This window comes from Mustela putorius, unplaced genomic scaffold (assembly GCF_011764305.1).
Source record: "Mustela putorius furo isolate JIRA1106 unplaced genomic scaffold, ASM1176430v1.1 tig00537227_pilon_pilon_pilon, whole genome shotgun sequence".
Taxonomy (NCBI): domain Eukaryota; kingdom Metazoa; phylum Chordata; class Mammalia; order Carnivora; family Mustelidae; genus Mustela; species Mustela putorius.
Window position 1 is genome coordinate 6,947,188 of NW_025422368.1, and position 144,179 is coordinate 7,091,366.

The window sequence follows — 144,179 nt, forward strand, 5'->3', positions numbered from 1 at the left end:
CTTGACTTATTTCACTCAACATAATCTCTTCCGGTCCCATCCATGTTGCTACAAAAGTTGGGAATTCGTCCTTTCTGATGGAGGCATAATATCCATAGTGTATATGGCCCACATCTTCCTTATCCATTCGTCCGTTAAAGGGCGTCTTGGTTCTTTCCATAGTTTGGCGACTGTGGCCATTGCTGCTATAAACATTGGGGTACAGATGGCCCTTCTTTTCACTACATCTGTATCTTTTGGGGTAATACCCAGGAGTGCAATTGCAGGGTCAGAATCCTAGAGGAGAACATAGGAAGCAATCTCTTCGATATCAGCCACAGCAACTTCTTTCAAGATATCTCTCCAAAGGCAAAGGAAACAAAAGCAAAAATAAACTTCTGGGACTTCATCAAAATCAAAAGCTTCTGCACAGCAAAGGAAACAGTCAAGAAAACAAAGAGGCAACCCATGGAATGGGAGAAGATATTTGCAAATGACAGTACAGACAAAAGGTGGATATCCAGCATCTATAATGAACTCCTCAAGCTCAACACACACGAAACAGGCAAACATATCAAAAATTGGGAAGAAGATATGAACAAACACTTCTCCAATCAAGATATACAAATGGCTATCAGACACATGAAAAAATGTTCATCATCATTAGCCCTCAGGGAGATTCAAATTAAAACCACATTGAGATACCACCTTACACCAGTTAGAATGGCCAAAATTAGCAAGACAGGAAACAACATGTGTTGGAGGGGATGTGGAGAAAGGGGAACCCTTTTCCACTGTTGGTGGGAATGCAAGTTGGTGCAGCCTCTTTGGAGAACAGTGTGGAGATTCCTCAAGAAATTAAAAATAGAACTTCCCTATGACCCTGCAATTGCAGAGGCAAATCATCTTAATGTAATCTAGGATTGAACTGTTTCAAACTTGTGTTTCTTTTGTTGTGATGGTCTATTTCTTGTTCAGTATTATTTGTAGAGTGTAGGGCTTCCATGACCTACCATACCTCTAACTAGAGAAGTTATTACTAGTTACCTTTTTTTGACAGACCCTGAGCTCCAATTTTGAACTACAGATCTGGTTGGCTTCTTAGCCTCATAGGAACTACTTTTTGCTCATCTAATATTCTTGTCATGTGCTACTTAGGAAATGGCAAATATCTCATGGAAAAAATTGATGCAGAATGTTAGTCTCACCTTAAAAGCGCTTTGCTTCTTCTGGGGATCTTGGCCCAACAAGTTCTGGCTGCCTTGGTAGTCCTGAATTTCAAGTTTTGTGCCAAATAGACAAAGGCTTTGAGGATAACATAGAATAATACAGAATACCAAACTCATTTCAGTGCACTTTTCTTCCCTCTGAGGTCTTGGTCTCTGACTGTTGACACCCTTGTTAGACATTCCAGCACTTTGAAACAGATGTTTTAGCATTATCTTTTTCTAGTTCTCAAACGAAATGTTGATTAGGTACAAGCCAATCCTACATGATCAGAAGTGAGATGTCCATATTCTTTATGACTAAGAAAAAGTGATATTTCTAGAATTATGGCCTAACTTTGAGAACAAAGCTTCTAATTTCCAAAATACCTTAGTGTGGGCTGTCTTAAATATTTATCTGTCATTTGGCTTTTTTTTTTTTTAAGATTTTATTTATCTTTTTGACAGAGAGAGGGAAAGACAGTAGAGAGGAACACAAGCAGGTAGAGAGGAAGAGGGGAAAAACAGGCTTACTGCTGAGAAGGGAACCTGATGTGAAGCTGGATCCCAGGACTCTGGGATCATGACCCAAGCCAAAGGCAGACACTTAACAACTGAGCCACCCAGGCATCCCTCATTTGGCTCTTGAAAATCTTTCTCTGGATGTTCTAACTTCATCTCAATGATATTTAGGCATTGTTATTTTATTTTTTAATTTTATTTCTTTTTAAAAATTTATTTATTTATTTTCAGCATAACAGTATTCATTACTTTTCCACCACACCCAGTGCTCCATGCAATCCATGCCATCTCTAATACCCACCACCTGGTACCCCCAACCTCCCACCCTCCCCACCACTTCAAAACCCTCAGATTGTTTTTCAGAGTCCATAGTCTCTCATGGTTCACCTCCCCTTCCTATTTCCCCCAACTCCCTTCTACTCTCTATCTCCCCATGTCCTCCACGCTATTTGTTATGCTCCACAAATAAGTGAAACCATATGATAATTGACTCTCTCTGCTTGACTTATTTCACTCAGCATAATCTCTTCCAGTCCCATCCATGTTGCTACAAAAGTTGGGTATTCATCCTCTGTAATGGAGGCATAGTACTCCATAGTGTATATGGACCACATCTTCCTTATCCATTCATCCATTGAAGGGCATCTTGGTTCTTTCCACAGTTTGGCGACTGTGGCCATTGGTACTATAAACATTGGGGTACAAATGGCCCTTCTTTTTACAACATCTGTATCTTTGGGGTAAATACCCAGGAGTGCAATGGCAGGGTCATAGGGAAGTTCTATTTTTAATTTCTTGAGGAATCTCCACACTGTTCTCCAAAGAGGCTGCACCAACTTGCATTCCCACCAACAGTGGAAAAGGGTTCCCCTTTCTCCACATCCCCTCCAACACATGTTGTTTCCTGTCTTGCTAATTTTGGCCATTCTAACTGGTGTAAGGTGGTATCTCAATGTGGTTTTAATTTGAATCTCCCTGATGGCTAGTGATGATGAACATTTTTTCATGTGTCTGATAGCCATTTGCATGTCTTCATTGGAGAAGTGTCTGTTCATATCTTCTTCCCATTTTTTGATATGATTGTCTGTTTTGTGTGTTTTGAGTTTGAGGAGTTCATTATAGATGCTGGATATCCACCTTTTGTCTGTACTGTCATTTGCAAATATCTTCTCCCATTCCATGGGCTGCCTCTTTGTTTTGTTGACTGTTTCCTTTGATGTGCAGAAGCTTTTGATTTTGATGAAGTCCCAAAAGTTTATTTTCGCTTTTGTTTCCTTTGCCTTTGAAGACATCTTGAAAGAAGTTGCTGTGGCTGATATCGAAGAGATTACTGCCTATGTTGTCCTCTAGGATTCTGATGGATTCCTGTCTCACATTGAGGTGTTTTATCCATTTCGAGTTTATCTTTGTGTATGGTGTAAGAGAAAGGTTGAATTTGATTTTTCTGCATGTGGCTGTCTAATTTTCCAAACACCATTTATTGAAGAGACTGTCTTTTTTCCATTGGACATTCCTTCCTGCTTTGTCAAAAATTAGTTGACCATAGAGTTGAGGGTCTATTTCTGGGCTCTCTATTCCGTTCCATTGATCTATGGGTCTGTTTTTGTGCCAGTACCATGCTGTCTTGATGATGACAGCTTTGTAGTAGAGCTTGAAGTCCGGAATTGTGATGCCACCAACTTTGGCTTTCTTTTTCAATATTCCTTTGGCTATTCAAGGTCTTTTCTGGTTCCATATACATTTTAGGATTATTTGTTCTATTTCTTTGAAAAAAAAAATGGATGGGATTTTGATAGGGATTGCATTAAATGTGTAGATTGCTTTAGGTAGCATAGACATTTTCACAATATTTATTCTTCCAATCCAGGAGCGTGGAACATTTTTCCATTTCTTTGTGTCTTCCTCAATTTCTTTCATGAGTACTTTATAGTTTTCTTGAGTATAAATTTTTTGCCTCTTTGGTTAGGTTAATTCCTAGGTATCTTATGGTTTGGGGTGCAATTGTAAATGGGATTGACTCCTTAATTTCTCTTTCTTCTGTCTTGTTGTTGGTGTAGAGAAATGCAACTGATTTCTGTGCATTGATTTTATATCCTGACACTTTACTGAATTCCTGTATAAGTTCTAGCAGTTTTGGAGTGGAGTCTTTTGGGTTTTCCACATATAGTATCATATCATCTGCGAAGAGTGATAGTTTGACTTCTTCTTTGCCAATTTGGATGCCTTTAATTTCTTTGTGTTGTCTGATTGCTGAGGCTAGAATTTCTAGTACTATGTTGAATAGCATTGGTGATAATGGACATCCCTGCCGTGTTCCTGACCTTAGTGGAAAAGCTCTTAGTTTTTTCCATTGAGAATATATTTGTGGTGGGTTTTTCATAAATGGCTTTGATAATATTGAGGTATGTGCCTTCTATCCCTACACTTTGAAGAGTTTTGATCAGGAACGGATGCTGTACTTTGTCAAATGCTTTTTCAGCATCTATTGAGAGTATCATATGGTTCTTGTTCTTTCTTTTATTAATGTGTTGTTTCACATTGATTGATTTATGGATGTTGAACCATCCTTGCAGCCCTGGAATAAATCCCACTTGGTCGTGGTGAATAACCCTTTTTAAACCACTGTTGAGTCCTATTGGCTAGTATTTTGGTGAGGATTTTCACATCTGTGTTCATCAAGGATATTGGTCTGTAGTTCTCTTTTTTGATGGGATCCATGTCTGGTTTGGGGATAAAGGTTATGCTGCTTCATAAAATCAGTTTGGAAGTTTTCCTTCCATTTATGTTTTTTGGAACAGTTTCAGGAGAATAGGAATTAATTCCTCTTTAAACGTTTGGTAGAATTCCCCTGGAAAGCTTTCTGGCCCCGGGCTTTGTTTGTTTGGAGATTTTTAATGACTGTTTCAATCTCCTTACTGGTTATGGGTATGTTCAGGTTTTCTATTTCTTCCTGGTTCAGTTGTGGTGGTTTATATGTCTCTAGGAATGCATCCATTTCTTCCAGATTGTCAAATTTTTTTTTCATAGAGTTGCTCATAGTATGTTTTTGTAATTGTTTGTATTTCTTTGGTGTTAGTTGTGATCTCTCCTCTTTCATTCATGATTTTATTTATTTGGGTCCTTTCTCTTTTCTTTTTGATAAGTCTGGCCAGGGGTTTATCAATCTCAATAATTCTTTTAAAGAACCAGCTCCTAGTTTCGTTGATTTGTTCTATTGCTTTTTTGTTTTCTATTTCATTGATTTCTGCTCTGATCTTTATGATTTCTCTTCTCTTGATGGGTTTAGGCTTTCTTTCTTGTTCTTTCTCCAGCTCCTTTAGGTGTAGGGTTAGGTTGTGTACCTGAGACCTTTCTTGTTTCTTGAGAAAGTCTTGTACCGCTATATCTTTTCCTCTCAGGACTGCCTTTGCTGTGTCCCACAGATTTTGAGCCATTGTGTTTTTATTATCATTTGTTTCCATGAGTTTTTTCAATTCTTCTTTAATTTCCTGGTTGACTCATTTATTCTTAAGGAGGATGCTGTTTAGTCTCCATGTATTTGGGTTCTTTCCAAATTTCCTCTTGTGATTGAGTTCTAGCGTCAGAACATTGTGGTCTGAAAATATGCAGGGAATGATCCCAATCTTTTGATACTGGTTGAGTCTTGATTTAGGACCGAGGATGTGATCTATTCTGGAGTATGTTCCATGCACACCAGAGAAGAATGTGTATTCTTTCACTTTGGGATGAAATGTTCTGAATATATCTTTGATGTCCATCTGGTTCAGTGTGTCATTTAAGGCCGTTATTTCCTTGTTGATCTTTTGCTTGGATGATCTGTCCATTTCAGGGAGGGGAGTGTTAAAGTCCCCTACTATTATTGTATTACTGTCGATGTGTTTCTTTGATTTTGTTATTAATTGTTTTATATACTTGGCTGCTCCCACATTAGGGGCATAGACATTTAAAATTGTTAGATCTTCTTGTTGGACAGACCCTTTGAGTATGATATAGTGTCCTTCCTCATCTCTTATTATAGTCTTTGATTAAAATCTAATTGATCTGATATAAGGATTACCACCCCTGCTTTCTTCTGATGTCTCTTAGCATGGTAAATTGTTTTCCAACCCCTCTCTTTAAATCTGGAGGTGTCTTTGGGTCTAAAATGAGTTTCTTGTAGGCAACATATTGATAGGTTTTGTTTTTTTAATCCATTCTGATACCCTGTGTCTTTTGATTGGGGCATTTAGCCCATTAACATTGAGAGTAACTATTGAGAGATATGAATTTAGTGCCATTGTATTGCCTGTAAGGTGACTGTTACTGTACCTTGTCTCTGTTCCTTTCTGATCTACTACTTTTAGGGTCTCTCTTTGCTTAGAGGACCCCTTTCAATATTTCCTGTAGAGCTGGTTCAGTGTTTGCAAATTTTTTCAGTTTTTGTTTGTCCCGGAAGCTTTTTATCTCTCCTATTTTCAATGATAGCCTAGCTGGATATAGAATTCTTGGATGCATGTTTTTCTTGTTTAGTGCTCTGACTATATCATGCCAGTTCTTTCTGGCCTGCCAGGTCTCTGTGGATACATCTGCTGCCAATCTAATATTTTTACCATTGTATGTTACAGACTTCTTTTCACGGGCTGCTTTCAGGATTTTCTTTGTCACTAAGACTTGTAAATTTTACTGTTAGGTGACGGGGTGTGGTCCTATTCTTGTTGCTTTTGAGGGGAGTTCTCTGCACCTCCTGGATTTTGATGCTTGTTCCCTTTGTCATATTAGGGAAACTCTCTCCAGTAATTCTCTCCAATATACCTTCTGCTCCCCTCTCTTTCTTCTTCTGGAATCCCAATTATTCTAGTGTTGTTTTGTCTTATGGTGTCACTTATCTCTCAAATTCTCCCCTCATGGTCCAGTAGCTGTTTGTCCCTCTTTTGCTCAGCTTCTTTATTCTCTGTCATTTGGTCTTCTATATCACTAATTCTTTCTTCTGCCTCATTTATCCTAGCATTAAGAGCCTTCCTTTTTGATTGCACCTTATTAATAGCTTTTTTGATTTCAACTTGGTTAGATTTTAGTTCTTTTATTTCTCCAGAAAGGGCTTTTAAATCTCCTGAGAAGGTTTCTCTAATATCTTTCATGCCTTTTTTGAGCCCGGCTAGAACCTTGAGAATTGTCATTCTGAACTCTAGATCTGACATATTACCAATGTCTGTATTGATTAGGTCCCTAGCCTTTGGTACTGTCTCTTTTTCTCTTTTTTTGTGGTGAATTTTTCTGCCTTGTCATTTTGTCCAGATAAGAGTATATGAAGGAGCCAGTAAAATACTAAAAGAGTGGCAAAGACCCCAGGAAAATATGCCTTAACCAAATCAGAAGAGACCCCAAATCTTGGGGGGCAAGATAGGGGATAAGAGAGGTTAATAAAAAAAAGAAACAATTAAAAAAGAAAACAAATAAAGAAAAAATATGAAAAAGAAAAAAATATATATATACTAATAGACTAGTTAAAAAACGTTACAAAAGAAAAGGGTAAAAGTTAAAAAAAATTTAGTAGAAGAAGAAAAAAAAAGATTGAAAAAAATTAACTGCGGGACGCCTGGGTGCCTCAGTTGGTTAAGCAGCTGCCTTTGGCTCAGGTCATGATCCCAGCGTCGTGGGATGGAGTCCCACATCGGGCTCCTTGCTCTGCAGGGAGCCTGCTTCTCCCTCTGACTCTGCCTTCCACTCCGTCTGCCTGTGCTCGCTCTCGCTCGCTCTCTCTCTGACAAATAAATAAATAAATAAAATCTTAAAAAAAAAAAGAAAAAAAGAAAAAAAATTAACTGCAAGACTAAAAAGACTAAAAAATCATGGGGAGAAAGCCATGAGTTCTGTACTTTGCTTTCTCCTCCTCTGGAATTCTGCTGCTTTCCTTGGTATTGAACCTGCCCTCCTTGGTAGGTGAACTTGGTCCTGGCTGGATTTCTTGTTCATCTTCTGGGGGAGTGGCCTGTTGTAGTGATTCTCAAGTGTCTTTGCCCCAGGTGGAATTGCACTGCCCTTACCAGAGGCCGGGCTGAGTAATCCACTCGGGTTTGCTTTCAGGAGCTTTTGTTCCCTGAATGCTTTCCATAGAGTTCCAGAGGACAGGAATGAAAATGGCAGCCTCCCAGTCTCCACCCAGAGGAGCCGAGCGCTCAGGGCTCCACTCCTCAGTGCGCCCTCAGAGAATAGCGCCCGATTACTCCCGTCTCCTTGGCCTCCAGCTGCACTCCAAGCTCACCGAGCCTGCGACCCATTCAAGGTAACCCCGAGCTGAGAGCTCACTCCTGGACTCTGTCTCTGTAGCCGGCTTCCCTGTTCTAATACCTGTAAGCTCTGTGACACTCATACACCCCCTATCCTTCTGTGACCCTGTGGGACCAGGGGCCATGCTGACCCCGCGTGGGTTTCACCCTCCTTTAGCCTCTGGAGCGATGTCCCTCAGCGGAAGAGACTTTTAAAAGTCCTGATTTTGTGCTTCATTGCTCCGCCACTTGCTGGGAGCCGGCCCCTCCCTCCGCGGTCTATCTTCCCGTCTCTTTGGATTCACTTCTCCACCAGTCCTTTCAGAAAGTGGTGGATTTTCTGTTTCTAGAATTGCTGTTCTTCTTCTCTTCCATCTCCCGTTGGATTTGTAGGTGTTTGCAATCTTTAGATAAGCTATCTAGCTGATCTCCTGCTACCTGGAGATGTAGTGTCAGCCTGCTATTTCTCCGCCATCTTGACTCCTCCCTTACTGTTGATTTTTAAAGAGTTCTTTGTTTTGGTTTATCTGATGAATATTTGTATTTTCTTCCAATCCACTTGTCTTATTTTCTTGACTTTGAGAAGTAAAACTTTGAAGGTAACTCAATCAATATCTTTTTTATTTTTTGGAACTCTTGCTAATTCTAGATGTATTTTGCTATCTGTCAACCGCTATACATTTCTTACTGGAATTTTATATTTAACTGTTTTTGGAACTGGCAAAACCACTGAAATTAAAAAAAAAGATTTATTTATTTAAAAGAAAGCAAGAATTGGGGAAGGGTACAGAGGGAGAGGGAGAGAAATTCTCAAGCAGACTCCTCACAGAGCACAGAGGCTGATATGGGCCTCAATCTCAGGACCCTGAGATCATGACTTCAGCTGAAATCAAGAGTTGACGTTTAACTGATTGAGTCACCCAGGTGCCTCCACTGAAAGTGTTTTTAATATTGTTGGATTAACATGAAAATGGAAAGCATCCTTGTGTAGTTTTGTTTTCAGTACAACCCCAAAATTATGTGGTCATTTTATCATGTGGAAAAAACTGCATTACTTTTGTAAAGTCTTTTTTTTTTTAAGATTTTATTTATTTATTTGACAGAGAGAGAGAGAGAGAGATCACAAGTAGGCAGAGAGGCAGGTGGAGAGAGGGGGAAGAAGGCTCCCTGCCAAGCAGAAAACCCGATGTGGGACTCTATTCCAAGACTCTGAGATCATGACCCCAGCTGAAGGCAGAGACTTTTTTTTTTTAAGGTTTTTTTCTTTTTCCTTTTTTTTTTTTTTTTTTTTTTAGATAGAGATCTCAAGTAGGCAGAGAGGCAGGCAGAGAAAGAGGGGGAGGCAGGCTCCTTGCCGAGCAGAGAGCCCGATGTGGGGCTCGATCCCAGGACCCCGAGATCATGACCTAAGCTGAAGGCAGAGGCTTAACCCACTGAGCCACCCAGGTTCCCCTGAAGGCAGAGACTTTAACCCACTGAGCCACCCAGGTGCCCACTTTTGTAAAGTCTTAATTAAAAAATCAAAATTTGTGGGGTACCTGGCTGGCTGGCTTGGTAGAGCATGCAACTCATGATCTTGGGGTTCTAACTTCAAGCCCCATGTTGGGTGTAGATCTTACTTTAAAAAAATCAAATTTTAACAAATACCAAGTCAACATCAAACAAGGTAATGGATTTTTGAAAAACATATTTTGTTGCTATAATGAATTCTTATTATTATTTTATTGGTGTTATGATTAATTTTCACTCCTGAGGTTAAATTCTGTGTTGTATAGTTTTTAGTATGTTATGTTCAGTTGATTATATTTTGTCTAGAAAAGAAAGAATTAAAAGCTCTACTTTCCCTGTCATGTAATATATACATTTTTATGTTTAAAGGTCACCATCTTTGATAGAATCCTAAATATTTCTTCCTTGTAGGAAATATTTTTGGATGAGGTGGCTATTTCACAGTCTGCAGAATAGCTGTATGTTGGACTTGTAGACCGAGAACATTTAGATCACAGGATAATAAAAATGAAAGAAGCCTTCAGTATTTTCCAGTTACACCTCATTATTTACAGGGAAGGAGACTGAGGCCCACAATGCAGAGTAACTTAGACAAAGTCAGAATGGGTTTGTGACTTTATAACCATATCTTTTCCTAATCTGTTGTTTTATGAACCAAACTTGAACATCCAATCACTATATTCCACTACCCAGTGAGAATCAGTAAAGTAAATGTCTTTTATATCACATTTATTTTTATCAGTTGTTTGTTTGCTGGTTTCTTAGCTTGGCAGTTGTGATGTGCTTGTGTATCATTCGATTTCCAAGTTCCCAGGTGCAGTTACAGATCCTGGCATCTCTGCCCATGAATATCACTTTCTCTTCTGGGCAGTGGTGATGTCTGCCTAATAACTTCTTCTTTACAGGCAACCAAAGTTGTGCCCTAGATGTCATAGTCACATGAATGAAAATGAAAGAAATTTGGTTCAGTAAGCAGGTGGCACTGCCATCATGACCCTATCCCCGGATATCCAACATTGAGTAAGGGAGGAGATATGCTGGTTGTATACCTTCTTTCTATGTAGTGTTCACTCTGGTATCCTACATTGCTTCCTATGTTGTACTGAGAGAAAGGAAGCTCCCTGCCTTAAATTCTGAACCAAATTAAATTTTGAATGATGACAGAGGTTTTGTAAGTATATCTATTCTTTAATAAAGCTGTAACTTTTTGCCAAAATATTGGAACATTTTGTGAATTTTGCTAATACATGGGGAATAAATATGGGATAAAGTACTTGAAAGGGGGCTGGTCAAGAAAGTACACAGTTACTGTACTTAGACACATGCAGATGAGCCTGCTTTTCTTCATCACCCAGCACTCAGACTCTGTCTTGAAAGGAATTCCCAGTAAGTCCTAGGTCAGGCCAAATAGAGAGTGTGGCTAACTTAGTATATGCCACAGGTGAGCATCTGAGACAGTTTTCTTTATATGATATTAGGTGTCAGATGAAACTAGAGAGTAGGGAACTTTGTCATATTCAAATGTCACTCAAGCAGTGCCTTTGAGCCCTCAATAGCAGCACACTCAAGTACTTTATTAATGAAAATCTTGACAATAGAGTCTATTATGGACATACTGTGTTTAACTCTTGAGTCTGAGTTAAGCCCCCAAAGTAATTAAAGTGTCCAGAGCACTTTCTAGAAGGGAATAATGGGCCTGACATTTCTTAGTATGGTTTTAAAATTTCCTACATTTCCATCTCTTTATCCTATACTTGTCTCTCCATGTTTTTCCCTATATAGGAACCATCCACACCTGATAAATTCTGACTCTTTGTATTGATCAAAGAGAATAAGAAACTGTGGCTTGATCCTGCCCTCAGCCTTCCACTCTCTTACTCCTTGTCCAATGTATTAGAGCACACCTGCTCAGTTTAGTGCTGCTCTGCCATGTTAGAGTGAGGACTCATTAGGCCTGGTTTTCTGTCTGTAGAAGAATGGGAAGAATGGAGCTAATGGGAAAGGCCATATTGGTAAAATACCTGGCAGAAGCAGAAGAGGCCTTCCTTTCTTGATTGTAGGGCTAGGGTCCAGGGTAGCAAGCTGATTGATCAGAGGACTATCTTCTTAAGTTGTGGGGGTGGATCCTCGATGGCTGTTCTCCAGTGCTTCTCAAATTTAGGGCCATCCCAGAATCTGGAGGTCCAACACTTCTGTACCAAATAAGAGAAGGTTGTGAATATATGACGAAGAAAGATCCCATCCTCCCCACCCTTTATTCCCTGGCCTCCACTGTCCTTAAGGATTTATTATCACATTCCACCAAGAATAGGCATCTCTAGCTTTGGAACTTGCAAATCTCTGATGATCATGTGGCCTTTTCTGGGTCTTAGGAAAGGGAGTGACATAGTTTATCAGAGCTTGTGTCTTCAACAGGAAAGTCAGGACAATTACTCATGCTTGCCTCAGAGGAATATTAAAATTAAGTAAAATGTTAGTTCGAATATGTTTTTTTAAAGATTTATTTATTTGAGAGAGAGCGAGAGAGTGAGAAAGAGAGAGGTGGTGTATGGGGAGGGGCAGAAGAAGAGGGAGAGAAGCAGACTCCACTAAGCACAGAGCTGGGCAGAGAGCTTAATACCATGACCCTGAGATCATGACCTGAGCTGAAATCAAAAGTTGGATACCCAACCAACCGAGTCACCCTGAATATGGTTTTGACAAAACTAAAGTGCTCCTCATATGTAAACGTTTACAATAATTACATTTAAAATATCACCTATATCACCCCATCACCTATGCCTTTATTGGAGAAGTGTCTGTCCATATCTTCTGCCCATTTTTTGATATGATTGTCTGTTTTGTGTGTGTTGAGTTTGAGGAGTTCATTATAGATCCTGGATATCAACCACTTGTCTGTACTGTCATTTGCAAATATCTTCTCCCATTCCATGGGTTGCCTCTTTGTTTTTTTGACTGTTTCCTTTGCTGTACATAAGCTTTTGATTTTGATGAAGTCCCAAAAGTTTATTTTTGCTTTTGTTTCCTTTGCCTTTGGAGACATATCTTGAAAGAAGTTACTGTGGCTGATATTGAAGAGATTACTGCCTATGTTCTCCTCTAGGATTCTGATGGATTCCTGTCTCACGTTGAGGTCTTTTATCCATTTTGAGTTGATCTTTGGGTACGGTGTAAGAGAATGTTCGAGTTTCATTCTTCTACATATAGCTGTCCAGTTTTCCCAGAACCATTTATTGAAGAGACTCCTCAAATTCAACACATACGAAACAGGCAAACATATCAAAAAATGGGAAGAGGATATGAACAGACACTTCTCCCATCAAGACATACAAATGGCTATCAGACACATGAAAAAATGTTCATCATCATTAGCCCTCAGGGAGATTCAAATTAAAACTACATTTAGATATCACCTTACACCAGTTAGAATGGCCAAAATTAGCAAGACAGGAAACAACATGTGTTGGAAAGGATGTGGAGAAAGGGGAACCCTCTTCCACTGTTGGTGGGAATGCAAGTTGGTGAAGCCTCTTTGGAGAACAGTGTGGAGATTCCTCAAGAAATTAAAAATAGAATTTCCCTATGACCCTGCAATTGCACTCCTGGGTATTTACCCCAAAGATACAGATGTAGTGAAAAGAAGGGCCATCTGTACCCCAATGTTTATAGCAGCAATGGCCACGGTTGCCAAACTGTGGAAAGAACCAAGATGCCCTTCAACGGATGAATGGATAAGGAAGATGTGGTCCATATACACTATGGAGTATTATGCCTCCATCAGAAAGGACGAATACCCAACTTTTGTAGCAACATGGACGGGACTGGAAGAGATTAAGCTGAGTGAAATAAGTCAAGCAGAGAGAGTCAATTATCATATGGTTTCAGTTATTTGTGGAGCATAACAAAAAGCATGGAGGACATGGGGAGTTAGAGAGAAGGGGGTTGGGGTAAATTGGAAGGGGAGGTGAATCATGAGAGACTATCGACTCTGAAAAACAGTCTGAGGGGTTTGAAGTGGCAGGGGCATGGGAGGTTGGGGTACCAGGTGGTGGGTATTATAGAGGGCACAGATTGCATGGAGCACTCATTGTGGTGAAAAAATGATACTGTTATGCTGAAAATAAATAAATGAAAAAAAGAATATTTAGATAACTAAATGTTTAAGGTACAGATTAAAACTTTTCCAAAGGAAAAAAAATAAAATATATGTAATTAAGAGATTACCTGTCAGTTATTCCTTTCATGGTTTTAGCACTGATCAGTTTAAAGTATAATGACCTATCATTTTAAGAGGAATTGTTTTTATTTCCAACTTTATGGCCAGCTGTCTGAAAAAGGACCAAATGCTTCAAACAGGGATCAGAGAGGAAGTTCATTTTCATTTCCTGGTTCATGAAGGACCATATCTGAAACATATCAAACTGTTTTTTTTTAATTTTTTATTTTTTATAAACATATATTTTTATCCCCAGGGGTACAGGTCTGTTTTAAACAAATATCTATAGTCCTCTGAAGAACATGCTGATGAAATCCTTCTTGACTATGTATTCCTCTTGTTTTTTAGCTGTCATAATTGGAAAGTTATTCCTAATGTCTAAGTTAAATCTCTGGTATTATTGCTTGATCTTTTTGACTCCTAGACTTTTCGTTTTTTAATCATGATAAGTGTAGTCTTTAATCCCCATCACCTATTTCACCCATTCCCCCATCTACCTGCCCTCTGGTAACCTTAAGTTTTTTTAAGAAGATTCTATTTATTTATTTGACAGAGAAAGATCACAAATAGGCAGAGAGGCAGGTGGAGGGCAGGGGGAAGTAGGCTCTGTGCTGAGCAGAGATCCCGAAGTGGGGCTCGATCCCAGGACCCTGAGATCATGACCTGAGTTAAAGGCAGAAGCCTAACCCACTGAGCCACCCAGGCACCCCTAACCTTCATTTTTTTCCCCTATAGTTAAGAATCAGATTCTTGGTTTGTTTTTCTTTCTCTCTCTTTTTTCCTTTGCTTGTTTGTTTTGTTTCTTAAATTCCATACGAGTGAAATCATATGGTATTTGTCTTTCTCTGACTTCTTTTGCTTGGTATTATACTCTCTAGCTCTATCAATGTTGTTACAAATTGCAAGATGTTATGTCTTTTTTTTTTTTTTTAGTCTTTTTTTTTTTAAAGACTTATATTTATTTGACAGAGATCACAAGTAGGCAGAGAGGCAGGCAGAGAGGAGGGGAAGCAGGCTCCCTGCTGAGCAGAGAGCCCGATGTGCGGCTTGATCCCAGGACCCGGGGATCATGACCTGAGCCAAAGGCAGAGGCTTTAATCCATTGAGCCACCCAGCACCCCCAAGATTTTATTCTTTTGATGGGGTAATAATATTCCATTGTATATATGTACCACATCTTCTTTATCCAATCCAGTCTTTATCCAATCCAGTTGATAGCCAGCTGTCTGAAATTTGGCTGTTTTGGGCTCTTTCTGTAATTTGGCTATTGTTGATAAAGCTGCTATAAACACCAGGAGCATGTGCCACTTTGAATCAGTATTTTTATATCCTTTGGGTAATATCTACCAGTGCAGTTGCTGGATTGTAGGGTAGTTCTATTTTTAGCTTTTTAAGGAAACTTCTCCTTTTTTCCAGAGTGGCTGCACCAGTTTGCATCCCCACCAACAATGTAAGAGGTTTCCTCTTTCTCTGCGTCCTTGCCAACACCTGTTGTTACTTGTGTTGTTGATTTTAGCCATTCTGATAGTTGTGAGTTGGTATCTCATTGTAGTTTTTAAAAAAAATTTTTAAATTTATAGTCAATTTAGTATCTGGACTCTCTAGTCTGTTCCACTGGTCTATATGTCTGTTTTTATGCCAGTACCATGCTTTCTTGGTGATCACAGCTTTGTAGTACAGCTTGAAATCAGGTAACGTGATGTCCCCAGTTTTATTTTTGTTTTTCAACATTTCCTTAGCGATTCAGGGTCTCTTCTGATTCCATACAAATTTTTGGATTATTTGCTTCAGCTCTTTGAAGAATACCGGTGGAATTTTGATCGGAATAGCATTAAAAGTATAGATTGCTCTAGGCAGTATAGACATTTTAATAATGTTCATTCTTCTGATCCAAGAGCATGGAATGGTCTTCCATCTTTTTGTGTCTTCTTCAGTTTCTTTCATGAGTGTTCTGTAGTTCCTTGAGTACAGATCCTTTACCTCTTTGGTTAGGTTTATTCCCGGGTATTTTATGGTTCTTGGTGCTATAGTATATGGAATCGATTCTCTAATTTCCCTTTCTGTATTTTCATTATTAGTGTATAAGAAAGCCACTGATTTCTGCACATTGACTTTGTATCCTGGCATGTTGCTGAATTGTTGTATGAGTTCTAGTATCTTGGGGGTGGAGTCTTTTGGGTTTTCCATATAAAGAATCATGTCATCTGCAAAGAGAGAGAGTTTGACTTCTTCATTACCAATTTGGATACCTTTTATTTCTCTTTGTTGTCTGATTGCTGTTTCTAGGACTTCTAATACTATGTTCATCATCACTAGCCATCAGGGAGATTCAAATTAAAGCCACATTGAGATAACCTTACACCAGTTAGAATGGCAAAAATTAGCAAGACAGGAAACAACATGTGTTGGAGGGGATGTGGAGAAAGGGGAACCCTTTTCCACTGTTGGTGGGAATGCAAGTTGATGCAGCCTCTTTGGAGAACAGTGTGGCGATTCCTTAAGAAATTAAAAACAGGGGAGCCTGGGTGGCTCAGTTGGTTAAAGCCTCTGCCTTCAGCTCAGGTCATGATCTCAGCGTCCTGGGATCGAGCCCCGCATCGGGCTCTCTGCTCAGTGGGGAGCCTGCTTCCTCCTCTCTCTCTGCCTGCCTCTCTGCCTACTTGTGATCTGTCTGTCAAATAAATAAATAAAATCTTTAAAAAAAAAAAAAGAAATTAAAAACAGAACTTCCCTATGACCCTGCCATTGCACTCCTGAGTATTTACCCCAAAGATACAGATGTCGTAAAAAGAAGGGCCATTTGTACCCCAATGTTTATAGCAGCAATGGCCACGGTCGCCAAACTGTGGAAAGAACCAAGATGCCCTTCAATGGATGAATGGATAAGGAAGATGTGGTCCATATACACTATGGAGTATTATGCCTCCATCAGAAAGGACGAATACCCAACTTTTGTAGCAACATGGATGAGACTGGAAGAGATTATGCTGAGTGAAATAAGTCAAGCAGAGAGAGTCAATTATCACATGGTTTCACTTATTTGTGGAGCATAACAAATAGCATGGAGGACATGGGGAGTTAGAGAGAAGAAGGGAGTTGGGGGAAATAGGAAGGGGAGGTGAACCATGAGAGACTATGGACTCTGAAAAACAATCTGAGGGGTTTGAAGTGGCGGGGGAGTGGGAGGTTGGGGTACCAGGTGGTGGGTATTATAGAGGGCACAGATTGCATGGAGCACTGGGTGTGGTGAAAAAATAATATTGTTATGCTGAAAATAAATAAAAAAAGAAAAAAGGGAAATCAATTTAATTAACATATACTGTATTATTAGTTTCAGAGGTAGAATTTAATGATTCTTCTGTGGCATACAACACCCAGTGCTCATTACTTCAAGTGCCCACCTTAATGCCCATCACCCTGTTATCCCATCCCCTACTCACCTTCCCTCTAGTAACCCTCAGTTTGTTTCTTATAGTTAAGTGTCTCATAGTTTGCCTCCCTCTCTGCTTTCATCTTGTTTTATTTTTTCCTTCCTTTCCCCTGTTTATCTGTTTTGTTTCTTAAATTCCACATGAGTTAAATCATATGGTATTTATCTTTCTCTGACTAACTTATTTCACTTAACTAACTTATTTCACATACCTTCTAGTATACCTTTCACTTAACTAACTTATTTCACATACCTTTTAGTGCTGTCCACATGGTTGCAAATAACAATATTTCATTCTTTTGGTGGCTGAGTAATAATCTATTATATTTATGTATACCACATCTTTATTCATTCATCTAGTGAAAGACATCTGAGCTCTTTCCATATTTTGGGTATTGTAGATATGGCTACTATAAACGTTGGTGTTCATTCGACCCTTTGATTCATTTTTTTTTTTTCCCTTTGGATAAATACTGAGTACTGCAACTGCTGGGTGTTAGATAGCTCTATTTTTTAACTTTTTGAGATACCGCCATACTTTTTTCCAGAGTAGCTGAACCAGTTTGCATTCTCACTAACAGTGTAAGAAGATTTTCCTTTCTCCACATCCTTGCCAACATCTGTTGTTTTTGAGTTGTTAACTTTAGAGCTTTTCCCCTAAGGTTAAGAACACATCAGGGATGTCCACTCTCACCACTGTTGTTCAATATAGTACTGGAAGTCCTAGCCTCAGCAATCAGACAACAAAAAGAGATAAAAGACATCCAGGTAGGCCGAGTAAAAGTAAAATTTTCACTCTTTGTGGACTACATGATATTCTATATAGAAAACCTAAAAGACTCCACCCCAAAATTGCTAGAACTGATATGGGAATTTAGCAAAGTCTCAGGCTATAAAATCAATACACAGAAGTCAGTTGCATTTCTATACACTAACAATGAGGCAGAACAAAGAAAATTAAGGAAGCGATCCCATTAACAGTTGCAACAAAAATCCTAAGATACCTAGGAATAAACCTAACCAAAGAGGTAAAGGGTCTGTACTCATCAAAGTTTTGATTTGTATTTCCCTGATGATGAGTGATGTTGAGCATCTTTTCATGTGTCTGTTAGGCATCTGTATGTCTTTGAAGAAATGTCTGTTCATGTCTTCTGCCCATTTTTAAATTGGACTATTTGGTTTTGGGATATTGAGTTGTGTATGTCCTGTATATATTTTAGATAGTAACCCTCTTTCAGATATGTCATTTGCAGATATCTTCTCTCATTCTGTAAATTCCCTTTTAGTTTTATTGTTTCCTTTTTGTGCAGAGACTTTTAATATTTATTTAATTTTGTTATGTTAGTCCTGTTATGTTAGTACTGTTTTTCGATTTTTAAAAAAAATTTCTTTTCAGCATAACAGTATTCATTGTTTTTGCACCATACCCAATGCTCCATGCAATACGTGCCCTCCTTATTACCCACCACCTGGCTCCCCCAACCTCCCACCCCCCCCGCCCCTTAAAAACCCTCAGGTTGTTTTTCAGAGTCCATAGTCTCTCATGATTCACCTCCCCTTCCAATTTACCCCAATGTTTATTGCAGTGAAACTTTTTATTTTGATGTAGTCATGATAGTTTATTTTTGCTTTTATTTTCCTTGCCTCAGGAGACATATCTAGAAAAATGTTGCTATGACCAATGTCAGAGAAGTTAGTGCCTTTGCTCTCTTCAAGGATTTTTGTGGTTTTAGGTCTCACATTTAGATCTTTACTCCATTTTTGGGGGGGCAAGCAGAAGGAGAGGGGGAGAGAGAATCTTAAGCAGGCTCCTTAGCATGGAGCCTGAAGTGGGCCCAATCTCACAACACTGAGATCATGACCTAAGCTGAAATAAAGAGTTGGGTGCTTAACTGACTGAGCCATCCACGTGCCCTATATGTCTTTAATTCATTTTGAGTTTATTTTTGTGTATGCTGACAGAAAGTGGTCTGTTTCATTCCTTTACATATAGCTGTCCAGTTTTCCCAACACCATTTGTTAAAGAGACCATCTTTTTCCCATTGTATATTCATTCCTCCTTTGTTGAAGATTAATTGCTCATATAGTTGTGGGTTTATTTCCAGGTTTTCTATTCTATTTACCTATGTGTCTATTTTTGTTCCAGTACCATACTGTTTTGATTACTACAGCTTTGTAATTTAACTTGAAGTCTGGAATTATTATGCTCCCAGCATTGATTTTCTTTTTCAAGGTTGCTTTGGCTATTTGGGGTCTCTTGTGGTTCCACAAATATTAGGATTGTTTGTTCTAGTTCTGTGAAAAATGCTGTTGGCAGTTTTAAAAAATTTTTTAATTTTTTAAAATTTCATTTCAGTGTTCCAGAAATCATTGTTTATGCACCACACCCAGTGCTCCATGCAGTACATGCCCTCCATAATAGCCACTGCCAGGCTCACCCAACCCCCTATCCTCCTCCCCTCCAAAACCCTGTTTGTTTTCCAGAGTCCACAGTCTCTCATGGTTTGTCTCCCCCTCCAATTTCCCCCAATTCACTTTTCCTTTCTCTCTCCTAATGTCTTCCATGTTTATTCCTTATGCTCCACAAGTAAGTGAAACCATATGATAATTGACTTTCACTGCTTGAATTTTTTCACTCAGCATAATCTCTTCCAGTCCCATCCATGTTGATGCAAAAATTGGGTATTCATCCTTACTGATGGAGGCATAATATTCCATTGTATATATGGACCATATCTTCTTTATCCATTCATCTGTTGAAGAGCATCTTGGCTCTTTGCACAGTTTGGTGATTGTGGCCATTGATGCTTGGAACATTTGGTTACATTTGGCCCTTCTTTTCACTACATCTATATCTTTGGGGTAAATACCCAGGAGTGCAATTGAAGGGTCATAGGGTAGCTCTATTTTTAATTTCTTGAGGAATCTCCACACTGTTCTCCAAAGTGGCTGCACCATCTTGCATTCCCACCAACAGTTTAAGAGGGTTCCCCTTTTCTCCACATCATCTCCAGCACATGTTGTTTACTGTCTTGATGATTTTGGCCATTTTAACCGGTATAAGGTGGTTTTGATTTGAATCTCCCTGATAGCTAGTGTGATGAAGATTTTTTCATGTGTCTGTTAGCCATTTGTATGTCTTCTTTGGAGAAGTGGCTGTTCATGTCTTCTGCCCATTTTTTGACATGATTATTTGTTTTTTGTGTGTTGAGTTTGAGGAGTTCTTTATAGATATTTATAGATCTTTCAGCCCTTTGTCTGTAGTGTCATTTGCGAATATCTTCTTCCATTCCATGGGTTGCCTCTTTATTTTGTACACTGATTCCTTTGCTCTGCAGAAGCTTTGATCTTGACGAAGTCCCAAAAGTTCATTTTTGCTTTTGTTTCCTTTGCCTTTGGAGACATATCTTGAAAGAAGTTGCTGTGGCCAACATTGAATACGTTACTGCCTATGTTGTCCTTTAGGATTCTGATGGATTCCTGCCTCATGTTGAGGTATTTTATCCATTTCTAGTTTATCTTTGTGTAAGGTGTAAGAGAATGGTCGAGTTTCATTCTTCTACACATAGCTGTCCAATTTTCCCAGCACCATTTATTGAAGAGACTGTCTTTTTTCCACTGAATATTTTTTCTGCTTTGTTGAAGATTATTTGACAATAGAGTTGAAGGTCCATATATGGGCTCTCTACTCTGTTCCACTGGTCTATATATCTGTTTTTGTGTCAGTACCATGCTGTCCTGGTGATCACAGCTTTGTAATAACTTCAGTCCAAAACCTATGGGATACAGCAAAAGTGGTCTTAAGGGGGAAATACATAGCCATCCAAGCCACCCTCAAAAAAACTGAAAAATCCAGATTACATCAGCTGTCTTTACACCTTAAAGAACTGGATAATCAACAACAAATTAAGCCAACCCCACACAAAAGAAGGGAAATAATCAAGATCAGAGCAGAGATCAGTGAGATACAAACTAGAGATACAGTAGAACGCATCAACAAAACTAGAAGCTGCTTTTTTGAAAGAATCAATAAGATCAATAAATCATTGGCTAAACTAATCCAAAAGATAAGAGAGAGGACCCAAATTAATAAAATTGTGGATGAAAAGGGAGAGATCATGACTAACACCAAGGAAATAAAATCAATAATCAGAAATTATCAACAGTTATATGCCAATAAGTTAAGCGACCTAGATGAAATTGATGCATTCCTAGAAACCTATAAGCTTCCAAAACTGAATCAGGAAGAAATTGACAACCTGAATAGACCAATACCTAGTAGCGAGATTGAAGCAGTGATCAAAAACCTCCCAAAAAACAAGAGCCCAGGAACTGACAAATTCCCTGGGGAATTCTACTAAACTTTTCAAAGAAGAAATAATACCTATTCTTTGGAGACTGTTTCAAAAAATTGAAGAAGAAGGAAAACTTGCAGACTTTTATTAGGAAACCAGCATTACCCTGATCCCCAAACCAGGCAAAGACCCCACCAAAAAGGATAATTTCTGACCAATATCCCTGATTAATATGGGTGCTAAGATTCTCAACAAGATCCTAGCTAATAGGATCCAAGAGTACATTAAAAAGATTATCTACCATGACCAGGTGGGATTTATCCATGGGATGTAAGGGTGGTTCAACATTTGCAAATCAATCAATATGACAGAACAAATCAATAATAGAAGGGAGAAGAACCACATGGTCTTCTCAATTGATGCAGAAAAAGCATTTGACAAGATACAACATCTGTTTCTGATTAAAACGCTTCAAAATATAGGGATAGAGGGAACATTCCTCAACTTCATAAAATCTATGAAAAACCCACAGCTAATCTTATCCTGTATGGGGAAAAGCTGACAGCCTTCCCTTTGAGATCAGTAACACGACAAGGATGCCCATTTTCACCACTCTTGTTCAATATAGTATTAGAAGTCCTAGCAACAGCAATCAGACAACAAAGAGAAATAAAATGTATTCAAATTGGCAATGAAGAAGTCATACTCTTTCTCTTCACAGATGATATGATTCTTTATATGGAAAACCCAAAAGACTCCACCCCCAAACTACTATAACTCATACAGCAATTCAGTAATGTGGCAGGATACAAAGTCAATGTACAGAAATCAGTTGTTTTCTTATATATTAACAATGAAAATACAAAAAGGGAAATTAGAGAATTGATTTCATTTACTATAGCACCAAGAACCATAAGATACTTGGGAATAAACCTAACCAAAGAGGCAAAGGATCTGTATTCAAAGAACTACAGAACGCTCGTGAAAGAAATTGAAGAAGACACAAAAAGATGGAAGACTATTCCATGATCATGGATTGGACGAATAAACATTGTTAAAGTGTCTATATAACCTAGAGCACTCTATACTTTCAATGCCATTCAAATCAAAATTCCACTCGCATTTTTCAAAGAGCTGGAGCAAACAATCCTAAATTATGTATAGACCAAGAAGAGACACCGAATTGCTAAGGAAATGTTTAAAAAAAAAAAAAAACTGGGGGGGAGCATCACGTTGCCTGGTTTCAAGCTGCTGGCGTTTTGATAGGCATTGCATTAAATGTGTAGATTAAATGTGTAGAATTTTAACAATATCCTTTCTTCTAACCCATGAGCATGGAATGTCTTTTTGTTTCTGTGTCATCTTGAATTTCATCAGTGTTTTATTGTTTTCAGAGTGCAGGATTTTCACCTCTTTGGTTAAGTTTATTTCCTAGATATTTTATTGTTTTTGGTGTAGTTGTAAAGGGGATTGTTTTCTTAATTTCTCTTTCTGCTGCTTCATTTTTAGTGTATAGGAATGCAACATATTTTTTGTACATTGATTTTATGTCCTGAGACTTTACTGAATTCATGTATCAGTTCTACTATATTTTGGTGGAGTCTTTACATTTTTTTTCTATATAGTATCGTGTCATCTGCAAATAGTGATAATTCTAATTCTTCTTTAGCAATCTGGATGTCTTTTATTTTTTTATTGCTGTGGCTAGGACATCTAGTACTATGTTGAATAGAAGTGGTAAAAATGGATATTTTCGTTTTGTTCCGATCTTATGGGAAAAGCTCTCAGTTTTAATCACCATTGGGTACTACATTACTGTGGGTTTTTAATATAAAGACTTTATTATGTTGAGGTATGTTCCCTCTAGACCTGCTTTGCAGAAGGTTTTTATCATGAGTGAATGTTATCCTTCATCAAATGCTTTTTCTGCATCTGTTGGATTGATAATATGTTTTTTAATCCTTCCTTATGATGTGACAAATCACATTGATTGTTTTGTGAAAGGACCAACCTTGCATCCTGGGAATAAATCCCATTGGATCATGGTGTATGATATTTTTTTTTGTGCATGTTGGATCAGTTTGCTAATATTTTATTGAAGATTTTTGCATCTATATTCACAAGGGATGTTTGCCTGTATTTTCTTTTTTTGTGTGTGGTGTTTTCATCTGGTTTCAGTATCAGGGTGATACCTGCCTCTTGGAATGATTTTGGAAGTTTTCCTTACTCTCCTATTTTTTGGAATAGTTGAAGACCTCTTCTTTGAGTATTTGATAGAATTTGCCTGTGAAGCCGTCTGTTCCTAGAATTTTGTTTTAGGGGAGTTTTTGGATTACTGATTCAGTGTTGTTGCTGGTAATTGGTCTGTTCATACTTTTTATTTTGTTCTGCTTTAGTTTTGGCAGGTTATGTGTTTCTAGGAATTTATCCATTTCTTCTAAGTTGTCCATTTTGTTGGTGTATAGGTTTCCATAATATTCTTTTACAATTGTTTGTATTTCTGTGGTATTTGTTATTTTTTTCTCCTCTTTCATTAGTGATTTTGTTTATTTGGGTCCTCTTTTTTTGAGGAGCCTGGCTAGAGGGCTATCAATTTTGTTGATCTTTTCAAAGAATCAGCTCCTGGTTTTATTGATCTGTTCTATTGTATTTGTTTGTTTTTTGTTTCTATCTCATTTATTTGTCCTCTAATCTTTATTATTTCTTTTTATATGCTAGCTTTAGGTTTTCTTTGTTGTTCTTGCTCTAACTTCTTTAGGTGTAAGTTTTGGTTGTTTATTTGAGATTTTCTTGCTTCTTGAGTTAGGCCTGTGTTACTATGAACATCCCTACTAGAACTGCTTTTGCTTCATCCCAGAGGTTTTGGACTGTTGTGTTTTCATTTTCATCTATTTTCATGTATTTTTGGATTTCTTCTTTGATTTCTTGGTTTACCCATTCATTGTTTGGTAGTATGTTGTTTAACGTCCATGTTTTTAGGGTTTTTCGGATTTTTTCTTGTGATTGATTTTAGTTTCATAGCATTGTGGTCAGAAAAGATGCATGGTAAGACTTTAATCTTTTTGAATTTGTTGAGGCTTGTTTTGTGGCCTAATTTGTGATGTATGTTCTGGAGACTGTTCTTTGTGTACTTGAAAAGAATGCGTATCCTGCTGTTTTTGAATGGAATGTTCTGAATATGTCTGTTAAATACATCTGGTCCAGTGTGTTATCAGAACCACTGTGTTCTTGCTGATGTTCTGTTTGGATGATCTGTCCATCAATGTAAGTGGGGAGTTAGAGTCCCCTACTATCATTGTATTGTTATTATTTCCTTTATCTTTGTTATTAACTGTTTTATGTATTTGAGAGCACTCATGTTGGGTTTAAATATTTACAACTGTTGTATCTTCTTGTTGGATTGTTCTCTTATTATATAGTGTCCTTCTTTGTCTCTTGTTGCAGTCTTTGTTTTAATTATTTTTTATTTTTTCTTATTTTTCCATTAAGTTGCCCCCTTTTAAAAAATAGCAGCAATGTCCACAATAGCCAAACTATGGAAAGAACCTAGATGTCCATCAACAGATGAATGGATCAAGAAGATGTGGTATATATACACAATGGAATACTATGCAGCCATCAAAAGAAATGAAATCTTGCCATTTGCAACAACATGGATGGAACTAGAGCGTATCATGCTTAGCGAAATAAGTCAAGCAGAGAAAGACAACTATCATATGATCTCCCTGATATGAGGAAGTGGTGATGCAACATGGAGGCTTAAGTGGGTAGAAGAAGAATAAATGAAACAAGATGGGATTGGGAGGGAGACAAACCATAAGTGACTCTTAATCTCACAAAACAAACTGAGGGTTGCCGGGGGGAGGGGGTTTGGGAGAAGGGGGTGGGATTATGGACATTGGGGAGGGTATGTGCTTTGGTGAGTGCTGTGAAGTGTGTAAACCTGGTGATTCACAGACCTGTACCCCTGGGGATAAAAATATATGTTTATAAAAAATAAAAAATTAAAAAAAAAAAGTATGATTCTCAACAACAACAACAACAACAAAAAATTTTTTAAAAATATTTATTTTCAGCATAACAGTATTTATTGTTTTTGCACCACACCCAGTGCTCCATGCAATCCATGCCCTCTCTAATACCCACCACCTGGTTCCCCCCAAAGATACAGATGTAGTAAAAACAAGGGCCATCTGTACCCCAATGTTTATAGCAGCAATGGCCATGGTTGCCAAACTGTGGAAAGAACCAAGATGCCCTTCAATGGATGAATGGATAAGTTGCCCCTTTTTATTTTATTTTATTTACTTTTCCTCTGATGTAGGACTTTATTTATTTATTTATTTATTTATTTATTCATTCATTTATTATTATGTTCAGTTAGCCAGCATATAGTACATCATTAGTTTTTGATGTAGTGTTCAGTTATTTTTTTAGTTGCATATAACACCCATGCTCATCACAACACACGCCCTCCTTAATACCCATCACCCTCCTCCCTTCTGTAACTCTCAGTCTCCAAGAGTCCAGAGTCTCTCATGGTTTGTTTGTCTCTCTTACTTTTTCCCATTCAGTTTTCTGTCCTTTCCCCTGTGGTCCTTTGCACTATTCATGTATCCTACATATGAGTGAAACCAACACCCAAAAAATAAATAACCTAGTCAAGAAATGGGCAGAAGACATGAACAGACAGTTTTCCAGAGAAGACATACAAATGGCTAACAGACACACGAAAAAATGTTCATCCTCATTAGCCATCAGGGAAATACAAATCAAAACCACATGGAGATACCACCTTACACCAGTTAATGGCAAAAATCAATAAAACAGGAAAAGAAAGTATTGGGGAAGATGTGGAGAAAGGGATTCCCCTTACATTGTTGGTGGGAAGATAGTATTTATTTTAAAGTCTAGTTTCTCTGATGTAAATGTTGCTACCTAGGCTTTCTTTTTACTTCCATTTGCATGATAAATGTTTCTTCATCCCCTTACTTTTAATCTGCAGGTGTCTTTGATCTGAAATGAATCTCTTGTAGGCACATGATTTTTTTTTATTTAAATCTACTCTGTCTTTGTATGTCTTTTCATTGGAGCATGTAGTCCATTTACTTTCAATGTAATTATTGATAGATATGTATTTGTTGCCATTTTGTTACTTATTTTGTGGTTGTCTCTATAGATATACTCTGATCCTTCTCTTGTTTTCTTTCTTTCTTTCCTTCCTTCTTTCTTTTTTTTTTTTTTTTTTTTTTGGCTTTCTGTAGTGATATACTTGGATTTCTTTCTCTTTACTCCTTGCATATATATTACTGGTTTTTGATTTGTGGTTACCATTAGATTTTTGTATAACATCTTTTGCATGTAGAAATCTATATTAAGTTGATGGTTGCTTAAGTTTGGACCCATTCTCCCAGGGTCCTGGGATTGAGCCTCACAGGGGATCCCTGCTCAGTGGAGAGCTTGCTTCTCCCTCTGCTTCTGCCCCTCCCCCTGTTTGGGTTTTCTTGTTCTCTCTCAAATAAATAAATAAATAATAATTAAGTAAAATATTTTAAAAGGAAGTTTGAACCCATTCTTTATGTCCCTCCCCCACCATATCTTAGGTATATTGTGTCATATTTTACATTCTTTTATTTATGGAACCCTTGACTGATTTTTACAGAAGTACTTATTTCACTGCTTTTGTGTTTTTAATTTTTATTCTTATTTTTTAAATTAATGTCTTTTCAGTGTAACAGAATTCATTGTTTATGCACCACACACAGTGCTCCATGCAATATGTGCCCTCCTTAATACCCACCACCTGGCTCCCCCAACCTCCCACCCCCCGCCCCTTCAAAACCCTCAGGTTGTTTTTCAGTGTCCATAGTCTCTCATGGTTAATCTCCCCTTCCAATTTCCCTCATCTCCCTTCTCCTCTCCATCTCCCTATGTCCTCCACGCTATTTGTTATGTTCCACAAATAAGTGAAACCATATGATAATTGACTTTCTCCCCTTGACTTATTTCACTCAGCATAATCTCTTCCAGTCCCGTCCATGTTGATACAAAAGTTGGGTTTTCATCCTTTCTGATGGAGGCGTAATACTCCATAATGTATATGGACCACATCTTCCTTATCCATTCGTCTGCTGAAGGGCATCTTGGTTCTTTCCATAGTTTGGCAACCGTGGCCATTGCTGCTATAATCATTGGGGTACAGATGACCCTTTTTTTCACTACATCTGTATCTTTGGGGTAAATACCCAGTAGTGCAATGGCAGGGTCATAGGGAAGTTCTATTTTTAATTTCTTGAGGAATCTCCACACTGTTCTCCAAAGTGGCTGCATCAACTTGCATTCCCACCAACAGTGTAGGAGGGTTCCCCTTTCTCCACATCCTCTCCAACACACGTTGTTTCCTGTGTTGCTGATTTTGGCCATTCTAACTGGTGTAAGATGGTATCTCAATGTGGTTTTAATTTGAATCTCCCTAATGGCTCATGATGATGAACATTTTTTCATGTGTCTGATAGCCATTTGCATGTCATCAATGGAGAAGTGTCTGTTCATGTCGTCTGCCCATTTTTTGACATGATTATCTGTTTTGTGTGTGTTGAGTTTGAAAAGTTCTTTATAGATCCTGGATATCAACCTTTTGTCTATACTGTCATTTGCAAATATCTTCTCCCATTCCGTGGGTTGCCTCTTTGTTTTGTTGACTGTTTCCTTTGCTGTGCAGAAGCTTTTGATCTTGATAAAGTCCCAAAGGTTCATTTTCGCTTTTGTTTCCTTTACCTTTGGCGATATATCTTGAAAGAAGTTGCTGTGGCTGATATCGAAGAGGTTACTGTCTATGTTTTCCTCTAGGGTTCTGATGGATTCCTGTCTTACGTTGAGGTCTTTTAACCATTTTGAGTTTTTCTTTGTGTACGGTGTAAGAGAATGTAAGATACCTGGGTAAAGGTGTCTTTACCTTTACAGATACCTGTAAAGGTATATTTTTATCTTTACAAAGAGGTAAAGGATCTATACTCGAGGAACTACAGAACACTTATGAAAGAAATTGAAGAAGACACAAAAAGATGGAAGACCATTCCATGCTCTTGGATCAGAGGAATAAACATTGTTAAAATGCCTATACTGCCTAGAGCAATCTATACTTTTAATGCCATTCTGAGCAAAATTCCACCGGTATTTTTCAAAGATCTGGAGCAAATAATCCAGAAATTTGTATGGAATCAGAAGAGACCCCAAATTGCTAAGGAAATGTTGAAAAACAAAAATAAAACTGGGGGCATCTCGTTATTTGATTTCAAGCTGTACTACAAAGCTGTGATCACCAAAACAGCATGGTACTGGCATAAAAACAGACACATAGACCAGTGGAACAGAGTAGAGAGCCCAGATATGGACCCTCAACTCTATGGTCAAATAATCTTCGACAAAACAGGAAAAAATACATAGTGGAAAAAAGACAGTCTCTTCAATAAATGGTGCTGGGAAAATTGGACAGCTATATGTAGAAGAATGAAACTCAACCATTCTCTTACTTTTTGCCATTTTAATTACCATTTGTCTTGGTGTGGATCTCTTTGGATTGAATGTTTCAAGGAGTCTCTGTGCTTCTGGGGTCTAGATATCTGTTTCCTTTCCCAGGTTAGGGAAGTTTTCAGCTGCTTTCTTCAAAACATTTCTACCGTTTTTTCTCCCTTCTTTTTCTGAGCTCCCTGTAATCTGAATGTTATTATGCTTGATGGAGTCACTGATTTCTCTAAGACTACTCTCAATTTGCATAATTTTCTTTCCTCTCTTTTGCTTAGTTAGGTTAATTTTCACTCTTCTGTCTTACAGGTCATGAATTTGTGTCTCAGCTCCATCTAGTCTGCTTTTTATTCTGCTAAGTGTATTTTAAATTTCATTTATTGTCTTCTTGATCTCTCATTGGTTCTTTTTAAAAAAAATCTTTGCTAAGAGTCTCATTGATGTCCTTCACTCTTTTTTCAAATCCAGTGAGTAGCTTTATGATCATTACCCTATTTTTTTTTTTTTATCAGGCATATAACTTACATCTGTTTAGATCTCTTGCTGTGGTTTGGTCCTCTTCTTTCATTTTGGATTTGTTTCTTAGTTTCCTTTTGTCTAACTCCTTGTGTCTGTTCCTATGTTAGGAACGTCAGCTACTTCCCCTGCTCTTAATGATCATAGCTCTATGAAGAAGAGGACCTGAGTATCCTGTAATGCAGTGTCCCATTTCCCCAGGGCTTGGAATTTCAGGGAACATCTCCTATGTGTGTTGCATATGCTCTGCTGTTGAATCTTGTCCTCTTTTTCCTTCAGTCTACTTATCTATTGCGGGCAGTGTTTGGTTCCCAGAAGAGTCGGGGGGAGGAGCATGTTTTAACATGTCTGGTGATCTGCTTGTGAAATGAGACATGCCCTGTCAATGGAACTGAGGCCCCTCAAAGTGCACAGATTGGGAGATGTGTTGCACTGGCCTGGGGAAGGGGTCCTGGAGTGATGGGATTAATGGTAGTGTGACTCAGAAATTAGATCTGCTGAAGCTTGGGGTTAAGGAGGCTTGGTGCTAGCAAGTTAGGTAATCAGTATTGACACCAGTGTACTGGTTCCCACAGGTGGCTGTTTGTGCAGGGGAGGTGGGGGAGGGAAACAGAGCCTAATAACTCCTTTGTTTCTGAAGGGGGTTTCCATGTGATCTCTGTCTCTGTGGGCCATGATCTGAGACGAAAAATTGCTCTCCCTCCCTTCTGCCCTGGCATTTTTCACACTGACGGTTCTATACTATATCTGTACAGACTGTTTGTCATGCTCTCCCTTTAAGAACCCAGCTTCCTAACATCCTCTGGGCGCTCCCAGAGCCTAGAAGGCTGATTTTTAAAATTTTAGGTTTTAAGTCCTGCTGCTTTCGAAGGCAAATGTTATGGGATTCATCCTCCCCATTCCTGGCTCCCTCGTGGATTTTGCCCTTCTGTGCAACACCAGCTCCCTCCCCACCTTGACAGTTATGGTTTGTGTCACCCCAAACTCTGTCTTAACCCTTCATATCTTCTTTGATGTGGCCTCTTCTCTACTTTTAGTTGTGGAGTTTGTCTTGCCAGTCTTCAGATTTATTTTCTGGGTTATTTATGCTAATGTGAGTGTAATATAGTTGAATTCATTGAATAAAGTGAGCTTAGGGTTCTCCTACTCTGCCATCTTCCCAGCCAACCAATCCTAGCGTGTGTGTGTGTGTGTGTGTGTATTTTTTAAAGAAATCAACATCTCCCAATGATGGGACCCTGTACTTTCAAATTTTTATTAATTTCCTTCTTCAAAGTCCTTCTAATTTTTTTATTCCTTTTTCATGAATTTTTTTTCCTTATCTGACATTTTTTCTGTGTTCCCTTATTCCCTCAACTGAAGATTCTGATACGAATCTCCCCATATCTATTATGGTGAGGTCCAGGACTGATCCTGAGATTACAGGTATCTCTGAAGGGGCTGAGGATGGAGGAAGAAGCCCTGGTTCTGTAGTTCACCATTAGTTGAGAATGGTGCAGGGGGGTTGTCACCTCCTGCCCTTTTAGGAAAGTTGTATATTGGAAGTACAGGCTTCTGAAAGCTCAAGGCTCAGAGCCAGCTATATTCCAAGCCATTATATCCATATCTTGGTAGTTGCCATCTCCTTTGGGGATTATCATAAGAGAGATACTTACCCAGTCCAGGATGTAGATGACCTGGGTGTCATGGAGCAGTTGCTCATCCCTGAGGTGGACACATGAAAGAGTCATTCTGTTAAAGGGGTCTAGAAATGTTTCCTTGAGAGCCCTGAGCCCTGCTCCCATCCTTACTTAGGACTATAGCTAAAGAAGGAGAAGTTAGAACTTAAACTAAACTGAAAACTTACAGGCCTGTCAGAGAGGCAGTTGCAGAATGTGGCACCAGACATCTGATCACTTGCAAAGCATAGTGAATTATGGCCATCAGATCTGTTTAATCATAGCTGGGCATTAGGAGTTAGCAAAATGTCTCAGTCCCAGGGCACTGCCACTGGGGCCCAGGTCCTTGATTTCTCACTTCCTGTATCCTTTTTTGTTTGGAATATAGACACAATGAGGCTTGAATTCTCATCCTATTCTGAATGCCACCAACCTTCCCCCCCGCCCCACCATTTTAGGAAGCAGAAAGCTAGTAGCAGCAACAGTTGGGATCGTAAGTCAACATTTTTATATTCTAGGTCATCAGATGGTTATTCTGAAAGCCCTGCAGTGATTTCCTTGAAATTCAGCCATTCTTAGATAAATGAGAATATTCTTCAAGCTGAGGTAAGTTTGGCTCTTTTGGCCTATTGACACTTAGGGATCAGCAGCCAAGAAAATATCCTCTGTATCTCATGATGGAGGCTACCTGGTAATAATTCTTTACATTCTGATGAATGGAGGTGATTAATCAGGCTTGGAGAAAGATTTAGAGGTTTGTTTTTTTTTTTTTTTTCTAGACTGGCTGTATTTAAAGATCCAAGAACTTTTGGCCTCTTATGAGCTCTCTTTTGGGGAGATGCTAGAAAAGCATGGGTAGTTTTAATTCCTGGAGAGATCGCTAGGTTTGTTAGATTCCTCTTTTGAGGAATCCTCCTCCCTCTGATTCCTCTGATTCCTTCCTTGGCTCAGTTATTTATATCCTCAATACTGGTGAATGAATCAGCAGTTTTGGAATCACACTGTAACCTGTTAGAAATATAGAATCTCAGGTCCATGCTAGACCTACTGAATCAGAATCTACTTTTTAACAAGGTATACAGGTGATTTGTATACTTACACAAAATAATGAAGTTTGAAAAGCCCTGTTTTATAAATTCCTTCTTGGGTGGATGAAAGAAGGTGCTCCAGATATGACTTTTATGCTGTAATTTTGGCTTCTGGGTGTTTTGAAGATTTTCCTTGAACACTGGAATTTGCATCTGGGCATTTGAGAACTATAACTTGACCACTCTGAATAAGCATTCTGTTCTGACTGCCCCACTGTTTAGTCCCTATGCCAGCCCTGCTAAACCCATAAAGGAGAACGGGGAAGCTGCTAACCTCTATGCTTGTTGTCTCTCCTCTACTGAAAAGGGCCATGTCTTACTGAGGGCTGAGAGTATCCTTAGGTCCTTGGCATGCATCCCATGGGAGGAACCTGTCCAGGTAATTGGGATGGACAAAGGAGAGACTAGCAGTGCTCATGGGAGTTCAGGGAGAGCCAGTGTTTATTTGGCTGAAGGTGGCGGGGGGGATGGGTGGAGGGAGAAAAGAGTACCTCAGCTCCAGCTTTTAGCCAAATGGATGATGAGTCTTTGGGTTAAACTCCTCCTTTTTCCCTCCCACCACTCTAGGCTTAATCAAACCTTGGAATACTGTTCTTTTACCTCGAATCCGAGCATCTTCCTGCAGCTGAAAAATAATGAGAATTCAGAGAGAGAGTCAGAGACTTAGAGGCTAGTCTCTGAAAATTTGGTATAACAGCTGTACACTTGGTCAAATGTAGTGATGTCTATGTGGGAAATTATGGGCTTTTAGAGGATGTAATTAAATTCTAAGTTTCCTGAAAGCAGAACTTTTTTGTGTGTGTCCTTCATACCAGACCACTTAACATAATACCCTGCTATAGAGTATCTGCTCAATAAGTGTTTATTGAATAATAAATAAATAGGATGAGATGTGGCCTTTTTAGGGGTGGGAGACACACAATTCATATGGTCATAATTGCTCATTTAGTGGTCTCTCCTCTTTTATTTTTTTCTGGCCTTTCTGCTCTCCCTTTTCTGGCCCCTTTACTCTCTCTGCATCTCCAGTGGTTCTCCGAGGAGAACCTTTTAATATCTCTGAAAGACCTTAAAAAAATCCTTCGTACCCATCCTAGAGTAAACAGCTGGTGATGATATGTCCTTTGGGACCCAGAGCAAACAGGAGTCTGGTAGATTATCTCTCTGTGTAATAGTGCTCTAGGCATGGGTCCTAATCTTTGTCTAATCAAAAAGAAAGTACATTCTATCTCTCCCTGATATCTTTTGCTTGACATTATTCCCTCAGTATTTAAGTACAAAAATTGTTCTTAATAAGTCTGTGACTAGGGTGTCTGTTTTGGCTGTACCAGCCTGGAGGATCCTTGAGGGCAGGGATTTCTCTGGTGGACCCCATGAAGAAGCAAAAGAAGAGAGCTTCAGCATAGAGGACATCAGATGACTTTTAACTTCATATATAGGTCCTGAGAGGATGGAAATAAACACACACAAGTCCCGCTTATAGAGAGGCTTCCTCCTTTTACTAACTGAAATGCTATCTGGAGGAGATACAGTCCTCAGGGAACTAAAGTTCCAAGTAGGGTGGAGGCACTCTGACCCTAAGGCTTGTGTAAAAATATCAAATTTCTGACCTCTAACCAGTGCCCCCTTTTACTTGCAGCCAGATGGAGGCAAAGACTGCTTTAATTTTCCTTAGAGTAAGTCCCAGACATAGCAACAGAATACAAAGACATAGCTTCTTGGGACTATAGAATAGTTTCAGTTCTAAGGCCAAAAGTGGTTCTGATAGTGAATTAGAGGAAATTTATTTTCAGTGCCTTCTCAGTTAATTTATACATCACCTCTTGCCAACTAGGAAGAGAGAACTATTTCTAAGAGTTTTAAAATATAATTTTAATGAAACTGTGTCTTTAGTCAGAAAAACAAAAGTTAAGACATCTGTCTAAAAGTTTCCCATTTACTTTGTTTTTCATAATATTAGTACTTAAGCTATGTGTTTACTTATTTAAATAGTCACTGATAAGAAGTTATGTAGAGAGTGCTTATTGTTCTCCACTGTACCAGGCAGAAAAAAAAAAAAAAAAGGTGGGAAGGTGGGAGAGCAGGCTTGGTAGGACTCAGATATATCAAGACCTTGAGCAAGCTAATATAATAACCCAGTGTCTGGGACAGGCCAATAATATAGTGCATGTTTGACCATATTTTAAAAATATTGATCAGTGTATAGAAAAAGACTGAAATCTGCATAGAGGAAGAGCAGAGGAGGAAGAATGTTTTTATTTAGCAAAGACATTTACTCTGTTCTCTAATTTGCACTTTCCTACAGTTAGTAGATGTACTTGCCCATTAAGGAAATCTACCACATTAGTTGGGGACTCCTTCTAACTCAGTCACTTATCAGTGTTTTGTATAACTACACAGAGTATTCTTGCTGAGAGAAGTTCTGGTAGATACAATTTCCTCTGTTATCATATTTCCACAAGGGGGTTGTTAAACCTCTTCTTCTCTTAGATTCCTGAACTGACAAGTCAGTGCTACTCTATAAAGGGAGAAATCACTAGATAAAGGAATGAAACTAAAACCTTGATCAGGGTCAACATCACATTAGGGTATAGTAAAAATGGAAGCAAGGGAAAGTGATATGACCAGGGATTTTAGAGAATTGAATTTTAATCTCACCTCCTTTTGTATATCCCTAAAGGCCATTAGCACCTGAAAAGAAGACACAAAAATTATGAAAAATTAATGTTCTAGGCTTTATTACAGAGGAATTTTATATATAGAATCTTCCAGCTATTAGGCTATAGGGTGTGAATGCCAAGATGACTATGGCTTCCTAGATTTAACAATATATCCTACTTCTACTCTACATATATTTCTGGGCTACGATTTCTCCATATGGTAAATGGGTGAAATGCAGGAAGTTATTTAAAGAAGACTGAGTTATGAAAGGAATATAAATTAAACCCACTACTACATTGGTTTAATTGGTCCTTGTTCTGAAGCTAAGCATAGCTGTTAAAATCAACACATATTTGTGTTTAAATTATAATACATAGGAGGACAACACCAAATATTGGTGAGGATACAGAACAGCTAGAACTCATACAATATTGGAAGGTTTATAGAATTGTATGATCATTTTGGGAAAAGCTCTGGCAGTTTTTATAAAACTAAATATATAACTCCACTTATACCAAGCTATGGACTGTTGGAAATCTGAGTTGCCTCATTTTGGGGAAAGGATGAGGACTTTGAGATAGATAGTTATATCTTGTTTGGTGGAAGCAAACAAGATACTCAGGAGTTTCAACATGTGTCTATGGATGCATATGGAAGCTGAATAGTCAATGGGGTGGACTATGCCAGTTATCGGTATACTGCCTGTGTTCACTCTTTGTTGTATCACATTCATCCTTTTTAATATCACAGGTATCCAGTTATATACTGGTTCCCAACAGGATGGATGCATATGGAAGCTGTATAGTCAATGGGGTGGACTATGCCAGTTATCGGTATACTGCCTGTGTTCACTCTTTGTTGTATCACATTCATCCTTTTTAATATCACAGGTATCCAGTTATATACTGGTTCCCAACAGGATGGTTTTCTGTTGCTTACATAAGCAACTCATCTTTAGCTAATACAATAGTTGTGAAAATATTAAAGAGTTGTCCTATTCATTTTAATATATATATATATATATATATATATATATATATAATTTAACAAAATTTTATGTATATTTTTAAACATATATTTTTATCCCCAGGGGTACAGGTCTGTGAATCACCAGGTTTACACACTTCACAGCACTCACCAAAGCACATACCCTCCCCAATGTCCATAACCCCACCCCCCTTCTCCCAACCCCTCTCCCCCCAGCAACCCTCAGTTTGTTTTGTGAGACCAAGAGTCACTTATGGTTTGTCTCCCTCCCATTCCCATCTTGTTTCATTGATTCTTCTCATACCCACTTAAGCCCCCATGTTGCATCACCACTTCCTCATATCGGGGAGATCATATGATAGTTGTCTTTCTCTGCTTGACTTATTTCACTAAGCATGATACGCTCTAGTTCCATCCATGTTGTCGCAAATGGCAAGATTTCATTTCTTTTGATGGCTGCATAGTATTCCATTGTGTATATATACCACCTTTTCTTTATCCATTCATCTGTTGATGGACATCTAGGTTCTTTCCATAGTTTGGCTATTGTAGACATTGCTGCTATAAACATTCAGGTGAACGTCCCTCTTTGGATCACTATGTTTGTATCTTTAGGGTAAATACCCAATAGTGCAATTGCTGGGTCATAGGGCAGTTCTATTTTCAACATTTTGAGGAACCTCCATGCTGTTTTCCAGAGTGGTTGGACCAGCTTGCATTCCCACCAACAGTGTAGGAGGGTTCCCCTTTCTACACATCCTCGCCAGCAGCTGTCATTTCCTGACTTGTTGATTTTAGCGATTCTGACTGGTGTGAGGTGATATCTCATTGTGGTTTTGATTTGTATTTCCCTGATGCCGAGTGATATGGAGCACTTTTTCATGTGTATGTTGGCCATCTGGATGTCTTCTTTGCAGAAATGTCTGTTTCATGTCCTCTGCCCATTTTTTGATTGGGTTATTTGTTCCTTGGGTGTTGAGTTTGCTAAGTTCTTTATAGACTTTGGACACTAGTCCTTTATCTGATATGTCATTTGCAAATATCTTCTCCCATTCTGTTAGTTGTCTTTTGATTTTGTTAACTGTTTCCTTTGCTGTGCAAAAGCTTTTGATCTTGATGAAATCCCAATAGTTCATTTTGCCGTTGCTTCCCTTGCCTTTGGCGATGTCCCTAGGAAGATGTTGCTGCGGCTGAGGTAGAAGAGGTTGCTGCCTGTGTTCTCCTCAAGGATTTTGATGGATTCCTTTCTCACATTGAGGTCCTTCATCCATTTTGAGTCTATTTTCATGTGGCTGTCCAATTTTCCCAACACCATTTATTGAAGAGGCTGTCTTTTTTCCATTGGACACTCCTTCCTGCGTTGTCGAAGATTAGTTGACCATAGAGTTGAGGGTCTATTTCTGGGCTCTGTATTCTGTTCCATTGATCTGTGTGTCTGTTTTTGTGCCAGTACCATGCTGTCTTGATGATGACAGCTTTGTAAAAGAGCTTGAAGTCTGGAATTGTGATGCCACCAACTTTGGCTTTCTTTTTCAATATTCCTTTGGCTATTCGAGGTCTTTTCTGGTTCCATATAAATTTTAGGATTATTTGTTCCATTTCTTTGAAAAAGATGGATGGTAGTTTGATAGGAATTGCATTAAATGTGTAGGTTGCTTTAGGTAGCATAGACATTTTCACAATATTTGTTCTTCCAATCCATGAGCATGGAACATTTTTCCATTTCTTTGTGTCTTCCTCAATTTCTTTCATGAGTACTTTATAGTTTTCTGAGTATAGATTCTGTGCCTCTCTGGTTAGGTTTATTCCTAGGTATCTTATGGTTTTGGGTGCAATTGTAAATGGGATTGACTCCTTAATTTCTCTTTCTTCTGTCGTGTTGTTGGTGTAGAGAAATGCAACTGATTTCTGTGCATTGATTTTATATCCTGACACTTTACTGAATTCCTGTACAAGTTCTAGCAGTTTGGAGTGGAGTCTTTTGGGTTTTCCACATATAGTATCATATCATCTGCAAAGAGTGATAGTTTGACTTCTTCTTTGCCGATTTGGATGCCTTTAATTTCCTTTTGTTGTCTGATTGCTGAGGCTAGGACTTCTAGTACTATGTTGAATAGCAGTGGTGATAATGGACATCCCTGTCTTGTTCCTGACCTTAGCAGAAAAGCTTTCAGTTTTTCTCCATTGAGAATAATATTTGTGGTGGGTTTTTCATAAATGGCTTTGATAATATTGAGGTATGTGCCCTCTATGCCTACACTTTGAAGAGTTTTGATCAGGAAGGGATGCTGTACTTTGTCAAATGCTTTTTCAGCATCTATTGAGTATCATATGGTTCTTGTTCTTTTTTTATTGATGTGTTGTATCACATTGATTGATTTGCAGATGTTGAACCAACCTTGCAGCCCTGGAGTAAATCCCATTTGGTCGTGGTGAATAATCCTTTTAATGTACTGTTGAATCCTATTCGCTAGTATTTTGGTGAGAATTTTTGCATCTGTGTTCATCAAGGATATTGGTCTAGAGCTCTCTTTTCTGATTGGTCCTTGTCTGGTTTTGGGAGCAAAGTGATTCTGGCCTCATAAAATGAGTTTGGAAGTTTTCCTTCCATTTATATTTTTTGGAACAGTTTCAGGAGAATAGGAATTAGTTCTTCTTTAAATGTTTGGTAGAATTCCCCTGGGAAGCCATCTGGCCCTGGGCTTTTTTTTTGTTTGGAGATTTTTAATGACTGTTTCAATCTCCTTACTGGTTATGGATCTGCTCAGGCTTTCTATTTCTTCCTGGTTCAGTTGTAATTTATATGTTTCTAGGAATGCATCCATTTCTTCCAGATTGTCACAATTGTTGGTGTAGATTTGCTCATAGTATGTTCTTATAATTGTATTTCTTTGGTGTTAGTTGTGATCTCTCCTCTTTCATTCATGATTTTATTTATTTGGGTCCTTTCTCTTTTCTTTTTGATAAGTCTGTCCAGGGGTTTATCAATTTTATTAATTCTTTCAAAGAACCAGCTCCTAGTTTCGTTGATTTGTTCTATTGGTTTTTTTTTTTTTTTTTTTGGTTTCTATTTCATTGATTTCTGCTCTGATCTTTATGATTTCTCTTCTCCTGCTGGGCTTAGGATTTCGTTCTTGTTCTTTCTCCAGCTTCTTTAGTTGTAGGGTTAGGTTGTGTACCTGAGACCTTTCTTGTTTCTTGAGAAAGGCTTGTACCGCTATATATTTTTCTCTCAGGACTGCCTTTGTTGTGTCCCACAGATTATGAATCATTGTGTTTTCATTATCATTTGTTTCCATGATTTTTTTCAATTCTTCTTTAATTTCCTGGTTGACCCATTCATTCTTTAGAAGAATGCTGTTTAGTCTCCATATATTTGGGTTCTTTCCAAACTTCCGCTTGTGGTTGAGTTCTTGCTTCAGAGCATTGTGGTCTGAAAATGTGCAGGGAATGATCCCAATCTTTTGATACCGGTTGAGTCCTGATTTAGGACCGAGGATGTGATCTATTCTGGAGAATGTTCCATGTGCTCTAGAGAAGAATGTGTATTCTGTTGCTTTGGATTGAAATGTTCTGAATATATCTGTGATGTCCATCTGGTCCAGTGTGTCACTTAAGGCCTTTATTCCCTTGTTGATCTTTTGCTTGGATGATCTGTCCATTTCAGTGAGGGGAGTGTTAAAGTCCCCTAGTATTATTTATTATTGTTGATGTGTTTCTTTGATTTTCTTATTAATTGGTTTATATAGTTGCCTGCTCCCACATTGGGGACATAGACATTTAAAATTGTTAGATTTTCTTGTTGGACAGACCCTTTGAGTATGATATAGTGTCCTTCCTCATATCTTATTATAGTCTGTGGCTTAAAATCTAATTGATCTGATATAAGGATTGCCACTCCTGCTTTCTTCTGATGTCCATTAGCATGGTAAATTCTTTTCCACCCCCTCATTTTAAATCTGGAGGTGTCTTTGGGCTTAAAATGTGTTTCTTGTAGGCAACATATAGATGGGTTTTGTTTTTTTATCCATTCTGATACCCTGTGTCTTTTGACAGCGGCATTTAGCCCATTAACATTCAGGGTAACTATTGAGAGATATGAATTTAGTGCCATTGTATTGCCTGTAAGGTGACTGTTACAGTATATTGTCTCTGTTCCTTTCTGATCTACTACTTTTAGGGTCTCTCTTTGTTTAGAGGACCCCTTTCAAGATTTCCTGTAGAGCTGGTTTGGTGTTTGCAAATTCTTTCAGTTGTTGTTTGTCCTGAAAGCTTTTAATCTCTCCTTCTATTTTCAATGATAGCCTAGCTGGATATAGTATTCTTGGCTGCATGTTTTTCTCATTTAGTGCTCTGAATATATCATGCCAGCTCTTTCTGGCCTGCCAGTTCTCTGTGGATACGTCAGCTGCCAATCTAATATTTTTACCATTGTATGTTACAGACTTCTTTTCACAGGCTGCTTTCAGGATTTTCTCTTTGTCACTAAGACTTGTAAATTTTACTATTAGTTGACGGGGTGTGGGCTTATTCTTATTGATTTTGAGGGGCGTTCTCTGAACCTCCCGAATTTTGATGCTTGTTCCCTTTGCCATATTGGGGAAATTCTCTATAATAATTCTCTCCAATATACCTTCTGCTCCCCTCTCTCTTTATTCTTCTTCTGGAATCCCAATTATTCTAATGCTGTTTCGTCTTATGGTGTCACTTATCTCTCGAATTCTCCCCTTGTTGTCCAGTAGCTGTTTGTCCCTCTTTTGCTCAGCTTCATTATTCTCTGTTATTTGGTCTTCTATATTGCTAATTCTTTCTTCTGCCTCATTTATCCTAGCAGTGAGAGCCTCCATTTTTGATTGCACCTCATTAATAGCTTTTTTGATTTCAACTTGGTTAGATTTTAGTTCTTTTATATCTCCAGAAAGGGTTTTTATATCTCCCGAGGGGGTTTCTCTAATATCTTCCATGCCTTTTTTGAGCCCGGCTAGAACCTTGAGAATTGTCATTCTGAACTCTAGATCTGACATATTACCAATGTCTGTATTGATTAGATCCCTAGCTTTCGGTACTCCCTCTTGTTCTTTTTTTTTTTGTGGTGAATTTTTCCGCCTTGTCATTTTGTCCAGATAAGAGTATATGAAGGAGCAAGTAAAATACTCAACGGGTGGCAACAACCCCAGGAAAATATGTTTTAACCAAATCAGAAGAGATCCCAAATCATGAGGGGGGAGAAAGGGGATAAAAAGAGGTTCAGAAAGAAAGAAAGAAAAAAAAAAGGAAAGAAAGAAAAGAATTAAAAAGAGAAAATGTGTAAAGAAAAGTATAAAAAAGAAAAAAATATATATATTAAACTAGTTAAAAAACGTTAAAAAAGAAAAGGGTAAAAGTTAAAAATATTTTTAGCAGAAGAGGAGAAAAAAATGAAACAAACAAAAAAATTAAATTAACTGCAAGACTAAAGAATCATAGGGAGAAAGCCATGAGTTCCGTGCTTTGCTTTCTCCTCCTCTGGAATTCTGCTGCTCTCCTTGGTATTGAAACTGCACTCCTTGGTATGTGACCTTGGTCGTGGCTGGATTTCTTGTTGATCTTCTGGGGGTGGGGCCTGTTGTATTGATTCTCAAGTGTCTTTGTCCCATTTGGAATTGCACCACCCTTACCAGGGGCTGGGCTCACTAATCTGCTCGGGTTTGCTTTCAGAAGCTTTTGTTCCCTGAGCGCTTTCCGTAGAGTTCTGGAGGACAGTAATAAAAATGTCAGCCTCCTGGTCTCCAGCCCGGAGGAGCTGAGAGCCCGGTGCTCCACTCCTCAGTGCACCTTCAGAGAACAGCGCCTCTGGCAACAACCCCAGGGTCTACCCCAGTAACTCCCGTCAGCCTGACCTCCGGCTGCACTCCGAGCTCACCGAGCCTGCGACCGTGGTTCAAGGTACCCCCAAGCTGTGAGCTCACTGTCAGCTCTGTCTCTGTAGCCGGCTTCCCCGTTCTAATACCTGTAAGCTCTGCGACACTCAGACACCCCCAATCCTTCTGTGACCCTGCGGGACCTGAGGCTATGCTGACCCCGCGTGGGCTTCACCCCGGTTTAGCCTCTGGAGCAATGTGCCTCGGCGGAACAGACTTTTTTTTTTTTTTTTAAATTTTTTATTTTTTATAAACATATATTTTTATCCCCAGGGGTACAGGTCTGTGAATCACCAGGTTTACACGCTTCACAGCACTCACCAAATCACATACCCTCCCCAATGTCCATAATCCCACCCCCTTCTCCCAAACCCCCTCCCCCCAGCAACCCTCAGTTTGTTTTGTGAGATTAAGAGTCACTTATGGTTTGTCTCCCTCCCAATCCCATCTTGTTTCATTTATTCTTCTTCTACCCACTTAAGCCTCCATGTTGCATCACCACTTCCTCATATCAGGGAGATCATATGATAGTTGTCTTTCTCTGCTTGACTTATTTCGCTAAGCATGATACGCTCTAGTTCCATCCATGTTGTCGCAAATGGCAAGATTTCATTTCTTTTGATGGCTGCATAGTATTCCATTGTGTATATATACCACATCTTCTTGATCCATTCATCTGTTGTTGGACATCTAGGTTCTTTCCATATTTTGGCTGGCGAGGATGCGGAGAAAGGGGAACCCTCCTACACTGTTGGTGGGAATGCAAGCTGGTGCAGCCACTCTGGAAAACAGCATGGAGGTTCCTCAAAATGTTGAAAATAGAACTGCCCTATGACCCAGCAATTGCCCTATTGGGTATTTACCCTAAAGATACAAATGTAGTGATCCAAAGGGACACATGCACCCGAATGTTTATAGCAGCAATGTCCACAATAGCCAAAATATGGAAGGAACAGACTTTTAAAAGTCCTGATTTTGTGTTCCATTGCTCCGCCGCTCGCTGGGAGCCAGCCCCTGCCCCCGGGGTCTATCTTCCCATTGCTTTGGATTCACTTCTCCAGCAGTCCTACCTTCAGAAAGAGGTTGTTTTTCTAGTTCTAGAATTGCTGTTCTTCTTCTCTTCGATCTGCCGATGGATTTGTAGGTGTTTGCAATCTTTAGATAAGCCATCTAGCTGATCTCCTGCTAGCTGAAGTAGTCTCAGCTTGCTGCTTCTCCACCATCTTGACTCCTCCCTGGTCTCTCTTTTCTGTTCCACCTATTTATGTGTCTGTTTTTGGGCCAGTACCATATGTCTTGATGATTACAGCTTTATAATACAGCTTGAAATCAGGCAACATGATGGCCCCAGCTTTGTTTTTCTTTTTCATCATTTCCTTGGCAATTCAGGGGTCATACAAATTTTAAAATTGTTTGTTCCAGCACTTTGAAAAGCGTCAATGGTATTTTGATCTGGATTGCTCTAGGTAGCATGGACATTTTAACAATTTTTATTCTTCTGATCCTTGAGCATAGAATGCTTTTCCATCTTTTTGTGTCTTCTTCAATTTCTTTCATAAGTGTTATGTAGTTTCTAGTGTATATCCTTTACCTCTTTTGTTAGATTTATTCCAAGGTGTCTTAGGGTTTTTGGTGCTATTTTAAATGGAATCAATTCCCTAATTTCTCTTTCTGTAGTCCCATTTTTAGTGTATAGGAAAGCAGCTGATTTCTGTGCATTGATTTTGTATCCTGCCACATTATTGAATTGCTGTATGAGTTCTAGTAATTTGGGGGTGAAGTCTTTTGGGTTTTCCACAAAAAGTATCATGTCATCTGTAAAGAGAGAGAGTTTGACTTCTTCTTTGCCATTTTGAATACATTTTATTTCTTTTTGTTGTCTGATTGCTGTTGCTAGGTCTTTTAGTACTATGTTGAACAATAGTGGTGAGGTTGGGTATCCTTGTCATGTTGCTGATCTTACGGGAAAGGCTCTCAGCTTTTTCCCATTGAGAATTATATTCACTGTCGGCTTTTCGTAGATGGTTTTTATGAAGTTGAAGAATGTTACCCCCATCCCTACACTCTGAAGAGTTTTAATTGGGAAAGGATGCTGCATTTTGTCAAATGCTTTCTCTGCATCAATTCAGAGGCCCATACTGTTCTTGTCTCTTCTCTTATTAATGTGTTTTATCACACTGATTGATTTGTGAGTGTTGAGCCCCCCTTGCATCCCAGGGATAAATCCCACTTAGTTGTGAGAATAATATTTTTAATGTACTGCTGGATCCTATTAGCTGTTGAGAATTTTGGCATCTATATTAATCAGGGGTATTGGTCTGAAATTCTTTTTTGATGGGGTCTTTGCCTGGTTTTAGGATCAAGGTCATTCTGCTTTCATAGAGTCTGGAATTTTTCCTTTTGTTTATTTTTTGAAACAGCTTCAGGAGAATAGGTAGTATTTCTTATTCTTTGAATGTCTGGTAGAATTCCCCGGGGACTACATCAGATTGTAGATTCTTGTTTTTTAGGAGGTTTTTGATCACTGCTTCAATCTCGTTACTGTTTATTAGTCTATTTAGGTGGTCAGTTTCTTCCTGTTTCAGTCTTAGTAGTTTATAGTTTTCTAGGAAGGCATCCATTTCTTCCAGGTTGCTTAATTTATTGGCATATAGTTGTTGATAATTTTTAATGATTTTTTCTATGTCCTTGGTGTTAGTCATGATCTCTCTCCTTTCATTCATAATTTTATTAATTTGGGTCCTTTCTCTTTTCTTTTGGATAAGTCTGGCCAGTGGTTTATTGACGTTATTAATTCTTTCAAAGAACTAGCTTCTAGTTTCCTTGATGTGTTCTTCTGAATTTCTGGTTTCTAATTCATTGATCTCTGCTCTAATTATAATTATTTCTCTTCTTATGCATGGCTTTGTTGTTCTTTCTCCAGTTACTTAAGGTGTAAAGTTAATTTGTGTATTCAGGATTTTTGTATTTATTTGAGTGAGGCTTGGATGGCTACATTCCCCATAGGTTTTGGACCAGCATGTTTTTGTTCTCATTGGTTTCCATGAATTAAGTTCTTCTTTCATTTCCTCGTTGACCCAGACTTTCTTGAGCAGGATGGTCTTTAGTTTTCAAGTGTTTAAATTTCTTCCAAATATTTTCTTGTGATTGAGTTCCACTTTCAAAGCATTATGATCTGAGAATATTCAGGGAATAATCTCTGTCTTTTGGTATCAGCTGAGACATGATTTGTGACCCAGTATGTAGTCTCTTCTGTAAAATGCTCCATGTGCACTCAAGAGGAATGAGTATTCTGTTGTTTTAGGATGGAATTTCTGTATATGTCTATGAGGTACATATGGTCCAATGTGCCATTCAAAGCACCTGTTTCTTTGTTGATTTTCTGCTTGGATGATATGTCTATTGCTGAGAGTGGAGTGTTGAGGTCTCTTACTATTAATGTATTATCAATATGTCTATTTTGGTTAACAGTTGGCTTATGTAGTTGGCTGCTCCCATGTTGGGGGCATAGATATTTATAGTAGTTTGATCCTCTTATTGGATAGACTCTTTAAAAATGATATAGTATCATTATGTATCTCTAACTACGGTCTTTAACTTAAAATTTAATTTGTCTGAAATGAGAATTGATACCTCAGCTTTCTTTTGCAGTGTATTCGCATGAAAAGTGCTTCTCCATCCCTTCACTTTAAGCCTGAATGTATCTTTAGGTTCAAAGTGAATCTCTTGTAGCCAGCATATGGATGGGTCCTGTCTTTTTATTCAGTCTGCAACCCTGTGCTGCTTTATGGGAGCATTTAGGCCATTCATGTTGAGAGTCATTATTTAAAGATAAGACTTTATTGTCATCATGTTGCCTATGAAGTCCTTGTTTCTATAGATTGTCTCTGTAAATTTCTGATCTATATCACTCTTGGAGTCTTTCTTCTTTTATAGACGCCCCCCCCCTTAATATTTCTTTCAGGGCCAGCTTGGTGGTCATATAGTCTTTCAGTTTATGCTGGTTTTTGAAGCTCTTTTCTCTCCATCCATTCTGAGTGACAGCCTTGCTGTATAAAGTATCCTTGGCTGCATGTTCTTCTCATTTAGTACCCTATGTCTTTCCAGCCCTTGTCAGGTCTCTGTGCACAGGTTTGATGCAATTCTGATGTTCCTCCTTCTGTATGTAAGAAATTTCTTACCCTTCACTGCTTTCAAGATTGTTTCCTTGGATCTAAGATTTGCAAACTGTTCTATTATATGTCATGGCATCAGTCTGTTCTCATTGATCTTGGGAAGGCTTATCTCTGCCTCTTGGACACGAATGCTTAGTTCATTCCCCAGATTAGGGAAGTTCTCAACTACAGATTTGTTCAAATATATCTTCTAGATCTCTCTCTCTCTCCAGCCCCTCAGGGATCCCAATAATTCTAATATTGGAATGCTTCGTTGAGTGACTAATCTAGCTCAGTTTGATTCCTTGGTTTTAATTTGTTTTTCCCATGCTGCCTTGGTTTCCTTCTTTTCCATCATCTTATCCTCTGGCTCACTAATTTGTTCTTCTGCTTCATTTACCCTGGCAGTCAGAGTATCCAGTTTAGACTGCATTTCGTTCATAGCCTTTTAAAGTTCAGCCTGATTAGATCTTGTTTCTGCCCTCAGAGATTCTATATTGTCGATAATAATCTTCTCAATTCTAGATATTGCCTTGATAATTGTTACTCTGAAGTCTATTTCTGATATCTTGGTTATATCCATACCCATTAGTTCTGGGGCAGAGACCATATTCTCTGATTCTTTCCCTTGTTAGGGGTTCCTCTTCTTAGTCATTCTGTTGAGGGGTAGTTGAAGGAATATATAGAGTCCAAATTATTGACCACAACCCAAGCAAGATGTACCTGTTTTATAGAGACCTTAAGGTTGTCAGCCTCTTGTTCTTCCAGCCTGTCTTCTAGGGGAGCAGCCTGTTGTGCTGTTATTCAGGCAACTCTGTTTGGGCAGGGTTGCCCTGCCCCCTGTGGGGGGGGGATGGTCTCAGTGAAAAACAGTTTTTTGGGGCTTTTGTTGTCTGGCGGCTTTCCCTGGTGGCTTTCCACATCTCTTCCGAGAGTCAAAGCAGAAGTGACTATATCCAAACCTCTATCTCAGAATAGAGAGATTGCGTTCTGTTCTTCATTGAGCTCTCCAGGCCACACTGTCTCCGTTTCTGACTGTGCTGCCAAAAACTGCAGTGTCCTAGGTTGTACACCCCACAGCAGCACTCCCAGCCCTTGCTTCTGGGGCTGAGCATATTTCTGCCCTTTGTGCTTCTAAAACCACAAACTGACCCCCCCCTCCTTTTGCTCACACCCCCCATAGCTGCAGGTTTCAGTGTGGGGGGCTGCCCTAAAGTCCTTTCCTTGCTGCTATTGGTCTGCAAGTCTGTGCGTGGTCCTCAGCACGGGAAGCTTTTGCCTTCCCAGAGCAAAATCATGAAGGCTCCCTCCCACTTCCATTTATCTTCTGATATCTGCCAGCAGAATCATGGCTCCCTTTTCATACCTTGAGACCAGCTTCTGGAGATACTGTCTTTGTAGAGATCCAGATATATCTTCTTACATCTCAGACTGATTCATGGGTGTTTAGAATGGTCTGGTAGATATACAGCTCAATTCAGGGGACTGGTTGAAATAGGATCCCTTGTTCCTCTGCCATCTTATCCTTCTTCCCTCTAAAGAATTCTTCTCTAACCATTTTAATTAAGAAGATTACTTTCTTCTGTAAAACTTATAGGAAGAGTAATTGAAAAACCACAATGAATAAAAAAGTTGATCACATTACTCATTTCATATAATATTGTTCAATGGGAGCTTGCAGGAGAGGCTGTGGAGACTTTTACTTGTTTCAATAGAAAATCCAGAGTGATTAATTCAATAGTCTTTTCTTGCTTGGCTCTGTAGGGAAACTTATGTTATAGGTTTAGAGGGATCAACCCCCTATCTAAGAGTTTAAGTGTACATGAAACTGAATTGTTAAGATTGGGAAGTTGAAGTAGTTGATATTTTTGGGAAGTCATCAGAAACTCCAAATAATGTCTGTAGTTTATGAACATTCACAACAGCTTGCTCTGGCTACCTATTGACATAGTTAGCTTCTCCACTGACATAGCATTCAAATGTAAAGTGAAGTCTGGCATTTTCATGTTTGAGAATTTGCCACCTTATTATTTTTGTATAGCTGGGAAACCAAGGACATTTTGTGAAAATGGAAAGGACATCAGTTTTTATATAATGAAAATAAGCTACTCTCAAATTCATTAAATTTAAATCTGTTTCAAAATCCAGGCTGAATAATGTATATTCTCAGACTTACTGCTTATGGCATTGCTCTAGTTAGACAACTGAAAGCAACAAATTTACATTGGTGACTTAAAGGACCTTTTTAAAAATTTTCAACTCATAGTTGTCGGATTCTAAAACACACTTGTAATTGGACTCAACAATTTAATTTATTATCAAACATTTGATTTAATGAAGAAGGCTGTTTTTGGCTGGATATCTTTAATTAAAAATCAAAAGCTTCTGCACAGCAAAGGAAACAGTCAACAAAACAGGCAACCCATGGAATGGGAGAAGATATTTGCAAATGACAGTACAGACAAAAGGTTGATATCCAGGCTCTATAAAGAACTTCTCAAACTCAACACACACAAAACAGATAATCATATCAAAAAATGGGCAGAAGATATGAGCAGACACTTCTCCAATGAAGACATACAAATGGCTATCAGACACATGAAAAAAATGTTCATCATCACTAGCCATCAGGGAGATTCAAATTAAACCACATTGGGATACCACCTTAGACCAGTTAGAATGGCCAAAATTAGCAATACAGGAAACAACATGTGTTGGAGGGGATGTGGAGAAAGGGGAACCCTCTTATACTGTTGGTGGGAATGTAAGATGGTGCAGCCACTTTGGAGAACAGTGTGGAGATTCCTCAAGAAATTAAAAATAGAACTTCCCTATGACCCTGCCATTGCACTCCTGAGTATTTACCCAAAAGATACAGATGTAGTGAAAAGAAGGGCCATCTGTACCCCAATGTCTATAGCAGCAATGGCCACGGTCGCCAAAGTGTGGAAAGAACCAAGATGCCCTTAGCAGATGAATGGATGAGGAAGATGTGGTCCATATACACTATGGAGTATTATGCCTCCATCAGAAAGGATGAATACTCAGCTTCTGTAGCAACATGGCCAGGACTGGAAGTGATTATGCTGAGTGAAATAAGTCAAGCAGAGAGTGTCAATTATCATATGGTTTCACTTATTTGTGGAGCATAACAAATAGCATGGAGGACAAGGGGAGATGGAGAGGAGAAGGGAGTTGAGGAAATTGGAAGGGGAGTTGAACCATGAGAGACTATGGACTCTGAAAAACAATCTGAGGGTTTTTAAGGGGTAGGGGGTGGGAGGTTGGGGGAACCAGGTGGTGGGTATTGGAGAGGACATGGATTGCATAGAGCACTGGGTGTGGTGCAAAAACAATGAATTCTGTTACACTGAAAATAAATTAAAATAAATAAATAAATTAAAAATTAAATAAATTTAAATGATTTAATCTCATGTCACTGAAGTGAGATTCAGTTATTTTTTTCTAACCACAAAAATGGCAATTATTCTTCACATCCAAAGTACAGAATCATATTCTTTTGCTTCTCAACACTTTAGAATTCTTCAATGAAAAGCAGGTTTGAGTCTCTCAAATCTAATAAATTTGAAGAATAGGAAAGCTCCAGGCATAGTTTTCTACTTGTTAGCCATTATTCTCAGTTAAACTACTGTCAATCAATTTGGGAATGTCTAGGACATTTCAAAACATTAAAAATTTTTTATTAGCAACCTCTGATCCCATGGAATGAATCTGGCATTTGTACTCCTCCAGAATCTTTGTTAAAATACTTTAAAGAAATTCACAACAGAGAAATGCCTTAGTAATAAAACAATTTCCTATTATAAATAATTCAAAGCAGAATGCTGTCCAAAATATTGAAGTTATGTTGAAAATGTATCTGAATGACAGTCCAATTTTGATGTCTTTCAGTGTCTTGATATAGACCTGCCAGCCATAGCCAATGGGAGGGAGAAAACTGTCCTCCTCTGTGCTAATGACAAAAATCCCAATCACCTTCCAGATAAGACCTTTAGAAACAATGGGGCCACTTAACATGTTACTCTGTGAAACTCAATAGTAATTATATGAAAATTAATAATTTTTAATGGACTTAATTTTGCACTTAAATAGATAAAACTAAACACCTATACTCTTCAGGTTGAGTCATTTATTTTTTGAGAGGTTTATTTTTAAGCAAATTCATTTTTGGAAGGGCCAAATGTTTCAGAAAATTATTTTTATGAAATGGGACTTAAGGGTCACAGTGAAGTATTTGTTACACAATTTGAGTAGCTCTAAAGGTAAAATAACTTTCTTTTGGATAAGAAATGGAATTAAGATCTTTAATTTTCATAACAAAATTGTAACTTTGTCTTCTTCTCATCCAAGACTTAAAATATATGTATTTCTCAAGTGGGTATGAATTTCTTGTTAGTGGAAGAGATTTATTATTTTATTAATTATTTATTTATATTGTGTTATGTTAGTCACCATACAGCTCATCATTAGTTTTTTGAGGTAGTGTTCCATGATTTATAGTTCTTATTAAAAGGCTGGCAGAGAGGATAAGGGACAAGATGGTGGGAAGTAAGAGGAGGTGCCTTTTCAAAGGCAAAGGAAACAAAGGCGAAAATAAACTTTTGGGACTTCATCAAAATCAAAAGCTTCTGCACAGCAAAGGAAACAGTCAAAAAAACAAAGAGGCAACCCACGGAATGGGAGTACAGACAAAAGGTTGATATTTGCAAATGGTAGTACAGACAAAAGGTTGATATCCAGGATCTATAATGAACTCCTCAAACTCAACACACACAAAACAGGCAATCATATAAAAAAATGGGCAGAAGATATGAACAGAGACTTCTCCAATGAAGACATACAAATGGCTATCAAACACATGAGAAAATGTTCATCATCACTAGCCATCAGGGAGATTCAAATTAAAGCCACATTGAGATACCATCTTACACCAGTTAGAATGGCCAAAATTAACAAGACAGGAAACAACATGTGTTTGAGGGGATGTGGAGAAAGGGGAGCCCTCTTCCACTGTTGGTGGGAATGCAGGTTGGTGCAGCCACTTTGGAGAACAGTGTGGAGATTCCTCAAGAAATTAAAAATAGAACTTCCCTATGACCCTGAAATTGCACTCCTGGGTATTTACCCCAAAGATACAGATGTAGTGAGAAGAAGGGCCATCTGTACCCCAATGTTTATAGCAGCAATGGCCACGGTCGCCAAACTGTGGAAAGAACCAAGATGCCCTTCAGCAGACGAATGGATAAGGAAGATGTGGTCCATATACACTATGGAGTATTATGCCTCCATCAGAAAGGATGAATACCCAACTTTTGTAGCAACATGGACAGGACTGGAAGAGATTATGCTGAGTGAAATAAGTCAAGCAGAGAAAGTCAATTATCATATGGTTTCACTTATTTGTGGAGCGTAACAAATAGCATGGAGGACATGGGGAGTTAGAGAGGAGAAGGGAGTTTGGGGAAATTGGAAGGGGAGGTGAATCATGAGAGACTATGGACTCTGAAAAACAATCTGAGGGGTTTGAAAAGGCAGGGGTTGGGAGGTTGGGGTACCAGGTGGTAGGTATTATAGAGGGCTCAGATTGCATGGAGCACTGGGTGTGATGAAAAAATAATGAATACTGTTATGCTGAAAAGAAATAAATTTAATTTAAAAATAACAAAATAGGGGGGAGGAGTCAAGATGGCGGAGAAGTAGCAGGCTGAGATTACTTCAGCTAGCCGGAGATCAGCTAGAGAGCTTATCTAAAGATTGCAAACACCTGAAAATCCATCGGCAGATCGAAGAGAAGAAGAACAGGAATTCTGGAAACAGAAAAACAACCACTTTCTGAAAGGTGTTTTCTTTTTTTTTAAATTCTTTTCTTTTTTTTTTCTTTTTTCTTTTTTTTTCTTTCTTCCTTTTTGAACCTCTTTTTATCCCATTTCTCCCCCCTCACGATTTGGGATCTCTTCTAATTTGCTTATAGCATATTTTACTGGGGTTGTTGCCACCCTTTTAGTATTTTACTTGCCCCTTCATATACTCTTCTCTGGACAAAATGACAAGACGGAAAAATTCAACACAAAAAAAAGAACAAGAGGCAGTACCGAAGGCTAGGGATCTAATCAATACAGACATTGGTAATATGTCAGATCTAGAGTTCAGAATGACAATTCTCAAGGTTCTAGCCGGGCTCGAAAAAGGCATGGAAGATATTAGAGAAACCCTCTCGAGAGATATAAAAGCCCTTTCTGGAGAAATAAAAGAACTAAAATCTAACCAAGTTGAAATCATAAAAGCTATTAATGAGGTGCAATCATAAATGGAGGCTCTCAATGCTAGGATAAATGAGGCAGAAGAAAGAATTAGTGATATAGAAGACCAAATGACAGAGAATAAAGAAGCTGAGCAAAAGAGGGACAAACAGCTACTGGACAACGAGGGGAGAATTCGAGAGATAAGTGACACCATAAGACGAAACAACATTAGAATAATTGGGATTCCAGAAGAAGAATAAAGAGAGAGGGGAGCAGAAGGTATACTAGAGAGAATTATTGGGGAGAATTTCCCCAATATGGCAAAGGGAACGAGCATCAAAATTCAGGAGGTTCAGAAAACGCCCCTCAAAATCAATACGAATAGGCCCACACCCCGTCACCTAATAGTAAAATTTACAAGTCAGTGACAAAGAGAAAATCCTGAAAGCAGCCCGGGAAAAGAAGTCTGTAACATACAATGGTAAAAATATTAGATTGGCAGCTGACTTATCCACAGAGACCTGGCAGGCCAGAAAGAGCTGGCATGATATTTTTAGAGCACTAAATGAGAAAAACATGCAGCCCAGAATACTATATCCAGCTAGGCTATCATTGAAAATAGAAGGAGAGATTAAAAGCTTCCAGGACAAACAACAACTGAAAGAATTTGCAAACACTAAACAGCTCTACAGGAAATCTTGAAAGGGGTCCTCTAAGCAAAGAGAGAGCCTACAAGTGGTAGATCAGAAAGGAACAGAGACCATATACAGTAACAGTCACCTTACAGGCAAAACAATGGCACTAAATTCATATCTCTCAATAGTTACCCTGAATGTTAATGGGCTAAATGCCCCTGTCAAAAGACACAGGGTATCAGAATGGATAAAAAAACAAAACCCATCTATATGTTGCCTACAAGAAACACATTTTAAGCCCAAAGACACCTCCAGATTTAAAATGAGGGGGTGGAAAAGAATTTACCATGCTAATGGACATCAGAAGAAAGCAGGAGTGGCAATCCTTATATCAGATCAATTAGATTTTAAGCCACAGACTATAATAAGAGATGAGGAAGGACACTATATTACTCAAAGGGTCTGTACAACAAGATTTAACAATTTTAAATATCTATGCCCCCAACGTGGGAGCAGCCAACTATATAAACCAATGAATAACAAAATCAAAGAAACACTACAACAATAATACAATAATAGTAGGGGACTTTAACACTCCCCTCACTGAAATGGACAGATCATTCAAGCAAAAGAACAGCAAGGAAATAAAGGCCTTAAACGACACACTGGACCAGATGGACATCACAGATATATTCAGAACATTTCATCCCAAAGCAACAGAATACACATTCTTCTCTAGTGCACATGGAACATTCTCCAGAATAGATCACATCCTCAGTCCTAAATCAGGACTCAACCGGTATCAAAAGATTGGGATCATTCCCTGCATATTTTCAGACCACAATGCTCTAAAGCTAGAACTCAACCACAAAAGGAAGTTGGAAAGGAACCAAAATACATGGAGACTAAACAGCATCCTTCTAAAGAATGAATGGGTCAACCGGGAAATTAAAGAAGAATTGAAAAAAAATCATGGAAACAAATGATAATGAAAATACAACGGTTCAAAATCTGTGGGACACAACAAAGACAGTCCCGAGAGGAAAATATATAGCGGTACAAACCTTTCTCAAGAAATAAGAAAGGTCTCAGTTACACAATCTAATCCTACACCTAAAGGAGCTGGAGAAAGAACAAGAATGAAACCCTAAGCCTAGCAGGAGAAGAGAAATCATAAATATCAGAGCAGAAATCAATGAAATAGAAACCAAAAAAACAATAGAACAAATCAACGAAAGTAGGAGCTGGTTCTTTGAAAGAATTAATAAAATTGATAAACCCCTGGCCAGACTTATTAAAAAGAAAAGAGAAAGGACCCAAATAAATAAAATCATGAATGAAAGAGGAGAGATCACAACTAACACCAAAGAAATACAAACTATTATAACAACATACTATGAGCAACTCTACAGCAATAAATTTGACAATCTGGAAGAAATGGATGCATTCCTAGAAACATATAAACTACCACAACTGAACCAGGAAGAAATAGAAAGCCTGAACAGACCCATAACCAGTAAGGAGATTGAAACAGTCATTAAAAATCTCCAAACTAACAAAAGCCCAGGGCCAGATGGCTTCCCGGGGGAATTCTACCAAACATTTAAAGAAGAACTAATTCCTATTCTCCTAAAACTGTTCCAAAAAATAGAAATGGAAGGAAAACTTCCAAACTCATTTTATGAGGCCAGCATCACCTTGATCCCAAAACCAGACAAGGATCCCACCAAAAAAGAGAGCTATAGACCAATATCCTTGATGAACACAGATGCAAAAATTCTCACCAAAATACTAGCGAATGGGATTCAACAGTACATTAAAAGGATTATTCACCACGACCAAGTGGGATTTACTCCAGGGCTGCAAGGTTGGTTCAACATCTGCAAATCAGTCAATGTGATACAACACATCAATAAAAGTAAGAACAAGAACCATATGATACTCTCAATAGATGCTGAAAAAGCATTTGACAAAGTACAGCATCCCTTCCTGATCAAAACTCTTCAAAGTGTAGGGATAGAGGGCACATACCTCAATATCATCAAAGCCATCTATGAAAAACCCACTGCAAATATCATTCTCAATGGAGAAAAACTGAAAGCTTTTCTGCTAAGTTCAGGAACATGGCAGGGATGTCCATTATCACCACTGCTATTCAACATAGTACTAGAGGTCCTAGCCTCAGCAATCAGACAACAAAAGGAAATTAAAGGCATCCAAATCGGAAAAGAAAAAGTCAAAGTATCACTCTTCGCAGATGATATGATACTATATGTGGAAAACCCAAAAGATTCCACTCCAAAACTGCTAGAACTTATACAGGAATTCAGTAAAGTGTCAGGATATAAAATCAATGCACAGAAATCAGTTGCATTTCTCTACACCAACAGCAAGACAGAAGAAAGGGAAATTAAGGAGTCAATCCCATTTACAATTGCACCCAAAACCATAAGATACCTAGGAATAAACCTAACCAAAGAGACACAGAATCTATACTCAGAAAACTATAAAGTACTCATGAAAGAAATTGAGGAAGACACAAAGAAATGGAAAAATGTTCCATGCTCCTGGATTGGAAAAATAATTATTGTGAAAATGTCTATGCTACCTAAAGCAATCTACAGATTTAATGCAATTTCTATCAAACTACCATTCATCTTTTTCAAAGAAATGGAACAAATAATGCTAAAATTTATATGGAACCAGAAAAGACCTCGAATAGCCAAAGGGATATTGAAAAAGAAAGCCAACATTGGTGGCATTACAATCCCGGACTTCAAGCTCTATTACAAAGCTGTCATCATCAAGACAGCATGGTACTGGCACAAAAACAGACCCATAGATCAATGGAACGGAATAGAGAGCCCAGAAATAGACTCTCAACTCTATGGTCAACTAATCTTCGACAAAGCAGAAAAGAATGTCCAATGGAAAAAAGACAGCCTCTTCAATAAGTGGTGCTGGGAAAATTGGACAGCCACATGCAGAAAAATGAAATTGGACCATTTCCTTACACCACACACGAAAATAGACTCAAAATGGATGAAGGACCTCAATGTGCAAAAGGAATCCATCAAAATCCTTGAGGAGAACACAGGCAGCAACCTCTTCGACCTCAACCGCAGCAACATCTTCCTAGGAACAACGCAAAAGGCAAGGGAAGCAAGGGCAAAAATGAACTATTGGGATTTCATCAAGATCAAAAGCTTTTGCACAGCAAAGGAAACAGTGAAGAAAATCAAAAGACAACTGACAGAATGGGAGAAGATATTTGCAAACGACATATCAGATAAAGGGCTAGTGTCCAGAATCTATAAAGAACTTAGCAAACTCAACACCCAAAGAACAAATAATCCAATCAAGAAATGGGCAGAGGACATGAACAGACATTTCTGCAAAGAAGACATCCAGATGGCCAACAGACACAGGAAAAAGTGCTCCATATCACTCGGCATCAGGGAAATACAAATCAAAACCACAATGCGATATCACCTCACACCAGTCAGAATGGCTAAAATCAACAAGTCAGGAAATGACAGATGCTGGCGAGGATGCGGAGAAAGGGGAACCCTCCTCCACTGTTGGTGGGAATGCAAGCTGGTGCAACCTCTCTGGAAAACAGCATGGAGTTTCCTCAAAATGTTGAAAATAGAACTGCCCTATGACCCAGCAATTGCACTATTGGGTATTTACCCTAAAGATATAAACGTAGTGATCCAAAGGGGCACGTGTACTTGAATGTTTATAGCAGCAATGTCCACAATAGTCAAACTATGGAAAGAACCTAGATGTCCATCAACAGATGAATGGATAAAGAAAAGGTGGTATATATACACAATGGAATACTATGCAGCCATCAAAAGAAATGAAATCTTGCCATTTGCGACAACATGGATGGAACTAGAGTGTATCATGCTTAGCGAAATAAGTCAAGCGGAGAAAGAGAACTATCATATGATCTCCCTGATATGAGGAAGTGGTGTTGCAACATGGGGGCTTAAGTAGGTACGAGAAGAATAAATGAAAGAAGATGGGATTGGGAGGGAGACAAACCATAAGTGACTCTTAATCTCACAAAACAAACTGAGGGTTGCTGGGGGGAGGGGGTTTGGGAGAAGGGGTGGTATTATGGACACTGGGGAGGGTATGTGCTTTGGTGAGTGCTGTGAAGTGTGTAAACCTGGTGATTCACAGACCTGTACCCCTGGAGATAAAAATATATGTTTATAAAAAATAAAAAATTATATTAAAAAATAATAATTAAATAAAAGAAAATAAAAACATAAAAAAAAGGCTCGTGAGAAATCATATTTGAGAGGGATTATCTAAATGGACAAGTGAATATCTAGAAAGTGCCAACGTGCACAAAGATGAGTTTCTAAGGATTTGGGACTAGGTGAATAATAGAACAAGACAGGGGAGAGCATAGGAATCCTTCACTATCAATCAGCAATTACTCAAGGGGAAAGGACGAAGTTTGCTCCTTTCTTAAGTCCTCTCTCCCTTCTCCCACTTCTTACCATGCTGTCAAAGATGACCCCTTCATACTCACTTGGTCCCACAGGGCTTCAGTGATTATTAGCTGTATTTCCTGTTGAAATAAGAGACACATTTTGGGATCATTACTCTAACTCTCCCAGAATTTGAATAGATACATCATGAAACTGATGCAATATAGGATATTTTTTTTGAATGGAGATGGACACTTCAAGTCACCCTATTTTTCAGACAGTCCAAAGTCTTCTTTAGCCCTACTGAGTCCTTTTTAGGCTGTATCTCTTGTCATCTCTTGACCTAGCTGGTGGGTGACAGAGATGCATATTTTAACCTTATGAATACCCACATAGGCTGCCTTCCCCTGGAGTTATCTAGTATAGTAGTAGCACTGAAAATATTACCTAGTCTTAGTAGACTGTGATCCACCAGTTGTAGTTCAGATCCCTGAACTACAGTGCCCAAGTCCTCCAAGATATGGTCCTTAATACGCAGCTTTCTGCCTTCTGAGTGCAGTCCCTTCTCCATTTTCCTCAGAAACCAGGAGCCCCAAAGCAAACTGTCTATTTGGAATTCTTACCCACCTTTGGTCTCATTGTGTCATCAGCGGATTTTCTGGAAGGAAAGAATGACATAAATCTGATGAGGCACTGGGTAGGTGATGTCAGCAAGATGGCAGAAAAGGAGATTCCAAGTCCTCATACCCCCCACACAAACATTAATCTTGATAACCATCATGGATGGGAATACCTGTGTGGCAAACCAGGAGTCCAGTGAAAAGATTCTAGCACCTCACTGGAGCAAAATATCCATAAATAGATGCATTGAAGAGGGTAAGAAAAACAGCTTCACTTTACTTATGTCACCCCTCCCCAAGGGCAGTGTAACTCAGTGCCAGGAGAGATCATCTCAGCCTGTGATTTTTCCCAGGGGGAAAGTGAAAGTGGAATGAGCACCCTGTTTCCCCAGCCTTGTGAGACATTGCCCAAGAAGCCAACTTCTGTTTCAACCCACCCAGGTCACTGAGGTGATCAGCATAGCTAAATATTTTGGGGGATATGGGGAAAAAAAGAGGGAGTGGGCATTCACAGAAGCCACCATGTGGATCTCAAAAACCAGCTACAGATCCTACTAGGTGGTTTGTGGACTCTACCAAGAGACCCATCCATGAACACTATGGGACTCCTTACCTGCACGTACCCCTAACTCCTCAACTGGGTGACAAATGCCCCTAACGCTCTGTATATATCCTGAAGTGATGCATACAAGCTTCTGCAGATGGCAGGTGCAAGCATCTGCACAGTGTGTAGATATCTTCAGCTAGCTCAATTATGTAAGAATGAGAGAAGGCATATAATTTTAAATGCTCCAGGGCACCATCTTGGAGAAAATAAACAGGAGGCTCTCAGTACCCAGACTGACTTTAAGGGATCAAGAGAAGACACAAAACCTAAATGCTCCTGAAGAGGGAACAAGAACATAGGGGTGAGTACCTCCATAAAAAAGGCCTGAGAAGCCCCCCACATTTTTAGCTGGGCTGATTGGAGAAGGTCTTTCACTCTCAAAGCTAGTCAGTAAAGATTAACAGTGGGGACCACTTCTTCAAATGCAAAGATAACGATGGAAGAATTCAGGGAACATGAAGAATCAAGGAAATAAATTTCCAGTGGTGGGCCCCAAAGAAATGGAAATCTAGGAATTACCTGGAAAATGATTTAAAATAATCATATTAAGGAAGCTCAGTGAGCTACAAGAAGGCACAGACAACTAGTGGAAATCAGGAAAGCAATACATAAACAAAAAGAAAAGTTTAAGAAAGAGATGATAAGCATAAAAAAAAGAATCCAGGGACGCCTGGGTGGCTCAGTTGGTTAAGCGGCTGCCTTCGGCTCAGGTCATGATCCCAGTGTCCTGGGATCGAGTCCCACATCGGGCTCCTTGCTTGGCGGGGAGCCTGCTTCTCCCTCTGCCTCTGCCTGCCACTCTGTCTGCCTGTGTTTGCTCTCACTTCTCTCTCTATGACAAAAAAAAAAAAAAAAAAAAAAAAAAGAATCCAGCAATTTCTGGAGCTGAAGAATACAGTGGTTTCACTAAAGAATTCAATAAAGAGCTTCAACAGCAGACTCAAGCATAAGAGAGAATCGTTGAGTTTGAAGACATAATTTGAAATTTAAATTCAAACAGAGGAACAAAAAGAAAAAAACAATTCAAAAGAGTGAAGAAAACCAATTCAAAAGAGTGAAAAAAAAATTCAAAAGAGTGAAGAAGTAACTTATGCGACACCATCAAATGACACAATATAGACATTTTGAGACCCTCAGAAGAAACAAGGAAAGAGAAAAAGACAGAGAACTTATATAATAAAATAATGCCAGAAAAATTCCTAAATCCAAGAAACGAAATAAACATCCTGATTCAAGATGCTCAAAAATTTCAAAGAGGCTGAAATTGAGAGGTCTTCACTGAGACATTATATTCGAATTGTCTAAAGGCAAAGGCAAAGAGAATTTGGAAAGCAGCAAGGAAAAATGAAATGCTACATACAAGGCTACTTCCAAAAGACAATAAGCTGCCTTCTCAGCAGACACCTTGCATGCCAGGAGGGAGTAGGATGAAGTAGCCAAAGTATTAAAAGAAAAAATCTGCTAACAAAGAATATTTTACCTGGCAAAATTATCCTTCAGAAATGAATGAAAGGTAGACTTTCCCAGACAGATAAAAGCTAAGCAAGTTCATCACCACTAGACGTGGTGTACAATACATGCTAAAGGGATTTCATCAAGTTGAAATCAAAGAATGTGAAATAGCAGAATGAAAATATAGAAGTGTAACTTTTCTGGGAAAAAGTAAGTATATAGTCTAATTCAGAATATTTCAGTACTGTAATGGTGGTGCTTCAATCATTTTTAATGCCAGTATAAAAGTTAAAACCCAATAGTACTAAAAGTAACTGTAGCTACAATAATTTTTTAATGGATACACATTACAAAAGATGTATATATCGAGGCATCTGGCTGGCTCAGTTGGTAGAACATGTGACTCTTGGTCTTGGGCATCATAATCGCTGATTTCAAGCTATATTACAAAGGTATAGTTATCAAACTGTCATATAAACAAAAACATAAACCAGTATAATATAGTAGAGAGACAAGAAATTAATACACATATGTACAGTAAACTAATCTTTGACTAGGGAACTAAGGATACAAAATGGAAAAGAGATGGTTTTTTTTTTTTTCAAAAAACTGTGTTGAGGAAAAAGGATATCCACATACAAAAGAATGAAATCAAACTTTTATAACATGCATAAAAATCAAACCAGCATTGATTAAAGACTTAAAGACCTCAAATTGTAAAACCCCTAGAAGAAAACAAAGGAAAAAGCTCCTTGACATTATTTTTAGCAATGTTTTTTTGGATATGGCACCATAATTCCAGGCAGAAAAAACAAAAATAAACAAGTGGGACTATATCAAACTAATAACTTTCTGCACAACAACAACAACAACAACAAAATCAAGAAAGTGAAAAGATAACCTCTGAAATGAGAGAAAATACTTGCAAACCGTACATTTGATAAGGGGCTAATATCCAAAATATGTAAGGAACTCCTATAACTCAATATCAAAAAAGCAAGTAACCCATTTGAAAAATGGGCAAAGGACCTGAATAGACATTGTTTCAAAGAAGACATACAAATAGCCAACAAGCACATGAAAAGTGCTCAACTTCATTAACCATCAGGGAAATGCAAATCAAAACCATAATGAGAATGGTCATACATGTTAGAATTATTATCAAAAAGACAAATAACAAGTGTTGGTAAGGTTGTAGAGAAAAGGGAACACCTGAGATGGGCACTTGTTGATCACTTAGATCAACAGTTGTTGAGGGGAATGTAAATTAGTACAGCCGCAATGGAAAACATTATGGAGGTTCCTCAAAAAATTAAACAGAGCCGCCATATGAGCTAGCAATTCTACTTCTCAATATTTATCCAAAGAAAATGAAAACACTAACTTGAAAAGATATATGCAGAATTAGGACCCAAGTCCTAATTCCTTTCTGGAGCTTTCTTGAGCTATAAGCTCACTGCAAGCCTCCTTCCTTTCAACTTTATGGATAACATTGCCTGGCTGTCATACTCAATTTCATGGGGGTAGATTCTGGCCCTCCTCTCCACCCTAGTCCAAGGGAAGCATAGTTTTGGAAGGCTGGCCTTGATTTACACTATAGAGGAGGTAAGGACTTCCAGCAAAAGTTTATCCTAAGATAAATAAATATCTGTAGGTTGTATACCCACCTAACTCCTACAGGTATTTCAGATTGATGCCCACCCTCCAAAGTGAAAAAACAAAGGTCTAATATTCCTTCCATTGAGGAGGTGGGGAAGAGGGAGGACACACAAAAGTTCCCACCCTCCTCTATCAGGAAATAGGTACAGCCAGAAGGGTGATGGGAGAGAGTTGACCCTAGTTTGTGTCCCATACAGCATATATAAAGACTTCTGAAGTTCATCATTAGCTCCATTTACCTATTCTGCTGTGTAGAGGTCCTTTGTTCTTGATCTTGGGAGATATGCTGTGCCATTTGTCCTTGAACAAAAACCAGAAACTCTGGAGCTGAAGATGGAAATAGCTCTAGGCCCTGGGAAGGCACAAATGATAGGGGGAAGAAGACAGGTTTATAGTGAGAAGAGAAGTGTTTATTTACTAGAGAATACCAGGACAGAGGTCTCCATAGTTCCTTAAGCATCTGTGTTTTGAATTGGTCAGTGTGTGTGTGTGTGTGTGTGTGTGTGTGTGTAAAGAAAGATAAGGGTGAGAGTAAGGAAGTATAGGAGTATAGCCCCATGTAAGTCTCTATCCTTTTTTTCATAAAAACAGAAATTCCAATGAGAAAGTAGGTGAAGAAAGAGAAACAATGTAAAAAATAATAGCTGAAAAAAAAATAGCTGGCTGAGATTGGGGCTCCCCCACAGTCAGAATCTTCATGGTCAACTAAGGGTACCACTATAGGTTAGAAGTCTATCAGCTCTAGCCTTCAAGTGCTTTGAGGGAAACCTCATAGTTGAGTGTCAAAAAGACATGGGGCTGAGAAGCTAAAACTGACCTAGACAAGAGTTAAACCTTCCTCTGAAAATTTGCCTCCCAGCTTCGCCCTCCCATCCTTCCCCAGCTCCAAACCCAAGTCAGAACTAGGCCAGTTATGCCCAGAAAGTTACCCAGCTGGGCTTCCCAAGTTGTAATTCACCCCACCCTTTTTCCCCTAGAATTTCTCCTCTTTGAGCCCCATCTCACAACAACCCCATCTCATTTGCTCTCATCTACCTTGCTCTTATCAACTCTCTGTGACTTCAGCTGTGACATCATAGATCTGAGACAGTGGGCTCTCCCCTCCCACCCTCAGCCCAGGCTCCATTTAGTCCAAATGATGATAAAATAATGAGATAATATTATGAAATTTGAGTTTTGTAAGATTTTTGTGCTGCTTCATTGCCTTCCACTCATTGTATTAAACATCCAGTGCTTCTGAGAGACGGTAGGAATGGGCTGAGAGGAATCCACCTTTAACTTTGAATTTCAAAACAAGGTCTGAAAAATTTGGCTTTCAGTTTCCTTTTTTTTTTTTTTAAAGATTTTATTTATTTATTTGACAGACAGAGATCACAAGTAGGAAGAGGAGCAGGCAGAGAGAGAGGGGGAAGCAGGATTCTTGCTGAACAGAGAGTCCAATGTGGGGCTCGATCCCAGGACCCTGGGATCATGACCTGAGCCAAAGGTAGAGGCTTTAACCCACTGAGCCATACAGGCACCCCTGGCTTTCAGTTTCTTAAAAAAAAAAAAACTTTTTAAAATTCCAGTATACTTATATACAGTATTATATTAGTTTCAGGTGTACTATATAGTGATTCAGCAATTCTGTACATTACTCAGTGCTCATCCAGGTAAGTATACTCTTAAACTTCTTCATCTATTTCAACCTTTCCCCTCCACTTCCCCTCAGACAACTACTAGTTTGTTCTCTATGTTTAAGACATTTTTTTGCCTCTTTTTTCTTTGTTCATTTGTTTTATTTCTTGAATTTCACATATGAGTGAAATCATATGGTGTTTGTCCTTGTCTGACTTACTTCACTTAGCATAATACCATCTGGATGCATCCATGTTGTTATTAATGGCAAGATTTCATTCTTTTTATTGCTAAGTAATATTCCATTGTTTATATATACACCACCTCTTCTTTATCCATTCTTCTATTGATGGACACTTAGGTTGCTTCCATATCTTGGCTATTATAAATAACGCTGCAATAAACATGTGGATACATGTATCACTAAGTTACTGTTTTCATTTTGGAATCCTTGTATACCTTGTGCCCTCAGGCAGCTCCACTGGGAGGCAACAGCTGGAAGCTTGTGCTTGGTTTTTCCTGGATTTTGCCACATTATGTTTTTCCCTTTGCTGATTTTTATATTTATCCTAACCTAACAGTAATAAACTGTAACCATAATTAGGACAGCTTCCAAGTCCTGTGAGTCTTTCTGGTAAGTCATCAAGCCTGAGGGTACTCTTGGGATTCCCAGCATAATGTCCCAAATCTCAGCAGCTTAAAACGGAAAGGTTTGTTTTTTGTTCACATTACATGTCCTTTCTTGGTGTGGGGAGGTTTATGAGAAAGGCTATGCTCTGTATCATTATCACTTGGGTCATCAGGCTAAGGGAGTTTCTTCTTCATGCTTTAGCAATTTCTAGGAATACAAAAACATGATAAATCATGCCCGTTTTAAAAAACGCTTTCCTTAAACTGACACATAACTTCCACTCATACTTCATTGGCCCAGATAAGACATAGAGGCACTCTTAGCTTTGAGCTAGGTAGCTTAGAGCAGTTCTCTCCCATCATGGGGTCAGACAGAGAACTGGAGTATCAGTGAATAGCATTGCTAATTACCTCAGCATCTATAAGCTCTGAAAGTCCTAGCTTGAGACATCTTCCATTTAGAACAGGATCTATTATGCAGAGAGAAAAATTACAAGTATAAGGAAACTGGAGAAGTACAGTTTCATAACATTCAAGGGACTACAGAAATCAAAGAAGATTGGAGGGGTTTGGGATGGGAAGTTGGGTGAGCCTGGTGGTGGGTATTATGGAGGGCATGTATTGCATGGAGCACTGGGTGTGGTACATAAACAATGAATTCTGGTACACTGAAAAGAAATGTAAAAAAATAAATAAATGAAAATGAAAAGAAAATCAAAGAAGAAAGAGGCAGTTCAGATTTGTCAAGAATAAGATTTTGGTGCCTAAACAATGTGCAGCTCCTGAAGAGGAGGATAGATGGAAGCCAGCTTACAGGAAAAGTGGAGTTTAAGAAAAGAATTGATGAATAGGAAGTAATGTCAGTATACCTGGACATGCTGTTGAAAAGCACAGCAGTAAAAATAAGAGAAAAGATTTGATAAGTTCTACTAAATTGCTCAATATCTGTGTTTGAAAACCTAAGTAAAAGATTTACATGTTTTGGTGAAGAAAAAAGTACGTGTCTGTTCATCCATGCTGAAACATTTCAGTCTACTTTCTAAAATGAGAAGAGAGGTATCACCAGGTATGGGTTTTCTAAAAAAAAAGCAATGAGGGGGTGCCTGGGTGGCTCAGTGGGTTAAAGCCTCTGCCTTCAACTCAGGCCGTGATCCTGGGGTCCTGGGATTGAGCCCCGCATTGGGCTCTCTGCTTGGCAGGGAGCCTACTTCCTCTTCTCTCTCTGCCTGCTTCTCTGCCTACTTGTGATCTCGGTCTGTCAAATAAATAAACAAATAAATAAAAATCTTTAAAAAATATATAGACTATAAAAAAAGCAATGAGGAATCTTTGTGGAAAGGATGTATCAGAGATAAAACAATAATGAAGAGAGATCAGTAAGTTGATATAAACATTATTTAGTTGATTTTGTGAATGTTTATTAAACACCTGGTATGTCTTGAGCACTAGGATGGAAATAGAGCAAAATAGATGGAGGAGATGAGGAGATGGTTCCAGTCCTTGAATGGCCCTTTTGTAGTTAAGCAGCAATATTTGGGTGAACTATGCAGTAATTGACAATGTTAATCAGAAGGAGGTCAACAGAGTGGTCACTGTTACAATAACAAAGCAATAGAAAGGATGTGTGAAGGATGTGTGAACAGTTATGGAAAGGAGGAGTCTATTCTGTCCAAACATCCCAATAATAAAATGCCATGGATGTTAAATTATTTGAGTTATGTGTTTTAAATGTTTATAGTTCAGGATTTTAACTGGTGTAATCCCTCTCCTATAGCAGTCAATTAATATTTTCTAAATCCAGCTAGCTTCTGAACAATTCCAGTGAGTGAGGCTGAAGACAATTTATGCTTGCAATTGGCTATGGTAGATCAAGCTGGAGCTCACTAGGAAAGCCTCAAGGGTATCCCCTCTCCTTTTTGCATTTCTGATACTTTTGCTGAGAAGCAGCTGAAGACAAAGTGGGCATCTGGCCAGTTTCTTCAGAAGTCTTTAAATGAGGGAGGCTAAGATTGTTGCCCAAGCAGTTTTTCTTGAGGTTGGACACTGGGGACCTTCTTCCACAAATTTTCCTCAGCTAAGTTTCCTATGATCTGTCAGAGGAGGCAGAAGCTGCTGGAGCCTGAAGAGACCAGTGTAGTTTGCAGTAACAAGACCCCGAGATACCTGGCAGAATCTTACTTCTCATTCTTGCCCTGTGGCTAATAATGCTCAATGGGATCACAGTTGCTTCTCCCAAGGATAATATTTTAATGTCATTGTGGTTGTAGAGAAAGCCAAACAAAAAGAAGAGTGAAAGCCAGAGAAGGCAGCTGACTGGAGAGGCTCATAGGCTTCTGGGCATTGAGGCCTACTTACCCAACCCACTGGAGAGAAGTCAGATGAGCCAAGGGCCTTTCAGAATAATTGTCCCTGCCTGAGGCTCTGGAGGTTCAATTTCCTCTAGTTCTCAGACCAGAGGCATCATTACTGGCCTGCAGAGCTTAACAAGTCAAATTCTTGAGCTCCACCCCTGGATCTACTGAATCAGAAGCTCTTGTGGGCTTGGCAGCAATGTGTTTTAACACAATTCAGATGGACTGCAAAGTTTGGTAGCCACTGATATAGTTGGGTTTTTTTTATTTGTTTGTTTTGATTTTTTTTTTTTTTTGGTAGGTTTACCAAACGTGCAGTGGGAGGAGGTGAGCTATCTATATACTATTAGGTCCAGGCAAAAACTGCATTTTTTTTTTTGGTATTTATTTTGTACTGATCTTATGGCTTATTCATCTTTGAGTTCTAGAATGAGACCCTGATTTTCACCTCTCACAGGTTGGTCAGATTCCATTTAATTCTATACTCTTTGGAATGTCCACTATTTGCTGAGGACATGTTAGAGACCACATGAAACAGAAGGTTAACATTAACCTTAATGTGTGATTTAAGAACTACAAACAAAATACCTAGAAACCACCAAGAAGGGAAAGAGTTTAATAGTGGGCTCAAATCTGAATTTTCAGGATAGCATTAAAGATTCTTTGCAGACTGATTGCCATAATTACAATAAAGTATATTCCTTGATTCAAAGATGCACATTTTTTATATTTTAGTGTTTCTGAAATTTGAATGCATCTTACAGTTGATTGTATATTTAACATGGTTTATTCTGCTTAAAAAAATTAGCAATTAATAGATGGTTTACCTTTTTCTCTTTCAGCAAATGAAAATTTAGAGGCAAATATATTAATAACCCAACATATAATGTGCTACCTGATTTATGTGCATGTCTCATTTAATTCTCACAACCAAGCTCTGATAGCACACAATTGTCAAATCCATTTTCTAAGTAAGGAAACAGGTGAATGAGAAGTAGACTGCCCAGAGTTACAAGGCAGGTGAAGAGCAGAGCTGGGAATTGAGTTTAGCTGTTTTAATTCTAGAGTCCATCCTTTTAATCTAAAATACTACAAGTTCACATCTCTCTCCCTTACTAAACTGTTCCTTCTGCCTGGAAGATTTTTTTCTCTTCTGTTTCTAAAACTTGGTAATCTAGACAAAGCAAAGCCAATAGTGTCTTTCCTGTGAAGATTTCCCTGACCATTTGATAAAGAATGTTTATTTTCCTTCTCAGAACTCCCATAGAAGTCTTGTCACACTGTTATAGTATAAATCACTATGTTGTATTATAGCTGTTAATACAGATTTCTTTCACACAGTGTAAGTGTCTTAAAGGAAGGGACTCTTACTCATCTTTATAAACCTACAGGACCTGGACAACAAGCCTTATTGGCTGAACTGATTAGATCAGTGTGTTCCTCCTACTTGACTGAGATATAAAGGTTTACAGACTTGGAATATCATTTATTGAGTACAAATTGCTGACATAGTATGAGCTAAGATCTTTACATTATTTATAAATGTTTTGAGAAGAAATAAGATGATGTAAAATATTTAAAATAGCCTGTGGCCCATGGTAAAGACTCAATCATGTTATTATTTTTATTATTACCATTTTTAACTGCAAAACTCACTAAACTGAGTTGCAAAAAACTCACTGAAATAGTTACTATGATTGTCAAATAATTATTTAGTTTACTTATATATATAACTATATATATATAATTTATAAATTTATAAAATTTATAAATATTATTTATATATGAATTACAAGTTATAAATATATTTATATATAGATATATGAGTAATTTGTTTATAAATACATTATTTGTATATACAAAATTATTTATAAATTACATATAAATATATATTTCATAATTTTACATAATACATGAAAGAGAAATGCCTGTACTATAGACTTGATTTCAGTGTGTGTTAGTTTTTCTGTATGGGCTTGCTCTGGTGCATGCTATTCTGGAACCTCTCAACTCCAGGTTTTCTTATTACTTGAGTCTTTTTCGACCTCTCTGCCCCCATTCCTGGGAGACCTGAAAGAAAAACCTGGATAGCTTTTTCTAGTTATGTCTCTGTTCAGAATTGCTATTCTTCTCATGTTTCTCTGGGATCTTCAACAATTGTATCTCTACTCCAAACCATGGCTTCTGTGACATTGCTGTGAAGACTCTGATTTGAAAACAAACAAGCAGAAACTTCCAATAATCAAAACTTGTCATTCTGGAATTTTGTCACAAGGAGGCAGTGGTATCTTAATCATTAGGTCTGAACCAGCTAGTTTATTTACTCATGCCTCCACAGATCTCTAACCTTGAGCTTTGCATATTTCATTTACAAATAAATGTAAACCTGTTGCAGTAGTTACTCAGATACCATTTTAAAAGTATATTTGAAATCAATGCTAAAAAGGAAAAATTTAGATATTAAAAAGGAAGTCAAGGGGTGCCTGTGTGGCTCAGTGGGGTTAAAGCTTCTGCCTTTGGCTCAGGTCGTGATCCCAGGGTCCTGAGATCAAGTCCCACATCAGGCTCTCTGCTCAGCGGGGAGCCTGATTCCTCCTCTCTCTGCCTGCCTCTCTGCCTACTTGTGATCTCTGTCTGTCAAATAAATAAATAAAATCTTAAAAAAAAAAAAAAACGAAGTCAAGGTGTAATTTTGTATTTTTTCTCTTAACTCTTAGCTTTTCCTAAATCACTCTAATTTTAGATTGAATTAAAAGAAGAATAAAAGAGGAAAAGGGATAGGGAGAGAAAAAGAATTCCACAGGCTTTATTCTCAGCCATTAGATTTGCTCAGCCAAATTCCACATGTCTTACACCTTCTTAATGTGCCTTGAGTTGGTGATCATCTCATCTTGTTTCTATCTCAGGTAAAAATGGCTATGCCACCTGTAGGATCTGATTAATTTAATTAAAGGAATCATCTTAATTTTGTTTCCTGTAACTTAGAACTACTGCTTTATTTCTCAACAATAACAGGAGTTGCCTGACCTCATAATGCCATTATGCTTCAGGGTTACAGGACCCTCGTTCCAATTTATCTAAAATCAAAATAAGGCATTTCTCTTGTCAGTTCAATGGAGGAATGAAGTATCACCTTCATTTTTTTCTCCCGAAGGAAATGAATTCCCTAGAGCAAATGAGTTACAAATGTGTGTGTGTGTGTGTGTGTGTGTGTGTGTGTGTGTGTAGATGCACACATAGATGAAGAGGAGAGAGATGGATAAAGAGGTATATGATATTTCACTTATATGTTTCATGTATAATGGTGTGTGTGTTTGAAACAGGCAACACGAAGGGTTTCTTAGATCTAAATAAACTTTAATCCTGGTCTTCACTACCTTTAAATCTCCAGTTGCAAAGTTTGGGCAAATTACTTAATTTATTTGAACGTTGGAATATGAATATGAATATGAATATGAATATATTTAGAAGGAATAATTTCTTCTCCATTCCTCTAGTTTTAAAGTGGTTGGATTTACCATAAATGCAATAGTTTTCTGATTCAAACTTTAAAAAATATTTTACTTAAATCTACTATTTGAGCTTTCTACCTGTGGATGCCACCAAGTAACCATCGTTAAAGTCTTCCCTCCTGCCACGATCATGTCTCAGTCAGAGTCTCCCAAAGGGCCTGAATAGCTGCAGAAGCTCTTTATTGGAGGCTTGAGCTTTGAAACAACCGATGAGAATCTGAGGAGCCATTTTGAGCAATGGGGAACACTTACGGACTGTGTGTTAATGGGAGATCCAAACACCAAGCGGTCCAGAGGCTTTGGGTTTGTTCACATATGCCACTGTGGGGGAGGTGGATGCAGCCATGAATGCAAGGCCACACAAGGTGGATTGAAGAGTTTGAGAACCAAAGAGGGCTATGTCAAAATTCTCAAAGATATGGTGCCCACTTAACTGTGCGAAGGATTTTAGTTGGGGTGCCTGGGTGTCTCAGTGGATTAAAGCCTTTGCCTTTGGCTCTGGTCATGATCTCAGGGTCCTGGAATTGAGTCCCGCATTGGGTTCTCCGCTCAGTGGGAAGCCTGCTTTCCCCTCTCTGTCTCAACCTACCTCTCTGACTACTTGTGATCTCTGTCTGTCAAATAAATAAATAATTAAAAAAAGATTTTTGTTGGTGGCATTAAAGAAGACATTGAAGAACATCTAAGACATTATTTTGAACAGACATTATTTTGAAGTAATTGAGATCATGACTGACTGAGGCAGTGACAAAAAGAGAGGCTTTGCTTTTGATACACTTGACCATGACTCTGTAGACAAGACTGTCATTCAAAAATACCATACTGCGAATGGCCACAACTGTGAAGTAAGGAAAGCACTATCTAAGCAAAGAGATGGCTAGTAATTCATCCAGCCAAAGAGGTTGAAGTTGTTCTGGAAACTTTGGTGGTGGTCATGGAGGTGGTTTTGGTGGGAATGACAACTTTGGTCATGGAGGGAACTTTAGTGGTCTAGGTGGCTGGTGGCACTCGAAGTGGTGGTGGATATGGTGGCAGTGGGGAAGGCTTTAATGGATTTGGTAATGATGGTGGTTATGGAGGAGGGCCCTGGTTACTCTGGAGGAAGCAGAGGTTATGGAAGTGGTGGACAGGGTTATGGAAACCAGGGCAGTGGCTATGGTGGGAGCGGCAGCTATCACAGCTATAACAACAGAGGTGGAGGTAGCTATGGCAGTGGTAGTGAAAGCAGCTTTGGAGGTGATGGAAGCAATAATGATTTGGCAGTTACAACAATCCTCAAATTTTGGACACATGAAAGGGGGAAATTTTGGAGGCAGAAGCTCTGGCTCCTGTGGTGGTGGAGGCCAGTACTTTGCCAAATCATGAAACCAAGGTGGCTATGGTGGTTCCGGCAGCAGCAGTGGTGGCAGGGCCTAGCTGCGACAAAGAAGACATATTTTAGACAATATTCATGTGTATGGGCAAAAAACTTAAGGACTGTATTTGTGACTAACTGTATAACAGGTTATTTTCATTTCTGTTCTGTGGAAAGTATAAAGTTCTGTTCTGTGGAAAGTATAAAGCATTCCAACAAAGGGTTTTAATGTAGATTTTTTTTTTACACCCATGCTATTCATTGCTAAATGTAATAGTCTTATCATGATGCTGAATAAATGTGTCTTTAAAAAAATAAATCTACTAATTGAAATTTTAAGTGGAAAAATACCATGCTATCTCCACAGATGCAAAAATATATCCAATAAAATTCAGCACTTATCATTTATAAAGATGTTTGCAAAGCTCCCCCACAGTGGCATATGTGAACAAACCCAACGTTAGTAGGGAACTTTCTTAACAGTTCATAGCATCTATCAAACTGAAGGAGGGAATAAAAATAGTTGTATACTTCCAATCCAGGAGCATGGAACATTTTTCCATTTCTTTGTGTCTTCCTCAATTTCTTTCATGAGTACTTTATAGTTTTCTGAGTATAGATTCTGTGTCTCTTTGGTTAGGTTTATTCCTAGGTATCTTATGGTTTTGGGTGCAATTGTAAATGGGATTGACTCCTTAATTTCTCTTTCTTCTGTCTTGCTGTTGGTGTAGAGAAATGCAACTGATTTCTGTGCATTGATTTTATATCCTGACACTTTACTGAATTCCTGTATCAGTTCTAGCAGTTTTGGAGTGGAGTCTTTTGGGTTTTCCACATATAGTATCATATCATCTGCGAAGAGTGATACTTTGACTTTTTCTTTTCCGATTTGGATGCCTTTAATTTCCTTTTGTTGTCTGATTGCTGAGGCTAGGACCTCTAGTACTATGTTGAATAGCAGTGGTGATAATGGACATCCTTGCCTTGTTCCTGACCTTAGCATGGGGGCTTAAGTGGGTAGGAGAAGAATAAATGAAACAAGATGGGATTGGGAGGGAGACAAACCATAAGTGACTCTTAATCTCACAAAACAAACTGAGGGTTGCTGGGGGGAGGGGGTTTGGGAGAAGGGAGTGGGATTATGGACATTGGGGAGGGTATGTGCTTTGGTGAGTGCTGTGAAGTGTGTAAACCTGGTGATTCACAGACCTGTACCCCTGGGGATAAAAATATGTTTATAAAATAAAAATTTAAAAAGTAAAATAAATAAATAAATAAATAAAAGTTTAAATTGAAAAAAAATAGTTGTATAAAGAGGAATCATGGGGAGATAGAGAGGAGAAGGGAGCTGGGGGAAATTGGAAGGGGAGGTGAACCATGAGAGACTATGGACTCTGAAAAGCAATCTGAGGGTTTTGAAGGGGCTGGGGGTGGGAGGTTGGGGTACCAAGTGGTAGGTATTATAGAGGGCATGGATTGCATGGACCACTGGGTGTGGTGCAAAAATAATGAATACTGTTATGCTGAAAATAAATAAAAAATTAAAAAAAATTTTTAAAAAGAGGAATCTATTTTTTTTTATAAAACACAATTGAGGTATTTATTAGGTATAAAATTGTTTCCATTAATGTAATTAAACTACAAAAGTAGAAGAATTACAAAACTGTATATATAGTCTAGTCACAAGTGGGAAAGTAGGTAAAAATATTCTTATATATTTACCAAAAAAAGATGCACATAATGAAATATCTAAGTTATTAATCTCTAGCAAAGAGCAGGGTAAGGATATTATTGAGAATTCTGGAATTTACATCAAAGACATACAAAATTAAGAAGAAAGAAATTTGCCACATTGGTGGACACTATTGCTTACCTATTTCATGGTTATTTTACCTTTTACTTACAAACAACTCTAATTTTAGTCAGATACCCAACACCAGAGGATGATTTATTATTGTCTAAATCATTTAGGAAATTCCACTTACCTTGGCTGGATGCTCAGTTTCCCAGTCTTCCTTGCAACTAAGGGTAGCCCTGTGATACAGAATTAGCCAGTGAGTCTAAAGGGAACTTTTTGGTGAAATAGTCTTTGCTCTTCTCTCAATTTGGACATGATGTCTGAGAACGTGATGCTAAAAGCTATAGAAGTTGTGATGAGACTGTGAGGGAAAGGGAAAAAAAAATGACAGTCACATTTAACCAGTAATCTGACTTATCATGGAAATGCAGAACCAAACCCAACATCTCATGCCCTCTCTCAGAGTTTTTGAGTATCATTAAACATTCTTATGGTTTAAACGATGGCTATTTAGGTTACCTTTTACTTTCATCCAAATGCATTCTAACTGATGTACAATGCAAAGATAGAGGAAGTAATCAGGAAGAAAAATAAGCTAAAAAATCCTCAAATTTTTTGCATATGGTTCTGTTCATAGTAATATGTAATTAGAACATTCATTTATTTATAAAAATTAGGGAGCAAAGAGCAAATGATAAAAATTGGGGTTTGAGGAAAAGGTAGAAGAGTAAAGTAAACCAAAGGAGGACTAAAGAAATCAGCGTTATAAAATATGTAAATTAGCAATACCAAATAATAAAACAGGCATGGACTAAAAATTATCAGGGACTTTCACTTCTGGTAATAATTAGATAGGTTGAACTAACACATCGCCAAAGCAAAAAAACTGAAGAACATATTTTTAAATTTTTTATTATTTTTCTTTTTATTTGGGTGTAGTTGATACCTTGGTTCAGGCATACAAATTAGTGATTTGACAAGTTTATACATTATGCTATGTTTGGTACAAGTATAGCTACCATTTGTACAGTATCATTGACTGTATTCCTTATGCTGTGCCTTTTATTGCCGTCACATACTCATTCCATAACTGGAAACCTGTATCTCCTCCCCCTTTCTCCTTCAACCATTTTGCCTGACCCATGGCACCTCTTCCCTCTGACAACCATTAGTTTGTTGTCTGTGTTTATAGGTCTGATTCTCCTTTTTGTTTGTTTATTCATTTTGGTGAGTGCTGTGAATTGTGTAAGACTGATGAATCACAGACCTGTACTCCTGAAAGAAATAATATATTATATGTTAATTAAAAAATAAAAAATATTCACTTCCCCCCCAAATTTGGGTGCTCGCTTCAGCAGCACATATACTAAAAATTGGAACCAAAAAAATTTAGGTATCTGTCTTTCTTAGTCTGACTTATTTCACTTAGTATAATACTCTGTAGGTCCATCCATATTGTCTAAAATGGCATGATCTCATCCTTTTTTTAATGGCTGTGTGTGTGTATATATATATATACCCCCCTCATACACACACATGTGTATATATATATACATACACACATGTATAAATGTATGCATACCACATCTGTCTTACCCATTTTTCTATTGATGGACACTTAGGTTGCTTCCATATCTTGCATGTTGTAAAAATAAACATAGGGGCACAAATATCTTTTTGAATTAATGTTTTTGTTTTCTTCAGTAGTAGAATTATTGGATCCTATGGTATTTCTATTTTTAATCTTTTGAGGAACCTCCATACTACTTTTCACGGTAGCTGTACCAACTTACATTCCCACCAGCAGTGCAAAAGTGTTCCTTTCTCTTCAGATCCTCACCAATACTTGTTATTTCTTGTGTTTTTAATTTTAGCCACTCTGACAGGTGTAAGGTTGTATCTCATTATGGTTTTGATTTGCATTTCCCAACCCCTCACCCTCCTCCCCCCCCAAAACCCTCAGTTTGTTTCTCAGAGTCCACAGTCTTTCGTGGATCATTTCCTCCTCCAATTTCCCCCAACTCACTTCTCCTCTCCAATTCCCAGTGTCCTCCATGTTATTCCTTATGCTCCACAAGTAAGTGAAACCATATAATAATTGGCTCTCTCTGCTTGACTTATTTCACTCAGCATAATCTCTAGTCCTGTCCATGTTGATACAAAAGTTGGGTATTTATCCTTTCTGAAGGAGACATAATACTCCATTGTATATATGGACCACATCTTCTTTATCCATTTGTCTGTTGAAGGGCATCTTGGTTCTTTCCACAGTTTGGCAACTGTGGCCATTGCTGCTATGAACATTGGGGTATGGATGGCCCTTCTTTTCACTACATCTGTATCTTTGGGGTAAATACCCAGTAGTGCCATTGCAGGGTCATAGGGAAGCTCTATTTTTAATTTCTTAAGGAACCCCCACACTGTTTTCCAAAGTAGCTTCACTAATTTGCATTCCCATCCAACAGTAGAAGAGGGCTCCCCTTTCTCCACATCTTCTCCAGCACTTGTTGTTTCCTGTCTTGTTCATTTTGGCCATTCTAACTGGTGTAAGGTGGTATCTCAATATGGTTTGGATTTGAATCTCCCTGATGGCTACCAATCAAAATTCCACCGGCATTTTTCAAAGAGCTGGAACAAGCAATCCTAAAATTTGTATGGAACCAGAAGAGACCCCAAATTGTTAAGGAAATGTTGAAAAAGAAAGACAAAACTGGAGGCATCATGTTGCCTGATTTCAAGCTTTACTACAAAGCTGTCATCACCAAGACAACATGGTACTGGCATAAAAACAGACACATAGACCAGTGGAATAGAGTAGAGAGCCCAGATATGGACCTGCAACTCTATGGTCAACTAATCTTCGACAAAGCAGGAAAAAATATCCAGTGGAAAAAAGACAGTCTCTGCAATAAATGGTGCTGGGAAAATTGGACAGCTCTATACAGGGGAATGAAACTTGACCATTCTCTTACACCATACACAAAGATAAACTCGAAATGGACAAAAGACCTCAACGTGAGTCAGGAATCTATCAAAATACTAGAGGAGAACATAGGCAATAACCTCTTTGACATTGGTCACAGCAGCTTCTTTTAAGACATGTCTCCAAAGGCAATGGAAACTAAAGCGAAAACGACCTTTTGGGACTTCATCAAGATCAAAAGCTTCTGCACAAAAAAGGAAACAGTTAACAAAACAAGGAGGCAACACATGGAATGTGAGAAGATAATCACAACTGACACTGCAGACAAAGGGTTGATATCAAAGATCTATAAAGAACTCCTCAAACTCAACACACACAAAACAATCATGTCAAAAAATGGGCAGAGGACATGAACAGACACTTCTCCAAAGAAGACATACAAATGGTTAACAGACACATGAAAAAATGTACATCATTTGTTTTTGATGTACTCTTTCAAGATTCATTGTTTGCATATAACACCCAGTGAACCATGCAATACATGCCCTCCTTAATACCCATCACTGGGCCAACCTATCCCTCCGTGCCCCCCGAAAACCCTGTTTGTTTCTCGGAGTCCACAGTTTCTCATGTTTCATCTCTCCCCTCCAATTTCTGCCCCCCCCCATTTTTCCTTTCCTTCTAACGTCCTCCATGCTATTCCTTATGTTCCACAAATAAGTGAAACCATATGATAATTGACTCTTTCTGCTTGACTTATTTCACTTCGCATAATCTCCTCTAGTCCCACCCATGTTGATGCAAAAACTGGGTATTCATCCTTTGTCTGTTGAAGGGCATCTTGGCTCTTTCCACAGTTTAGCTATTGTGGACATTTCTGCTATGAACACTGGGGTAGACATGGCCCTTCTTTTCACTACATCTGTATCTTTGGGGTAAATGCCCAGTGGTGCAATTGCTGGGTCATAGGATAGTTCGATTTTTAACTTTTTGAGGAACCTCCGCACTGTTCTAAAGTGGGTGCACCAACTTGCATTCCCACCGACAGTGTAAAAAGTTTCCCCTTTCTCCACAGCCTATCCAACATCTGTTGTTTCTTGTCAATTTTTGCCATTCTAACTGGTGTAGAGTGGCATCTCAATGTGGTTTTGAATTTCCCTGATGGCTAATAATGATGAACATTTTTTCATGTGTCTATTAGACACTTGTATGTCTACTTTGGAGAAGTGTCTGTTCATGTCTTCAGCCCATTTTTTGACTTGATGATTTGTTTTTTAGGTGTTGAGTTTGAGGAGTTCTTAAGAGATCTTGGATACCAGCCCTTTGCCTGTAGTGTCATTTGCAAATATCTTCTCCCATTCCATGGGTTGCCTCTTTGTTTTGTTGGCTGTTTTCCTTTGCTGTGCAGAAGCTTTCTATATTAAGTCCCAAAAGTTCATTCTCACTTTTGTTTCCCTTGCCTTTGGAGGCTTGTCTTGAAAGAAGTTGCTGTGGTCGATGTTGGAGAGGTTTCCACCTGTGTTCTCCTCTAGGATTTTGGTGGATTTCTGTCTCACACTGAGGTCTTTAATCCATTTAGTTTATCTTTGTGTATGGTGTAAGAGAATGGTCAAGTTTCACTCTTCTGTATATAGCTGTCCAATTTTTCCAGCACCGTTTATTTCCATTTATTTCTTTTTTTTCCATTGGATACTTTATCCTGCTTTGTCAAAGATTAGTTGACCATAGAGTTGAGGGTCCATATCTGGGCTCTCTTCTGTTCCATTGATCTATGTGTCTGTTTTTGTGCCAGTATCATGCTGTTTTGGTGATCGTGGCTTTATAATATAGCTTAAAATTGGGCAATGTGATGAGCGTATTTTTAATATGTGCTTTGAAACTATTTTAAAACTAAGAAAGTGGTGAAGAATTTTGGAACCATCATCCCAAAGAAAGGAAAATCTAGAAAAATTAGCTCAGCATTTGGGGGTCTGTTATTCCCATAAGGGCATCTTGAAGAGGTGGTTGAGAATGTGAAAAGTTATTCTGACAGTTTCCTGAAGTAAGCGGGGAAAATGGAATTCAGGGACAACCAAGGGGGTGTGTTGGAGCCTTAAAGGACAGTACCCTGAAATAAAAGTGGATTGAAAGCAGACCAACTTCATAAGGGTTGAAGCCTAACTTCATCTCAGCCCCTGGAATTACATGAGAATGATCCATTACTGCAAATGCCCATGGCTGTCTGACAGAAGCTAGTGGAATTTTTCTCTAGAGGAAGAGAATACAAGCCAGAGCCATAAATTGCTTCTCTAATTTTCATAATAACATCCTGTTCTCAATAGAAAAAAATTAAACAAAATGGAGAGACAAAAACTAGAGAGAGTAGAAACACATCCAGACATATAACTTAAAATAAATGAACTTAAAATATTTATGGAGATTAAAGATAAGATCGAGAACTTTGGCATAATATTTCTGGAAGATATAAAAAATCTAAATGGAAGTTCTAGAAGGCTCAGTGGCTGAAACTAAGATTTTAATGAGTAAGTTCGAAGGAGATCAGTCAGTATTGAGTATACTAATGATTTATAAGGTAGGTAAGAAGAAAATATATTCAGTATGGCACAGACAGAATAAAGAAAAAAGAGAGTATGCAATACATAATGCATAGAATGAGAAGGATAAGATACATGTATATGGAGCTACAGAGAAGAGAGAGAGAATGAGGTAATATATGAGAAAATAGGGCAATGTGTAAGATAATGGAAAAAAATGTTCCTAACTGGGGTGCCTGAGTGGCTCAGTGGGTTAAAGTCTCTGCCTTTGGCTCAGGTCATGATCCCAGGGTCCTGGGATTGAGCCCTGCATCTGGCTCTCTGCTCAGCAGGGAGCCTGCTTCCTCCTCTCTCTCTGCCTGCCTCTCTGCCTGCTTGTGATCTCTGTCTGTCAAATAAATAAATAAAATCTTAAAAAAAAGGAAGTGTTCCAAACTGAAAAAGTATATCAACTACAAATGCTAGAAGTTCTATAAATAAATCCCAAGTGTGATAAATAATAAGAAAGTCACACTTCGTCACATCATAATAAAATTACTAAAAATCAAAAAAGATAAACATTAAAAGCAGTGAGAGAGAGAGGAAAACAAAAGACAGGGGCACCTGGATGGCTCAGTGGGTTAAAGCCTCTGCGTTTGGCTCTGGTCGTGGTCTCAGGGTCCTGGGATCGAGCCCCGCATTGGGCTCTCTGTTCGGCGGGGAGCCTGCTTCCCACTCTCTCTGCCTGCCTCTCTGTCTGCTTGTGATCTCTGTCTGTCAAATAAATAGATAAAATCTTTAAAAAAAAGAAATAAAAGACAAATTAATTCCAGAGAATTACAGTTAGATTAACAATTGACTTCTCAAGAAAAGCATTAGACTAACGAAGATAGAATACACTGAGGTAATATCTTCAAAGTACTGAATAAAAAAATAACTTCCACATTAGGAGTCTGTGTCCAGTAAAACATCATTTAAGAAAGAAGGTGAGGAACCCCTGGGTCACTCAGTTTGTAGATATCTGCCTTTGGCTCAGGTCATGATCCCAGGGTCCTGCTCAGCGGGAAGCCTGCTTCTCCCTCTGCTACCCTCTCCCCCTTCTTATGTGTGCGCTCTCTCTCTCTTTGACAAATAAGGAAATAAAATCTTTTTTTAAAAAAGAATGAAGGTGAAAAAACACATCACTAGCAGTAAATGAAAAATTACATTCTTCTAGGAGAAAGAAAATTCTCACAGGTGGAACATTTTATTTTCTTCTGATTCACTAATATCTCTTCAGCTTTGTCTAATTTGTTAAACTCATCCATTGAGATCTTAGCTATTGAACTGTTCAATTCTAGAAAAAAATCGAGCAAAAAAAGAGTCAAATATGTAGGTAAATTTAAATTACCATTGACCATGTAGTAGCAGTAGTAGTAGTAATGATGTCATATATAATAATTCTGTATTGAGTACATGTAATAAATACATGACATTAAGGAAGAGGATCTAAAGGTGAGCTGTAAATCACTTAACTTTAATGGGAGTTCCCAGTGGGATCACTCAGTAGCCATTTTTAGGTAATGAGTCCAAAGTAAGCTTCAGGCTGAACTTTCCAGGAATCAGGACAGACCCACAATGTTCCCTGGGCTCTCAGGTTGTCATAATCTGCCATCTCATTGGCCACCTTAACCCACAGTCACTTCTGAATGGCTAGACCTGAGCCACCTTTGTTAGCATGGTGCTTTCAGCAATATATTAACAGTCATACAGAGGGAAATATGCAGAAATGATGGTATAATTGTGCTAGGAGAAATATGAAAGAAGTTGCTTTATTACTTGTTAGGAATTTGAAGTTTTCAAGTTTTCCTTTGTCATTTTTCAGAGTCATTAAGGGATAGTGTAAAAATGCTGTCAAAGTTTAGAAGCGTTTTCTGAAATCTTTATTTGCAGAGGCTTTTGAGGATGGAGCTTATGTATTTCTCTTTATGCACAAAAAATCTTTTAAATAGAAAAAGCTATACCAGTTCACATGATTGAACAATTGTGGCACATTTTCTCTCTTGAACATTTCTCCTGAGCTCCACAGTATATGTACCAATCCAGAAAAACAGGATGTATTCTGCACCAGGAAAACCCAGAAATATGGTAATATTTTTCTCGTGTTTTCTGATGGGTTTCTCTATCTCTGTGCTCCCTGTGTAGAATCCTTTCTGACTCAATTCCTGCCACTTGTTATTCCCTCATCTCGTACTTCCTTTCCCTTTCAGTTATCTCATCTCTTCTCTGTTCCCCTGGACTGGACGTCATGGCCTCCCTGTTTCACTCTGACATGGCATTCATTTCTGTGACCTGAAATGTTTTGATCTGCTCCTCAAAATCAGCTCTTTTCCTCCTTTAGGGAAAATTAAACACTTGCATTGGGCATGAAGAAAAGAGAATCTAATGATTCTTTAGCATTCAGCATTCTTAAGTCATGACAACTTTTCAAGATAATTATATTTAGCTTCATTTTACATATGGGACAACTGAGACAAGATCTTTTCTATAGGTTGGTATATTTATTGTTTCTGGTGCTGAAACACACCACATTATACCAGAAACCTGGAAGTTCATGGAAGCTAGTCTCTGAGAGCTGTCTGTAAAAGGTGAGAGGGGGATAGGACATCAACAATAGACTTGGGGTACCCTGTGATTCACAAATAACCCTCTTCTGAAGTACTCCAAATGCACAGTGTCCAGAAACTAATTACGTCTTTAATTATAGGTATTCTCTACAATTATGTACCCTGAGGTATATGGAAGTTCAGAACAGGGCATGAAACACTGCATTGAGGCAAACATTTCTAGTTGAGAGAATTGTTCAGACCATTAATACATCTGTTTTCATGCAAGCCCCAAGTGTCCAAATTCCTTATTGGTTCCTAATCAGATTTGTACCTTGTGGATAGTAAAGCCCTAGACTATTCTTCTCCTGAGTTTCATTCGTTTATTTACTCATTCACTCATTCATGTATTCATTTTTATTTCTAAATAATACTTTTTGAGGAATTCCTTTGGGCCAGTTATAATGCTATATACTCTGGTGTGTCTCATCTTTTTTTTTCTTTTTCTTTTTCTTTTTTAATAAGTGAGGTTTAGTTTAATAATTAATATAACTGCTGGCTCAGTTACAACTCAAAAGCAAGCTACATAAAAAGAAATTAGCTTCATAAATATACTCAAAAACTGCGAGTAGATTTTGTTTTTTCATACTCATTGCAACAAAGCTTCATGGCAGAACTCTTGGACTTTTATGAATTTACTAAACATAAAAAAGTGTTCTCAAAGACAGGAGTAAAGACCCTACACACACTTTTATGGTATTAATACTTCTGTGTGACATAATATATAGGTGATTAAAAAATATTTTTCAAAGCCAACTTAAAACATTTTATGTTAAATTTACCATTTGATGACTAACTTTCATTAAAAGGCTTGGCGATTATCTAATCAGCCTTACTCAAAAGTTTGTGTGTCTCATCTTTTTTTTTAAAATTTTATTAATTTATTTGACAGACAGAGATCACAAGTAGGCAGAGAGGCAGGCAGGGAGAGAGGAGGAAGTGGGCTCCCCTATGAGCAGAGAGACCTATGCAGGGCTCCATCCCAGGACCTTGAGATCATGACCTGAGCCGAAGGCAGAGGCTTTAACTCACTGAGCCACGTAGGCGCCCTGTGTCTCCCATCTTAAAAGGAGCTCCTCTTAGGCAGCTTTTCTTTGGATATTATCTCGTTGCTAACTCCACCACATTGTGATAACTGAAAAATAGTGGTAATATTTTCAGAGCCTTTTCCATTCTAAATTTGGACTCACAGCCTGAATAACCAAAGCATTGAGAATAATGAAATTGCAGTACCAGGTAAAAATAGAAGTGACTTTATTTACTTATGTGATTCCTCAAATAACTCTAATACAGTAAATCTATACCTTTGAAGAAGTATGGCCCCTGATAGAGTACAATTTCCAGGTTTGTCTTTCATGAAAATGTCTTTTAGTCTTTAAGTCGAAGAGAGAAAATTTCCCCAAAGTTTAAGGAATTTCTAGTGCTAGTAAGTTGGGTCCCACTTGGAGATGAGCAACAGCTCTTTTTGGTGCCCTCCAAAATTATAATGGGTGGTTCTCTGCCTACATTTCATGGTTTGATTCCTTGCTTTTCCAATATCTTCTGCCAATGATGTAATTAATATTCTCAGGGTGAATCCAGGTTACTATAGCTATAGCTATAGTGGTGAGCAAAAGAACAAAGTATTAGCATGGAAAATGCAATCCCTACATGACTGGAAGTATTTAAGTTTTCAGAAACCACACACACAATTTAGCCTTCTGTTTCCTCTTTTAGAAATCAAGGGAGAGGGCTGTATCCAACAGAAATTTTCAAACTCTACCTTAACACCAAATTCTCACACTTGTCTCCAAATTTTCACACAAATATTCAAACTTGTCTTGTGGATTCCTGGATTTGAAAAAGTTTTTCTTTAAGTCTGTGCTAGTTATTGCTCAGCTAGGTGAGAAGGACAGGTAATGTGGATTTCCTTCCTAAGAACAGCTTTAATTCTGGGTGTTTTTTGGATAAATAATGGGAGAAAAATCATAAGTCCTTTGAGAAGTTGACTGTGCCCATCTTGCAGTATGAACCCAAGAGATAGAGGAGGACATGAAGGAACAAGATGGTATAATCAGTGGTGTTGAAGAGTTATTCTGAGTCTATGGTTATAAATGGGTTTTCAGCCCAAAGTAGGAGGGGAAAAAAAAGGCTAAGCTTTGGAAAGTTAGTAGGTGGTCTGTATTTGCAAATGGCATAAGGGCACAGACAAGAGCTGAATCTGAATAGATGACACAAACTGGGGATAGAGATTATGACCAGCATATGTTCCTATATTGGTGAGCAGTTTCTTTTGATGGGTTATGTAACATCTGGGATACCTCTCTGCTGCATTCTTTCTAACTCATTCTTTCTCCTCACTGTGCAAATGTCCAGCCACTACTCCTCTTCAGTTTGCTTTAATGACCCCATTTAAATAAAAGCCATTACACGGAACTGCTTCCTTCCCAACATCACATCCTTGCAGTTTGATGGATGAAATAAACTTGCTCCCACCTAAGGGCATGCTCTGCTTCTGCGTTGCAACCCAGCTGCTCTCGGAGATACTATTTCTGCAATTTTTTCTCATTCTTCCTGCAGTTTCTTCCTCTCTGCTTATTTTGAGAGTTTGCAAAATATCTTCCAATTGCTTTTATAATAAAACAACAACAACAAAATAAACTCTTAAGACATTAAAGAAAGAATAATAAAAGTGGAAAAGGAGTTGATACAGGGTTGGAATCTTATAGAAATATTATTGCAGATTTTAGGAAATCTAGAGACTTAGGGAAGTTTATCATCTCAGAACTTAAAGTTTTGAGTAGGCATGAAACTTTGTGAATAGAGAATGTTGAAACCTTTGAATATTTGTTAGGCATAAGAAGAGGCTTTATTTGATTTATTTCTTACATTCCAAAGAAAATATTGAAGGCAATGAGAAACCACAGTGTTGTTTCTGAGTTCATCCTCCTTGGGCTGTCTGCTGACTCCCAGATCCAGGCTCTGCTCTTTGTGCTGTTCCTTGTTGTTTACCTCCTGACTCTGATGGGGAACCTGCTGCTGCTGCTGGTGATCAGGGCTGATTCTCACCTCCACACCCCCATGTACTTCTTCCTGGGACAGTTGTCCTTCCTGGATCTCTGCCACTCCTCTGTCAGTGTGCCCAAGCTGTTGGAGAACCTTCTGTCTGAGAAGAAAACCATCTCAGTAAAGGGCTGCCTGGCTCAGGTCTTCTTTGTGTTTGCCACTGGAGGCACTGAATCCTGCCTGCTTGCTGTCATGGCCTATGACCGCTATGTTGCCATCAGCTCCCCTCTGCTGTACAGCCAGATGATGAATAGACAGCTGTGTATAGGGCTGGTGTGGGGCTCATGGAGCTTGGCTTTTCTGGATGCTCTTATCAATATCCTTGTAGCTCTCAATTTAGACTTCTGTGAGGCTCAAAATATACACCACTTCAGCTGTGAGCTGCCATCTCTCTACCCTTTATCTTGCTCTGATGTGTCTGCAAGTTTTACTGCCCTGCTCTGCTCCAGCCTCCTGCATTTCTTTGGAAACTTCCTCCTGATATTTTTCTCCTATGTTCGCATTTTATCCACCATCCTGAGCATTAGCTCTGCTACAGGCAGAAGCAAGGCCTTCTCCACCTGCTCCTCCCACCTCACTGCGGTGATCTTCTTTTATGGCTCAGGGTTACTCCGCTATCTCATGCCAAACTCAGGATCCACTCAAGAGTTAATCTTCTCCTTGCAGTATAGCGTGATCACTCCTATGCTGAATCCTCTCATCTACAGCCTGAAGAACAGAGAGGTGAAGGCAGCTGTGAGAAGAATCTTAAGAAAATGTGTCTAGTGTTATAATTAATAGACTACAGAATCAAAATGATGAGGGGAGAAACTGCATAGAACTGCAATATGTAGTACCTGAATATTAAGGAGAATTTTCTGATATCAGGATCTGCAACATACCTTATATCTTTTCTTTAAAATGGTTAATAAAAGGTGGAGTTATTTCCCTGGTATGATAGTAGTTCTGTCCTATTCAGAGGAAAATGGATGGATGAACCTCTTGTCTTACAATTTTTCTTATAAAACTATTTAGTGTATTACAGACAATATGGTAGACTATGTTATTGCTTGCTTGTTATCTTTACCATTTCTCCAGTAACTAAATTCCATGTGTTCAGTATAGTTTCAGAGAGACTGTTAATCATGGTGTCCCCAAATCCTCTTTCCTCCCCCACTCATTATTCACTCTTTGTCCTGGCAAGTGGCTAGTATAGGAATGAGCATATGGTCAGTGTCAGACCATCCACTCCCTTAGGAATCTTAATTTTCAGAATAGATTTAGAGAGGCAAAGGTAATTCTTTCTGTTTGTAGCACTCTGATAGCCTATCCCAATGCCCCTGCTTATTAGATCACTACTGTTATCCTAGATTCTATACTTTCAAGGAAGATTGATAAACATGATTAAACCTATATCTTTTCTTAAAGATTTTATTTATTTGAGAGAGAGAGAGAGAGAGAGTGTCAGAATGAGATAGAGAACACTAAATGGGATTAGAGGCAGAGGAGGAGGGAGAAGCAGACCTCTCACTGAGCGGCGAGCCTGATGTGGGGCTTGAGCCCAGAACCCTGGGATCATGACCTGAGCTGAAGGCAGACTCTTAACTGGATTGAGCCACCCATGTGCCCCGATAAACATGAATTATATTAAGAGCATGTGATTAGGTATTTACATCATGTCAGGCACTGTTCCAATAATTTTAAATACATTATCCCATTTAAATGTCACAACAAATGCTATAGGTAAATACTTTAGTGTCCTTGTTTCAGAGAAGTGGAAGTAGACTCAGAGAGGTAAGTGGTGGGGGTGGAATTTGGAACCAAGTATCTTATCCCAAAGCCTGTTTTCTTTACCACCTTGACACACTGACTGTTCCTTTGGTGCTGTGGGCTACCGCAGACCTAGTTCATGAATTTCTCTTTTAATGCTTTACTATTGTTGTTTTGTTTTAGTTCACTTAAGTAAGTCATAATTAAATTCTGTCATTTGCAAGGAAAAGACCTAAAAGATATATATTGGTACTGCAATTAAATTGTAGGTATAGACATCCAAAGACAACCAGGAACTATTGACCTAATGGTCAAACATTTCCATTTGTGAGAGAGAGATACTGTTAGACACATAGCTCTGCCACTCAGCCCTAATAATGCTACAGAAATGGTGGAATGTGAGAAGGTAAATGCTGTGCAGTGCGTATAACAAACTATAGAAAGAAATCAACAGAATTTCAGCAAAAGCCCATTAGATCATGAAATGCAATTGGAGAATTACTGAGAAGGAGATTTGGGAGATTAAAATTATCATGGTCAAAAATTAATTATTATTTCTTTCTGAAATTACCTTTTAGTTGTTTTTTTTTTAATTTATTTTTTATTTATTTTCAGCATAACAGTATTCATTATTTTTTCACCACACCCAGTGCTCCATGCAATCCGTGCCCTCTCTAATACCCACCACCTGGTTCTCTCAACCTCCCCCTCCCTCCCCCCCCACCCCGCCACTTCAAACCCCACAGATTGTTTTTCAGAGTCCTAGTCTCTCATGGTTCACCTCCCCTTCCAATTTCCCCCAACTCCCTTCTCCTCTCTAACTCCCCATGTTCTCCATGCTATTTGTTATGCTCCACAAATAAGTGAAACCATATGATAATTGACTCTCTCTGCTTGACTTACTTCACTCAGCATAATCTCTTCCAGTCCCATTAGTTGTTTTTTTTTTTAATATATCCAACTGCTTTTTAAAAATCTTTTTTAAAAATTTTATTTATTTATTTGACAGAGAGATCACAAGTAGGCAGAGAGGCAGGTGGAGGGTGGGGAGGGGTGGGAAGCAGGCTCCCTGCTGAGCAGAGAGCCTGATATGGGGGAGGACCCCCCACTGAGCCACCCAGGTGCCCTTACCTTTTAGTTTTTACTTACTTTACTTACTTACCCTTCATTTTACACTCCACAGTAGTAGAGAATATAAACTCAAAGAGATCAAGGGCCTTTTTCTGGCAGTCCTTGATACTTTTTCCAGAATATAAAATGGTTTCAAACATGCATGTTGCACAATAGCTGTATTTTGATTGCGTAAATTTTGGGCAAAGAAACTGGGAAAATATATGGGATGAATTTCCACCAGTGGGATTCCATTGCCAAAACAGTTTGAAATAATTATAAGTAAGATAGTCTACCATGTGAATGCCAATCTTTACCTTCCGGGTGATCCTAGTTCCATGAATTTTCTAATAGCGTGGCCATGGTTGGGTATGGTGGTTATGCAAAGGTTCAGTAACATTTTCATTCACAAAAGCTATTCTACTGTTGCCATTGGTGAAATTCATTTTGATAAAGGTCACACACAAATTTTGTAAGATATATTATTAAATAGCTTTTATTTTTTGTTTCTATTATGAATTAAAAATTCAATTATATTTACTACTTGGTTATTTCTAGTACATAGGAATGTTGTGATATTTCGTATACTGAGCTTGTATCTGTTGACTTTGTTGAACTATCTTCCTAGTTATAATGGCTTGTTTATAGATACTATTGGATTTTAAAATTACATTTTAATTATTTCCTCTTAAATAAAAGCAAATAATTTTGTTTCTTTACTATTTTCTATTTCTAATTTTTATATCTTATTATTATTATTATTATTATTTTAGCTTTTGGAATGATTTTCTCTTTAAAAATTTTTTTTGTTAGATTTATTTTATTTTATTTTTTTAAATTTTCTTTTATTGTGTTATGTTAGTCACCATACAGTACATCATTAGTTTTTGATGTAGTGTTGCATGATTCATTGTTTGCATGTAATTGGTGATGGGTATTAAGGAAGGCATGGATTTCATGGAGAACTGGGTGTTATTTTTATTATTTTTAAATTAAAAATGTTTTACTTGAGTATAGTTGACACAAAATGTTATATTAACTTCAGGTGTACAGCACAGTGATTCAACTTCTTTATGTGTTACACTATGCTCACCATAAGTTTAGTTGCCATCTATCACTGTACAACACTATTATAATACCCTTGACATATTTCTGATGCTGTGCCTTTTATTCCGATGACTTACTCCTTCCATAACTGGAAACCCATATCTTCCTTTCCCTTTCACCCATTTTTGCCCATCCCATAACACCATCTCTCCTATGGCAACCACCAGTTTCTTCTCCATATTTATAGGTCTGATTCTGCTTTTCATTTGTTTGTGTTTTTTTCTTTTTTTCCTTTTTCTTTTCCTTTTTTAGATTCCACACATGAGTAAATCTGGTATTTGTTTTTCTCAGTCTGACCAGTTTCACTTAGCATAATACCTTCTGGTTCCATCCATGTTGTCCCAAATGCCATGATTTCATCCTTTTTATGCTGTGTAACATTCCTCTCTCTATATGGCTATATACATATGTATATATTGACATACACACACACATACAAACACACCATATGTTCTTTATCCATTCATCTATTGATGGACACTTAGGTTCCTTCCATATCTTGACTATTATAAATGATGTTGCAATAAACACAGGGATACATATGTCTTTTTTAAATTGAAATTCAATTAGCCAAATATAATACATCATTAGATTTTGATAATATTTGAGGATTTATTAGTTGTGTATAACACCCAGTGTTCATCATATCACCCAGTTACCCCATCCCCCCATCAAGTATTCCAGAGTCAAGAGTCTCATATGGTTTGTCTCCCTCTCTGATTTCTTCCTATTCAGTTTTCCCTCCCTTCCCCTATTGTCCTCTGCACTATTCCTTACGTTCCATATATGAGTGAAACCATATGATAATTGTCTTTCTCTGATTGACTTATTTCACTTAGCATACTACCCTCCAGTTCCATCCATGTAGATGTAAATGCTAGATTTATATACCTTTTTGAACTAGTGTTTTCACTTTTGAGGGGTAGATACCCAGTAGTGGAATTATTGGATAATATGGTATTCCTATTTTTAATTTTTTCCCTGTTTTCAACAGTGGATGTACCAGTTTACATTCCTACCAACGGTATACAAAGTTTTTCTCCACATCCTTGCCAATACTTGTTATTTATTGTGCTTTTATTTTAGCCATTCTGACAGGTGTAAAGTGGTTATATCATTGTGGTTTTGATTTGCATTTCCCTGATAATGACTTATTTTGAGCATCTTTTCATGTGTCTGTTGCCATCTGTATGTCCTCTTTAGAAAAATTTCCTCTGCCTACTTTTTGTTTTTGCTTTTTTTGGTGCTGAGTTGTACATGTATTTCACTTTTAAAGTTAATTCAGTGGCCAGAATTCTTGTACAAACATCTTTTTATTGGAATCAGTGAGAAAGCTTAAGTTTCAACATTAAAAATAATCTTTGTTCTGTTTTTAATCAGTACCTTTAATTTAAGAATTCTCTCTTAATTATATTTTGCTAAGAATTGGTGTAAAATTTTATCAGATGCTTTTCTGTTTCCATTGAGGACCAGGACTCTTTTCTTCCATTTAATAATATATAGTGTCTGTCACATAGAGCATGCAATAAATACATACTGAATAAAAAATAAATTCATTGAAATAGTCATATGGTTTTATTTTTCTAAGTTTTTATTTAAATTCCAGTTGCTTAATGTCAGTATAATATTAGTTTCAGGTGTAAAATGTAATGATTCAGCAATTAAAACAATACTCATTGCTCCTGACAACAAGTGTATTCCTTGATCCCCATCAACTATTTCATCTGTCTCCTCACCCTCACCCCTCTGGTAACCATCAATTTGTTCTCTATAGTTAAAAGTCTGTTTCTTGGTTGGCCTCTCTCTCTGTATTTTCTTTTCCCTTTGCTCTTGTTTTTTTTTTTTTTGTTTCTTAAATTCCATATATAAGTGAAATCATATAATATTTGTCTTTTTCTGGCTGACTTATTTTGCTTAGCATTATACTCTCTAGTTCCAGCTATGTTCTTGCAAATGGCAAGATTTCTTTTTTTTTTATGGCTGAATAATATTCCATCGTGTGTATATACCACATCTTCTTTATCCATTCATCTGTTAATGGACATTTGGGCCACTTCCATAGTTTGGCTATTATAAATAGTGCTGCAGTAAATATAGCAATGCATGTATCCCTTTGAATTAGGGTTTTTGTATTTTTTGAGTTAATACCCAGTAGTGTGATTACTGGATTATAGGGGATGTCCACTCTTACCACTTATATTTGCATGGCGCTGAAAGTCCTAGTCACAGTGATCAGGCAACAAAAAGAAAAAAGAGGGCATCCAAATTGGCAAGGGAGAAGTTAACCTTTTACTATTTGCAGAAGACATAGTTCACTATATAGAAAATTCAAAAGACTCCACCAAAAAAATTGCTTGAAATGATACACAAATTCAGTAAAGTCACAGGATAAAAAAAATCAGTATACAGAATACTGTTGCATTTCTATACACCAATAATGAAACAGCAGAAAGAGACATCAAGGAATCAATCTCATTTACCATTGTGCCAAAACCCATAAGATATCTAGGAAAAAACCTAACCAAAGAGGTAAAAGATCTGTACTCTGAAAACTATAAAACACTGATGAAAGAAATTGAAGATGATATAAAAAAAATGGAAGGACATTCCATGTTCATGGATTAGAAAAACAAATATTGTAAAAATGTTTATACTGCCGAAAGTAATCTACACATTTAATGCAATCTCTATCAAAATATCACTGGCATTTTTCACAGAGCTAGAACAAAGAATCCTAAATTTTATGTGTTTTTTTTTTAAATACTAAATTGTATAAGTAGGTGTTCTGGTGTTGAAGAATCTTTGCATTGATATCACCCTATTTAGGTGGAGTAGTAAAGACTGAATTAGCTTTTTCCAATATTTAACTTAGGAATTTCCCATTTATGTTCATAAATGAGATAGTATAATATTTTTCTTACACTTACCTGGTCTTGTCTTTTCAGCAGCATTATTGAGATTATGTTTCACACATCACAAGGTCACCTATTCAAAGCATACAATTCAGGTCACAGTAGTGGGGTATGGATCAAGTCCCATACCTCATCCTGGGCACCTGGGCACCCTTAGGGAAGGGCTGCTGCCAGATTGGGCACTGCTGCTGACCTGTACACACTCAAGCCTGTGTGGTGAGGAGCAAGGCTCTTCTGAAGAGCTGCAGTAGTAGGTGGCAGCTGAGTCACTGGTGGGCAGGTGCTACCCATAGATGAAGTGGATCTTCCATGGAACTTTGGACCCTTGCCTAAGCCCCAGTGGGACCTTCACAGAGCCAGCCCAGGTATGACTGACATCAGGAAAAAACCCCTGTAGGCTTTTGAGCAGAACCCACCTTGGAGGGAGACTCCAAGCATACTGCAAAGTATAGTTGCCTACATTTGCTTCTGTGAGGGGCAGTATTGTCCTCCCGCTCCAAATCCAGGTCCTGATCTTTACACAATGGAAGACAAAGGATTTGGGCGATAGTGAATTGGACTCAATTTTTTTAAATAGGCAAATTCCTGCCACTACAAAATTCCCTTTTCATCTAGGGTACTTAATTGCCACCTTTCGGCTTGAGAGTTTCTAAAAGGCAGTTCTGGTCTCAAGCGTATGTGTATGTGCCTATAGTTCTGAGGTTCAGCCAATGCTGGACATGGAACAGTCAGTGGCAGCAGGGCTGTGTTTTATTTATTTTTATTTATTAATTAATTTATTATTGTCTCTCTCATTCTTTCTTTTTAAGTTATGTTATGTTAGTCACCATACAGTACATCATTAGTTTTTGATGTAGTGTTCCAAGACTCATTGTTTATGTATAATACCCAGTGCTCCATGCTGTACATGCCCTCCTTAATATCCACTACCAGGCTGACCCATCCCCCGAACCCCCTCCCCTCTAAAACCCTCAGTTTGTTTCTTGGAGTCCATAGTCTCTCATGGTTGTGTTTTAAATGGTCTTCTGCATATGGTGGAATCTTGCATATTTTTAGAATTTTGTAAAGCCATTTTATAATAAATGAGAATCTCTGGTAGGAGAAAACAAACAAACAAAACCAAGCATACAATTGAGTGGTCTCTAGCACATTCACAGAGTTATGCAGTCCTTAATACAACCCAATCTTCAAATATTTTCATCACTTCAAATAAATTCAATACCCATGTGCAGTTACTCTCCATTCTCTCTCCCCAGCTCCTGCCATAGGCAGTCACTAATCTACTTTTTGCCTATATTAATTTGTCTATTCTAGAAATCTGATATTGGCATCGTTAGCATGCTTGCTTTCATCTATGTGTTTTCTTTTCTTTTTAAAGATTTTATTTATTTTTTTGAGGGAGAGAGAGAGACACAGCGAGAGAGGGAACACAAACAGAGGAGTGGGAGAGGGAGAAGCAGGCTTCCCACTGAGCAGGGATTCGGGGCTCCAACCCAGGACCCTGGGATCATGACTTGAGCCAAAGGCAGATGCTTAACCAACTAAGCCACCCAGGTGCCCCTCATCTTTGTATTTTCTCCTTTTAAATTTAAATTCCATTAGCCAACATATACTACATCATTAGTTTTTGATGTAATCTTCAATAATTCAGTACTTGCATATAACATCCTTGCATTTTCTTAATATATTTGCATAAAAAAGGAACTATCACTTCCTTGAAGGCTTTATAAAATTTGCCTTTTAAAATTGTGAGGAATTCTTGTCTTTTTGTTGTTATTAGGGAAGGAAAATTTTGAATACCAATTTAATTCCTTTAATAATTAGTGATATATTTGGGTTTCATATTTATTCGTGAATCAATTTTAGTGATTTGTAATTTTTGTCTATTTCCATTTGATTTTTAAAATTTCATTGGCATTTTGATACTTATAATATTCTAATATTTTTGCAAGCTTTTTCAGCATTCATTTATTTTGAGAATAAAAATATTTCAAACATACAGCAAAGTTGAAAGAATTTTACAGTGAATATCTACAGAACCACATCTAAATTTTACTATTAACTTTTTAGCATATATGCCTTATCATCTACTGATCCATCTATCCATTCATCAACCCACCTTTTTAAAAAACTTTATTTTATTTTTTCAGCGTTCCAAGATTCATTGTTTATGCACCACATCCAGTGCTCCATGCAATATGTGCCCTCCTTAATACCCACCCAGACTCACCTAATCCCTCAAACCCCCTCCCCTCCAAAAACCTCTGTTTCTCAGAGTCTACAGTCTCTCAAGGTTCATCTCCCCCTCTGATTTCCCCTAATTCACTTTTCTTTTACTTCTTCTAATGTCCTCTGTGTTATTCCTTATGCCCCACAAGTGAGTGAAACCATATGATAATTGACTCTTTCTGCTTGGTTTATTTCACTCAGCATAATATCCTCCAGTCTCATTCATGTTGTACAAAAGTTGGGTATTCATCCTTTCTGATGGAAGCATAATATTCCATTGTATATATGGACCATATCTTCTTTATCCATCCATCTGTCGAAGGGCATCTTGGCTCTTTCCACAGTTTGACAAGTGTGACCATTGCTGCTAGGAACACTGGGGTACATATGGCCCTCCTTTCACTACATTTGTATCTTTGGGGTAAATACCCAGTAGTGCAATTGAAGGGTCATAGGGTAGCTTTATATTTAATTTCTTAAGGAATCTCCACACTGTTTTCCAAAGTGGCTGCACTAACTTGCATTCCCACTAACAGTTTAAGAAGAGGGTTCCCCTTTCTCCACATCCTCTCCAGCACATGTTGTTTACTGACTTGTTAATTTTGGCCATTCTAACTGATATAAGGTAGTATCTCAATATGTTTTGGATTTGAGTCTTCCTGATGGCTAATGATGATGAAGATTTTTTCATGGGTCTGTTAGCCATTTGTATGTCTTCATTGGAGAATTGTCTGTTCATGTCTTTTGCCCATTTTTTGACATGATTATATGTTGTTTTGAGGGTTGAGTTTGAGGAGTTCTTTATAGATTTTGGATACCTGCCTTTTGTCTGTAATGTCATTTGCAAATATCTTCTCCCATTCTGTGGGTTTCCTCTTTGTTTTGTTGACTGTTTCCTTTGCCATGCAGAAGCTTTTCAACCCACCTTTTAAAAGCACATCTTAAAAAAATTACATTTGTACACATCACCCTAATTAGTAAATACTTCAGCATGTATATCATTAACTAGAGTTCAAAATTTGACTACACCTTCTCTTTTTCTTTTGAGGTTAAATATACATGCTGAAATGTTAAGAGTGTTATTTTATGAATTTTGATATATGCAAACTGCTGCATAACTCAAAACCTATTGAGATATAAAGCATTACTCAAATTACCCACACCCAAGCAGAGTACTTCATATCATTTCCAGTCAATTCTTTTTCCACACTCATTAACCACTGAACTGCTTTTTCCACTATAGATTGATCTTGCCTTTTACAAAACATCATATAAACAGAATCATATACTGTGTGAAAGTATTTGTCTTTCTCTCTCTGACTTATTTCAGTTAGCATAATACCCTCAGGGTACATACATGCCCTTGCCTAAGGAAACATGTCTAGTAAGATGTTGCTACAGCTGAGATCAAAGAGATTGCTGCCTGTTTCTCTTCTAGGATTTTGATTGTTTCCTGTCTCACATTTAGTCTCTAATCCATTTTGAATTTATTTTTGTGTATGGTAAAGAAAGTGATCCAGTTTCATTCTTTTGTATTTTGCTGTCCAGTTTTCCTAACACCATTTGTTGAAGAGACTGTCTTTTTTCCATTGGATACTCTTTCCTGCCATGTTGAAAATTTGTTGACCATAGAGTTGTAGGTCCATTTCTGGGTTTTCTATTCTGTTCCATTGATCTATGGGTTTTTATTCTAGTCTTGATGACTGTAGCTTTGTAATATAGCTTGAAATCCAAAATGTGGTGCCTTCATCTTTTCTTTTCTTTTTCAAGATTGCTTTGGCTATTTGGGGTATTTTGCAGTTCCATACAAATTTTAGGATTGTTTGTTCTATCTCTGTGAAAAATGCTGTTGGCTTTTTTTTTTTTAATCAGGATTGTACTAAATATATAAGTTGCTTTGGGTAGCACAGACATTTTAACAATATGTTTTCTTCCATCCCATGAGCACGGAGTATTTTTCCATATATTTGTGTTCTGTTCAATTTGTTTTATGTTTTCTATAGTTTTCAGAGTACAAATCTTTAACCTCTTTGGTTAGGTTTGTTCTTGGGTATCTCACAGTGTTGGGTGCAATTGTAAATGGGATCAATTCCTTGATTTCTCTTTTTGCTGCTTCATTATTAGTATATAGAAATACAACAGATTTCTGTACATTGATTTTGTGTCCTGAAATTTCACTGAATTCATGTATCAGTTCTAGCAATTGTTTGGTGAGGTCTTTTGGGTTTTCTATGAAGAGTATCATGTCATCTGCAAGTTGTGAAAGTTTGATTTTTTGCTTGCCAATTTGGATGCCATTTATTTTATTTTATTATTTCATTTCATTCATTTCATTTCAATTATTTTTGTTCTGATTGTTCTGGCTAGGACTTACAGTATTCTGTTTTAACAGCTTTTCTGAGGCATAATTTGTTTATAATAACCTTATAATTTGATAAACTTTGACATATATATGTGTGTATTTGTGACCACAATACAAATATTTCCTTATGCTGCTTTGTTATCCTTCCCTCTCACCCCTGGCCAAAATTCCAATAATCTACAAATTCTGTTATTTCTGGATCACCTTCAAATGATTGATTTTTTTTTTATACTCATTAAGGGTTGCACTTTACTTTCTCTTTACATGCCTAAGAGTTTTTTTTAATTGTGATATTATGATATCAGACAATTTTACCATGCCACATGCTTGGTATTTTTTTGAATTCCAAAAAGCATTACTGAACTTCATTCTGGGAACAGTTAGGTTACTTTCAGCTCTTGTTAGATAAAACCATAATGGTATTTAATCAAGTATTTTGTTGTTGTTTAATCACGTTTTAATTTTCCTTACCATTGAGACAATACCCTACTGAGTACTCTTAACTGATTGGGGAAGAAATCACAAAGGACCAGTGAAGGCAATTGCCAGATAGATAAGTGCATAGAGGAGTAGAGAAGGGAGGTGGGGTACAAAACAAACTAACAAAACCCAAACTGAAATCAGTCTGCGACAGAAATATGTTGCATTTCTATACATTAATAATGAAGCAAGCAGAAAGAGAAATTAAGAAAACAATCCCATTTGCAATTGTACCAAAATTAATAGAATACCTAGGAATAAACTTAACCAAAGTTCTGTACTCTGAAAACTATAAAAACTGATGAAACAAACTGAAGGTGACACAAAGAAATGGAAAGACATTCCATGCTCAGGGGTTGGAAGAATTATATTGTTAAAATGTTTGTACTACCAGAAACCTTCTACAGATTTAAAGCAATATCTACCAAGATACCAAAAGAATTTTTCACAGAACTAGAAAAAACAATCCTAAAATTTGTATGAAACCACAAAAGACTCTGAATAGCCAAAGCAACCTTGAGAAAGAAAAACAAAACTGGAGGTATCACAATTCAGACTTTAAGTTAGATTACAAAGCTATAGTAATCAAACCAGTATGGTACTGGCACAAAAGGAGGCACACAGATCAATGGAACAGAATAGAGAATCTGGACATAAACCCACAATTATATGGTCAATTAATCTTTCACAAAGGAGGAAATAATGAGCAATGGGAAAAAAGACAGTCTCTTCAATAAATGGTGTTGGAAAAATTCGACAACTACATACAAAAGAAAGAAACTGGACAATTTCTTGTACCATACACAAAAATAAATTAAAAATGGATTAAAGACCTACATGTGAGACCTGAAACTGTAAATATTCTTGAAGAGAGCACAGGCATCAATTACTTTTACATTGGCTGTAGCAACATCTTTGTAAATTTGTCTCTTGAAATAAGGCAAGTAAAAGTGAGAATAAACTATTGGGACTACATCAAAATAAAAAGGTTTTGCACAGCAAAGGATACAATCAACACAACTCAAGGACAAGCTACTGAATGGGAGAAGATGTTTGCAAATGACATATCAGATAAGGAGCTAGTATTCAAAATATATAAAGAATTTATTAAATTCAACACCCCAAATCCAATAATCCAATTGAAAATGGGCATAAACAGCCATTTATCCAAGGAAGACATACAAATGGTCAACAGACACATGAAAAAAACGTTCGACATCACTTGGCATCAGAGAAATACAAATCAAAACCACAATAAGATAACACCTCACACTCATCAGAATGGCTAAAATTAACAAGTCAGGAAACAACAAATATTGGCAAGGATGGGCAGAAAGGGGAACCATCTTGCACTGTTGGTGGGAATGGAAGCTGGTACAGCCACTCTGGAAAGCAGTATGGAGGTTCCTCAAGAAGTTAAAAATAGAGCTATCCTACAGCTCAGCAATTAGGTATTTACCCCAAATATACAAATATGATGATCTGATACACACATGCACAATGGAGTATTAGTCATCAGAAAGGATGAATATTCACCATTTACATCCACATGGATGCAATGGGAGGGTATTATGCTAAGCAAAATAAATCAATCAGAGAAAGACAATTAGTATATGGTTTCATTCTTATGTGGAATATAAGAAACAGTGTAGAGTATCATAGGGGAAGGGAGGGAAAACTGAGTGGGAAGTAATCAGAGAGGGAGAAAAACTCTTAACTATAGGAAATGAACTGAGGGTTTCTGGAGGGGAGGTGAGTAGGTGGATGGGGTAATTGAGTGATAGGAATTAAGGAAGACATGTAATGTGATGAGCACTGAGTGTTACATGCAACTGATGGATTATTGAACTCTACATATGAAACTAATGATGTACTATATGATGGCTAATTGAATTTAAACTTAAAAAGCAATAGAATGAAGTGGTGGTGACTGGTGAAGAGAGAAATTCCCATTACAGGCCAGAGATGGAGAGCTGGAAAGCGCACCACTCCTATCCACCCAACAAGAAAATAGCTAGACACACTGTAATAGATTAACAACTGCAACTCCTGAAACCATAAGCAGGTTATAGGGCAAACAGCTAATCTGAAATTTGGAGAGAGACAAATACCTGCATGGGTAACAAGGTTTAACTAGGATAGATACTAAGAAAAGCCATCTAAATTGGTATGAAGAATAAACACGATATTTTTAATGAATTCCTAAAGGCTGAGTGTGGGCTAGTGTGAGAATACAAAACCTCTGTTGGCTGCAGAGAGGTTCACACTCTCCTACAGACTTTTCCCTGAGAAATGTAAAGAAACAAAGAGTACTCTAAAAAAGCCTCCCTGTGGTAGGGGTAGGGGAACAGCAGTTGATGCAAAAACTCCGCCTAGACCCTTCTTTTCTATTTCTATTATGGAACAAAAACCTTAACCTTAATCTGCACAGAGTATATCATCAAAACCTTTGCGGGTAAAATTTCTTTGTACCTTGGGGAATGGAAAAGAAGGAGAAATGTGGAGTACTACCCATGAGAAAAGAAAAGGATTTTGTGCTAGAGAAAATACATACATTACCTAGAGAGGTACAAATATAAGAATTACAGCAGCCTCTTGTGGTTGCCAAAGATGGGAGATTGGGAGGTGGGAGAAATGGGTGTGGGCATCAAAAGATAAAAAGAAAAAAAAAAAAGAAGGTAATCTGGGTGGCTCAGGCAGTTAAGTGTCTGACTCTTGACTTCAGCTCAGGTCTTGATCTTAGAGTTGTAAGTCCAAGCCCCACAGTCAGGCCCAGCATGGAACCTACTTAAAAAAAAAAAAAAAAAAAAAAAAAAGAAAGAAAGAAAGAAAGAAAAGAAAAAAAAAAAAGAAAGAAATTCAATACTAACATCCTTTTATATTTTAAATTTCTTTTCAGCGTAACAGTATTCATTGTTTTTGCACCACCCCCAGTGCTCCATGCAATACATGCCCTCCTTATTACCCACCACATGGTTCCCCCAACCTCCCGCCCCCCACCCCTTCAAAACCGTGTGGTGAAAAAATAATGAATACTGTTTTTCTGAAAATAAATTGAAAAAATTAAAAAAAAAACCCTCAGGTTGTTTTTCAGAGTCCATAGTCCCTCATGATTCACTTCCCTTTCCAATTTCCCTCAATTCCCTTCTCCTCTCCATCTCCCCTTGTCCTCCATGCTATTTGTTATGCTCCACTAACATCCTTTTTAAAAAGGAAAAAGAAAATTACAGCAGAATTCCCATTAAAACCACGTAACTGAGAAGAGAGTAGAGTGAAATCTTTAAAGTGCTGCAAGAAAGAAATCGTCAACAAATAACTGTCTACCCAACAAAGATAACCTTTAAAATTAAAGAATAAACAAAGATTTTCTAGGCAAACACAACATTGAGAGACTACATTGCCAATATATATATTGAAAGTATGACCTACTTTATAAAAAGTTAAGTGAGGTTTCTCAGGTACATGGAATATTATATAAGCTAAGACTTTGGACTAGTATAAAAAATGAAGGGAAGTTAAAGTTTTGTACTATAAAAGTTTTGGACTACAACAAAGAAACAGAAAAAATTGGGGATGGCCACATAGAAAAGCATTGGAAACATTTTACCTGTGTCACCCTATCCCCAAAGCAGCTCAGTTTCAGGAGGGATCTCCTCAGAGGAATTTCATCCCATGGGGAAAAGGAGAACAGGAGGATGCCAGCAAACCTCCCTGCTGTGGATGTTTGCAGTCTTTGCTACTGAAGATTCCCACAGTACAGGGCTTATCCTAGCTCATGGAGCTGCAGGAAGTCCCCACCACTGCATCTTCTCCCTGGGTCTGGAGATGTTGCTGTGGTGAGACTTGCCATCAGGGACCCCAATCACTGCTGTGCCCCACTTTCTGGGATGAGGATGCTATAGTACCTTGCCATTTATGGGACCAGAAGTGCTGATTCTCTGTGCCCTGCTTCTGGTCCCAGGTCATAGCTTTGTCCTGCCATTACAAAGGCAGCCACTACTTCTCCGAGTTCTACCTCTTGGCTCCCAAATAACTCTTTGACCACCATTACTTGAGCTATGTTGCTGCTGCTCTGAGCTCTCCCCCCAGATCACAGGTTATGGGTTTGACTTTGTCACTACAGGAACCCAGCCACCACTGCTCTGCAATCTACCCTCCTGGGTCCTGACATGCAGCTTTAATGGACTACCACTGGAAACATGCTCCTGTTGTTCTGCAGTTGCCTCCTGGGGCCCAAGTTGAGACTTTGACCCCATCATCCATAGGCTGTGCTGCTACTACACCCTGCTGCCTTGGTCCAAGGCACTGCTAATTCTCAGTCTGATGCTACTATTTCTTCTTCCTTCCTGATCAATTATGACAAGCTGTAGAGACCCAGAGCCTTGTTCCATGGAAGGTTTGCACACTCTCACACCTTAGGCACCAGTACCAGTGCAACAGCATGTATATTTGTGCCAGGACACTGTGGCAGTTCTACATGCACCTGATCCTAGCACCCCAAATCTGCTACCACTTTAAGTGCCAGCATGCCAGATCAAGCACCAAGAGTGATCCCTTTGATTAGAACTTCTTCCCATGGGCAAAAGAGGGCAACAAGAAGATCCCAGAAGGTTTCCTCTGAGAATAGTAATAGCCATAGCCACCCCTGCCATCCACAGGAACTCTGCAGTCTTGGCCACAAAGGACTTCCACAGTCTGTGCCAGTGTTGACCTCAGATGATGGAGCTGCACAGAGACTATGCTTCCCTGCTCTCCCAGGAACCAAAGACATTGCATCCCACCCAACCAGTGCCATTGCAGTGATCTTCAGCTGAAGATATTCCCAGCGAAGCCAGTCCAAAATGGATGGAAGAGGTGACTACATCCTCAAATATGCAGACATCAATGCAAAGCCATCAGAAACATGAAAAAGCAAGGAAAGGTGACACCACTAAAGGAACACAATAGTTTTCTAGTAACTGATCCTCCAAAAAATAGAAATCTGTAAATTATCAGAAAAAGAATTCAAAATAATTATTTTAAGGAAATTAGTTGAGATTCAAGAGAACACGAATAGAAAATTCAATGACCTCCTGAAAACAATATATGAAAAAAAATGGTAAGTTAATAAAGAGGTAGAATCATAGAAGAGAACCAAATAGCAATTCTGGAGCTGAAGAATGCAATGAATGACATGAAAAATGCAATAGAGAGCTTTAACATCAGGCTCAGGCAGAAGAAAGAATCTGTAATCTGGAAAATAGAGCTCTTGATATCCAGTAAGAGGAAAAAAGAAATTACAGTGAAATAAGTCAAGCAGAGAGAGTCAATTATCATATGGTTTCACTTATTTGTGGAACATAACAAATAACATGGAAGACATGGGGAGATGGAGAGGAGAAGGGAGTTGAGGGAAATTGGAAGCGGAGGTGAACCATGAGAGACTATGGACTCTGAAAAACAACCTGAGGGTTTTGAAGGGGCAGGGGTGGGAGGTTGGGGGAGCCAGGTGGTGGGTAATAAGGAGGGCACGCATTGCATGGAGCACTGGGTGTGGTGCAAAAGCAATGAATACTGTTACACTGAAAAAATAATAATAATAAAAAGAGTGTAGAAGCCTATATGAATTATGGGCAACTATCACAAAGGATAATATTTGCATTATGGGAGTCCTAGAGGAAAAAAGGGAACAAAATCTTATCTGAAGAAATAATGGCTGCAAACTCCAAATCTGGGGAAAGCTATGATCAACCAGGTACATACAGCTCAAAGATCCTCCAAAGAATTGAACCCAAGGAGATCTTGGGTGAGATACATTATGATCAAGTTCTCTAAAATCAAAGACAAAAAGGAAATTTTAAAGGCAGCAATAGAAAAAAAACACTCAACACATTCAAGGCAATCCCAATAAGACCAAGATTTCTCAGCTATAACCTTCTACCCAGGAGAGAGTGGAATTATATATTCAAAATATTCAAAGAAAAAAAACTCTCAACAGGAAACTCTTTACTCAGCAAAGTAAGTTGTTCTTCAGAAATGAAAGAGGGATAAAGACTTTCCTACAGAAAAAAAAAAAAAAGCTGAGGGAATTTTGTCACTGCTAGACATGCCTTACAAAAGAATGCTAAAGGGAAATAAAAATTCTGAGACAAACAAAAATGGAAACACAGAATGCCATACCTTATGAAGTGCAGCAAAAGCAGCTCTGTGAGGGAAAATTTTTTTTTGATATCCAATATGATTTTTTAAAATTTTTTATTTTTTATAAACATATATTTTTATCCCCAGGGGTACAGGTCTGTGAATCACCAGGTTTACACACTTCACAGCACTCACCAAAGCACATACCCTCCCCAATGTCCATAATCCCACCCCCTTCTCCCAAACCCCCTCCCCCCAGCAACCCTCAGTTTGTTTTGTGAGATTAAGAGTCACTTATGGTTTGTCTCCCTCCCAATTCCATCTTTTTTCATTGATTATTCTTCTACCCACTTAAGCCCCCATGTTGCATCACCACTTCCTCATATCAGGGAGATCATATGATTGTTGTCTTTCTCTGTTTGACTTATTTCGCTAAGCATGATACTCTCTAGTTCCATCCATGTTGTCGCAAATGGCATGATTTCATTTCTTTTGATGGCTGCATAGTATTCCATTGTGTATATATACCACATCTTCTTGATCCATTCATCTGTTGATGGACATCTAGGTTCTTTCCATAGTTTGGCTATTGTGGACATTGCTGCTATAAACATTCGGGTGCACGTGCCCCTTTGGATCACTACGTTTGTATCTTTAGGGTAAATACCCAGTAGTGCAATTCCTGGGTCATAGAGCAGTTCTATTTTCAACATTTTGAGGAACCTCCATGCTGTTTTCCAGAGTGGCTGCACCAGCTTGCATTCCCACCAACAGTGGAGGAGGGTTCCCCTTTCTCCGCATCCTCGCCAGCATCTGTCATTTCAGACATTTCTGCAAAGAAGACATCCAGATGGCCAACAGACACATGAAAAAGTGCTCCATATCACTTGGCATCAGGGAAATACAAATCAAAACCACAGTGAGATATCACCTTACACCATTCAGAATGTGAGGGAAATTTTTAAAGCACCTATATTGAGAAAAAAAGAAAGATCTCAAACAACTTAAACTTACCTGTCAAGGAAATAGAAAAGAAAGGACAAAATAAGATCAGAAACAAATGAAATGAAGACTAGGAAGACAATAGAGACAATAAACCAAACTGAGTGTTGGTTTTTTGAAAAGACAAAATTGACAAACTTTTGATAACCTTAAAAGAAAGAACTGGTTCATAAATGAAAAAGGAGACATTACAACTGATATCACAGAATATAAGAATCATGAGAGACTATGTGAATAATTATATGCTAACATATTAGATAATTTAGAAAAAATAGATAAATTCCTAGAAACATATTAGTTACCAGACAGAATTGTGAAGTAATAGAAAATCTGAAAAAGCAATAATGAGAAAAGATTGAATCAGTAATCAAAAATCTCCCAACAAATAAAATTCTGATACCAGATAGCTTTACAGGTGAATTCTGCAAAAGATTTAAAGAATTAATGCAGTTCTTCTCAAACTCTACCAAGAAACTGAAGAGGAAGGAACACTTCCAAATGCATTTTATGAGGACAGCATTACCTTGATGCCAAAGCTAGACAAGGACACTTCATGAAAGAACATTATAGGTCCATATCCCTGATAAACATAGATGTAAAAATCCTCAAAAAACACTAGCAAACTGAATTAAGAGCACACTAAGAAGATCATATGTCATCAAGTGGAATTCACCCCTGGTGTAAAAAAAATGGTTGAACATCTGCAAATCAATCAGTGTGATACACCATAACAACACAATGAAGAATAAAAATCTTCACAATCACTTCAGTAGATGTAGAAAAAGAATTTGACAAAATACAACATTCTTTCATTATATACTAAAAAAACTCTCAGTGAATTTGCTATTGAAGGAATGTTTCCCAACATAACAGTGTCCATTTAACCAAGGAGGTGAAAGCCTGAAAGTTGAAAACTATAAGACTTTGATGAATAAATTAAAGAAGACATAAATAAATGGAAAGATATGCTGTGTTGTGTTCTTGAATCAGAAGAATTAATAATGTTAAAACGTCCAAACTATGCAAAGCGATCAGATGCAATGCAATCTTTATAAAAATTCCAATGGCATTTTTCAAAGAAAGAGAAAGAACTATCCTAAAATGTCTGTGGAACCACAAAGGGCCCCAAATAACCAAATCAATCTTTTTTTTCAATTTATTTATTTTCAGAAAAACAGTATTCATTATTTTTTCACCACACCCAGTGCTCCATGCAATCCATGCCCTCTATAATACCCACCACCCGCTATCCCAACCTCCCACACCCCCGCCACTTCAAACCCCTCAGATTGTTTTTCAGAGTCCATAGTTATTTTACTTTTTTTTTCAGTGTTCCAAGGTTCATTGTTTATGCACCACACACAGTGCCCCATGTGATACATGCCCTCCTTAATACCCACCATCAGGCTTACCTATCCCCCCACCTCTTTCCCCTCCAAAACAACAGGACATATATGTCTCTTTAGTATTTTTTTATCCTTTGGGTAAATATCCAATAGCACAATTCCTGAATCATATGGTAGTTCTATTTTTCATTTTTTGAGAAACCTCCATACTATTTTCCAGAGTGGTTGCACCAGTTCACATTCCCACCACCATTGTAAGAGGGTTCCCCTTACTCCAAATCCTGGCCAAAATCTGTTGTTTCTAGTGCTGTTGATTTTAGCCATTCTGACAGGTGTGAGGTGATGTCTCATTGTAGTTTCAATTTGTATTTCCCTGATGGAGAGAAAAAAGAAAATGAATTCTTAAATAAGACATCAAAATCACAGGCAGCAAAAGCTAAAATATTTATACAAGGGGGATTATACCAGACTAAAGATATTCTGCATCACAAAAGAAACAATGTATAAAATGAAAAGGCAAATAAAGAATGGGAAAAATATTATCAAATCACATATTTGTAAAGGGGTTACTATCCAAAATATATAAGGAATTCATACAACTCTATGGCAAAAAAGGAAATAACCCAATTAAAAATGGGCTTAAAATATAGTCCTTTAGTTTTTGTCTTAGAAACTCTTTATCTCTCCTTCTATTCTGAATGAAGGTCTTGCTGAATAAAGTACTCTTGGTTGCATATTTTTCCCATTTAGCACCTTGAATATATCATGCCAGTCCTTTCTGGCATGCCAGGTCTCTGTAGACAGGACTGCTGCTAGCTTTATGTGTCTACCCTTGTAGGTTACCGCTTGTTCTGAATTGCTTTCAGAATTTTCTCTTTATCTTTGTAACTTGCAAAAGTTTCACTATAATATGTCAATGTGTTGACCTACTTTTGTTGATTTTGAGGGGAATTCTTTGTGCCTCTGGGACTAGAAAGCCTGTTTACTTCCCCAGATTGGGAAGTTCTCAGCTATATTTTGTTCAAATAAACCTTCTGCTCCTTGTTCCCACTCTTCTTCTGGGCCTCTGGTTATCTGGATACTGTTTCACTTTATGGAATTGCCAAGTTCCCTAAATCTACATTCATGATCTAATAGTTTTCTTTCACTCTTCCTTTCAGCGTCCTACTTTTCCATATTATCTTCTATATCACTGATTCACTCTTATCATTCAATCATCCTCATTTTTGTGACCTCCATTTGGACTGTACCTCAGTACCAGCATGTTTAATTATAGCCTGACTAGATTTTAGTTCTTTATCTCTACTGCAAGGCTTCTGTAATGTCTTCTATGTTTTTTTCAAGATTTTAAGCCAAAGACTGCAATAAAAGATGAAGAAGGACACTATACCACAATAAAGAGGTCTATCCAAAAAGAAGATCTAATAATTGTAAATATTTATGCCTCTAATTTGGGAACAGTCAAATATATAAATCATAATAACAAACTTAAAGACTCATTGATAAGAATACAAAATAGTAGATTTTAACACTCCACTTACAGCAATAGACAGATTATCTAAGCAGAAGGTCAACAAGGAAACAAGGGCTTTTAATGATGCACTGGACCAGATGGATTTTACAGACATATTGAGAGCATTTCGTCCTAAAGCAGCAGAATACCCGTTATTTTCAAGTGCACATGAAACATTCTCCAGAATATATCACATACTGTGTCACAAATCAGGTCTTAACTGGTGCAAAAAGATTGAGATCAAATTATGTATATTTTCAAACTACAGTGCTATGAAAATTGAAGACAACCACAATAAAAATTTTGGAAAGAACTCAAATACATGGAGGCTAAAGAACATCCTACTAAAGAATGAATGGGTCAACCAGGAAATTAAGGAAATATTTTTAAAAAACACATGGAAACAAATGAAAATTGAAACATGACTGTTCAAAACCTTTGGGATGCAACAAAGGCAATCTTAAAAGGGGAGTTTATAGCAATACAGGTCTTCCCCAAGAATGAAGAAAAGTTTCAAAAACACAAGGTAACCTTACAACTAATGGAGGTGAAAAAAGAAGAGCAAATAAAGTATAAATCCAGTCAGAGAAGGGAAATGATAAAGATTAGAGCAAAAAGCAATAAATAATATAGGGGTTCCTGGGTGGCTCAGTCATTAAGCATCTGCCTTTGGCTCAAGTCATGATCCCAGGGTCCTGGGATTGAGCCCTGCATTGGGCTCCCTGCTTGGCAGGAAGCCTGCTTCTTCCTCTCTCACTCCTCCTTCTTGTGTTCCTTCTCTTGCTGTCTGTCTCCCTGTCAAATAAATAAATAAGAAAATAATGATATAGAAATTTTTAAAAAGACAGTAGAGCAGATCAGTGAAACTAGGAGCTTGTTCTTTGAAAGAATTAACAAGATTGATAAGCCACTAGCCAGACCTATCAAAAAGAAAAGAGAAAGGACCCAAATAAATAAAATCATGAATAAATAAAAGAGGAGGGTTCCTCCTCCTACACTGTTGGTGGGAATGCAAGCTGGTGCAACCACTCTGGAAAACAGCATGGAGGTTTCTCAAAATGTTGAAAATAGAACTACCCTATGACCCAGCCATTGCACTACTGGGTATTTACCCGAAAGATACAAACGTAGTGATCCAAAGGGGCACGTGCACCTGAATGTTTATAGCAGCAATGTCTACAATAGCCAAACTATGGAAAGAACCTAGATGTCCATCAACAGATGAATGGATAAAGAAGATGTGATATATATACACAGTGGAATACTATGCAGCCATCAAAAGAAATGAAATCATGCCATTTGTGACAACATGGATGGAACTAGAGGGTATCATGCTTAGTGAAATTAAGTCAAGCAGAGAAAGACAACTATCATATGATCTCCCTGATATGAGGAAGTGGAGATGCAACATGGGGGGTTAAGGGGGTAGGATAAGAATAAATGAAATAAGATGGGATTGGGAGGGAGACAAACCATAGATGCAGGGAAAGTATTTGACAAAATATAACATTGTTTCTTCACAAAACAAACTGAAGGTTGCTGGGGGGAGGGAGGTTGGGAGAAGGGGGGTGGAGTTATGGACATTGGAGAGGGTAAGTGCTATGGTGAGTGCTGTGAAGTGTGTAAACCTGGTGTTTCATAGACCTGTACCCCTGGGGATAAAAATATATTATGTGTTTATAAAAAAAAATAAATTTAAAAAATAAAAGAGGAGGGTTCCCAATCCACACGGCAGAAATACAATTATAAGAGGCTATTATGAGCAATTATATGCCAACAAATTAGGCAGTCTGGAAGAAATGGATGCGTTCCTAAAGATGTATAAACTACCAAAACTGAAACAGGAATAAATAGAAAATCTGAACAGACCCATAACCTGGAAAGAAATTGAATCAATAATCAAAAATCTCCCCAAAAAACAGAAGTCTAGGGCCAGATGGCCTCCCAGGGAATTCCACCAACATTTATAGATGAATTATTACCTAAAAAAAAATTATTACCTATTCTTCTGAAACTGTTTCAAAAAACAGAAATGGAAAAAAAACTTCCAAACTCATTCTATGAGGCCAGCACAACTTGATTCCTAAAGACCCCACTATAAGAGGAGAATTACAGACCAATATCCCTGATGAATATGGATACAAAAATTTTCACCAAGATATGAATTAGTAGGATCCAAGAATACATTAAAAGTTATTCACCATGACCAAGTGGGATTTATTTCTGGGCCTCAAGGGTGGTTCAACATTCACAAATCAATCAGTATGATACACCACATTAAAAAAGAAAGGACAAGAACTATATGATCCTCTTAATAGATGCAGGGAAAGTATTTGACAAAATATAACATTGTTTCTTCATAAAAACTCTCTTCTGTGTAGGGATAGAGGGAACATATCTATCTCACTATCATAAAAGCCATGTACAAAAAACCCACAGAAAATATCATCCTCAATGGGGAAAAACTTTCAGTTTTTCTCCTAAGGTCAGGAGCACAACAGGGATGCCCACTTTCCCAACTGTTCTAGCTTCAGCAATCAGACAACAGAAAGAAATAAAAGGCATCCAAATCAACAAAGAGGAAGTCAAACTTTCATTCTTTGGTGTTGACCTGATACTCTGTGGAAAATTCAAAAGAATCCACCCCAAACTTGCTAGAACTGATGCAGGAATTCAGCAGAGTTGCAAGAAATAAAATCAATGCACAGAAGTCAGTTGCATTTCTATACACAAATGAGTCAGAAGAAAGAGAAATCAGGAACTGATCCCATTTGCAATTGCACAAGATATCTATGGTAAACCTAACCAAAGAGGTAAAGCGTATGTATTCAAACTATAGAACAGTTATGAATGAAGTTAAGGAAGACAGAAGGAAATTAAAAAAGTCCCACGCTCATGGATTGGAAGAACAAATATTGTTTAAATGTCTGTGTTATCCAAAGCAATCTATACATTCAATGCAATCCCTGTCAAAATACCATCAACATTTTTCAAAGAAATGGAACAGATACTTCACAAATTTGTATGGAACCACAAAGGACGCTGGATAGCCAAAGGAGTGTTGAAAAAGAAAGCCAAAGCTGGTAGCATCACAATCCTGTACTTTAAGCTATATTCCAAAGCTGTAACCATCAAGACAGTATGGTACTGGCACAAAAACAGACACATACATCAATGGAACAGAATAGAGAACCCAGAAATGGACCCTCAACCCTATGGTCAACTAATCTTCGACAAAGCAGGAAAGAATATCCAATGAAAAAAGGACAGTCTCTTCAACAAATGGTGTTGGGAAAATTGGACAGCCACATGCAGAAGAATGAAATGGGACCACCATACACAAAAATAAACTCAAAATGGATAAAATATCTAAAGTGAGACAGAAATTCATAAAAATCCTAGAGGAGAACAAAGACAGCACACTCTTTGATCTTGGCTGTAGCAATTTCTTGATAGACACATCTCCAAAGCCCAGGGAAGCAAAAGCAAAAATGAACCATTGGGGTTTCATCAGGATAAAAAGCTTTTGGATAAAAAGCAAAGGAAACAATTAACAAAACTAAAAGACAACCTTTGGAATGGGAGAAGGTATTCTCAAATGACATATCAGTTATAGGGGTAGTAACCAAAATATATAAAGAATGTATTAAAGTCAGCACCCCCCAAAATAAAAAATGCAGTCAAGAAATGTGCAGAAGACATGAATAGACATTTTTCCAAAGAAGACATACAAATGGCCAACAGACACATAGAAAAATGTTCTACATCACTTGACATCAGGGAAATACAAATCAAAACCACAATGAGATACCACCTCATGCTGTTCAGATTGGCTAAAATGAACAACTCAGGAAAAAACAGATGTTGGCAAGGATGCTGAGAAAGAGGAACCCTCTTACACTGTTGGTGGGAATGTTGGAGGGTATTAAGCTAAGTGAAATAACTCAGTTAGAGAAAGACAAATACCATATGATCTCACTCATATATGGAATTTAAGAAACAAAACAGATCAATATGTAGGAAGGGAAGAAACAATAAAGATAGAGAAGCAAATGATAAGAGACTCTTAACAATAGTAAACACAGAGGGTTGCTAGACAGGAAATGGGGGATGTATGTTAATTAAATTGGATTTAACTAAAAATTAAAATAAAATAAGAATAACACTACCCTACCATCCAGCAATTACACTATTAGGTATTTAAACAAAGGACACAAAATTACAGATTTTTTTTTCAAATATAATTAATTTTTTTATTTTTTATAAACATATATTTTTATCCCCAGGGGTACAGGTCTGTGAATCACCAGGTTTACACACTTCACAGCACTCACCAAAGCACATACCCTCCCCAATGTCCATAATCCCACCCCTTCTCCCAAACCCCCTCCCCCCAGCAACCCTCAGTTTGTTTTGTGAGATTAAGAGTCACTTATGGTTTGTCTCCCTCCCAATCCCATCTTGTTTCATTTATTCTTCTCCTACCCACTTAAGCCCCCATGTTGCATCACCAATTCCTCATATCAGGGAGATCATATGATAGTTGTCTTTCTCTGCTTGAGTTATTTCGCTAAGCATGATACACTCTAGTTCCATCCATGTTGTCTCAAATGGCAAGATTTCATTTCTTTTGATGGCTGCATAGTATTCCATAGTATACCACATCTTCGTGATCCATTCATCTGTTGATGGACATCTAGGTTCTTTCCATAGTTTGGCTATTGTAGACATTGCTGCTATAAACATTCAGGTGCACGTGCCCCTTTGGATCACTACGTTTGTATCTTTAGGGTAAATACCCAGTAGTGCAATTCCTGGGTCATAGAGCAGTTCTATTTTCCACATTTTGAGGAACCTCCATGCTGTTTTCCTGACTTGTTGATTTTAGCCATTCTGACTGGTGTGAGGTGATATCTCATTGTGGTTTTGATTTGTATTTCCCTGATGCCGAGTGATATGGAGCACTTTTTCATGTGTCTGTTGGCCATCTGGATGTCTTCTTTGCAGAAATGTCTGTTCATGTCCTCTGCCCATTTCTTGATTGGATTATTTGTTCTTTGGGTGTTGCTAGTTCTTTATAGATTCCGGACACTAGTCCTTTATCTGATATGTTGTTTGCAAATATCTTCTCCCATTCTGTCAGTTGTCTTTTGATTTTCTTCACTGTTTCCTTTGCTGTGCAAAAGCTTTTGATCTTGATGAAATCCCAATAGTTCATTTTTGCCCTTGCTTCCCTTGCCTTTGGCGTTGTTCCTAGGAAGATGTTGCTGCGGCTGAGGTCGAAGAGGTTGCTGCCTGTGTTCTCCTCAAGGATTTTGATGGATTCCTTTCTCACATTGAGGTCCTTCATCCATTTTGAGTCTATTTTTGTGTGTGGTGTAAGGAAATGGTCCAATTTCATTTTTCTGCATGTGGCTGTCCAATTTTCCCAGCACCATTTATTGAAGAGGCTGTCTTTTATCCATTGGACATTCTTTCCTGCTTTGTCGAAGTTTAGTTGACCATAGAGTTGAGGGTCTATTTCTGGGCTCTCTATTCTGTTCCATTGATCTATGTGTCTGTTTTTGTGCCAGTACCATGCTGTCTTGATGATGACAGCTTTGTAATAGAGCTTGAAGTCCGGAATTGTGATGCCACCAACGTTGGCTTTCTTTTTCAATATTTCTTTTGCTATTCGAGGTCTCTTCTGGTTCCATATAAATTTTAGCATTATTTGTTCCATTTCTTTGAAAAAGATGGATGGTAGTTTGATAGGAATTGCATTAAATGTGTAGATTGCCTTAGGTAGCATAGACATTTTCACAATATTTATTCTTCCAATCCAGGAGCATGGAACATTTTTCCATTTCTTTGTGTCTTCCTCAATTTCTTTCATGAGTACTTTATAGTTTTCTAAGTATAGATTCTGTGCCTCTCTGGTTATGTTTATTCCTAGGTATCTTATGGTTTTGGGTGCAATTGTAAATGGGATTGACTCCTTAATTTCTCTTTCTTCTGTCTTGCTGTTGGTGTAGAGAAATGCAACTGATTTCTGTGCATTGATTTTATATCCTGACACTTTACTGAATTCCTGTATAAGTTCTAGCAGTTTTGGAGTGGAGTCTTTTGGGTTTTCCACATATAGTATCATATAATCTGCGAAGAGTGATAATTTGACTTCTTCTTTACCAATTTGGATGCCTTTAATTTCCTTTTGTTTTCTGATTGCTGAGGCTAGGACCTCTAGTACTATGTTGAATAACAGTGGTGATAATGGACATCCCTGCTGTGTTACTGACCTTAGCGGAAAAGCTTTCAGTTTTTCTCCATTGAGAATAATATTTGCGGTGGGTTTTTCATAGATGGCTTTGATGATATTGAGGTATGTGCCCTCTATCCCTACACTTTGAAGAGTTTTGATCAGGAAGGGATGCTGTACTTTGTCAAATGCTTTTTCAGCATCTATTGAGAGTATCATATGGTTCTTGTTCTTTCTTTTATTGATGTGTTGTATCACATTGACTGATTTGCGGATGTTGAACCAACCTTGCAGCCCTGGAATAAATCCCACTTGGTCGTGGTGAGTAATCCTTTTAATGTACTGTTGAATCCTATTGGCTAGTATTTTGTTGAGTATTTTCGCATCTGTGTTCATCAAGGATGTTGGTCTCTAGCTCTCTTTTTTGATGGGATCCTTGTCTAGTTTTGGGATCAAGGTGATGCTGGCCTCATAAAAAGAGTTTGGAAGTTTTCCTTCCATTTCTATTTTTTGGAACAGTTTCAGGAGAATAGGAATTAGTTCTTCCCCAGAGGTGAGGAAGTCTCCTCTGAGAGGCTGAATGATTTAAATGCATGGCTCTGATTTTGTTTGTTATCACATTCCCCTTTACATGTTATGTAGCACAAAATCAGCATTAATTTGGAGTCCTGTTGAGTCCACATAGTCAAATATATACCTCACATAGTCAGTATACACAATAAGTTGATATTACTGAGAATTGGAATATATAAACTATCAAACCAGATTTCAAATGTATGTCTCTTTGGTATTGATGCAGCAATTGCAATATAGTGTTCTAGACTACAAAGGTGCTAGCATAAATACCCAAGACATAGGTGCAGTAATTTTTTTCCTCAGTATAGCACTAATTGTAATTGATTGACTTGGAATCATCTTGAATTATCATCAATGGGAGAATGGCTAAATAAATTACAGCAGATCTGTATGATGAATATCACATAGGCATAATGAAGAAAAAGATTGGTATTGCATGTAGGCATGAAAAGTATTCCAAAGTATATAATTAAATGATGAAAACAAGCTGGAGCATACATATGGATCTCATATATGTATAGAAAAATGTCTCTGAGCATATCTGCTAAATCATTATATCTAGGTAAAGTGGTATAGTGTCCAGTGATATGGCAGAAGATTGTTTTATGTTTTTTTTTCTTTTATTTATTTATTTATTTTCAGCATAACAGGATTCATTATTTTTGCACCACACCCATTGCTCCATGCAATCCGTGCCCTCTATAACACCCACCACCTGGTTCCCCCAACCTCCCACCCACCCGCCCCTTCAAACCCCTCAGATTGTTTTTAGAGTCCATAGTCTCTTATGGTTCACCTCCCCTTCCAATTTCCCCCAACTCCCTTCTCCTCTCTAACTCCCCATGTCCTCCATGCTATTTGTTATGCTCCACAAATAAGTGAAACCATATGATAATTGACTCTCTCTGCTTGATTTATTTCACTCAGCATAATCTCTTCCAGTCTTGTCCATGTTGCTACAAAAGTTGGGTATTCATCCTTTCTGATGGAGGCCATTATGGTTTTTTACATAATGAAACACTAATGAAAAGCAAGTTTGTCTTGTTTTTACTCATTTGACTATCCTGATATTCAGCTCACTTGTATTTACAAGCCTGTTTCATATACACATGGGAAGATGATCAAGAGATAAACTCAGTCACTTCTCAGTTTCCATAGTAAATCCCCAGAGGGTTCATCCACTTTGTATTTGGCCTGTGGGAAAATCCTGGCTTCCTACACAGGGACCAAATTTCCTTTTCCCTCCCTGTTCCTATGAAACTCTCATAAGAATGGTAGGATTTGGGAAGGGAGGGAAAACTGAATGGGAATAAATCAGAGAGGGAGACAAACCATGAGAGACTCCTGACCCTGGGAAACAAACTGAGGATAGTGGATAGGGAGGTGGGTAGGGAGATGGGGTAACTGGGTAGGTGATGGGCATTAAGGAGGGCACATGATGTGATGAGCACTGGGTGTTATATGCAACTAATGGATCATTGAAAATTATATAAAAAACTAATGATATACTATATGTTGGCTAACTGAATTCAAAAGAAAGATAGGTTCGTCTCCCTGAGAAACAAACTGAGGGTTTTAGAAAGGAGCAGAGTGGGGGGATGGGTAAGCCTGGTGATGGGTATTAACACTGGGTGTTATATGTAAACAATGAATCTTGGAACACTACATCAAAAACAAATGATGTATGGTGACTAATATAATACAATAATTAAAAAAAAAAGAATGGTAGTATTTGTCATTCGCAGTTCAAAGTGATTTCTTCAACCCAGAATTTCCAGCAATGTTGCATAATAAAGTCCACTGTTACCCTCCCCAAAATTCTTCTTTTTAGTTAATGAGTCCAGAGTCAAACTTCTAGTGTGACCCTAGGGACTGCCTAACATTAGCCAGCTGCCTCTTAGTCTCCCCATTTAATTCTACAACTCATCAACTGACAAAACCCAGCTGCCTACCTCTGATTGGTTACATGGGAGGATTCATTATTTGGACAGTGCAAGCAGCAAGGTATTTATCATATAGAAAGTTAAGTAGACAAATGATTCTGTGATCAGGATTACAAAAGATGAAAGAAACTTCTGAAATGAGAGGATTCTCAAGCAGAAATTAGAAAAAGTTTCTGAAGATTTACCTATAGGGTCTTTTGGAGCCTGGGTAAACATACTTCTTTTTTCTCATCCAGTTTTTTAGAGTGAAAATTATATCTATTCGCAGAGTAGTTGTGGTACATCCTCTCTTTAAGGGACTCACCTGAACAAGTATTGCTTTACTTATTAACCCTAAGCTCCAGAATACAAGCCAAGAGCAAATAATGTCCTTCCTAAACTGTATGATGTTTTTGTTCCTTCTGACCAGCTCCATGAGCTACTTTTTTCTCCCTTCTCTCTTGCCTTCCCTCTCTTTATGGCTTTCTTAGACATTTATTTTTATTCCTTTCATCTGAACTCTTTTTTAATGTCTTAGAGCTGTTCTATAATGCTGTTTCCTCCAAGATGACTAGTTTTTATCTGTTCTCTAAGATGTTCTGGTCAGCTTCTCATCCTTTGAAATATTAAGCATTTTAAATAAATTGAAAACTGAGTTGGTTAAAGTTTTTATTTTATGTAAATTAATTAAATTATTATAATATTATAAAGTGGATATTATCCCCACTGTGCAGATGGGAAATGTGAAATTAAAAAGGTGAAATTTCTTTTTAAGCTTGCATATCTAGAAAACAGCAAATCTGGGATAGGGTCTTACATATGTCTGCCTCCAAGGAGGTCTGCCTCTGCTGCTTCTCCTTACCTTTTGGCATAAAGCCTGCATTTTATCAGGGTCTAGAAAGGTTGATCCACTGAGGTTATCTGAGCAGGTAAGAACATCAAGCACATTATTTCTAATCTTTATAGATTAAAATCTACTTTTTGCCCTGAACCTCATGGAGTAGCACTTTTGCAGCTAAAAAATAAATCACAGAGTTTGTATCAGGTAAGTTAGATTTGTTTTATGCAGTTTTATGAGTTGTCAGAATTTCTGTAAATATCATTACTATAAAATGATATATTTAAGAAAAAATGCATACATTGCAACAATAAGTACATCTGGTAGGTCTTATTTTCTTAAGCAGAGATCTTGCCACTTTGTCTGCATAGGTGTGTATAAAACCGAGAAGTAAATAAAAGTAAAAATGAGCATATATAGCATATAGTACATTTGAATCAATAGACTTCTAATTCTGTCACAACAGAAATTGTTTAATTATTCTCAGCATAAACTTATCCATTGCTGGCAATGTACTTGCTTTTGGATGTCAACATAAAGCAATAAAGAAAAGAAAATCAATAGGATACTTACCAAAAAATCACAACACTGTAAAGCTCACTGAGATGTATATTTGTGGAGCAACTGCACAATCATTTGTTTATAAGTTTCTAGTTCACTGTTTTCTTTTATTTTGCAAATCTATACCTGAAAGTTATTTAAAATATTTAAAAATCAAGAAAGTCCAACAGTTCAGTAATTCAAGATGTGTTTTCCATTTTTGTGTTTGACTCTAGTTGCTTTTTTTTGCACCATTTGACTGTGAAAATCTGGTTTTAATGCTGTTCACTCAAAGATCTCAAGGTACAACCATGTTGGCAGAGAGCGCTAACATAGTGAGCACCATAGACTGGCACTCATCACACCTGAACATTAAAACAACTGGTCCTGTTACTTGGCTGACACGTGCAGGGAAATAACTTATTGGATTTCTCCCCTAACTAGCTGATTTTGCATTGCATTAACAGAATGTTAGATTTTCTTTTGCTTCAGTTATAGGGATTTGAAGTATGATTCCTCATTTGCTTTTCAGTTTTGGTCACTTTACCTAGCATATATTTTACATAGGTTGGTCAAGTTCTATATATTCTTGGTTTTTTTTTTTTTTTAAAGATTTTATTTATTTATTTGACAGAGAGATCACAAGCAGGCAGAGAGGCAGGCAGAGAGAGAGGAGGAAGCAGGCTCCCCGCTGAGCAGAGAGCCCGATGCGGGCCTCGATCTCAGGACCCTGAGATCATGACCTGAGCCGAAGGCAGCGGCTTAACCCACTGAGCCACCCAGGCGCCCATATTCTTGGTTCTTATGGAGGTAAGAATTTACAGTTTTCACTTAACAAAATCAAAGGAAAAGCACAAAAAGTTATTTGAATGCATAATTTTTTTTATTATGTTATGTTAGTTTATTTGGAGTGTGTATGGTGGATATAGAGGGAGTGTGTTTTAACAAGAATAACATTTTACTATCAGATTTATATTGTAAACCCAATAGCCTTTTAACTAAGGGAAATACACTGTAACTGTTTTCAATAAATTTTTGTATTTTAAGAAACACCATTTAGCTTGAATTTGATCTTCCACAGTGGAAAGGTCTAAGTAAAACTTAGTTATTCAATTTGGCAGGAGGAAGTTATTCAAAAATTGTTTTTTAAAATTTATTTATTTTCAGCATAACAGTATCATTATTTTTTCACCACACCCAGTGCTCCATGCAATCCGTGCCCTCTATAATACCCACCACCTGGTACCCCGACCTCCCAACCCCTGCCACTTCAAATCCCTCAGATTGTTTTTCAGAGTCCATAGTCTCTCATGATTCACCTCCCCTTCCAATTTACCTCAACCCCCTTCTCTCTAACTCCCCATGTCCTCCATGCTATTCGTTATGCTCCACAAATAAGTGAAACCATATGATAATTGACTCTCTCTGCTTGACTTATTTCACTCAGCATAATCTCTTCCAGTCCTATCCATGTTGCTAAAAAAGTTGGGTATTCGTCCTTTCTGATGGAGGCATAATACTCCATAGTGTATATGGACCATATCTTCCTTATCCATTCATCCGCTGAAGGGCATCTTGGTTCTTTCCACAGTTTGGTGACCATGGCCATTGCTGCTATAAACATTGGGGTACAGATGGCCCTTCTTTTCACAACATCTGTATCTTTGGGGTAAATACCCAGTGTAGTTTTAATTTGAATCTCCCTGATGGGTATGATGATGAACATTTTTTCATGTGTCTGATAGACATTTGTATGTCTTTATTGGAGAAGTGTCTGTCCATATCTTCTGCCCATTTTTGATATGATGGTCTGTTTTGTGTGTGTTGAGTTTGAGGAGTTCATTATAGATCCTGGCTATCAACCTGTCTGTACTGTCATTTGCAAATATCTTCTCCCATTCCGTGGGTTGCCTCTTTGTTTTCTTGACTGTTTCCTTTGCTGTGCAGAAGCTTTTGATTTTGATGAAGTCCCAAAAGTTCATCTTCGCTTTTGTTTCTTTTGCATTTGGAGACATTTCTTGAAAGAAGTTGCTGTGGCTGATATCGAAGAGATTACTGCCTATGTTCTCCTCTAGGATTCTGACGGATTCCTGTCTCACATTGAGATCTTTTATCCATTTTGAGTTTATTTTTGTGTATGGTGTAAGAGAATGGTCGAGTTTCATTCTTCTACATATAGCTGCCCAGTTTTCCCAGCACCATTTATTGAAGAGACTGTCTTTTTTCCACTGTATATTTTTTCCTGCTTTGTCAAAGATTATTTGACCATAGAGTTGAGGGTCCTCTGGGCTCTCTGCTCTGTTCCACTGGTCTATGTGTCTGTTTTTATGCCAGTACCATGCTGTCTTGGTGATCACAGCTTTGTAGTAAAGCTTGAAATCAGGTAACGTGATGCCCCCCATTTTATTTCTGTTTTTCAACATTTCCTTAGCGATTCGGGGTCTCTTCTGATTCCATACAAATTTTAAAAACATTTTTCACTTCAAAAAATTGTAAACATATAGGAAAATTGCAAGAGTAATATGATAGTATAACTTTCAGCTAGATCCACAAATTGGTAGCATTTTGCTACATATACTTTATTAATTTATCTATATGTATGTATTGTATTATGTATGTATTTATATCTGTCTATCTAATTTGACCTGCTGAATCTTTTGAAAGTAATGTATGTCAACTGCAACACCTCACTTGTGAATACTTAAGCATTCATCTCTTACGAATAAGGATATTTTCTTACATAATCACAATCCCACTGCAATAAATAACAGTAATTTAATAAATATCCAATCCTGAGTTTGTGTTTTAACAGATGGAATTTGAAGCCTTTTGAAATGTAGTTACTGCTTCTTTGCCCTCCAAGATAGTATCTCACTATGTTACAGCGTCATTCTTTTGGTGTTTCACCATGTTGTCCAAGTTTCTAGGACAAATGTGGCTGTTATAAGGTACCACCGATGTGAGGTAGTAAGCTTTGTCATTTGGAGCTCTTACTGGCAAGCTGGAACTGGAAACTCCAGAAGGTGATCTTAGTTACTGTGCGCTGTATACAGCTAGTCCTCACTCATGTGGAGAAGAAGTTTAAAATCTTGTCAATCAATTGCTTAATAAGAATTACTGTGATTTGTATGTAAATCCTTGGGAAATTTTACTGAAGTCTAATTTATGTAATAATACTATTGATTTCCAGGTTTGTTTAGTAAAGTTTTGTGAAATGAAACCAGACCAAAGACCTCCTAAACCCACCCCAAAACATATGAGGTATCTCATGAGTAGAGGAGTGGAACATAAAGCAAAACCAGGACACATATAGAAGGTTATCTTTGGCCCTTCTTATTTTATATTTTATTTATATATATTTTATATATTTATATATAAATATCATATATTTATATATTTACATATGTTTGTTTATATTTATATCTTATATTTTCCCCCCAATGCCAAGTGCCCCTTATAAAGTAAGGGGTTTTAACTAATACCATTTAGAAGCTTATATCTTGGTTACATAGACTGGCTTGTCTCTTTCCTTACTTCTTTTCTTTACTTTCCTTTTCTTTCTTTCTTTCAAGCAGTATCTCACTCATTCATTCACTCATTTGTTCATGTTTTTCATTATCACATTCTGAATAACCCACATGAGCTATTTATTATGCTTGGTACCTTTTGTCTGACTTTGAAATTAACACTTCTCAGGGAACTTTTAGTTTGGGCAAGAGCTAACTAACTTCCTCCACATAGTGATGTTAATATGTAGAAACAAATCTATTCTATTACATTTCCAGAGCTGTTTATTTTACATTTTTAAATAGAGACTAAAAAATAAATCAGTAATGGTCATGTTTCAGGAATGAACCACAATAAAAAATGGAAGTTTTAATGTAAAATTTAAAGCACCTTATTGAGATGACATTGACAAAAAGCCGAACATATTTAATGTATAAACTCATTGAGTTTGAAGATGTTTATATTGGTGAGATCACCATTACAATCTATGCCATAAATATATTCATCATCTCCAAAAGTCTTCTCCTACTCTCTTTATTTTTGTGACTTATTGTGTGTGATAAGAACATTGAAGATATATCATGTTAGCCACTTTTTAAGTATATAATGCAGTATTACTAATTATTGTCACCATGGCATATGGTAGATCTCAGAACTTAATCATCTTATATAACAGATTTTGAACCCTTTGACTAATACCTCCCTATTTTGTCCTACTCTTAATCCCTGGTAGCCATATTCTACTCTCTGCTTCTATGAGTTTGACTATTTTAGACTCCTCATATAAGTATTATCCTGTAGTATTTTTCCTCCTGCGTCTGACTTATTTCACTTAGCATATAATCCTCCAAGTTCATCCATGTTTTTGCAAATGGCAGGATTTCCTTTTTTTAAGGCTGAATAATACTCTATTAAATGTATATATGACATTTTCTTTATCCATTAACCTATGATGGACTCTTACCATGTCTTGGCTACTGTGAATAATATGACAATGAATATTGGAATGCACATATTTCTTCAAGAGAAACTTTCACAAGGAAACTCCTTCACTGTCAGCCAGGCCAGGGATTCTGGGTAGGTTGGTTGATGGAGACCTTGAGCAGGCTGGCTGAAGGGAGTATGTGGGTTGGCCTTGTGCCTTTTGCTGGGTATGTGGGCAGGTAAATCAGGGGCGGGGATCTGTGGGTATGCTTGCTCTCTCTTTGTCCCATGGGAGAACTTGTGGGTCTAGGATATCTTTTTTTGCAGTTCTCTGTGCTGAGTTTCAAGAAGTTTGACACAGGTGAAGTTATTTCTTACCCTTTCAAATGTGTCTTTCTCATTTATGTGTTCCATCAGGGTGCTGTAATCTGTCACCTGGATTCTAGATCTTTCATAAAGGTATTTTCATCCATGGATGGTTGTTCAGTTGGTGTTTCTTTTTTTTTTTTTTTTTTTTAGCAGAGCCGTGGTTCCTTTATTCTTTCTTTCTTTTTTTTTTTTATAATTTTTTAAATTTTTTATAAACATATATTTTTATCCCCAGGGGTACAGGTCTGTGAATCACCAGGTTTCAGTTGGTGTTTCTTTAAGGGAATAAGGTCTGGGACCTCTTATTCCTCCATCTTACTAACATCCATAATTTTATTTTTAAAAGATTGTTCTGAGAACCTCTAAATTATGTTAAAGGAGAAGCTTACTGGAAAATCAAACCCCTAGCATTGACTTTTATCACAGTGGTTGTTTCTTTACAAGGTATTGCCTTGATCCAAGGTTTGGATTCTCCTTGCAGTTCATGGAATCTCTGGATCTAGTTAGTTGGACTATGTTTGTTAGTAGCCAAGAGAAAGGGAATTTTATTTTGTATGTACAATATATAACAATACAACACAAGACTCACTCCTGCTTACTGTGAACCCTTACTTGGGTTCTCTTGTTTTGCTCTGGGAGTGATGGGGTGATCTCAGGATGAGCATTGGCAGCCCCAAGGATAATATTGCTATATCGAAAGAGTGAAAGAGGAAGAATTTACAAGATTATCTCCATGTTATGACCCTAAGTAATTGCCCACAATTTATTATTTTACATTGCTAGTGTTGAATCCATCATAAATGTTAACTTCCAATATATGATTTTCTACCTCTCCCTTAAGAATACTAAAACAGTATTCTTAATATTGACTTTACAAGCTGAAAAATTTTATTACTTACTGGATCTGAAAGGATTGTTGCCACAAAACATTGTACTACTAAATGTGAGTTCAGATAATTGGGTTTTGTCTCTCACATGGACTGGGATGCTTAACTGTTCAGTTAGTGAATCAACAACAGAATAGTTCCCTCAGTCTTCACTGATGGAGTAAATTAAGTAGTGTTGAATTATAATAGCAAGGGCCAGAAAGCACCTCCAGTTTGAGGAAAGAATATTGAACAGTTATATTGAGACTCGGGTGATGCCTAAAATATACAGATGTAGTGAAAAGAAGGGCTATCTGTACCCCAACGTTTATAGCAGCAATGGCCACAGTCGCCAAACTGTGGAAAGAGCCAAGGTGGCCTTCAGCCCATGAATTGATAAAGAAGATATGGCCCATATATATTATGCTTTCATCAGAAAGGATGAATACCCAACTTTTGTATCAACATGAATGAGACTGGAGGAGACTATGCTGAGTGAAATAAGCCAAGCAGAGAGTCAATTATCATATGGTTTCACTTACTTGTGGAGCATAAGGAATAACATGGAGGACATTAGGAGAAGGAAAGGAAAAGTGAATTAGGGGAAATCAGAGGGGGAGATGAACCATGAGAGACTGTGGACTCTGAGAAACAAACTGAGGGTTTTGGAGGGGAGGGGGGTAGGGAGTTAGGTGAGCCTGGTGGTGAGTACTAAGGAGGGCACATAATGCATGGAGCACTGGGTGTGGTACATAAACAAATCTTGAAACACTGAAAAAATAAAATTTAAAATAAAATAACAGGCCAGTATGTGGATATATGCACAAGTTTCAAAGTATGAAGTGAGAGTTTAGAGAACCACGTGTGGGCCTTAAAACCTGCAATAATGGCCTAGACAGGAGTGGTGACTACATATATTCCTGAATATGTGATTTTTAGGGTTAGCATGGTGATCCAATCAAAGCATTGTCCTATTAAGTAGGAAGAGCTTCTCATGACCCATTGTAGTCATAGCACTGCCCATAGAATCCCACCTAGAACATCACTGGGTATCATGATCTAGGCTACCAATTTTTAAAACTTTATTATTATTTTGTGAATGTATGTTAAAATTAAATTACAATATGAAACCATTAAATAAAATGAAAGAAATTTAAAATTAGAACAATCCAGAACAATCTAATTCCACGTCTAGTTTCTAATTCCTTGATGTCTTATTGTCCTCCTATCCTATAATAGTTTCTTACACTTAATCATGGCTTCTATGCCCATGATTTTTTTTTAAATTTTTATTTTATTTTCAGTGTAACAGTATTCATTGTTTTTGCACCACACCCAGTGCTCCATGCAATCTGTAACCTCTCTAATACCCACCACCTGGTTCCCCCAACCTCCAACCCCCAGCCCTTTCAAACCCTTCAGATTGTTTTTCAGAGTCCATAGTCTCTCCTATGTCCTGCCATTTTAAGTCACTCCCCTTCCAGTGTGCATACTTTTATCATTATCAATACCATTATAATTTATTGTGTAGATATGGGCATGCTCACACACATACATAAGCACAACGAATAATCTCATTTACACTTTATTGAAAACAAATAGAAACAGTCAAATGGAAACTCACTTCTTGCACTCTTGACCATCTCTCCTAGACATAGACTAGACAAAATATCTCTGCTCCTACCTAAGTCCTTTTAATCTAGACTTAATCCTACCTCAACTTCTCAAGTAATTCACTCCTGAAATTTTCTTCTCTGCTTTCTTCTCATATCAGGAAACTTCTTTTCAAATGTATCACTCTAAACTACATAAAAGGATTATGGCTCCAAAAAAAGATTATAATCAAAAATAGGATCTTGCCTTATTTAAAATATCAATGACAAGATGATGACCAAGAAATTAACTTTTAAATAACTGAATGTGGATTGTGAGACGGTAATGAAAAGATATTCATGTAGAATAAGATCAAGGTGGTGGGGTACTGAGAGGCACTGAAGACTTTTGGTGGATCTTCTTGTTTTCCAGAGAGAATACTTCTCTACATGGCAATGAAAAACTACAGTGCTATCAGTGAGTTCATTCTCCTTGGACTATCTACTGACCCCAAAATTCAGGACATACTCTTCATGCTATTCCTTCTGATTTATCTCTTCACTCTGATGGGAAATTTCCTGATGCTGCTGGTGATTAAGGCTGATTCCCACCTTCACATGCCCATGTACTTCTTTTTGAGACAGCTCTCCTTCCTGGACCTCTGCCACTCATCTGTCACAGTCCCCAAGATGCTGGAGAATCTACTTTCTGAAAGCAAAACCATCTTTGTAGAGAGCTGTCTGGCTCAGGCCTTCTTTGTCTTTGCCACCGGAGGTACTGAGGCCTGTCTGCTGGCTGTGATGGCCTATGACCGCTATGTAGCCATCACCTCCCCTCTGCTCTATGGCCAGGTGATGAGCAACCAGCTCTGTGTTGGGATGGTGTGGGGTTCCTGGGGCCTGGCCTTTGCTGATGCTCTCATCAATATCCTCTTGGCTGTCAATTTAGACTACTGTGAGGACCAGACTATTCCTCACTTCAGCTGTGAGCTGTCTTCTCTCTTCCCTCTGTCTTGCTCTGATACGTCCATCAACTTCACACTCCTGCTCTGCTCCTCTGTCCTACATTTCTTTGGAACCTTCATTATGATTTTTTCCTCCTATGTCCGAATTGTCTCCACCATCCTGAGCATTAGCTCTACCTCAGGCAGAGGCAAGGCCTTCTCCACCTGCTCCTCCCACCTCACTACTGTGACTTTGTTCTATAGCTCAGGTTTCCTCAGCTACCTCTTGCCAACTTCAGGCTCCCCTCTGGAGATGATATTCTCTTTACAGTACAGTGTGGTCACTCCCATGCTAAATCCCCTCATTTATAGCCTGCAGAACAAGGAGGTGAAGACAGCATTGGGAAGAATGTTCAGAAAATATTTTCATTCTCTCATGTGATAGACCCCAAGTCATGACTAAAGGGAACTGAACTACTATGCTACATGATCAAATAATGAACTTTAAGGAGAGTTTCTTCGTTGTCCATGATGTTAGATGCTACAGAGAACGTGGTGGCATTTATTTTCTTGAAGATGCTTATGAAGAGGACAGAAAACTAATATCTCAGGATGATTAGTGTACATTCTTGTTCAGAAAAGGAGAAATGAATCAGATAGCCTTCTTTTTTAGGGGATAATTTTATAAAAGTGTTAATTTATTTTTCATGTCTATGTGGGCATCTGTTGCTATTGGCTTCTCATTACTCCTTCACACTTCTTCAAATAATTACATCTAAATCCTTAGGAAAACTAGTTCTTTCAAATTCTTATTTGTAAAACAGGGTGATCCTGTAGCCTAAGATAGGCTAACTTTTCTGTTCCTTTCTCCTAACAGTGAGCTGAGGTAAGAATTAAAACCAAGACCCAAGTGAGGTTATTCAGAATCTTACTCTAGGAAATTCGAGTACTTAGCAGGAATAAACAACAAGAAAAGACATCATTTAGAACAGAGTCAATCTGAGCGTAATGCCTAAAGACACCATGAAATCCAGCTCCCCTAGCAGTTGTCCTTCATTAGGTCATATTAATACAGTAACAATATAGTAACAATTGTTATATATATATAGTTACAATATAGTATTATATATAGTTATAGTAACTATTGTTACTATTGTGTATATAGTTACAATATAGTAACTATTGTAACAATAGCTAATTTGTTACATTTCTTAACTCATGTCAAAAAGTATGCTAATAAGTTCCTGTGATAGACAGGCTGGCCCCCCAAAGAGCTCTTCCTAAATCCCTGGAAACTATGAATATGTTATATGGCTTTAGGGATTGAGCAGATGTATAAAATTATAGACCTTAAAATAGGGAGAGTATCCTGGATTATCCAGGTGGGTTCAGTCTAATCACATGAATCCTTAAAAGCAGGGAAAATTCTCCAGCTGTAGTCAGGAACAACAAGCCAGAAGGGAAGGTCAAAGATAATATAAGCATTATTGGCTTGATTGGGCCTTGTGTGATCCAGAAGAATGGAATCAGTTGAGCCCATCCAGATTCTGATATAAAGATCTCTGAGATAATATATTTCTGCCATTTTAAGTCACTACATTTGTGGTAATTTGTTATAGGGCAATAGAAAACTAATACAGTACCTTACTTTTGTTACCCTACTTAATCATCTCAGCAGGTATGAGATAGGTTTATTGTTAATTTTCCTTTACTGGTGAGGAAATGAAGACGTTTGCCTGTCCAGTGACTCACAGCAAGGAAATGGTGGAGCTGGAGTTTAACCTATGCAGTTTGAACATACTCTTAGTATGCCCTCTCCATTAAGTCTACAAAGCTCATGGATCCTTCTTAAAATTATTTACTATCAGATGCAGTTGCTTACAATCAAAGAATGGTAACTGATACAGGTATCAAAGGTGAAATTAAGTCAACTGAATTAGTGAAATACAAAGTGTTTAGAATTAGTTATTTGGTTAAGATTTGAGAAAACAAAGTATTTAGTATGCTACCCTTTCTCTTCTGTTTTATGAGTCATCTCCCCCCCCCAAAAAAAAAACTTCCTTTTCTGCCTTTAATCAGGTTATCCACAGGCAGTTTCTGTTGCTTTCAAAGAAAGAAAATTAGTTTTGAAATTGGAACTGGAGACTGATTTGTAAACAACTCCTCTCAGGGAAGTAAGGATATGTAGAAATAGTTATTGTGCTAAGATCTGTACAATGAAGTGAATTGTCTTTTCATTTTTTTTTTCTGCTCATGATATATAATTGCCACCCTTAAGGCCCACGATTGCCTGAGACAGTGGACTTGTGCTAAGCCTCTGAATAAGGAGAAAATGCTAAAATTAAGCAAGTCCAAGAGAAAGAGGAATGCCAAGACTACAGGTCTTCTATTGTCAAGATAATTATTTCATTTCTTGATTTTTGATCTTCAGGTACAGAATGAACTTCAGGGCCTTTCTTTTCCTATGCTGAAAGGATATCTTTCATTTTATAGACACAAAGTAGAGTCTATACAAAATAACTCAGACTGGTTCCATGAATTTACTATCACAACAGGTTGCTTATAGGAGAATTAGATGTTTATCAGGGAATTGCATCATCTGAATAATTGGAATAATGACATCATGGAGAATTTGGAGGACCTTGAAAAAATGAACCTCCAATCCCTCTAAAGCTACAATGTCTACCTTGCTTGGCATGCTATCTCTCTAATGGAAGAAAGCTAGTTTATCATATGCTTTCACTTACTTGGGGAACATACGGAATAACATGGAGGACATTAGGAGAAGGAAAGGAAAAGCAAAGGGGGGAAATCAGAGAGGGAAATGAACCATGAGAGACTATGGACTCCAAGAAACAAACTGAGGGTTTTAGAGGAGAGGGGCATGGGGGAATGGGTAAGCCTGGTGGTGGGTATTAAGGAGGGTACATATTACATGGAGCACTGGGTGTTATGCATAAACAATGAGTCATGGAACACTGCATCAAAAACTAATGACGTATTGTAGGGTGACTGACATGAACACAATAAAAATTAAAAAAAAAAGAAATCTAGTAACTCCTTCTATCTTATATTCTTCTATAATGCTCTGTTGAGGCCTAGAATTCAAATTAACATGACCTGAAAGCTAAAATCAGAACCAAAGAAGGAAAGAATTACACATAAAAGAAATAATAGTAATGGATGAATTTTATCTCAAATAATCTAGGGAATTTTTCTAGGAGTTTATATTTCTCTTAACTGAAGCGTGTATATTTAATTTCTGTGTACTGTTTTTTAAAATTTTTTATTTTAATTCTCAGTGTACTAGAATTCATTGTTTATGCACCATCCCCAGTGCTCCATGCAATACGTGCCCTTCACAGATTCTTTTTCAGAGTCCATAGTCTCTCATGGTTCATCTCTGTGTAGTGTTTTTAAAATAATTTTTACATATATTAATTTATCCAGACACCATTTTATATAAATACCTGAATGGATCCTATCATACAGTCTATTTCCTGGTGATTTTGGGGGGCAGGAGGAGTCGCTACCCTTCAACATTTTCTCCTACTTATTCTCTACTCAAGGTAACCCATGTTAACCACAAAGTATTTATCTTTCTTAGCTTTCTTTGTCTTATATATTCATGTTCGAGTTTCTGCACACGTATTCTGTCATCTATGTGCATATATAGAAGCTTTTCCATCTCTGTTTAAAAACTATATATAATACATATTTTCTTTTCTCATTCATTAATAATTTATAAAACTTATTACATGTCAAATGGCATAGCTCCAATTCATTTTTTTGTGTTTCAGCATTAAATCCCAACTTGTGAATGTGTCCTAATTTCTCAAGCCATTTCCCTACATATGGATTCACTTTGCTTCCATTTAAAAAAAAAAAAAGTGTTTATATGAGTATAGTTGACATACAATGTTACATTAGTTTCAGGTTTACAACGTAGTGATTCAACTTTTATATCTTATGTTAGGCTCACCACACGTGACCTTCTGTCATAATACAACACTATTACAATATCATATTCCTTATGCTGTGTCTTTTATTCCTGGATTTATTACTTTCATAGCTGGAAGCCTGTATCTCCCACTCCCCTTCACTGATTTTGCCCATCCCCTGACCCATCTTCCTTCCAGCAATCATCAATTATTTGTATTTACAGGTCAGATTTTGCTTTTTGCTTATTTGCTTATTCATTTGTTTTTTTTTCCACTTTATTTTATTTTATTTCTTTTCAGTGTCCCAGCATTCATTGTTTACGCACCACACCCAGTGCTCCATGCAATATGTGCCCTCCATAATACCCACCACCAGGCTCACCCAACTCCTTTTGGGGTTCCCCTCCAAAATCCCTCCCTTCCAAAACCCTGTTTTTTTTTCTCAGATTCCACAGTCTCTCGTGGTTCGTCTCCCCCTCCAAGTTCCTCCAACTCACTTCTCTCCAATTCCCAATGTCCTCCATGCTATTGCTTATGTTCCACAAGTAAGTGAAACCATATGATAATGGACTCTTTCTGCTTGACTTATTTCACTCAGCATAATCTCTTCCAGTCCTGTCCATGTTGCTACAAAAGTTGGGTATTCATCCTTTCTGATGGAGGCATAATACTCCATTGTATATATGGACCATATCTTCTTTATTCATTTGTTCATTGAAGGGCCTCTTGGTTCTTTCCACAGTTTGGCATTTGTTTTGTTTTTAGACCACGTATAAGTGAAATCATATGGTATTTGTCTTTCTCATTTTGACATATTTTGCTTAGCTAAAATATGGAAGCAACTTTGTTTCAATTTTTTTAACCACTACAAAAAATTCTACAATAAACATTTCTCAGTACATAGTACAGAAATTTAGTGTTTTTGTTTCTCTGGAATTGATTCCCAGAAATAGAATTGTAAAGTGTATACATATTTCTAATTCTAATTGACGTTGCCAAATTGTTTACCAGGTATACTTTACATTTTCACCAGCAGAGTAAGAGAGCCCTTTAACCCCTACTGAGTCTGCAATATATTATAGTTTATTATATAATGATATTTTTATTTCAGTTTGTATTTTTTTAAGATTTTATTTATTTGACAGAGAGAGACACAGAGTTAGAGGAAACACAAGCAGGGGAAGTGGGAAATGAAGAAGCAGGCTTCTTGCCAAGCAGGAAGCCCAGTGCAGGGCTTGAACCCAGGATGCCAGGAGCTGAAAGGCAGATGCTTAACAACTGAGCCACCCAGATGCCCCTTCAGTTTGTATTCTTTTGACTAGTAGGCAATATTAATGTCTTTTCACATATTAGTTGACCATTTGCATTTGTTGTTTTGTGAAGATCATATCCATAGCCCATTTTACTTTTGGCTTGTTTGCTGTTTTTATTAATGTTTTAGAGCACTTTACATTTCAGGTATGTTAACCATTTGTATTCTATGCAGCAAGTGTCTTTTCAGCTCTATTATGTGCTCTTGTCTTTTTTTAATGGTATATTTTGCCAAGCCAAAGTTTTTTTTTATGTATTCATACATAAATAAATAAGTTATGAGACATTAAACATTATAAACATTAAGTCTATTTACCTATCTAGGTAAAGATATACCTCAGCTTTGATTTTAAAAAGTTTCCTAGATGTTATTATTAGTCTTTAATTTTTAACTTTTTACATTTAAGTCTGTAATCATTTGGAATTCATGTTTGTACTTGGTGTGAAATAGATGTCTATCTTCATTAAGTTATGATGGATAACAACTTGTGACAGCAACATTAATGACTCATTCTTTGAAGAAGCCTTTGATCTTAATGAAGTCACAAAAGTTTTTTGCTTTTCTTTCCTTTGGAGACATGTCTTGAAAGAAGTTGCTGTGGCTGATGTTGAAGAGGTTACTGCCTATGTTCTCCTCTAGGATTTTGATAGATTCCTGCCTCATGTTGAGGTCTTTTATCCACTCTGAGTTTATCTTTGTGTATGGTGTTAAAGAATGGTCAAGTTTAATTATTCTGCATATAGCTGTCCAATTTTCCCAGCACCATGAGAGACTGGACTCTGAGAAATAAACTGAAGGTTTTGGAGGGTAGGAGGATGGAGTGTTGGATGAGTCTGGTGGTGGGTACTGGGGAGGGCACATATTGCATGAAGCACCAGATGTGGTGCATAAACATTGAATCTTGGAACACTGAAAAAAATAAAATTAAAAAAAGTATCTTAGGGAATAATTGTTATGGCTTCCATCACTAATGGCATTCTTTGCAGATCCTATTCCCCTGTGCATGGCACTTCCTTTATTTAAGTGAGAGCGGAAGATGAGAGATCATAGGCCTCATGAGGCCAGAAAAGCAGGACAGGGGAAGATGGGTTGCCCAGAGAGTACTCTACTCATAAGCTTCTCCCCAAGTATAGAATCATTGACAGGAGGGTAAGGAGATTGGGTAGAATTTGTCAGCTCTGCTTTTACCAGTTTGTCCACCACCTTCCATCTCTACTGCTGTCACCTTTATACAAGCCACCGTACTTTCTTGATTAGATGACCCCAAGGACCTCCTCACTAAGTCTTCCTGCTCCTACTTGTGCTCCTTCATGATCCAAGGTCCATCCAACAAACACCAGGATCTCCTTATTAGGAGACAAATCATATCTCCTTATTCCACAGTTAAATCTTCCCCCCGCCTCTGCCTGCCTCTCTGCCTACTTGTGATCTCTCTCTGTCAAATAAATAAATAAATAAAAAGTCTTTGAAAAAAATTTAGGATTGTTTGTTGGAGCACTTTGAAAAATGCCGGTGGAATTTTGATCAGGATAGCATTGAAAGTATAGATTGCTCTAGGCAGTATAGACATTTTTAACAATGTTTATTCTTCTGATCCATGAGCATGGAATGCTTTTCCATCTTTTTGTGTCTTCTTCAATTTCTGCACAGCAAAGGAAACAGTCAACAAAACAAAGAGGCAGTTCATGGAATGAGAGAGGATATTCGCAAATGACACTACAGACAAAGGGCTGATATCCAAGATCGATAAGAACTCCTCATACTCAACACTAAAAAATAGATAATCCACATCAAAAAATGGGCAGAAGATATGGTCCATATATACAATGGGATATTATGCCTCCAATAAGAAAGGATGAATATCCAATTTTTGTATCCACATCGATAGGACTGCAGGGAAGGGGAAGGAATAGGGTTTGGGTAAGCCTGGTGGTGTGTATTAAGGAGGGCACATATTGCATGGACTACTGGGTGTGATGTGTAAACAATGAATCTTGGAGCACTGAAAAAATAAAGTTTAGGGGAGGAGTCAAGATGGCGGAGAAGTAGCAGGCTGAGACTACATCAGGTAGCAGGAGATCAGCTAGATAGCTTATCTAAACATTGCAAACACCTACAGCTCCAACAGGAGATCGAAGAGAAGAAGAACAGCAATTCTAGAAACAGAAAATCAACCACTTTCTGAAAAGTATGACTGGCGGAGAAGTGAATCCAAAGCGATGGGAAGATAGACCATGGGGGGAGGGCCCGGCTACCTGCAAGCGGTGGAGCAATGGGGCATAAATCAGAACATTTAAAAGTCTGTTCTGCTGAGGGACTTCGCTCCAGAGGCTAAACCGGGGTGAAGCCCACATGGGGTCAGCAAGGTCCCAGATCCCACAGGGTCACAGAAGGATTGGGGGTGTCTGAATGTCACAGAGCTTACAGGTATTAGAGCGGGGAAGCCGGCTACAGAGACAGAGCCAAGGAGTGAGCTCTCAGCTCGGGGTTACCTTGAACCAGTCACAGGCTGGGTGAGCTCAGAACGTGCCAGAGGCCAGGGAGACGGGAGTGATTGGGTGCTATTCTCTGAGGGCGCACTGAGGAGTGGGGTCCTGAGCCCTCAGCTCCTCCGGGCTGGAGACTGGGAGGCTGCCATTTTCATTCCCATCCTCTGGAAATTTACAGAAAGCATTCAGGGAACAAAAGCTCCCGAAACCAAACCTGAGTGGATTACTCAGACCAGCCCCTGGTAAGGGCAGTGCAATTCTGCCTGGGGCAAAGACACTTGAGAATCACTACAACAGGCCCCTCCTCCAGAAGACCAACAAGAAATCCAGCCAGGACCAAGTTCACCTACCAAGGAGTGCAGGTTCAATACCAAGGAGAGCAGTGGAATTCCAGAGGAGGAGAAAGCAAAGCACGGAACTCGTGGCTTTCTTCCCATGATTCTTTAGTCTTGCAGTTAATTTAACTTTTTTCAATCTTTTTTTTTCTTCTTCTGCTAATTTTTTTTAACTTTACACTTTTCTTTTTTAACGTTTTTAAACTAGTTTATCTAATTATATAAATATTTTTCTTTTTTATATTTGTTCTTGGTTTTCATTTTTAAATTTATTTTTTATTTATTTTCAGCATAACAGTATTCATTATTTTCGCACCACACCCAGAGCTCCATGCAATCCGTGCCCTCTATAATACCCACCACCTGGCTCCCCCAACCTTCCATCCCCCACCACTTCAAACCCCTCAGATTGTTTTTCAGAGTCCATAGTCTCTCGTGGTTCACCTCCCCTTCCAATTGCCCCCAACTCCCTTCTCCTCTCTAACTCCCCATGTCCTCCATGCTATTTGTTATGCTCCACAAATAAGTGAAACCATGTGATAATTGACTCTCTCTGCTTGACTTATTTCACTCAGCATAATCTCTTCCAGTCCCGTCCATGTTGCTACAAAAGTTGGGTATTCATCCTTTCTGATGGAGGCATAATACTCCATAGTGTATATGGACCACATTTTCCTTTTGTTTTCGTTTTTAATTGTTTCTTTTTTTTTCCAGAACCTCTTTTTATCCCCTTTCTCCCCCCACGACTTGGGGTCTCTTCTGATTTCCTTAAAGCATATTTTCCTGGGGTCTTTGCCACTCTTTTAGTATTTTACTTGCTCCTTCATATACTCTTATCTGGACAAAATGACAAGGCGGAAAAATTCACCACAAAAAAAAGAACAAGAGGCAGTAGCAAAGGCTAGGGACCTAATCAATACAGACATTGGTAATATGTCAGATCGAGTTCAGAATGACGATTCTCAAGGTTTTAGCCGGGCTCGAAAAAGGCATGGAAGATATTAGAGAAACCCTCTCAGGAGATATAAAAGTTTTCTCTGGAGAAATAAAAGAACTAAAATCTAATGAAGTTGAAATAAAAAAAGCTATTAATGAGGTGCAATAAAAAAGGGAGGCTCTCACTGCTAGGATAAAAGAGGCAGAAGAAAGAATTAGTGATATAGAAGACCAAATGACAGAGAATAAGGAAACTGAGCAAAAGAGGGACAAACAACTACTGGACCACGAGGGGAGAATTCGAGAGATAAGTGACACCATAAGACAAAACAACATTAGAATAATTGGGATTCCAGAAAAAGAAGAAAGAGAGAGGGGAGCAGAAGGTATATTGGAGAGAATTATTGGGGAGAGTTTCCCTAATATGGCAAAGGGAACAAGCATCAAAATCCAGGAGGTGCAGAGAAACCCCCTCAAAATCAACAAGAATAGTCCACACCCCATCACCTAATAGTAAAATTTGCAAGTCTTAGTGACAAAGAGAAAATCCTGAAAGCAGCCCGGGAAAAGAAGTCTGTAACATACAATGGTAAAAATATTAGATTGGCAGCAGTCGTATCCACAGAGACCTGGCAGGCCAGAAAGAGCTGGCATGATATTTTCAGAGCACTAAACGAGAAGAACATGCAGCCAAGAATACTATATCCAGCTAGGCAATCACTGAAAATAGGAGAGATAAAAAGCTTCCAGGACAAACAAAAACTGAAAGAATTTGCAAACACCAAACCAGCTCTACAGGAAATATTGAAAGGGGTCCTCTAAGCAAAGAGAGAGCCTACAAGTGGTAGATCAGAAAGGAACAGAGACAATATGCAGTAACAGTCACATTACAGGCAATACGATGGCACTAAATTCATATCTCTCAATAGTTACCCTCAATGTTAATGGGCTAAATGCCCCAATCAAAGGACACAGGGTATCAGAATGGATAGAAAAACAAAACCCATCTATTTATTGCCTACAAGAAACTCATATTAGACCCGAAGACACCTCCAGATTTAAAGTGAGGTGGTGGAAAGCAATTTACCATGCTAATGGACATCAGAAGAAAGCAGGGGTGGCAACGTTTATATAAGATCAATTAGATTTTAAGCCAAAGACTATAATAAGAGATGAGGAAGGACACTATATCATATTCAAAGAGACTGTACAACAAGAAGATCTAACAATTTTAAATATCTATGCCCCCAACGTGGGAGCAACCAAGTATATAAAACAATAACAAAATCAAAGAAACACATCGACATAATGCAATAATAGTAGGGGACTTTAACACCCCCCTCACTGAAATGGACAGATCATCCAAGCAAAAGATCAACAAGGAAATAAAGGCCTTAAATGACACACTGGACCAGATGGACATCACAGATATATTCAGATCATTCCATCCCAAAGCAACAGAATACACATTCTTCTCTAGTGCACATGGAACATTCTCCAGAATAGATCACATCGTGGGTCACAAATCAGGTCTCAACCGGTATCAAAAAATTGGGACCATTCCCTGCATATTTTCAGATCACAATGCTCTGAAGCTAGAACTCAATCACAAGAGGAAATTTGGAAAGAACCCAAATATATGGAGACTAACCAGCATCCTTCTAAAGAATGAATGGGTCAACCAGGAAATTAAAAAAGAATTGAAAAATTCATGGAAACAAATGATAATGAAAACACAATAGTTCAAAATCTGTGGGACACAGCAAAGGCAGTCCTGAGAGGAAAATATATAGCAGTACAAGCCTTTCTCAATAAACAAGAAAGGTCTCAGGTACACGACCTAACCCTACACCTAAAAGAGCTGGAGAAAGAACAAGAAAGAAATCTAAACCGAGCAGGAGAAGAGAATCATAAAGATCAGAGCAGAAATCAATGAAATAGAAAACAAACAAACAAACAAATGAACAAAAAACCAAGAACAAATCAATGAAACTAGGAGTTGGTTCTTTGAAAGAATTAATAAGATTGATAAACCCCTGGCCAGACTTATCAAAAAGAAAAGAGATCACTGCCTATGTTCTCCTCTAGGATTCTGATGGATTCCTGTCTCACATTAAGGTCTTTTATCCATTTTGAGTTTATCGTTGTGTATGGTATAAGAGAATGGTCGAGTTTCATTCTTCTACATATAGCTGTCCAGTTTACCCAGCACCATTTACTGAAGAGACTGTCTTTTTTCCACTGTATATTTTTTCCTGTTTTGTCAAAGATTATTTGACCATAGACTTGAGGGTCCATATCTGGGCTCTTGACTCTGTTCCATTGGTCTGTGTGTCTGTTTTTATGCCAGTACCATGCCATCTTGGTGATCACATCTTTGTAGTAAAGCTTGAAGTCGGGTAACGTGATGCCCCCCGTTTTATTTTTGTTTTTCAACATTTCCTTAGTGATTCGGGGTCTCTTCTGATTCCATACAAATTTTAGGATCATTTACTCCAGCTCTTTGAAAAATGCCGGTGGAATTTTGATCAGAATAGCATTAAAAGTATAGATTGCTCTAGGCAGTATAGACATTTTAACAATGTTTATTCTTCAAATCCAAGAGCATAGAATGGTCTTCCATCTTTTTGTGTCTTCAATTTCTTTCATGAATGTTCTGTAGTTCCTCGAGTACAGAGGAACCTAACCACTTTGGTTAGGTTTATCCCCAGGTATCTTATGGTTCTTGGTGCTATAGTAAATTCTTTCGAAAAACCAGCTCTTTTGTAGCAACATGGACGGGACTGGAAGAGATTATGCTGAGTGAAATAAGTCAAGCCAAGAGAGTCAATTATCATATGGTTTCACTTATTTGTGGAGCATAACAAATAGCATGGAGGACATGGGGAGTTAAAGAGGAGAAGGGAGTTGGGGGAAATTGGAAGGGGAGGTGAACCATGAGAGACTATGGACTCTGAAAAACAATCTGAGGGTTTTGAAGTGGTGGGGGGGTTGGAAGTTGGGGGAGCCAGGTGGTGAGTATTAGAGAGGGCACGGATTGCATGGAGCACTGGGTGTGGTGAAAAAATAATGAATACTGTTATGCTGAAAATAAATAAAAAATAAATTTAAAAAAATAAGTAAGATATTTGTACAGGTCTCGCTGATTTTCAACCTAATAATACTTCTAAGTAAATGGATATATAAAACAAACAAACAAAAAAAGAAGACATTAAGGAGGGCACGTATTGCATGGAGCATTGGGTGTGGTGTATAAACAATGAATCTTGGAACACTGAAAAAAATAAAATTACAAAAAAAAAAAAAAAGAGAGAGAGAAGGCATTAGGGATTTTCTCACATGTGACCTTTGCAACTTGTAAACTGAAGCAATCAACTTGAACGCCGAGATGTGCTTTCCTGCTAGTCTCCTGGGAACTAAAGAGAAGCAGGGTTAGAAAAGAGAATTTAGAGTCTTTTCCCTCAGGCACATAGAACATACAGGCCATATGGACCCTCGGAGAATTCGTTTGGGATCTGAAAAGGGAATCACAGCTAAGCTCCAGATTATCCTTTCATGTGTGTATGAGATGATTTTATTCATTCAACTGTGTTTAACATTTATCAATATTAATATTAATCAAGTGAGGCTAATTTTTAACATTTTAAAATAACTAAATACTAATTTGTATCTTATCATACAACAAATAGGTGGTCATAGTAAAGTACATAAACAGAATGTAAGTTTCAGTAGCTTTCCTATGATCCCTCCTATTCTTGAGGGAGACAGAAGGGGAGGATTGTTAAAGATATTTGGCCCATTATATCTGGTAACTAGGGAAAGATCCATAGGAATCAGTATGGTATTGTCTTATACGTCTTAATGTGTGTGTGTTCGTATAAAATGAATTTTTTAGTGCGATTGCAGGGTCATAGGGAAGTTCTATTTTTAATTTCTTGATGAATCTCCACACTGTTCTCCAAGGAGGCTGCACCAACTTGCATTCCCACCAACAGTGGAAGAGGGTTCCCCTTTCTCCACATCCCCTCCAACACATGTTGTTTCCTGTCTTGCTAATTTTGGCCATTCTAACTGGTGTAAGGTGATATCTCAATGTGGTTTTAATTTGAATCCCCCTGATGGCTAGTGATGATGAACATTTTTTCATGTGTCTGATAGCCATTTGTATGTCTTCATTGGAGAAGTGTCTGTCCATATCTTCTGCCCATTTTTTGATATGATTGTCTGTTTTGTGTGTGTTGAGTTTGAGGGGTTCTTTATAGATCCTGGATATCAACCTTTTGTCTGTACTGTCATTTGCAAATATCTTCTCCCATTCCGTGGGTTGCCTCTTTGTTTTCTTGACTGTTTCCTTGGCTGTGCAGAAGATTTTGATTTTTTTTTAATTTTTATTTTTTATAAACATATATTTTTATCCCCAGGGGTACAGGTCTGTGAATCACCAGGTTTACACACTTCACAGCACTCACCAAAGCACATACCCTCCCCAATGTCCATAACCCCACCCCTCTTCTCCCAACCCCCCTCCCCCCAGCAACCCTCAGTTTGTTTTGTGAGATTAAGAGTCACTTATGGTTTGTCTCCCTCCCAATCCCATCTTGTTTCATTGATTCTTCTCCTACCCACTTAAGCCCCCATGTTGCATCACCACTTCCTCATATCAGGGAGATCATATGATAGTTGTCTTTCTCAGCTTGACTTATTTCGCTAAGCATGATACGCTCTAGTTCCATCCATGTTGTCACAAATGGCATGATTTCATTTCTTTTGATGGCTGCATAGTATTCCATTGTATATATATATACCACATCTCCTTTACCATTCATCTGTTGATGGACATTTAGGTTCTTTCCATAGTTTGGGTATTGTGGACATTGCTGCTATAAACATTCGGGTACACGTGCCCCTTTGGATCACTACGTTTGTATCTTTCGGGTAAATACCCAGTAGTGCAATTGCTGGGTCATAGGGAAGCTCTATTTTTAATTTCTTGAGGAATCTCCACACTGTTCTCCAAAGTGGCTGCACCAACTTGCATTCCCACCAACAGTGTAGGAGGGTTCCCCTTTCTCGACATCCTCTCCAACCATGTTGTTTCCTGTCTTGCTAATCTTGGCCATTCTAACTGGTGTAAGGTGGTATCTCAATGTGGTTTTAATTTGAATCTCCCTGATGGCTAGTGATGATTTTCTCATGTGTCTGATAGCCATTTGTATGTCTTCATTGGAGAAGTGTTTGTTCATATCCACTGCCCATTTTTTTATATGATTATCTGATTTTAGTGTGTTGAGTTTGAGGGGTTCTTTATAGATCCTGGATATCAACCTTTTCTCTGTACTGTCATTTGTAAATATCTTCTCCCATTCCGTGGGTTTCCTCTTTGTTTTCTTGACTGTTTCCTTTGCTGTGCAGAAGATTTTGATTTTGACGAAGTCCCAAAAGTTTATTTTCATTCTTGCTTCCTTTTCTTTGGAGACATATCTTGAAAGAAGTTGCTGTGGCTGATATTGAAGAGATAACAACCTATGGGGGAGTCCTAAGGGGGAAATACATAGCCATCCAAGCCTCCCTCAAAAAAAATTGAAAAATCCAGAACACACCAGCTGTCTCTACACCTTAAAGAACCAGAGAATCAACAACAAATCAAACCAACTCCACACATAAGAAGGGAAATAATCAATATTAGAGCTGAGATCAATGAGGTAGAAACCAGAGATACAGTAGAACATATCAATGAAACTAAAAGCTGGCTTTTTGAAAGAATCAATAAGATCTATAAGCCATTGGCCACACTAATCCAAAAGAAAAGAGAGAAAGCCCAAATTAATAAAATTATGAATGAAAAGGGAGAGATCACAACTAACATCAAGGAAGTAGAAACAATCATCAGACATTATTATCAACAGTTATATTGCCAATAAGCTTAGCAACCTAGATGAAATGGATGCATTCCTGAAAACTATAAACTCCCAAAATTGAACCAGGAAAAAAAATTGACAACCTGAAAAGACTGATATCTAGTAACGAGATTGAAGCAGTGATCAAAAACCTCCCAAAAAACAAGAGCCCAGGACCTAATGGATTCCCTGGGGAATTGTAACAAACTTTCAAAGAGGAAATAACACCTATTCTCCTGAAGCTGTTTCAAAAAAATTGAAGCAGAAGGACAACTTCCAGACTCTTTCTATGAAGCCAGCATTACCCTGCTCCCCAAACCAGGCAAAGACCCTACCAAAAAGGAGAATTTCAGACCAATATCACTGATGAATATGGATGCTAAGATTCTCAACAAGATCCTAGCAAACAGGATTCAACAGCACATTAAAAAGATTATCCACCATGACCAGGTGGGATTCATCCCTGGGCTACAAGGATGGTTCAACATTCGCAAACCAATTAATGTCATAGAAAAATTAATAAGAGAAGAGAGAAGAACCACATGGTCCTCTCAATTGATGCAGAAAAAGCATTTGACTAAATCCAGCATCCATTCCTGATTAAAACGCTTCAAAGGATAGGGATAGAGGGAACATTCCTGAACTTCATCAAATCTATCTATGAAAGACCCACAGCAAATATCATCCTCAATGGGAAAAAGATTGCAACCTTACCGTTGAGATCAGGAACATGACAAGGATGCCCACTCTCACCACTCCTGTTCAACATAGTATTAGAAGTCCTAGCAACAGCAATCAGACAACAAAGAGAAATAAAAGGTATCCAAATTGGCAAGGAAGAAGTCAAACTCTCTCTGTTTGCAGATGACATGATTCTTTATATGGAAAACCCCAAAGACTCCACCCCCAAACTACTAGACCTCATACAGCAATTCAGTAACGTGGCAGGATACAAAGGCAATGTACAGAAATCAGTGGCTTTCTTATACACTAACAATGAAAATACAGAAAGGGAAATTAGAGAATCGATCCCATTTACTATAGCACCAAGAACCATAGATACCTGGGAATAAATCTAATCCTTAATGTCTTCTTAAAAGTTCAAGTTTATTAGCAACTTAGACTATAGCTTCAAGCTGTAATTCCTAGGAATATAGATTATTGAGCCAATCCCCTGTGGCCCTTAGTTCAGCCTAAACCAACTGGTCTTTTGATTGGTGGGGCATCAGAGTCATTTGTTCAGATAATGCTATTAGCAAAATATTTAGAGTTACAAAGAAAATATATGAAATGTTAATTCCCAGAGTCAGGAAGTTGTAGTACATCTTACATTAATGAGTATCACCTGACCCCTGAAACTTCGCCTATTGACTCAAAACTTCAGGACACTTTCTCCACTAAGAGAATTCAAGAGTATGAAAATGTTTTTCTGAATCCTCTGATGATTTTGCACTCCTGAGGTGCTTCCTTTTCCCTTTCACTCCCTTCCTCTCTTCTTTCTTTTTAAGAGGCTTAGCTTCTCCTTGAATATTTCCTACTCTTCATAACCCATTCTTCAAGTAACTGAAAATAAATATGCCTATATTGGAAAAATAATATACATAATTCATCATCTCTTATTGCCAACATATATTTCACAACAAATATGAATTCTCTCTTTTATTGTGTTATGTTAGTCACCATACAGTACATTCATTTTTGATGTAGTGTTTCAAGATTCATTGTTTACATATAACACCCAGTGCTCCATGCAATACATGCCCTCCTTAATACCTACCACCAGGCTCACCCATCCCTTCCCTCTAAAACCCTCAGTTTATTTCTTGGAGTCCACGGTCTCTCATGGTTTGTTTCCCCCAGAAGTCTTCCCAAATCTTCCCTAATACAGGATTCTCAGTACTACCTGAAAAAGCTGAATTATTTGCCCTGGATATGAATAATTTGTCAGTGAATCTTGAAGCATAGCTGCCAGTAACACCTGGTGTTACTGGTTATTCAGATAGGTAATCGAACTTATTCATCCAGTGCGTGGTTAACAGTCAAGAGAAGAGAGACCAGTCTTTGATCAACTGAATATAGTTAGTTGTCTTGAGTTAGAAGGAGAGACTGGGGCAGTGGGGTGGACTTGGACAGCATTAAACAGTAGTTATCCTGAGGTTACAAGTCATGTTTGTCAGAACAAAGCAAGTGAACATGGGCAAGTTTTAGAGTGTGAAAATGTGGGTTTGGTTAGCATGTGAACTTCCAAGCTGGCTGAGACTTTGACAGGGGCAGAGTCTGCTTTAAGCTCAGCATGGTATATGTAACCAGATATCCTGTTCCAGGGGAACAGCTTCTCTGATCAAACGCAAGTAGGCATTTCATCCACAGCACACTAGGGTTATAACTTGACTGATTACCTTGGGCTGAAACTTTTTCATTGAATTTCTTTAAATTCTAAATATTAAGGAGGGCATGTGTGATGATGAGCACTGGCTTTTATATGCAACTAATGCATTTTTGAACACTACAACAAAAACTAATAATGTATTATATGTTGGCTAATTGAACATAATAAAAAATAAAAATAAACTAATCTTTATTAAAGGCAATAAGAGTAAAATTCAAAAAACAAACAAAAATTCTTATCATGCTAATTCAGCACTCTAGACTTTGTCTTCTACAGTGCCAGAGACTGAATCTTTTACCCCATCTTAGCTTCCTGATCTCAAAATAACACCGATCATTTTGTCATCTCAATAGTTATACCTACGAAATCTGAATTTCAGACCTTCCTCTATCTTACCACTATCTCCAAAATTTACAACTTGCTTACCCTAGTGTTCCTACAGAAGCAGAATCAGTTCTTTGGACCCAAACTAATGGATTTACTGCTTTTGCCCTAGCCATAATCCTCTGCACATTCCCCACTTAATTCTTTATATAGCCTTGTTTCTGTGATTCATTCATTTTGAAAACATACTTTATTTTTCTTCCCTTTTTTTTCTTTGTCCCTGCATATTCTTGGATAAAAACAAACCCCATTTAATACCAAAACTAAATTGGAAGAAATCAGAGAGGGAGACAAACCATGAGAGACTCTTGACTCTGGGAAACAAACTGAGGGTTAAGGAAGGGAGGTGGGTGAGGGGATAGGGTAAACTGGGTAATGGACATTAAGGATATTATGGAAATCACATCACCTGATGTGATAAGCAATGGGTATTATATGCAACTAAGAAATCATTGAACACTGCATGAAAAACTAATGATATGTTGGCTAATTTAATTTAAATTAAAAAAAATACCAAATCACTTTCTGTTCCATGCATATGCTTAAGCAGCTAACTATTACTGAAGATAATAATATACTTGTTCTAATTAGTCCCCAAATCTCAAATGGGCAGATATATCACTAATCTTACTGCATTTCCTTCGTAAATTAGTCTTCTACTTGATGTACCTGAGTTTTGTGTTCTTAGGTCATCAAAATCCCTCACCACTAAAAGCACACACCATATATACACACAGATGATAGATAGATAAATAGATAGGCAGATAGATAAGGAGACTCTTCACAATTGCATCTCATATTTCATCAAAAACTTTGCAGTGATCAGCTAGAAAGTGTCTCATATTCCAGCCATAAAATCTACCAAGTCACCTCAGCTGCCTGTCACCGCTCTCTTTACCTTACTTCTTATTTACAAGAGATAAAGGGACCCTTCTCCTACATATGGACAAAAACACTTGTGCTCTGGATCATTTATTGTCCCTTTATCAAGGATCTTATTTCTGTTATTTACCTTTTACTTTGCCACATCATCAAATTTTCTCTATTTCCACAAAATATACAAAGGGTGTGGTGCAAAAACAATGAATACTGTTATGCTGAAAAAAAAGAATTATATTGAAAAAGAATGTTCTCTGTGTTATTATCCATCTTAAAAATAAAGAAGGGAACCTCTAGAGGCATAAGATGAGGGTTTACAAAATTACATAAGGAGTTGATAGGGGGTGTGGACTCTCATCCAAGAATATCAAATTTACTGTCATGATTAGGAAGTCAGCTTGGAAATATTTGAACCTGATTTCCAGTACATTTGTAAAATAATGTACAAGATCAGAAGGGCTAAGGCAGTGAGGGTAATTGGGAGGCACAAAAGGAGTTCTATTATCTCTTGGATTCCCAGGGTAAATATTTTTATCACTACGGGAAACCACAGCATGTTTAGTGAGTTCATCCTCTTTAGGTTGTCTCCTGACCCTCAGACCCAGATTCTGCTCTTCATGTTATTTCTGGTGATTTACCTCCTTACTCTGATGGGGAACCTGGTGATGCTGCTGGTGATTAGGGCTAATTCCCATCTCCCATGTACTTCTCCCATGTCCATGTACTTCTTTTTGAGCCATCTCTTCTTCCTGGACCTCTGCCACTCATCTGTCACAGTCCCCAAAAAGCTGGAGAATCTACTTTCTGAAAGCAAAACCATCTTTGTAGAGAGCTGCCTGGATCAGGCCTTCTTTTTGTTTGCCACCAGGGATACTGAGATCTATCTACTGGCTGTGATGACCTATGACTGCCATGTAGCTATCATCTCCCCTTTGTTCTGTGGTCAGGTGATGTGCTACCAGCTCTGTGTTGGAGAGGTGTGAGGTTCCTGGGGCCTTTGCTGATCATCAATATCCTCTTGGCTGTCAATTTAGACTACTGTGAGGATCAAACTATTTCTCACTTCAGCTGTGAGCTGTCTTCTCTCTTCCCTCTGTCTTGCTCTGATAACCTCCACCAAATTCATATTCCTATTCTGCTCCTCTGTCTTGAATTTCTTTGTAACTTTCCTTATGATTGCTTTCTCTTATACCTGCATTGTCTCCACCATCCTGAGCATCAGCTCCACTTCATGTAGAAGCAAGACTTTTTCTACTTGCTTTTCTCACCTCATTTACTGTGATCTTGTTCTATGGCTCAGTTTTATGTTTTATGATTGGAGTTGATGTTCTCCTTACAGTACAATGTGGTCATTCCCATGCTGAATCCTGTATTTACACTTTGCAGAACAAGGAAGTGGAGACAGCTTTG

The 144,179-nt window shown here is 37.9% G+C and overlaps 3 protein-coding genes and 1 pseudogene across 3 annotated transcripts; 3 read left to right on the forward strand and 1 right to left on the reverse strand.

Moving 5' to 3' along the window:
* Positions 1 to 10,172: 10,172 nt before the first annotated feature.
* On the reverse strand, positions 10,173 to 62,572 carry CUNH12orf54 (chromosome unknown C12orf54 homolog). The gene is made up of 9 exons (XM_004781956.2): positions 62,537 to 62,572; positions 61,813 to 61,925; positions 57,863 to 57,893; positions 57,337 to 57,375; positions 34,843 to 34,875; positions 32,788 to 32,812; positions 31,097 to 31,145; positions 11,482 to 11,652; positions 10,173 to 10,382 (listed from the first exon to the last, which is right to left on the reverse strand). The coding sequence occupies exons 2-8, from the start codon at positions 61,866 to 61,868 to the stop codon at positions 11,559 to 11,561; spliced, it is 327 nt and encodes a 108-aa protein (XP_004782013.1). The 5' UTR covers positions 61,869 to 61,925; positions 62,537 to 62,572; the 3' UTR covers positions 10,173 to 10,382; positions 11,482 to 11,558.
* Positions 62,573 to 83,808: 21,236 nt separating this feature from the next.
* LOC101675933 (olfactory receptor 8S1-like) lies at positions 83,809 to 84,726 on the forward strand. The gene has a single exon (XM_004781958.1). It carries the CDS (start codon positions 83,809 to 83,811, stop codon positions 84,724 to 84,726), a length of 918 nt encoding a protein of 305 aa, XP_004782015.1.
* A 38,987-nt stretch (positions 84,727 to 123,713) lies between these two features.
* Positions 123,714 to 124,649, forward strand: LOC101676229 (olfactory receptor 8S1-like). The gene has a single exon (XM_004781959.1). The coding sequence runs from the start codon at positions 123,714 to 123,716 to the stop codon at positions 124,647 to 124,649; it is 936 nt and encodes a 311-aa protein (XP_004782016.1).
* An 18,560-nt stretch (positions 124,650 to 143,209) lies between these two features.
* Positions 143,210 to 144,179, forward strand: part of LOC123390017 — a 1,009-nt pseudogene continuing 39 nt past the window's right edge.

Excerpts from the sequence above, each read along its gene's own strand:
- CUNH12orf54 (XM_004781956.2), bottom strand. The coding sequence starts at position 61,868 with ATGGCACAGCATATCTCCCAAGATCAAGAACAAAGGACCTCTACACAG. Across the intron at positions 34,876-57,336 it reads CTGAAGCCCTGTGGGACCAA|GTGCTAATGGCCTTTAGGGA; the intron begins GTGAGTATGAAG and ends TCTTCTTTTCAG. Across the intron at positions 11,653-31,096 it reads TCATCTACATCCTGGACTGG|AAGTGTTGGACCTCCAGATT; the intron begins GTAAGTATCTCT and ends TATTTGGTACAG.
- LOC101675933 (XM_004781958.1), top strand. The coding sequence starts at position 83,809 with ATGAGAAACCACAGTGTTGTTTCTGAGTTCATCCTCCTTGGGCTGTCT.
- LOC101676229 (XM_004781959.1), top strand. The coding sequence starts at position 123,714 with ATGGCAATGAAAAACTACAGTGCTATCAGTGAGTTCATTCTCCTTGGA.